Raw genomic sequence first — 115,797 nt, 5'->3', positions numbered from 1 at the left:
CCATAATTATTATACTGGGATTAAGTCACATAGACATCCAGAACTCCTAATATGCTTTTATTTTCACTTATTGATTCCCCCAAGAAGTATTAGACTCTGCATTGATTTTTCTTTTTTGAGATAGGGTCTCACTCTGTCACCCAGGCTGGAGTGCAGTGGCACCATCTTGTCTCACTGCAACCTCTGCCTCCCAGGCTCAACAGATCCTGCCACTTCAGCCTCCCGAGTAGCTGGGACTACAGGTGTGTGCCACCATGTATTTTTTTTTTTTTTTTAGTAGAGATGGGGTTTTGCCATGTTGCCCAGGCTGCTCTCAAACTCCTGAGTTCAACCGATCCTCCAGCCTTGGTCTCCCAAAGTGCTGGGATTACAGGCGTGAGCTACCACACCTGGCCAACCATGTTATTTCTGATAATCTGACAAGATAAAGACTATCCCAAGATTTCGCGATTGTTTCTTTAAAAATAACAGGGATGGGCTGGGTGCAGTGGCTCACACCTGTAATCCCAGCACTTTGAGTCCAGGGCAGGCAGATCACGAGGTCAGGAGATTGAGACCATCCTGGCCAACATGGTAAAACCCTATTTCTACTAAAATACAAAAAATACAAAAAAAAAATTAGCCAGGTGTGGTGGTACGTGCCTGTAGTACCACTTACTTAGGAGGTTGAAGCAGGGGAATTGCTTGAACCCGGGAGGTGGAGGTTGCAATAAGCAGATATTGTGCCACTGCACTCCAGCCTGGTGACAGAGCGAGACTCTGTCTCAGAGAAAAAAAACAAAACAGGGATGGCTGGGTGCAGTTGTTCATGCCTGTAATCCCAGCTATTTTGGGAGGCCGTGGTGGGCAGATAACAAGGTCAAGAGATCGAGACCATCCTGGCCAACATGGTAAAACCTCGTCTCTACTGAAAACACAAAAATTAGCTGGGCATGGTGGCAGGCACCTGTAGTCCCAGCTACTCAGGAGGCTGAGGCAAGAGAATTGCTTGAACCCAAGAGGTAGAGGTTGCAGTGAGCTGAGACCGTGCCACTGCACTCCAGCCTGGCGAGAGTGAGACTTCATCTCAAAAAACAAAACACAGGGATATCCTCTGTTTAATGCTTGATCCACAAATTCTCAATTACTAAATTTTTAGTAATCAATACTCAATAAGTCAATCATATTTAATCTCAATTACTAAATTTTGTATTTAGGGATTTTTTTTGTTGTTATTCTACAGTTTCTAAGTTTGTCTTTGAATTCAGTTACATCAAAGTATCTTAAAGCAACATTTTTTTACAGTAGTCAGATGATTTCAAAGCCACTGTACAGTCAAGCCAATGTTACTTTGTAGGACTCAGGGGGTCCATAATAGGTCTTGCCTGTCTGGAATGGGTAATTGGTGGTTCAGGAAAAGAGAAGAGATGAGATAGAAGGGATTCCAGTGTGCCTTGACTGCTGAACTTTTTTTTTCTTGGCTGCCTCCAAATTATGAAGCCCATGAACCAAGACAGACCAGTTAGTTTGTGACCAATTGTCTAACTTCAAGCCTGTTTATGAGGAAGGTAGAAGGATTATTTGTCTCCAGCTTCACTCACCTTTCCTCCCACTCCTTTTACCCACCATGCTTGCTGTCTTTTTCGACACTCACTTCCTCACTTACCCATCACCTTGCCTTTTTTTTTTTTTTTTTTTTTTTGCAGACAGTCTCACTCTGTTGCCCAGGCTGGAGTGCAATGGTGCAATCTTGGCTCGCTGCAACCTCCACCTCCCGGGTTCAAGCCATTCTCCTGCCTCACCCTCCTGAGTAATTGGGACTATGGGTGTGTGCCACCGTGTCCTGGCTAATTTTTGTATTTTTAGTAGAGATGGGGTTTCACCATGTTGGCCAGGCTGGTCTCGAACTCCTGACCTTGTGATCCACCCGACTCGGCCTCCCAAAGTGCTGGGATTACAGGCGTGAGCCGCCGCACCCAGCCTACCATACAATGTTAAAAGCTTAGCTAGATGTGCCCAGGACTAGTGTGTGACTGAGGTGAGTCAAGCTTGGTGCATAGCGCAGGTGATAAGAGATAGAGGTGGTAGATGCTGAAACAGCCCAGGAGATCCTCTGAAGAAGAGACAGAGATGCAATTCTAGGAATGGAGGAAACTTAGGTGGAAAAGGATTCCCAGGGTGAGGGCAGCCAGAGTGGTAGCTTTTTAGCTTGGTAGCAGTTACTTGTACCCTTTAAGCCAATTTTTCCCCTGACAAGAAGGGTCTTATAACATCAACCTCAGAGATTTTGCAAGAATTAACACATATAAAATATTCAGTGTGTGGTAAGCACCTGTCAATGTATTAACAGCTCTTAGGTGAATTATCTCCTTCAATTCTGTCATTAAGATTCTTTACTTGTAACTTAGACTTATTATAGCTCGGTACCTCTTTTTTGTTATTTAAAAAACGTTTTCCAGACAGTGTTTTGCTGTGTCACACAGACTAGAGTGTAGTGGTGTGATCGTGGCTCACTACAGCCTCAACCTCCCAGGCTCAAGTGATCCTCCTTCCCTGGCCTCCTGAGTAGCTGGGACCACAGGCATGAGTCACTATGCCTGGATAATTAAAAATATATGTGTGTATATATAATATTATATATATAACCAGCTTGGGCAACATAGCGAGACCTTACCTCTACTATATATATATGATATATATTATTTATATATTATTATATAATGTATTATATATAGTGTATTATTTATATTATACAATATATAGTATATTGTATATTATATAAATATATATTATATATTAATATATATTAATAATATATACCTGTACTAGATATAATTATATATTATATATAAATATTTTATATATATAGTAGAGGTAGGGTCTTGCTATGTTGCCTAAGCTGGTCTCTAACTCCTGGGCTCAAGTGATCCTCCTGACTCAGCCTCCTGAAGTGCTGGGATTACAGGCGTGAGCCACTGTGCCTGGCAGCTCACTGCTTGTTCTGTCAGCGCTTCCTTCTCCCTCTTTTCTGACCTACTTTTAGTGGAGGGAAAACTGTTAGGAGAAAAATGTTAATGTTCCTTCTGGGGGTGGAAATGGACATCTCATGAACCTAATTAAGGTAGCTGGGAGAATAGGTTATTTGGTTCTTCAAGCTGCTTTTATATTTTATCACATCTATCTCACCCAGATGGGAAGTCCTTAATCATCACTAGTTTACAGATGACAGACTAAATGACTTTCCAAATTTTCCTGTTTCTTTCCCTTTTTCTTTCCACACTTTTTTTTATTGAGATGGAGTTTAGCTCTTGTTGCCCAGGCTGGAGTGCAATGACAAAATCTCTGCCCACTGCAACCTCCATCTCCTGGGTTCAAGCGATTCTCCTGCCTCGGCCTCCCAAGTAGCTGGGATTACAAGCATGCACCACCACGCCCGGCTAATTTTTTGTATTTTTAATAGAGACAGGGTTTTTCCACATTGGTCAGGCTGGTCTTGAACTCCCGACCTCAGGTGATCCACCTGCCTCGGTCTCCCAAAGTGCTGGGAATACAGGCATGAGCCACTGCACCTGGCCTCCCCCCTTTTTTTATTGTGGTAAAACATGCAGAACAAAGTTTGCCATTGTAACCCATTTAAAGTGTACATCCCTGTGACACTGAGCACACTCACATTGTACAACCATCACCACCATCCATCTCCAGAACTTTTCCATCTTGCAAAACAAACTCTGTACTCATTAAATAACTATTTTCTCCTCCTTCCCCTGGCCTCTGGTAACCACCATTTTACTTTTTGCCTCTATGAATTTGACTACTGTAAGTACCTCATAGAATATATGGTATTTGTTCTTTTGTGACTGGCTTGTTTCATTTAGCATAATGTCCTCAAGGTTCATCTATGTTGTGTCATATCAGAATGTCCTTGCTTTTTTGAAGACTCAGTATTTCATTTTATGCCGCATTTTATTTATCCATTCGTCCACTGATGGACATTCAAGGTTGCTGATATTCTCAATCTTCACTTCTAAATCAGTGGCATAGAAGTTCAGAAATGAGGCCGGGTGCAGTAGCTCACTCCTGTAATCCCAGCACTTTGGGAGGCCAAGGCGGGTGGATCACGAGGTCAAGAGATCGAGACCAGCCTGACCAACATGGTGAAATCCCGTCTCTACTAAAAATATAAAAATTAGCCGGGCACGGTGGGACACGCTTGTAATCCCAGCTACTCAGGAGGCTGAGACACGAGAATTGCTTGAACCTGAGAGGCAGAGGTTGCAGTGAGCCAAGATTGCACCACTGCACTCCAGGCCTGGGTGGCAGAGCAAGACTCGGTCTCAAAAAAAAAAAAGAGTTTCTGTCCTTTGTAGGGACATGGATGCAGCTGGAAACCATCATTCTTAGCAAATGATCGCAAGAACAGAAAACCAAATACAGCATGTTCTCACTCATAGGTGGGAATTGAACAGTGAGATCACTTGGACACAGGAAGGGGAACATCACTCACCGGGGCCTGTCGTGGGGTAGCGGGAGGGGGGAGGTTTAGCATTAGGAGATATACCTCATATAAATGAGTTAATGAGTGCAGCACACCAACATGGCGCATGTATACATATGTAACAAATCTGCACATTGTGCACATGTACCCTAGAACTTAATTTAAAAAAAAAAAAACCTCAGCAAATATATTTTTAAAAAAAGTTCAGAAGTGAAATATCCCCATTCCTAAAATTTCCTTTCAGCTCCCACTCCCAAGAGATCTTTTATTCAATGGGAGGTGAGACAGGGTAGCCTCAGAACTCAAGAGGCCCAGTGAGGAAAGGAGAGCCAGAGGGGAGTTTGGGGAATAATGAGAGGCAAAGACCACGAGGAGAGGTAATATTAGCAATGCTATGGAAATTACCCAAACATTCACATGAACCCCAAAATATATACCACTATTATGTACCAATAAAAAAGGTGCTTTCCTCAGGCAAGAACAGATCAAGAGCCCAAGCTGGAATTCTAGTAGGACCGCCAGAAGGAAGGGTGCCCAAGTCAGACCAGCCTTTCTAGTGCTTTCAGTGTGGCCAGCATCTTTCCAAGTCAACATGGGGAGGGGGCCACAGTTTCTTCAACCTGCACTCCTATGTCAGGCATTCACCAGTAGCAAACACTGTTTCAAGATTTTCCAGGCAGTATAGAGATTTCCCAAAGAATTAAACATAGAACTACCATTTTGTCCGGCAACCTCACTACCGAGTTCTACCCAAAGCAAGAGAAATCATACTAAAAAGATACCTGCATCCATGTATTTACTGAAGCACTCTTCACAATAGCTAAGTCCTGGGATCAACATAAGTGTCCACCAGCAGATGAGTGGATCAAGAGAACATGATTTATATACAATGGAATCCTATTCAGCCATAAAAAGAATAAAATGTCTTTAGCAGCAACATGGATGGAACTGGAAGCCATGATCTTAAGTGAGATAACTCAGAAACTAAGTCAAATAATGCATGTTCTTACTTGTATGTTAGAGCTACATAATACATAGAGTGGCCGGGTGCAGTGGCTCATGCCTGTAATCCCACCACTGTGAAAGGCTGAGGCAGGTGGGTCACCTGAGGTTGGGAGTTCAAGACCAGCCTGACCAACATGGAGAGACCCTGTCTCTACTTAAAAAAAATTCAAAATGAGCCAGGCGTGGTGGCCCATGTCTGTAATCCCAACTACGCAGGAGGCTGAGGCAGGAGAATTGCTAGAACCCAGGAGGCGGAGGTTGCAGTAAGCCATGATCATGCCATTGCACTCCAGCCTGGGCAACAAGAGTGAAACTCCATCTCAAAAAAAAAAGTGTGGAATAGTAGACATCGGAGGCTCAGGAGGGTGAGAGGGAGGTGCAGGGTGAGAAATGACCTAATGGGTACAATGTATACCATCTGTGTGATAGGTATACCAAAAGCCTAGATTTTACCACACAATATATACGTGTAACAAAACACGTACTGAAACCCCTTAAATGTACACAAATAAGGCAAAAAAAGATTTTCCAATGTTTGGAAATGTAACACTTTATTAAGGGGTTAAGATGTCCTTGTGAGACCGAGAGACCATGAAGGCCTTTCAGTGGCTCGTCCAAGGCCACAGAGCAAATAAAAACCACATATATCATATAAAATCTATAAATGGGGTGCCAGAGATCTCACGACTCAGAGTGTCAATGATCTGTACCTCCTGGGTGCAGCGTCACATAGGGCCCCAGTCCCCGTCCTTTGCAGGTGTTCGAGTCAGAGCCCAGGTTCCTCGCAATCAGATTTCTACCCTTGTAACTGTGTCACAGTCGTCTGTGATGGTCAGATTAGGATTTCTCTCTTCCTCAGCCATCAGAAGTGCCTGGGTTTCCTCATCAAAATCAGTTTTTGTCAGCCTGGTAAAATATTTTTAAAGGTTCTATTTTTAATCCACACATTTTTTTCCCCTTTTCTGCAGCTCATCTTTCTCCCTAAATTCATCCCAGCACAAGCCTAGGAAACCCTGGTGTTACCTCCAAGAGGAAAGACATACACATCAAATGCAGCGGTATGCTGATAAATGTTACCCCTGGATCGCCAGAAAACAAACAAATAAATTTTAAAAGTCCCAATTTATAGTTTTGCCAATTTCTGTGGTGTAAATTCTCCACACCAATCATGGCCAATTTCAAGCTGCCCACTTGTCGTCACTAAACAGAGTTACAAAGACAGGTACACACACAAGTGGTTCTCACCAGCTTGTAGGAGCTGGCTCCAACATGTCACTGGACAGAAGTTAAGTGTCCAGAATTGGTTAGAGAGAGCATGAACTCCACATCAACATTTGGATTTGCAACAAGAAGTCAGTGAGCGTTAGAGAGAAAGCCTAAAGCTATTTTTTTCAAAGATAAATTAATAGTTTCCATTATCTGAGTACCTGGGTCCTGGCCCTCTGCTAAGACTTTTACATGCATATCTCATTAAATTTTCATAACTGCCTTATGAGGTAGCATAATTGTCCTAACTTGGGATGAAGACAATGAGGATAAACAATGTTAAAAGGTCACAAAACCAGATAGTGGTAGTCTGGATACAAATTCAAGTCAACTGTTTCTGGAGCCCCCATACATTGTATCATTGCTATGAATCACACAGAAGGATTAAGTATCACCATGGATAATACCTCTTGTCTCCATTTGGCAGCTGTTTGCCTCCAACTGTCCCACACTAGTGGGGTAAGCTATGTTCTTTAGTGCAACTATGTATCTTAATACACATCTTTGTGAGAGGATCTATGGTCTGGGGCTGGAGGAAGATGAAAACTCACTTAATTGAGTTCTGTCCTATTTATCACATTATCTGATGCATACTTTCATAATTACCATGCCAAATAATCACCCCTATTTTGTAGATAGGAGGCTGATAATCAAAGAGGACAAATGCCTTGCCCTGGGTTACAGGGTCAAACGTGGCAAGACAAACATAGACCTCCATGACTCAGAACGCAGACAATTTGAGTCCTTCCCCTTAATCACGTGTCTACTTTGGTAGTCTACATTCTGAATCTTTAGCAAACATTAAAATGAGAAAGAGCCAGGTGTGGTGGCTCATGCCTGTAATCCCAGCATTTTAGGAGGCCAAGGCGGGCAGATCACCTGGGGTCGGGAGTTCAAGACCAGCCTGACCAACATGGAGAAACCCGATCTCTACTAAAAATATAAAAAATTAGCCAGGCATGGTGGCCCCTGCTTGTAATCCCAGCTACTCAGGAGGCTGAGGCAGGAGAATCGTTTGAACCCAGGAGGCAGAGGTTGCAGCGAGCCGAGATCGAGCCATTGCACTCCAGCCTGGGCAACAAAAGCAAAACTCTGTCTCAAAAAAAAAAAAAAAAAGAAAAGGAAATAATATTGAGCACTCAGCCTTTCCAGGTAGAGATTTATAAGGATAGACTTCAAGAAAACAAAACTATCTTCACAAAAGGGGAAAAAAAAAATCAGTGAATGTTCTTTAGTGTTAGAGTTATAACAGTTTTAACCCATTATATTTCCCTTTTCTAGAAATGAACAGCCTAGTAATAACTGCCTATGATTGCCTTCATCTCATATTGGTTTGAAAACAGTGGGGGAAAACGAATGAGAAAAATAAGTGTTAAGGATTCCATTGTTATCTAGTAAAATAATGTTTGTGGGATTATATGTAATTATAACAAAAAATATAAATTATGTTTATATAAAATTGTTTATATTTATAAATGTTATACTTACAAATATACATATAAATTGTATTTACAAATATTTAAAATAAATATTTATGTATCATAATTTGTATTATAATAGTAACAAGTGATACTGGAGGTAAAAAATTATTTAGGCAGATAGTGAGGGTCAAAGAGTCCTCAGCAGAGCTTCCCTTCTAACAAAAAGCAGCCCTAGAAATCATTTCTTTTCTAACAAAGAACATCCTGAAAGATTGAGCTGCAAACATAAATAAGGGAGCTGGAAGATTGCATGGGGGGGGAATGCCAGCAGCTGTGCCAGTGAACAGAGCTACCTGGGGGCCAGGCCTGTTCACCATGAAAGGACCATCTTCCCTTTTTTATTAGCATGGGCACAGTAAGAAAAAAATGGGCAACATGGTACAGCTCAGGCAGAGAACCTGCCTGCTTAATAAAAAGACTGGGGTGGGCGCTGCCAGAGATTCACACCCTATGCCAATAGCACACCTGGTCGTAAACAGTTTTTCATGCCCTATGTCGATCAGACACCACCTCCCCACCAGCTCATGTTTAAAACTCTCTGCGTTTCACCATGGATCCTGCAATCCATTTTTCTGAGACCCCTTTCTGTAGCAGACAGCTCTTCTTTCTTTTGCCTATTAAACTTCTCTTAACCTCACTCTTCGTGTGTCTGCATCCTTGGATCTCCATGGCCCCGGGACAACGAACCTCGGGTGTTACCCCAGACAATGAGGCCACTCCAAAAGTGCTTCCATTCATTGGGCACTCACCATTCACCACTTACTGTGGTCAGAGTTTTATACTCACCTGCTTGGTTCTTACTCCTGCAACAACCCTGAGACAAGGAATATCATTTGCACTTTAAATGCAATGTGATAATACTGCAGGTCCCAGCCAATCCCTTCTTAGCCCATAGAGCACAACAGACCCCAGCTCACCCGAGCACCTGCAGGGCGCACTCTGGGTGTCTCAGGGCCTCACAGAGCACAACCACCCCTGCGTAGTCCAAGGCGTTCAAGGTCAGGTTGAGCTGCTGCAGGGTCTTACTGCTGGTGAGAACAGACGCGAGATCCTTACAACAGGTGCTCGTTAACCCACATTCTTCCAACCTGCAATAAAAAGACACATGATAAGAAGTGACCCCAGCCTCAGGGTGGAGGTAGGATGGGATGTGAGCCAGACGTCTAGCTGAGGCACACCCCATTGCCTCAAGTGCAATATCTCACAGCCCAATGTTTACGACATCAGATCATGTGTCTGTGGGTAGGTGGTGAAAGTGGCTATGACTGTCCATTCTTCTCTGTAGCCCTGCCGACAGCAGTGTGACTTTGCAGCTCATTCCACTAAGAGAGTCTATTTCTGGCTTCATACCTTGCTTTGGAGAATATAACATCTGAGCCAGCTTCATACCTTGATTTGGATAATATAACACAATGGAAGCAAGGTTAGGAGAGTTCTGAGCCACCATCTTGGATACTTTTCTTCTTTGGAGATGGGGTCTCTGTCATCCCGGCTGGAGTGCAGTGGCATGATCATGGCTCACTGCAGCCTTGACCTCCTGGGTTCTAGCAATTTTCCTGCCTCAGCCTCCTGAGTAGCTGGGGCTACAGACATGCACCACGCCTGGCTCATATTTGTGGAGACGGGGTTTCACCATGTTGCCCAGGCTCGTCTTGAGCTCCTAGGCTCAAGCTACTGGCCTGCCTCAGCCTTCGATAGCGCTGGGATGACAGGAATAAGCCATCACACCTGGTGATCTCGGATGTTTTCTATACTTCATCTCCTGAACTGCTGAGATGCTATGGGCTCAATTTTGTCCCTGCCAAAATTTATATGTTGAAGTCCTAACCCCCAATACCCCAAAATGTAATCATATTTGGATACAAGGTCTTTATAGAGGCAATTAAGCTAAAATGAGGACACTGTGCAGGGGGCCCTAGTCATATGACTGGTGTTCTCATAATAGGAAATTTGTACACACACACATAGAGGGAAGAGAACGTGAAGACACAGGGAGAAGACAGACAGTCATCGACAAGACAAGGAGAAGGGCCTGGAGCAGATTCTCCCTCATGGTCTTCAGAAGGAGCCAACTCTGCTGACAGCTTGATCTCAGACTTTCAGCCTCCATAACCGTGAAATGATAAATTTGTTATCTAAGCCACCCAGTCCATAGTACTTTTTAAACCCTGGCAAACTGATACAGATGCCATGTCAACGAGCCCAGACCAACCAGTTAGATGACTGGCTCAGTTACACCTGTCATCCCCAAGGGGACAGCCAGCCCAGCCAGTCAACCTCCATACCATATAGCAAGGTCAACCCAAAGCAGCCAGTCCCTCAGTTAACCAGCTCCCTAAGCACACCTGGCTGAGGTCAGCGATGCCCAGACAAGCAGAGCCAGCAGCAATCTAACTGCTCATTGCCTTAAGCCCTCAAGTTTCACACCGGTTCATTAGGCAACCACGGCTAACTGCTATGTGGTCCTGTTGGAGTTTTCCTCCTTCTCTTTCTTCCCATCCACTCTCCATCTTTGCCACTCATGAAAATATAACCAGGAGTTTGGCAATACCCACCCAAGAACCTCTAAGCGGCAATTCGGATGCGTCAGAGCCCCACACAACAGCTTCACGCCCACGTCTCCGATTTCATTGCACCCAATTTGCAGAATCTTCAGGTTTTGATTGCTGATGAGAGCGGAGGCGAGGTCTTCACAGCCGGCAACAGTGATAAAACATTTTACTAAACTGCAAAAGAGTAAGGGTACCATGCTTCAAGGCTATCACACCTCGGTCTAATATCAGGAAAAGAGACACCAAAGCATGACAGCCTTTGTCATTCATGTGGATAGGTACCGTCAGTCCTCCACATCCACAGATTCAACTACAGGCAGATTGAAATTATTCAAGAATTAAAACAATAACACAACAATAAATAATACAAATGAAAAAACCAATAGAGTATAACAACTCTTCACACAGCATTTACATTGTATTACCTATCCTGGTAACTTAGAGATGATTTACAGTATTATAGGAAGATGCCTATACATTATATGCAAACACTATGGGCCAGGCACGGTGGCTCACACCTGTAATCCCAGCACTTTGGGAGGCCGAGGCGGGCGGATCACCTGAGGTCAGAAGATTGAGACCAGCCTGGCCAACATGGTGAAACCCCATCTCTACTAAAAAAAAATTAATAATAATAATACAGAAAATTAGCTGAGCATGGTGGTGTGTGCCTGTAGTCCCAGCTACCCAGGAGTCTGAGGTGGGAGAATCACTTGAACTTGGGAGGCAGAGGTTGCAGTGAGCTGAGATGGCACCACTGGACTCCAGCCTGGACAACTGGACTATCTCAAAACAAACACTATGCCATTTTACATAAGGACCTTGAGCATCTGCAGATTTTGGAATCCTCAGAGGAAATCTGTAGCCAACCTCCTGCAGATATGGAGGGACAACTGGAATTGCCTCAGCATCGTTCATTGAAGGTCTCTCCTCTCTCTGCACCAGTGATAAACTATTCCACAATGCAACATCTGAACACACGTGGATCAGTCTGTTTCTGAGATCTCTATTCTGTGTCTCTGGTCTATCCGCTTATCCCTGTGTGAATCTCATACTTTAATTTCTAAAACTTTAGAAAGTCTTGATACATTTAGAGCAAGGGCTCCTACATTATTTATTTTAATTTGAGCTGGAGTTTCACTCTTGTTGTCCAGGCTGGAATGCAACGGCATGATCTCGGCTCACTGCAACCTCTGCCTCCCGGGTTCAGGTGATTCTCCTGCCTCAGCCTCCTGAGTAACTGGGATTACAGGCGCCCACCACCATACCCAGCTAATTTTTTTTTTTTTTTTTTTAAAGTAGAGATGGGGTTTCACCATGTTGGCCAGGCTGGTCTCGAACTCCTGACCTCAGGTGATCCACCCGCCTCAGCCTCCCAAAGTGCTGGGATTACAGGCATGAGTCACCGCACCCGGCCCTACTTTTTATATTTTAGGTGTTTCTTAGGTATTACTGGCCTCTTGCAAATTCCATACACACTGTAAAATTTACTTTTCAGGTTCAATTCAATCCCCAAACAAAAATATGGCATTTTCACTGGGATTTCATGAAAGCAAATGAATTCAACTTAAGGAGAACTGACTTTTTAGATGTTGAATATTTCAATCTTTGAATATAACATTGTTTTATGCCATAATTTGTACATATTCTCTGCAAAAGTCTCACATATATCACAGTAGCTATTTCTAGGTAATTTCTTTTTTATGTTACTGTAAATGGTACTTTAATTCTACTAGCTTATTACTTCTTGTTGATATATCGGTAACTATTTTTGATATATTGTTTCAAGCAAGCTTGTTAGACTCTAATTATGATAATTTAGCTATAGATTTTCTTGGATGTTTCTATGTACATTCAAATCATCTGCATAGACTTAGGTGTTTCTTCAAGGATTACAGGTTTAGTGTTTTTCTTACCCTGAAGCATTTGCTAAGATTTTCAGGACATTGTTAACTAGAAGTGATTATAGCCACCATTCTTATCTTTTTCTTGATATTGAAGAGAAAGCTTTTCTATCATTAGACAAAGGTTTGTTTTAGATTTTTTTGAACATATTATTTAGATTATCAAAGAAGTTCCCAAATAATTTTTCAAGAGTTATATGTTTTAATTCAAACTTTTCTGCATTTTAGATCATGATTTTTATTTTTAACCGGTAAAGTGATTTACATTGATTTTTTTACTAATCTTTTTAATGTTAAAGCAACTTTACATTTTGGGGATAAGCCCAACTTAGTTATTATGTTTATTCTTTTAATACATTTATGGATTCTGCTTGCTAATATTCTGTTTAGTGCTTTTGCATTTCATGAACGACGCTAGCCTTTAATTCTGTTTTCTTACAAAAATTGTAAGGATTATATTACAACTGATAAAATTCTTATTGGTTTATGGCATTAAGATTATGCTAGTCACAAAAAAAGGTGGGGAGTTTCTTCTCTTCTGATCCTGAAAAAGTTGATTTCTAAGAGTGGAATTATTTATTCTTTGAAAATCTGGTAAGAATCACCAGTGAAAGCTTCTAAGCCTAAAATTTTCTACATAAAAAGATTTGATTGATACATTTTTCTCTTGAGTACATTTATTTTAGAAGCTTATTGAGTCTTGAAAATACCTAAATTTTCAAGTTTATTGTGTAAAGTTGCTCATATTGAATCTTTTTAATATCGGTAGCATTTGTAGAAACGTTTCTTTGCCCATTCTTGGTATACACCTGCGCTGTTCAACGTGATAGCCAGCCACGTGTGACCACTGTGCACTTGGAATGTAGCTTGTCTGAATCTAGATGTGCCATAGTATAAAACAGTGAATCTTAAAGAGTTAATACAAAAAAAGTAAAATCTCATTAGTCATTTTTTGTACTGATTACATATTGAAGTGATATATGAATTACATATTGAAGTTTGATATATGGCTAAATAAGCTATATTATTAAAATCAGTTTCAAATATTTACTTTCACTTTTAATATGACTACTTGAAAATTTAATATTACATGTGTGGCTTGCATTATATTCTATAGGACGGCATTAACAAAAATTGGTTTTGCAAAGCACCACCTTGCAGGTTTCTCATCTTTTCCATTGGGATTTTCGTTTAATTAGTTTCTGTCCTTATTTTTATTTCCTTCTGTCCTTTAGGGGGTTTATTTTACCATGAAAAAAAAAAAACCCTTAAGTTCATTATTCTTTAGATTCCTTTCAAAATATATACATGTACTACAGCTCCATCTGAGTTTGTTGCAAAGTATATTCTCTTTTCATTTCAACATACATTCTAATTTCCATTATGATTTCTCTCCTTGGATTCCTGGACTGCATATGGGAAGTAATTATGTTCACCTCATAACATTTAAAGTTCAATTGAGTAAGAAGATAATTTAAAAATTAGCAGGAACCAAATAATGAATCAGATGATACTTTGTCTTAAATTCTATTTTGTCTGATTCATACAGTTTCATCAGCTTCCTTTGGTTTAATATTTGCAAGGTCTTTTTTCCTATCATTTTCATCGTTTTATTGAGGTAAAATTTACATGAGATTAACTATATTTAAGTGAACAGTTCAGTGGCATTTACTACAGTTCACAATGTTGTACAACCACAAGCTTACATTTTAATAAGAAACTTATAAACATTAGTTATGTTTTAATATGGTAATTTTTTTTAGCTGAGACATTTCATCTGTTTATATCTAATTACTAGTATATTTGAATTCAAATATATATCTTGTTTTATATTTTCTTATCTGTTCCTTCAATTTTTGTTTCCTCTTTTTTGGATTGGGTATTTTTAATCATTCTGTCTCCTCTTTTCTGCTAATTTGAGTATTCACTTTAATCTACCCCTTTATACTTTGTTATGGCGGTTATATACTTTTTCTATTAAATCTTCAAGACTGTATTATTTTTATACACAAACCACATTTTGTTTAGATTTATCCAGACATCTACCACTTCCTTTGCTCTGTCTCTCTTCCATCTGGAATGATTAACTTCGTCTAAGAAACAGTCTTTAGAATTACTTTTAGGAAGGATCTGGTGGTAAGAAATTGGAATTTATTTGAAAAGGTGTTTTATCCTCATTCTCGATAGTTTTTGGTGGCTATAGAATTCTAGGTTGACAATCCACCCTCCCCTCTCCCCACCATATTGAATATCTCCCTGTACTGCCCTCTGGTTTCCACTGTTACTCTTCACCCAAGTCTGTCTATCCTTTCTTGTAGATCATTTCCACCAGCTCCCAGCCCCTTGTTAAACCTTTCCAGGCCAACATCTTTATATCAGGTGTTCTGCAGTTTCTCCACTATTTATCCTGTTAAGCACTTATTTGGATGCTTGAATCTGAACTAGAATCTTTCATCAGTTACAGAAAAATTTTAGCCTTAAAATATTTTATCTTTCTGGGATTCCCAGTAAGTGTGTTAGAATGTCTTAATCATCTAAGTCTTATAAGCTAATTCTAAGTTTACCTATTTTTCTGTTTGCATGCTGCTTTCTAGGTAATCATAACCCATATTCCATTTTACTTTTTCTTTGATTATGTCTAATCTACTATTCAACTCCACATATTCGGTTATTCTAATTTCTAGTTGTATTATTTGCTCATTTAATCCCTAAGATTCAAACTGGTTATGTTTCTGTAAACATATTAAGTATAATTGCTTTATAGATAATTAGATAAAGTTTGGTAGGTGTTTGTATTTTGACTTGTCCTTGGCTCAATGTGCTTTATTTCCTTGTGGTTTGGGTTATTTTAACTGTGTGGTATTTACTGACCTTAAAAATTCCTTTTAGGAATAAGCCAAGGTCAAGGATGTCATCCTATTACCTACCTCCAGAGGCGATTTGCTCTTGTTTCTTTCAGGTGTCGGCTTCAGTACTAGTTTAAGGTTATGTTGTGTTTTTTAAAAATATGTCTTAAGGATTTTTGGAGAGCCTTAAGTGCTATCTACTTAGCCTGCTACTTTAGAATATTTCTGTTTAAGCTGGGTACACCTGTAATCCCAGCACTTTGGGAGGCTGAGGTGGATGGATCACGAGGTCAGTATATCTAGACTATCCTGGCTAACACGGTGAAACCCTGTCTCTACTAAAAATACAAAAAAATTAGCTGGGTGTGGTGGCAGACACCTGTAGTCCAGCTACTCGGGAGGCTGAGGCAGGAGAATGGCGGGAATCCGGGAGGCGGAGCTTGCAGTGAGCCAAGATCGCACCACTGCACTCCAGCCTGGGTGACAGAGTGAGACTCTGCCTCAAAAAAAAAAAAAGAATATTTCTGTTTATCTTCTAGATGCTTTTAAATGTTTTCTTAATATTGTATCTGACATTTTTGGTGTCTTTCAGTGTCAATGATTGGCCCAGATAGCCTAACACACCATCGGGAGAGAATGAATGCATTTTGTGTTTTTGGTATGTTATTTAACACACTCTTCAAGTGAGGAATACAAAATTCTAAACTCTGATTTCCTAATGGATTAGGTAAAAGTCATGCTGCCAAATTTCACAAGTCTGTATTTTTCAGGGAAAGAGCGTAACGTATTATCCTAACTGGTAACTCTAAAACACTGCCACCACCGCTACAGGGATGACCCAGATATTTCTATGTGATGACATGAAATTAAGTCTTTGCACTATCTCCTTTTTGCTGATCTCATGCTACCCTCTGTCTTCTTCTAAAGCATTCTCTGTTACACACATTAATTCTCACGTGTATTTTTGGATCTCCCGCCTTCACATTTTACCCTTCTACCTGGAATTTTGGCTTTATTTTTGGACCTGATGAAATTGTATTCATCTTGTAGAACACGCACCAAGTATCGTCTTAGCCATGAAATTGCCCCTCAGGTCCCAGACCTAATTCCGGCTCTCTCCGGCCTCTGCAGAACTATTTACAACATATTAAATCTGTGACACAGAAGTCAGGGTGCAGATTTGTTTACATGAACATCTCTACAAGAATCTGAGGCAACTATTTTTTAAACCTTCACATTCCCAGGCACAGACACTACGGCCTTCCTCAGTTCCAGGTGCCGTATTTTCAGAAGCGCATGCCCTTGAAAAGATGGCCTGGTCTTCCAAGAAATGGCAAAAAACCTACCACAGCGAATCCAGGCGGCAGTCTGGGCGTTTCAAGGCCTCGCAGAGGGTTTTCAGTCCTTCGTCCTTCAGGACATTGGCGCCGAGGTCTAGATAGCGCACGCTCTTGTTATGCAGAAGCATTTCAGAGATGTATTCACAGCACTGCTCACGGAGGTGGCAGTAAGCCAGCCTACGGGGACAAAACCACAAGGAGAAAAGAAGGAGAGTGAAGAGGGATGTGTCGTCTCAGGGAGCTTTGCTTAATCTCATATTCAGGGTAGTATTTCTATAATCTCACAAACTCCCCAACTGAGATGAAGTTCTGGATTATCTGAAAACACCCTCTCTCATTTCTTCTTTTCTTTGAGACAGAGTTTTGCTCTCGTCACCCAGACTGGAGTGCAACAGTGCGATCTCAGCTCACTGCGACCTCCACCTCCCGGGTTCAAGTGATTCTCCTGCCTTAGCCTTCCAAGTAGCTGAGATTACAGGCACCCAAAACCATACCTGGCTAATTTTTGTATTTTTAGTAGAGATGGGGTTTCACCGTATGGGCCAGGCTGGTCTCGAACTCCTGACCTCAGGTGATCTGCCCACCTCAGCCTCCCAAAGTGCTGGGATTATGAGACATGAGCTACCACGTCTGACCCTCTCATTTCTTCTTACTTGTACGATAGAAGAATCAAAGTAAGAGGGTAACGCAGAAGAAAAAAGTATCGTGTAATATGGCATAGCTAATACTCTAATAGGGCTTTAATTTTGGTTCTAATTCTTCATTTGATGATGTCCTTAGACAAGACATGGGCCTTCTGAGACTCTTCTCTCATGGACTGCTAAAGTGCATTGATTACCTCGTGTGTAGTATCCTCAACTTTTTCAATTTCATTATTCTTTAAAATAATAGGTTCGGCCGGGCGCGGTGGCTCAAGCCTGTAATCCCAGCACTTTGGGAGGCCGAGGCGGGTGGATCACGAGGTCAGAAGATCGAGACTATCCTGGCTAACATGGTGAAGCTGGGAGCACAGCGAGACTCCGTCTCAAAAAAAAAAAAATAAAAATAAAAAAATAAATAAATAAATAAAATAAAATAAAATAAAATAATAGGTTCAAAACTTTTTTTTTTTTTTTTTCCCGAGACAGGGCCTGGCTCTGTCACCTAGGCTGGAGTGCAGTGGCATGATCACAGCTCATTGCAGCCTCTACCTCCCGGGGCTCAAGGGATCCTCCCACCTCAGTACCTCAGTCTACTGAGTAGCTGAAACTGCAGGTGTGTGCCACCACACCAAGCAATTTTTTTTTTTGTCAGGATAGGGTTTCGCCATGTTGCCCAGGCTGGTCTTGAACTCCTGCGCTCAAACGATTCACCTGCCTTGGCGTCCCAAAGTGTTGGGAATATAGGTGGGAGCCTCCACTCCCGGCCAGTTTATGATTTTTTTTTTTTTAAAGGATCCATGTTCGCTTTGAAAAAAAGTGTGGAGTAGAAAAAAAAAAAAAACTGGAGGGTGAAAGCTAGTGATGAATGAACCACACATGGCCTACAGATATTTAAATTTTCTGGCACTTTCATGTTTAACAAAATCAGTTGGCAATCTATAACCATCATTGACATTTTATATGAAATCTAGATTTCAACCTCTGTTGAAAACTGGGCTATCTGGTAATAAGGAGTCACATTCCTACGTGGAAATCCAACAGGCTAGGACAGAACGGGCAGCTGCTTCCTGTCGACAGACACAAGATCTGCATTTCCACGCAGGCCTCACCCAGCTTGCTTCTTTGATGGCTCTCAATTTTCTGGCACATCCAGGCATTTGTGGGCTTTTGTTGTTGTTGTTTCCTTTGAGACTTGCTCTGTCTCCCAGGCTGGAGTGCGGTGGTGCGATCTTGGCTCACTGCAACCTCTGCCGCCCAGGTTCAAGCGATTCTCCTGCCTCAGCTTCCCTCGAGAGTAGCTGGGATTACAGGCATGCACCCCTATGCCCAGCTGATTTTTGTATTTTGTATTTTTAGTAGAGATGGGGTTTCACCAACTCTGGGAGTCTACCAACTTCCATCTGGGTTCCCCTTCCTAAACTGCATCCTGAAATCTCTCCCCAGGTAGTAACCAAGGACAAATACAGGACTCACGTGTTTGTCCCTCATCGCTCAGGAGTCACTGTCCTTCACTGCCTGATGTCTGAGGTCTTAAACAGTTGCTTTATTTAGTTGGTTATTTTTGGTTGTTTTGGGTGGCAGGTTAAGTCCTGTCCCCATCCCTCTATTTTAGCGTGAGGTGTAAATCCTCTCATTTTCTTGACATTTTCAGAACACTCTCACTTTCACGTTGTTCATGTTTCAAAATGCCCAAAAGTATAAAGAGGGAAAAATCTCCGTCCTCCCCTATCTCCCAGCTTCCCAGTTCTATTTCTCACAGGCAGCCTGTATTACACTATTTCTTCCAATGATATTTGCATATTAAAAAACAGACACACGCAAGACCAGCCTGACCAACATGGAGAAATCCCATCTCTCCTAAAAATACAAAATTAGCCAGGCGTGGTGGCACATGCCTATAATCCCAGCTACTCGGGAGGCTGAGGCAGGGGAATTGCTTGAATCTGGGAGGCAGAGGTTGCAATGAGCCGAGATCACTCCACTGCACTCCAGCCTGAGCAACAAGAGCAAAACTTCACCTCAAAAAAAAAAAAAAAAAAGGTTGGGCACGGTGGCTCACACCTGTAATCCCAGTACTTTGGGAGGCCGAGACGGGCAGAGCACGAGGTCAGGAGATCGAGACCGTCCTGGCTAACACGGTGAACATCAAGAACACTGCCTAACATCGAGATCATCCTGGCTAACACGGCTAACACCCCATCTCTACTAAAAATACAGAAAATTAGCCAGGCGTGGTGGTGGGCGCCTGTAGTCCCAGCTACTCGGGAGGCTGAGGCAGGAGAATGGCGTGAACCCGGGAGGTGGAGCTTGCAGTGAGCCGAGATCCGGCCACTGCACTCCAGCCTGGGGGACAGAGCGAGACTCTGTCTCAAAAAAAAAAAAAAAAAAGACACAAATGCATATATATTCTTCTGTCTTCCCCTCCTTTTTTTTTTTTTATAAGTATCGCCTAAAGATATTAGAATTCCATTAATCGGTAAATCAACTGGCCTTTACCACTTACTCATCTGTCTTCCTTCTGTGTTTTACGTACCCTAAAACTGGCTTGAATAGTCTCTTCTCATCCAATTACTGCAAGAACATCACATGTAGTACTAACTGGGGTCAAGAGGCCCACAGACATTTTGCTCTGCTACGGTCCCAAGTACCTACCGAGTCCACCCTACGTGCCCTAAGTAACCGTTATCAACACAGGAAGTACCACGTGTGTTGCGGGTGCATTAATCCAACCTCCTCACAGCTTTGAAATGTAGTACGTGTTCTGTCTAGACAATCTCAATTGATAGCCGTAAGACCTCTAAGACAGGATCTCTACCTCCATTCAAGGTTAAATATTTTGCTCAAGAAGACAGTGCCTACGTGGTAAATCCTGAAATAGAACTCAAATCTTTTCTGATTCTTAAGCACGAGCTTTTAAACCTCTGCTATGTGGCTTCCATCAATGAGCAGATTGTTGTCAATAGGCCCAGGTTTGGACTGTCGCCACGGCCCCCCGCGTCCCCCGACATCCACTCACATCAGGTATACCAGGACCGTGTCTGGGTTGCACAGAGCTTCACACAGAAGAGGCAAGCCTGCGTCTAAGTCGTTGCAGGATACATTCAGATACGTCAGCTTCTTGTTGTTGGTTAGAAGGCAGGCAAGGACTTCACAATCGATGGGTGAGAGGAAACAATCTACCAGCCTGCAGGAAAGGGAAAATGTCACATTCTGTTGGTTTCTAGTTCCCGGACTCATTCCTCTTGCTAATCCTATAAGAGTTGGGAAGCCCACATTTGCCATCCTTGAGAGACTCATTGCCTCCCAACCCCTTTCTTGATCCCTGTCAACCCGGTCTCTGGGGTACAGAGACAGCCAACCTGAGATGCACCGTTTCAGTTATACACACGCTTGGCTTACGGTCTGTGGGCTACAGAGACGGCCAACCTGAGATGCACCATCTCAGTTATACACATGCTTGGCTTACGGTCTCTGGGGTACAGAGATAGCCAACCTGAGATGCACCATCTCAGTTATACGCGTGCTTGGCTTACGGTCTGTGGGCTACAGAGATGGCCAACCTGAGATGCACCATCTCAGTTATATGCATGCTTCGCTTAGCCTCCCCCAGTAACTCATCTCACTGCACTTGGAGAAAATCCCAAAATATACAACATGATCCACGAGGGTCCTACCCATTCCCAAGCCCCCGTGTCCCAGTCACCCTGGTTCTTTTCAGTTGCTTGACAACACCAGTTTCATTCTCTAAGGTATTATTCATGTTTGATCCTCCCCAAACTCATCTTCAGAGGCTCCTTTACCGAACTTGGGCTATTTTGCATGTGTGCACCCCAAGTGGAATGCTCTTTTTCTGGCCTGTGGTTAGACTCATCCTTATCATTCAGGTCTTTGCTCAAGTAATATCTCCTCAAAGAACATGGAAGAAGCCTTGAACCTGAGTCCCATAGGACTCCTTTTTTGGGGGCTTGAGTTGATTTGTGTTGCCAGTAGTTGTGGTTTTCTATTACCTCAACCACACTCCTTACCTCTGGCTGCCACAAAAAATAAACTAAACTCAGAGACAACAGCATAAAGATGAAAGCCATCATGGGAGTTGTCAAGAAATAAACGTGGAATTGGCAAGTCACCGAGTCCACGGCTCCTCAGGCCTCTGCAGGAGGGCTCTGTGGCCATGCATGCTTTTAACGTTGTTTCTAGCTTCAAGATATAGGTTGGCGCGGCCGGGTGCAGTGGCTCAAGCCTGTAATCCCAGCACTTTGGGAGGCCAAGGAGGGTGGATCACGAGGTCAAGAGATCAAGACCATCCTGGCCAGCATGGTGAAACCCCGTCTCTACTAAAAATACGAAAATTAGACGGGCATGGTGGCAGGCGCCTGTAGTCCCAGCTACTCAGGAAGCTGAGGCAGGAGAATTGCTTGAACCGGGAGGCTGAGGTTGCAGTGAACAGAGAGCACACCGCTGCACTTCAGCCTGGGTGCAGACAGAGCGAGACTCCCTCTAAAAAACAAAACAAACAAAAACAACAACTCTCTCTCTGTATATATATACACATACACACATATATATGTGTATACACACATACACACATATATACACGCATATATATACACATATGTGCGTGTGTGTGTGTGTGTGTATGTTGGTACAAAAGTCATTTGCTATTAATGGCAGAAACTGCAATTACCTTTGCACCAACCTAATATTTTCAAGGAGTGAAAAAAATACAATGTGGCCTACTTCGCACTATTCACAAAAATTTACTCAAAATGGATCATACAGTCTTCAATGTAAGAGGCAAAACAAAACTTTTAAAAGAAAACAAAGGGCCAGGCACAGTGGCTCACACCTGTAATCCTATCACTCTGGAAGGCCAAGACAGTCGGATCACCTAAGGTCAGGGGTTTGAGACCAGCCTGGCCAACATAGTGAAACCCCATCTCTACCAAATAAAAAAAAAGATACAAAAATTAGTCAGGCATGGTGGTGCACACCTGTAATCCCAGCTACTCGGGAGGCTGAGGTAGAAGAATCACTTGAACCCAGGAGGTGAAGGTTGTGTAAACTGAGATTGCACCACTGCACTCCAGCCTTGGCAACAGAGTGAGACTCATCTCAAATTTGGGGGGAAAAAGAAAAGAAAAAGTTAATCTTAATGAACTTCGGTTAGGCAATGGTTTTGTAGCAATTACACCAAAAGCACAAGAGACAAAATAAAAAAATAAAGTGTACTCAGATTAGAAGCTTTTGTGCTTCAAAAGGACACCATTAAGAAAGTGAAAAGAAAACTCAGAATGGCAGAAAATATTCACAAAGCATGTCTCATATATAACTTGTAATCAGAAAATATAAAGAACCCAATTAAAAATGTGCAAAGGTGTTGCCAACAACCATATGAAAAATGCTCATTAATCATTAGAAAAGTGCAAATCAAAGCCACAAGGAGACACCATCTCACACAAGTCAGAATGGCTATTATTAAAAAGTCAAGAAATAATATATGCTGGTGAGGTTGCAGAGAAAAGTGTACACTTATACATTTTTGTAGGAATGTAAATTAGTTCAGCCATGATGGAAAGCTGTTTGGCCATTTCTGGAAGAACTTCAAATACAGCTACCATCAAGCCAGCAATCCCATTATTGGGTATACATTGGAATATAAATCATTCTATTATAAAGACATATGCACCTGTATGCTCATCACAGCACTATTCACCTAAATACCCATCAACAGTGGGCTAGATAAAGAAAATGTGGTACATATACACTACGGAATACTATGCAGCCATAAAAAAGAATAAGAGAAAATCCTTTGTAGCAACATGGATGGAGTTGGAGGCCATTATCCTTAGCAAACTAATGCAGGAACAGAAATCCAAGTATCACATGTTCTCACTTATAAGTGGAAGCTAAACACCAAGTACATATAGACATGAAGAAGAAAACAACAGACACCAGGGCCTGCTTGAGAGCCGAGGGTGGGAAGAAGGTGAGGAAGAAAAAACTACCTATCTGGTACTATGCTTATTAACAGGTGATGAAATAATTTGTATACCAAACCTCCATGACATGCAATTTACTTAAATAATAAACTTGTACCTGTACCCCTGAATGTAAGATAAAAGTTTTTAAAAATGTGTGAAGGACTGGAAAATACATTTCTCCAAAGAAGATACAGAAATAATCAAAACGCACAGGAAAAGATGCTCAATATCATTAGTCATTCAGGAAAAGTAAATCAAAACCACAATGAGATGCTCCTTCACACCCACTAGGATGAGTATAATAAAAAAAAAAAAAAGTAAATATAAGTAATAATTTTAAAAATGTAAGTAAATAAGTAAAAAATAAGCAAAGATGTGGAGAAAATAGAACTCTCAGACATTGCTGGTGGGAATATAGAATTGTGCAGTCACTGAGGAAAATATAACCTGGTGGTTTCTCTAAAAGTTAAATATGGAATTACTATATAACCTAGCAATTCTACTCCTGGTTACAAGCCCAAAAGAAGTGAAAGCAGGTGTTCAAACATGAGTGTTCACAGAGCTCTATTCAGAGTAGCTAAAAGGTGGTAACAACCCAAGTGTTCATCACTAGATGACTAGAAGAACAAAATGGGGAATATCTAGACAGTGGAATACTATTTAGCCAAGAAAAGGAATGACGTACTGATACATGGTACAATTTGGATAAACCTTGAAAACATTCTGCTAAGTGAAAGTAAGCCATTCGCAAAAGACCACATGTGATTCAACTTATATGAGATGCCTAGGATAGGAAAATCCAATAGGACTGAAAGTTTATCAGTAATTCCCAGGGACCAGAGAGATAAGGGCATGAAGAGTGAATGCTAACAGGTATGGGGTTTCTTTCTGAGATAATGAAAACATTCTAAAAATCAGACAGTCATGATGGTTGTACATCCTCATGAATATATGAGATCACTAAACTGTATAAAGTGTACAATTATACTTTAAAAGCATTTAAAGTATATAATTATACTTTAAAAGCATAAAGTATACAATTATACTTTAAAAGCACATTTTAAAGTATAAAGCATATGAAGTACACACTTTAAAAGTATGTTCTGGGGTATGTGGCTATCACAATAAAGCTGTTATTTAAAAAAAAAAAGGGGGGGAGTTTGGGTCTTTTTGTGTTTGGTTGATGCAAGCTCAGAAAAATGGCCGGCAAAGACTAGTATAGAGAAGTATTTGAATGTGTGGGTACCAACGAAGATAAGTAGAGGGTAAGTATTTTGAGGAAACCCTTATTTAATTGCAAAAAAAAAAAAATGCTTGAATTAAAACATACATACTGGCAAGCACACACAATGGTTAAGTGCCAGCCAATGGACTGTCATGAATTTAAGGCACTTGAGTTACCAGCATGTCAAGAAACAGAGCGGGTTCATCATCTCCTGTATCCCTTTCCAGTCACGATCTTAACAAAGGTAACTGCTGTCAGATACGGTTCGGCTGTGTCCCCACCCAACTCTCACGTCGAACTGTAATCCCAGTGTTGGAGGAGGGGTCTGGCGGGTGATGGAATCATGGGGATGGTTTCTAGCGGTTTAGCACCATCCCCTAGTGTTGTTCCTGTGCGAGTCCTCACGCGAGCTGGTTGTTTGAAAGTGTGTAGCACCTCCCCCTTTTCTCTCTTCTTCCTGCTCCCCCGCGTAAGACATGCCTGCTTTCCCTTTGCCTTCTGCCACGACTGCAGGTTTCCTGAGGCCTCCCCAGAAGCAGAAACCTGTACATCCTGCAGAACCATAAGCCAATTACACTTCTTTTCTTTATAAATTACCCAGTCTCAGGTATGTCTTTATAGCAGCAAGAGAACGGAGGAATACACTGCCCGAACCTCCAACACCAGAGCTTGCCCATCTTTGAACTTTACAGGAGTAAAGCCAGAGCCTTGCCCATCTTTGAACTTCACAGGCATAAAGCCATAGGATGTACTCTTGAGTCTGGCTCATTGCCATCAACAATGTCTGAGATTCATCCCAGTTTTTGCATACGGCCGGCAGTATTCATTCTCATGGAACAGGAGCATGTATCCACAGGTTTCTCATCCAACTTACTGTCAGTAGTATTTCTACTTCTCAGAGATTATGAACACCTGCTGGGAATGCTTTAGTGTCTGTCTTTCAGCAAACTGAGACAGTCCCTCTGTCCACCTCCAGGTGGAATTACTGGGTTACACAATCTGCCAGAATCCATGAAGGCTAAAGACAAACACGCAGTTTTCTGAAATGACTGCATCGATTGAGAAACTTTAACCTCCCTCTTCAAGTTCTCAGGAAACTAAGTTTGCACACAAATCCTAAAAGGAAAAGGTGGATGTGTGAAAACTATGCAGCCCCTCCCTGCAAAAAGAAATGCATAGTCTTCTCTGAAATCCCATCAGTGGTCTCAATAAACGCAGACTTACGCTAGCTCTTTTACGTTGCCCGCTGGGTAGTTCAAGGCATCACAGAGGGACCTGACGTCATCACGAGAGAGTTTCGTGAGGGTGAAGCTCAGGTATTTCAAGTCTGGCTGATAAAAGAGCACCTCAAAGAGCTGACCACTCGGACCAGAAAAGGAAACATTATTTATTCTGCAAAAACAAAGAAAATTTTGGATGAGTCTTATCTACCGGGAGCACAGCCTGCACACCTATGTTTGTCTCTTATCATCCATAATGAACTCATTCTCTGATTTCGCAGCCCAGTGACACAGCTCAGTGGTTCTCAACTTGAGAGATTTTGGCCCCACAAGGGACAGCTGGCAGTGTCTGGACACTATTTCGGTTATCTGGACAAGGGGAAGCTATTAGCATTTGGAGGGTAGAGACCAGGGATGCATCTTAATACCCTACAATGCACCAAACAGCCCTATGATGAAGAATGAGCTGCAATGAGATATCCAGAAGTGCTGAGGTTGAGAAACGGCTCTGGGTGTTAATTCTCTGCTTGTGCAGTTAGCCTCGACTGAAAGCTAGAGGTGAGATGAATGTCATCTCCGTGACATACTCGAGTCAAGGTCGATTCTCCACTTACCCGAGCCTCTGAAGGCGACAGCTGGGATGCCTCAGCTGGTTACACCAGGTCACAAAGGTCGACTCGCTGAGGGTGCTGTCCTGTACCTGGAACTCTGTGAGGTGCCCGCTGGTAGTGAGCACAGAGCAGATGTGATGCCAACAGACAAGGCTGTAATCCGACCTGAGGTCAAGAAAGGACGAGCTTTCCACGGGCAGGCGGTCAACATAAGCCACTTGTAACACACACACGCACTACTCTGTCTTCTCAAACAGAAGGCGTCTGAGGCAGAGCCTCCTTCAGTCAGGAGATCCTTCAGGTAAGCTCACCTCATGTTAGTGGTTCTCAACCTGGGGTGACGTTTCCCCCCAGGGGACATTTGGGGATGTCCAGAGGCCTTTTGGGGTGTTATAGCTTGAGGGAGGGGTGCTTCTGGCGTCTACTGAGTAGAGACCAGGGATGTTTCTAAATATCCTACAATGCACAGCAAAGCCCCCCACTGTAACAGGAAAGCCAGCCCCCAAAACATCACCAGTGCCAAGGTTGAGAAACCCTATCTTATATCCAAAACAGGTTTTGTTTTGTTTTGTTTTGAGATGGAGTTTCACTCGTTGGCCAGGCTGAAGTGCAATGGTGCAATCTCGGTTCACTGCACCCTCCACTTCCCAGGTTCAAGCGATTCTCCTGCTTCAGCCTCCTGAGCAGCTGGGATTACAAGTGTGTGCTACCATGCGTGGCTAATTTTTGTAGTTTTAGTAGAGGCAGGGTTTCTCCATGTTGGCCAGGCTGGTCTCAAACTCCTAACCTCAAGTGATCCGCCTGCCTCAGCCTCCTGAAATACTGGGATTATGGGAACCCGCTACCATGCCCGGCTAATTTTAACATTTTTAGTAGAGACAGGGTTTCACCATGTTGCCCAGGCTGGTTTATAATAAAAGATGAGGCAGCACAGCCCAGCCATTAAGTTGACATCTTCAGCCTAGGCTCAGCCCTAAAACTCTCCACGTCCTAACTATGAGATCCTGGCAGCTCACCTGACCTCCAGTTTCCTCACCTGGAACAGGATAATAGGATCCACCACACGTGATTCTTTTGGGTTTTGAGATGGGGTCTTGCTCGGTTGCCTAGGCTGGGATACACAGTGGCACAATCATGGCTCACTGCAGTCTCTAACTCCAGGGCTCAAGCAAGCAATCCTCCTACTTCAGCCTCCCTCAAGTGGCTGTGCTATAGGCATGTGCTATCACACCTGGCTAGTTTAAAAAAAAAAAAAATTGTAAAAGTGGGGTCCTACTATTTTTCCCAGGCTGGTCTTAGCCCCCCCGGCTTCAAGCATCCTCCTGCTCAGCTTCCCAAAGTGTCGGGATTATAGGCGTGAGCCATAAGTTAAAATTTATATGATTTGGCCAGGCGGGGCAGCTCACACTTGTAATCCCAGCACTTTGGGAGGCTGAGGCGGGCAGATCATGAGGTCAGGAGATCGAGACCATCCTGGCTAACACGGTGAAACCCTGTCTCTACTAAAAATACAAAAAATTAGCCGGGCATGATGGTGGGCACCTGTAGTCCCAGCTACTCGGGAGACTGAGGCAGGAGAATGTTGTGAACCCGGGAGGCAGAGCTTGCAGTGAGCTGAGATCTCGCCACTGTACTCCAGCCTGGGGGACAGAGCAAGACTCAGTCTCAAAAAAAAAAAAAAAAAAAAGTGTATTATTTATGTAGGGTTTTGTTTGTTGTTGTTTTGTTTTGTTTTTTTGGAGATGGGAGTCTCACTGTCACCCAGTCTGGAGGGCAGTGGTGCGATCTCAGCTCACTGCAACCTCTGCCTCCCAGGCTCAAGTGATTCTCCTGCCTCAGCCTCCCGAGTAGCTGGGATTACAGGTGTGCACTACCACACCTGGCTAATTTTTGTATTTTTAGTAGAGACGAAGTGTCACCGTGTTGGTCAGGCTGGTCTTGAACTCCTGACCTTAAGTGATCCACCTGCCTCGGCCTCCCCCAGTGGTAGGGTTACAGGCATGAGCCACCACACCCGGGCTGTATGGTTTTTTTTTTTTTTTTTTTTTTTACAGTAAGTTTTCAAAGGTAATTTGCAGCTAAGAGGTCGAGACACATGAGTGTGGTGCTACGGAAATGATATCAATTATAGCACTGATCAGCTAATGCTTGAGAAAGTGCGAAACACTTCACACAGGTCCTCATATTCACTCCTCACAATACATGTGTTGTTATTCCCACATCTGTAATGGGGCCAACTGCGGCCACAGAAGGGCAAGGCTCACAAAGTCACAGAGCCCCTAAAGGGTTGGGCCAAGATGTGAGCTGAGATTTTGTGATAGAAAAAGGGAGTTTCTAACCATGATCCTATATTAAACACTCCATCAGCAAAACCCACTGGGAAATACAGACAGATTCTGAAAAGAGATAACAAGTCGTAGGACGGACTCACGTAGAGCTGTGTTCATCCTCTTTCTTAAAGACATTTTGAACGGAGAAAGAGAGTTTCCGCAAACTGGAGCAGTATTTTAAGCAGTAGGCAGAAACCACCAGGTCTGCGTTGTCAATAATATGAAAGTCAGCTTTTTGGAGGAGGTTCACTGCCTGCTTTACAAAGGCAGGATCCTGCATCTCGAAGAGACAGTAAAATATCGCCAAAGAATCCACCTGTCCCAGAGGATCGCCATGCTCCCCTAAGCTCTTCAGGCACTGGTGAAGTTGCTGCTTTATCTCTTGGGACAGTTGGAAGCCAAAAAACGCGTCCAGTTTCTGTTGTTCCTGTCTATTTAAAAGGCCAGTTAGAAAACAGCCCAGAAAAATCCAATGTGCTCTCCTTGTTTTTTCAAAATTGGCAACTAGCAATTCCTGTACACTTCTCACAGCTGGGTGAGGATGATCAAGGTGGCTCCTGAGCAAATAGAACAAGGCAGCACAGAACTCCTGGATACATGCGTGGAGGAACACGTAGGAGCTCTCACGCTCCCCGTACTTCAGGAGAACCTTGGTGCCCAGCAGCGTGGGGATGTCAGCCTCAACAACCCCATTTCTCTGGAGGTCGTCTTCACGAAACTCAAACGTGTCCGTCCACATGCCCTCTGCAGCCAGGGAGCACAGGGCCTTCAGCTGGCGCTGGCTTTGCGGAGTCGGACCCTCGGCACCCTCGGGTGTGAACAGGTTAAAGATGAAACAGGAGTACACAGAGGTAGTGCTCTGGCAGGTCAGGGCCAGGTCTTTTCCTTTCTGCATCTCTTGCTTCAGAGAAGTACAGAGGATCCAGCAGAGGAGCGGGATTTGGCATATGGAAAACAGTTGTTCACTTTCTCTTACAAGACTGAAGGCTTCCATGGCTCTTTTCGGGTCTTTAAAGAAACAGCAGAAATACACTAACCGATCGCTCTCGTTGAATCCCCGGGGCTCGTAGATTTCTGAGATGGCCACCCGATCCCGGAGCTCCTTTGGGCACACGGGTTGGACGGCCACGAGCAGGGAGGCCTCCGGGAGCACCTTCTTCCTCAGCAAACTGCTCAGAAGCACCTGCACCGGCCGTTTCTCCATCACGTCGTCGCACAGGGCCGAATCGGGTTCGTTCAAGCCGTCCTTCAACTCTTCGAAGCTGTCGATGACAAACAAGAGTCTCTCCGGCTGAGACACGATCTCTGTTATAGGAGCAGCGGGGTCGGGCCACTCTCTGGAAATCAGATCAGCCAAGCTCGTTGCCGGCAACTCCCTCAGTTCTCTGCAGCAGAAATAGAAAGTGTACAGGAACCTATCCCGAAAGATCTTGTTGTCTGACCAGGCCATCAGCAGCTTCATCAGGAGTGTCGTTTTTCCAATCCCTTGCGGTCCTTGAATGATCACCGTACGTGGCTGTTTCCCAGTTTCCTTGGGAGCAAAAAGGTGGTCCAAATGTTCACATTCTTCTTGCTTGACTTCCTCCTGGAAGTACAGGTGAATCTCAGTGACAGACTTGCTGGACCATAAGCGGCTGAATTTCCGCTTTGCATGAGCTTGATAGGTTTGTGTGTATCCTGAGTCAATGAGGGCAAGAGGAGAAAAAAACCACAAAGTTAAGCATTCCTGTATATATTCTTTGCCCCTGAAAATTTTTTTCTTCTAAAGATGTATCTTTCCAGGGGTCTACACACTGTGGCCCCCAGGCCAAACCTGGTCAGTCTGCTCTTATAAAGTTTCATGAGAACTTACTACGCCATTCACGGGTGTATTGTCTACAGGTGCCTTCGTGATTGAATAGCAGAGCTAAATAGCTGTGAGAGACTGTATGACCCACAAAGGCTAAAATGGAAAACTGTGTGGTCCTCTACACAAAAAGGTTGACAACTTCTTTCAATACACACACACACGCATGCACACACACACACACGTATTCACTGCTACTATGTAAAGTTTGACAACTTCTACTTTCACAGGTATTCATTGCTACTATGATAGCAAAATAACTGGAAAGTAGGAAACCACGAACTATTATACAGATATTATACAAACTACTATACAGATATTATACAAACTATTATACAGATATTATACAAACTACTATACAGATATTATACAAACTATTATACAGATATTAAAAGTATGGAATAATCTCTTCACATGGATAAATAACAGGACAGTGTCTATTCCATTTACTCATGTGTGTCAACAAGGGATTTAGATACAGATATAGGTTTCACATATAGGGACTAGATCTGAAAGTCTCCCTAAGAAGGACCTGACCTAGGCAGTTGCCTCTAGAAGAGAGACAAGGTGCAGTAGATAGGATAGAATGGCACCTCGCATCCATTCCAACTTTATGCCAGTGAGCTTTCTTTTGATGGCAGAATTCCCAAAAGAAAAACCAAGCAAAAAAATCCAACAACAGGCTGGGTGCGGCAGTTCACACTTATAATCCCAGCACTTTGGAAGGCTGAGGTGGGCAGATCATGAAGTCAAGAGATCGAGACCATCCTGGCCAACATGGTGAAAACCCATCTCTACTAAAAATACAAAAGTTAGCCGGGCATGGTGGCGGGCGCCTGTAGTCCCAGCTACTTGGGAGGCTGAGGCAGGAGAATCACTTGAACCTGGGAGGCGGAGTGAGCTGGTTGCAGTGAGCTGATTTGGCACCGCTGTACTCTAGCCTGGGCGACAGAGCGAGCCTCCATCTCAAAAAAAAGAAAAAAGAAAAAAATCCAGCAACAATAGTGACCAAGCCCTACACATCCCACAACTCCTTGTAGCTAAGATCAAGGTACAGATTAAGTTCTGCGATTTGCCCTCACTCTCATGACACTGGAAGGAGAAGGGGAGTGGAGTCATATCTTCTGCCCGTTTTGCTGCCAGCTTCCATGAACACACAGACACCGGGCTCTTCTGTAACAGAAGCCTTGTCTCCAATTGCTGTAGTTGGCTGGGCAGTGGCTCACGCCTGCAGTCCCAGCACTTTGGGAGGCTGAGGCAGGTGGATCACTTGAGGTCGGGAGATCGAGACCAGCCTGGCCTACATGGTGAAACCCTACGTCTACTAAAAATACAAAAATTAGCCAGGCGTGGTGGTGCAGGCCTATAATCCCAGCTACTCCAGAGGCTGAGGCAGGAGAATCACTTGAACCTGGGGCGTTCAATGAGGTTGCAGTGAGCCAAGATCACGCTACTTTACTCCAGGTGGGTGAAAGAGTGAAACTCCGTCTCAAAGAAAAAAAAAAAAATTGGACTGGGAAAGATTTTTTCCAAGTAATGTTCCAAATCAAGAAAATGTGCAAGAAAGGCTAGCATCACCAAAAATGGAAACTCTCAAATTATCTTATTTCAAACCAATTATTTTAATCCTCACTATTAAGGAACTTTCCCCCCAACTACTACCAGAACCAATTCCAATTTCACTGGAATGAGATATTACAGATCCTCAATCTTTTCAATGTCTCATAGTCAAAATCTGGCACTCAAAATTACCATATATACTAGGAGACTGTATGACCAGATAAAAAGAAACAGTAGAAAGAGACCTATAAATGTTAAAATCTTCAGGCAGATTTTAAAGTAATTTAAAATGCTCAATAAAATAGAACATGGAATAAATATTGAGAAAAACGGAAGTATGTGAAAAGGCAAACTGCATAAATAAAACATGTGAACTAAATTTAAGAAATCAAGGCCAGGCACGGTGGCTCATGCCTGTAATCCCAATACTTTGGGAGGCTGAGGTGGGCAGATCACCTGAGGTCAGGAGTTCGAGACCAGCCTGGTCAACATGGGGAAACCCTGTCTCTAATAAAATACAAAAAAAATTAGCTGGGCATGGTGGTGGGTGTCTGTAATCCCAGCTACTCAGGAGGCTGAGGCAGGAGAATCGCTTGAACCTAGGAGGCGGAGATTGCAGGGAGCCAAGATCACACCACTTCACACCAGCCTGGGCAACAGAGTGATACTCTGTAAAAATAATAATAATAATAATAAAGAGTCTAGGACAGCATGGTGGCTCATGCATGTAATCCCAGCACTTTGGGAGGCCAAGGCAGGAGGATCATTTGAGCCCAGGAGTTTGAGATCAGCCTGGGCAATATAGTGAGAGTTCGTCTCTACAAAATTTTTTATAAAAGTTAGCCAGGTGTGCAATTAGCCAAGCATGGTGGCACACGCCTGTAGTCCCAGCTACTTGGGAGGCTGAAGTGGGAGGTCATTTGAGCCCAGGAAGTTGAGGTTGCTGGGAGTCGTGATGACGCCACTGCACTCCACCCTGGGTGACAGAGCCAGACCCTATCTCGAACAAACAAGAAAGTCCAGTAGGTGTAACTGGAGTCCCAGAAGAAAAAACAGAAGAATGGAATACACAGACAATGGCTGAAATTGAGAACTGAAGAAAGTTACTGAATCTCAGTTGCAAGAATATTAAAGAATCCCAGTTGGGATGAAAACAAAACCACATCCAGGCACTTCACAGTAAAACACTGAACGACAAAGAGAAACAATTCAGCAGTAAAGTCGAAAGAGCTATCTCCTGCCATTGATGTCGCAAATGTGCAAAGTCACGGTTAACACCTTATGCCAGGATAAATATAAATGTGACTCTAAAAGCCACACTGCTTATAGATCATAGCTTTTCTGATGTGAACTTTGGCTAAACGCACGATTACAACAGTCAGCCTCAGTTCACTGTGTCCTCTGCCGCAGGTGTTGGCTGCTCTTGCAAATAAGTCAAGTGCATAGTTCCTATGCTACAACTTCACCTCAGAGAGTTTCTGGCTTGGCTGCAAGCTCTCAGCTTAGGGTAAAAAATCACTGGTAACCCAGATAAAGGTACAATACAGGTTAGGACATAATAGCCACCGACATTTTACCCACATATAACCACCAGGTCTAAGAGACCATTTCCTGCCTATAAGGACAATATTTTCAGGCTGGGTGTGGTGGATCATGCCTGTAATCTCAGCACTTTGGGAGGACAAGGTGGGTGTATCACCTGAGGTCGGGAGTTCAAGACCAGCCTGGCTAACATGGTGAAATTCCATCTCTACTAAAAATACAAAAATTAACCAGGCATGGTGGCAGGTGCCTATAATCCCAGCCACTCAGGAGGCTGAGGCAGGAGAATCGGTTGAACCTGGGAGGTGGAGGTTGCAGCTGCAGCGAGCCAAGATCGCACCACTGCACTGCACTCCAGTCTGAGCAACAAAGTGAGACTCCATCTACAAAAACAAAAACAAAAACAAAAAAAAGAAAAACTGACTAATATTTTCCCATAGCACATTCTGGTCCTGTTGTAGACAGGCAGAGACCATTTACCAAAATTAGGACATAGTCATTATAAGAAGCCTTGACCCTCTTCCCAAACTCCCTCACCTGTTCTCTCCCTCATGACCTTCATGCAGAGATCCTTTCTATCCATCTTTTGAAAGATTCTTAAGGTTATGTTCCAAGCTTGTTGCTCTTCATAGTGCTTGATCAAGAGGTTTGCAAGTTCTTCCCGGGATGCTTTTTTGACCTCAGTCCAGGGAATCTGCTTGAGTTCAAGATGCAAAGTCATTTGCTTGAGATATTCCTTAAATTTCCTGAACTCCTCCTTTTTGAGCTCCTCCAGATACCACATAAGACCAAAATCAGAGAAGAAAGAGGCCGCCATCTTGTCCGGAGCAGAGATACCAATCCTCAAAGAGACAGTGACCAGGAACAACAAATAAATAAAACCTGTGGAAAATTCAGGATAGTGCCAAATTATTAAAAATAAATGGATCAAGATTACCATTTTCTTATATAGTATCTTGCTAGTATTGGGGGCATGGTGATGAAGGCAGAAAGTTATTAGGTTCATTTCACCTTTTCATTGAAATGGTCATGCAAAGTCTCAATAACAGATGGGGGAATCAGACACAATAATCTAGAAGATACGAGAATACTACAGTCACCTGACATAGCCTCAATAACCAGGCAAATATAGACTTTACATTTTTAGAAATCACACTGTAGCTACAGGAATTACACTGTAGCTACAGGAATTACACTGTAGCTACGGGAATTACACTGTAGCTACAGGAATTACACTGTAGCTACAGGAATTACACTGTAACTATGGGAATTACGCTGTAGCTACGGGAATTACATTTTTACTTTTAAATATAGAAATTACACTGTAAATAGGGAAATTACATTTTTACATTTTAATATAGAAATTACATTGTAAATATGGAAATTACATTTTTCTCAGTAAACAATAGAGAAGGCATGCCCCACAAATGTAGCCAACTGATTTTGACAAAGGCACAACGAAGGAGAATTGTCTCTTCCGTAAATGGTGCTGGAACAACCGGAAGTCCCTCCCTAGCTCTCTTTCTCCCCATCTCTTCCTCTGACTCTATTACGTGGGGACACAGAAGGCAGCCGTGTACAATCCAGAGTGTTCATCAGGAGCGGACTCTGCTGGACCTTGATTTGAACTTCCAGCCTTCAGAATTAGAGGAAATAAACTTGTTGGTAATCCATCCAGTCTGCAGTATTTTGTAGTGACCTAGAGAAATGATCCCTGGAAGTCTAGTCTTATCTACGGTACTTTGTTATGGTCACACTCATGCAAAGGCCTGGAAGTATAACAGATACCCTAGTGGCAATCGATACGCCCAGGGTCCAGATCAGATCTCGGTTTCTAAGACCGCTTCCTAACAAAAGAAACCCAGCGCAGGCTGAAGGAGCCTCCAATGGCTAAAACTGTAACCACTTGAGCAAGAAGAATTCCAAGTAACTTAGCTGGATGGATTCTTCCCCTTTAAGGAGATGCGGTATAACTCCCCACCTCTCAAGTGTGGTGTATTCGTCTGTTCTCACGCTGCTGATCAAGACATAATCCAAGACTGGGTAATTTATAAAGAAAAAAGTAGTTGAATGGACCCACAGTTCCATGTGGCTGGGGAGGCCTCACAATCATGGCAGAAGGCAAAAGGCACACCTTACATGGCGGCAGACAAGAGAGAGGACCAAACGACAGGGGTTTCCCCTTATAAAACCATCAGGTCTCATGAGACTTATTCACTATTATGAGAATGGTATGGGGGAAACCACCATGATTCAATGATCTCCCAGTTGGTCCCTCCCACAGCACCTGGGAATTATGGGAGCTACAATTCAAGATGAGATTTGGGTGGGGACATACAGCCAAACCACATCATGTGGGTTGTACATAGAGACTTTGTAAACAATATAGTATAGCCGGGCGCAGTGGCTCACTCCTGTAATCCTAGCACTTTGGGAGGCCGAGGCAGGTGGATCTGGAATTCAGGAGATCGAGACCATCTCGGCCAACATGGCGAAACCCCATCTCTACTAAAATACAAAAAATTAGCCGGGTGTGGTGGTGTGCACCTGTAGTCCCAGCTACTTGGGAGGCTGAGGCAAGGGAATCACTTGAACCCAGGAGGCAGAGGTTGCAGTGAGCTGAGATCACACCACTGCACTCCAGCCTGGCAACAGAGCCAGACTCTGTCTCAGTAAACAGCATAGCATAGCATAGCATAAAAAAGGGGGTAGGGAGTAACTTCAGAGTGGAGAAACCAGCCAGACACCTAAGCTAGGAGATCAAGGCCAACATGGGTAGGAAGTGGTAGTGATAGCATATGATATGATGAGAAGGGCACCTTTCCCCCATGGTCTTCCTCCCCAAAGCCCCAGTCTCGCAATGAGAAACATCACACAGACCCAATATGAAGGATGTCCCACAAATACCTGACCAGTGCTTCTCAAAGCTTTCAAGATCACTGAAAACAAGTAAATCCTGAGAGTGGTCCTAGTTTAGAGAACTCAATGGAGACACAGCAACAAAACCTAATGGGGGATCCTAGATGAGGTCCAGGCACATCAAAAGGATATTAGGGGCTGAGTGTGGTGGCTCACGCCTGTAATCCCAGCACTTTGGGAGGCTGAGGCAGGTGGATCACGAGGTCAGGAGTTCGAGACCAGCCTGACCAACATGGTAAAACCCTGTCTCTACTAAAAATGTAAAAATTTGCTGGGCATGGTGGTGGGCGCCTATAATTCCAGCTACTTGGGAGGCTGAGGCAGGAGAATCATTTGAATCTGGAAGGCAGAGGTTGCAGTGAGCTGAGATCGCACCATTGCACTCCAGCCTGGGTAACAGAGCAAGAATTTTGTCTTTAAAAAAAAAAAAAAAAAAAAGATATTAGGTAAAAAGGGGGGAAATCTGAAGAAATAATCTTTAGTTAATAATCTATTAATACTAGTTTATTAGTTATGACAAATGTACCATGGTAATGAAAGTGGTTACAAGAGAAACATGGCACAGGATTTATGGGAACTCTCTGCACTATTTTTGCAAACTTTTCTGTGTCTAAAACAAGTCTAAAATTTTAAAAGATACTAAAAACATAGGGCAAATAGTTACTGATATTAGATATACAAAAAATCAACACACTGGACCAGGCGCGGAGGCTCACACCTGTAATCTCAGCACTTTGGGAGGCCGAGGTGGGCAGATCATGAGGTCAGGAGATCAAGACCATCCTGGCTAACACGGTGAAACCCCATCTCTACAAAAAATACAAAAAATTAGCCGGGTGTGGCGGCGGGAGCCTGCAGTCCCAGCTACTCAGGAGGCTGAGGCAGAAGAATGGCATGAACCTTGGAGGCGGAGCTTGCAGTAAGCTGAGACTGCGCCACTGCGCTCCAGCCTGGGCGACAGAGCAAGACTCTGTCTCAAAAAAAAAAAAAAAAAAAAAACAACGCATTTTCTTATGGATATTTATACAAACAAGAGCACATTCTTTTCAAGCATACATGGAACATTCATGACAATTATGCTCTGAGCTGTAAAGCAAATCATAATTCAAAAAGAAAAAGCCAACAGTAGCGAGGTCATTTTTGTCTTAAAGGCAATGAAATTAGAGATCAGTAGTAAAGTCAATAAAAGGCTTAAGTTATACAGTGGAAAATAAAAATAAAACTGTTTTATTCATGGGTGGTCATTAGGCAGAATGTTGCCCCGAATAACCTAGGTAAATTTGGAGAAAATCTTTAAAAAACAATTTAATAACATCTAAGATCCAAAAATTAGAGAAAAGTAGCCGGGCACCTGTAGTTCCAGCTACTTGGGAGGCTGAGGCACAAGAATCGCTTGAACCTGAGAGGTGGGGGTTGCAGTGAGCTGAGATCATGCCACTGCACTCCAGCCTGGACGATAGAATGAGACTGTCCCAGAGAAACAAACAAAAAACCCCCACAAAAATTAGGGAAAATTATTAAGCAGTATTCGGAATGAGAATACGATGATGGAAAGGTGACCTTCATGGCTTCTCCTCTGGGTGCTTTGGCCAATAGTTTTTAAAAGCCTACTTTTAGTAAAATCTTAATTGTAGGAACATGTATCTGAGTCCTGAGGCCACCACTGAGCAAGGCCTAAGGCAATGCTTCTCCAAGCAACATCAGCACCAACTGGCAACTTGCTTTGGAAATCCCCAGTTCCTTCCCGAGACATACTAAATGCTGAGGGTAGGGCAGAGCCACTTGTTACACCTTCAGTTGATTCTGACACATGCCCAAGTTTGAAACCCACTGACTTAAAGAATGACTTTGGGCAAGAACATTGCTGGTGCTTTGCTCTGAAACTGTCTTGGAGAAGCAGGCAACGAGAGCTGGACTTTTCTTGATGTAGAGACAGCGTCAAGATCAGAGTTTAGCCTCTTGCCACAGGCTGAAATATTGATACCTCCTGCTCTGGGAAGAGATCCTCTGAAAGTGAAGGGAAAGACTGCATTCAGATTTGCTACAGATCGAACTTTCAATATTCCCCCAAACACACACACACACGCACACACACGTGCACACACACACACACTCTACCACCACTACCACCACAAAAATCCCCAGGGAATCTTCTCTGCATCCAATGTGTGTCCCCCTGCAAAAGTTACATGCTGAAGTATGACGTTTTTGAAAACAGCATCCTTGTAGATACAATGAGCCACACTGGAGGTCATCAAGTGCAACTGAACTCTGGGATTGTTTGGAAATAGCATCCTCGTAGATGTAATTAGCTGTCCTGGAACATGTAAGATGAGGTCATACTAAAGCAGGGTGGGCCCCCAGTCCAATATGATTGGTGACCTCATTGAAGGGGGATAATCTGGCCGGGCGCAGTGGCTCACACCTGTAACCCCAGCACTTTGGGAGGCCGAGGTGGGCGGATCACCTGAGGTCAGGAATTCGAGACCACCCTGGCCAACATGGTGAAATCTTGTCTCTACTACAAATACAAAAATTAGCCAAGTGGTGGTACGCACCTGTAATCCCAGTTACTCGGGAGGCTGAAGCAGGAGAATCACTTGAACCCAGGAGGTGGAGCTTGCAGTGAGCCGAGATCACGCCACTGCACTCCAGTCTGGGCAATAAAGTGAGACTCCATCTCAAAAAATAAAAATAAAAAAGGGGAAAATCTGGACACATATGAATAGAAGGAAGAGGATATCATGCCACAGGGAAAATGCCACTTACTAACCAAAGCACACGTAAAGCAAGTGGAAGTTAATAGAGAGGAATGAAACTGATTCTCCCTCACAGTCTTCAGAAGGAATTACAGCTGCCAACACCTTAATTTTGGACTTACTAGCCTTCAGAACTGTGAGACAGTAAGTTTGTGTTGCATAAGCTGTCTGTTTTGTGGTACATTGTTATGGCAGTCCCAGGAAGCTAATACAATGTGTTAGTATCAGATTTGACAGAGATAATTAGTGGTCTAGAAGACAAGTAAAGAGAAGTCATCCAAGGAGAATTAGAGAAAAAAGACTAAGATCATAAAAGACGACAAGAGACTGAGGATGAAAAGGGCTAACACTTGTTATTGGCTCCCCAAAAGGAGAAAAGAGACTGTGGACCAGATGTAGTATGTTTTATTAGGTTGATGCAAAAGTAATTGTGGTTTTTGCCGTGAAAAATAACGCAAAAACTGCAATTACTTTTGCACCAACCTAATGTAAGATTGCTACTAGGATGCTTCTTTTTATAACTTTTTTTCAATTGAGACAGTTTCACTCTTGTTGCCCAGGCTGGAATGCAGTGGCACAATCTTAGCTCACTGTAACCTCCACCTCCCAGGTTCAAGTGATTCTCCTGCCTCAGCCTCCCGAGTCGCTGGAATCACAGGTGCCCGCCACCACGCCCAGCTAATTTTTTTGTATTTTTAGTAGAGACGGGGTTTCACCATGTTGGCCAGGCTGGTCTCGAACATCTGACCTCAGGTGATCCACTCGCCTCTGCCTCCCAAAGTGCTGGGATTACAGGCATGAGCTACTGTGCCTGACCTGGATGTTTCTATTAACCAATTAAAAAAAAAATCAATCTACTAATTAAGAAGCCAGTAAAGTCCAAGAGTATAAATAACAAACCCACACCTAGACACATTACAGGGAAACTTAATGACATTAGAACACAAAGAAATTAGACAAAAGGGAAAATTTTGAAAGCATTCCAGAGTGAGGTTAAGGCAAGGGAAGGGCAATAATTTGTTCGAAAGGTTGTGCCATTATGTTGACAGCTGACCTATCAGATACTACAGAAAGAAGAAACTAAAGCAGCAAACCATAGAAGGTGCCCAAAACACCTTGAGCTGCTGACTCAAGTCTAACCAGACTAAAATAATCTTTAAGAAATAAGACCAGGTGCAGTGGCTCACGCCTGTAATCCCAGCACTTTGGGAGTCCGAAGCGGGTGGATCACGAGGTCAGGAGATTGAGACCATCCTGGCTAACACAGTGAAACCTCGTCTCTACTAAAAATATAAAAAATTAGCCAGGCATGGTGGTGGGTGCCTGTAGTCCCAGCTACTCGGGAGGCTGAGGTAGGAGAATTGTTTGAACCCGGGAGGCGGAGGTTGCAGTGAGCCGAGATCACACCACTGCACTCCAGCCTGGGCAACAGAGTGAGACTCTGTCTCAAAAATAAAGTAAAAACAGGCATTTGCAGATAAATGACAAATTTTCCAACAGAGGACTTACACTCCAGGAAATTCTGAAAATTGACCACTGGAGAGAAGGAAAATTATTCCAGGTGAAAATTAAGAGATGCCACAGCGAATTCAAAGAAAAGTTGCTTTATAGAGTCAGTCTTGTGAGACAGAAAATACAATTAAAATTTATCACAGCTGGCATGTAAATCAAAAAAAAAAAAAAAGAGAGAGAGAGAAAAAGGACATCAAGAGATCTAATGTTCTTCTCCGGGAAGGTGACAGAAGTAAAACTTTGATATGAAATTCTGATAAGCCCACTGATAGAATTCTGATATAACCATAAAAAAGTTTGCCTGCCGAAGTAGATAAAGAGGAAAAATATCAAACTAATCCAAAAAATAACAAAGAAAGACAGAAATAGGAACCTAGAATATATAGGGTAAATAAAAAAGGGATGGTCGATTTAAACTCTTATTAGTAATTACACAAAATAATTGCCTCAATGGTACAGAGGCAAAGCTGGTGAGACTAAATACAAAAACCAAATACTTGCTCTTTAAAGAGGTAACGAAGAACAAAAAAACAAAAGTTGAAAGACTAAACAACATGCAAGTTTGAACCTAAAAAAATCTGGCGTAACTCACCCCAGTTAGAACGGCTATTACTAAAAAAAAAAAAAAACAACAACAAATGTTGGCAAAGATGCAGAGAAAAGGCAACTCTTACATTCCACTGGTAGGAATGTAAATTAGCAGAACCACAATAGAAAATGGTAGGGCAATTTCTCAAAAAATTAAGAATAGAACTACCATATAACCCAGTAATTCCACTGCTGGGTATATATATGTTTTAAAAGGGAAATTCAGACGTTGAAGAGATATCTGTACTCCCACGTCTATTGCAGCACTTTTTTTTTTTTTTTTTTTTTTTTTTTTGAGACGGAGTCTCACTCTGTCACCCAGGCTGGAGTGCAGTGGCTCGATCTCGGCTCACTGCAAGCTCCACCTCCCAGGTTCACGCCATTCTTCTGCCTCAGCCTCCCAAGTAGCTGGGACTACAGACGCCCGCCACCACGCCTGGCTATTTTTTTTTTTTTCTTTTTCTGTATTTTTAGTAGAGACAGGGTTTCACCATGTTAGCCAGGATGGTCTCGATCTCCTGACCTGGTGATCCACCCACCTCGGCCTCCCAAAGTGCTGGGATTACAGGCGTGAGACACCGCGCCCAGGCTGCAGCACTATCACTAATAACCAAGATATAGAAGCAGCCTAAGTGCCCGTCAATAAATGAATGCATAAAGAAAATGTGGTCTATAGACTCAGTGGAATACTAGCCATAAAAAATAATGAAATCTTGCCATTTGTGGCAACCTGGATGAACGTGGAGGACATGAGGTAAAATAAGGCAGGCACAGAAAGAAAACTACCATATGATCTCATTTATGTGGGGCATCTAAAAAGAACTTATAGAAGTAGAGAGTAGAATAGCGGTTACCAGAGGCTGGGGAAGGGATGGGAGAGTAGGGGGAGACCAGGAGCGACTGGTCAACAGGCACACTGACGGTTAGAAAAAGCAGGTTCTAGCATTCTCTTACACATGAGGGTAACTAAAGCAAGTAACAGTGTGGCGGATATTTCAAGATAGCTGGAAGATTTTGAGTATCACCACAAAGAAATGATAAATGTCTCAAGAAACAGAATCATTACACAATAGATACATGCGTCAAAATGGAACATTATACAATGGATACATGTGTCAAAATATCACACCGTACCCCATAAATATGTACAATTATGTGTCAATTAAAAAAATTTTTAAATGGGAAATCTGAACAAAATAGCATGTCATGCATGCATAAGGTATTATAACCAACCTTACTCACCAAACTCTATCCATTCCATTTATTGCATGACTTGAATTAGAGGCAAAAGACATTAAATTATTCCAGGTTTAAAAAAAAAAATCTGTTGTAACAATATTAATATCAGAAGAGCAGACCCCAAGCCAAAACATTAGTGATAAATCTAGATGCTGCATAATAACCACAGGGCTCAGATTACCAGGAAGAGAGAACAATTATAACCATACATGCAACAATAACATGGCCTTAAAATATACCAATGGTCAGCGGGGCACGGTGGCTCATGCCTATAATCCCAGCACTTCGAGAGGCCAAGGTGGGCGGATCATGAGGTCAGGAGATCTAGACCAGCCTGGCTAACACAGTGAAACCTCGTCTCTACTAAAAATACCAAAAAAAAAATAAAAATAAAAAATAAATTAGCCAGGCGTGGTGGCAGGCACCTGTAACCCCAGCTACTCGGGAGGCTGAGGCAGGAGAATGGTGTGAACCTGGGAGGCAGAGGCTGCAGTGAGCCAAGATCACACCACTGCACTCCAGCCCAGAACAGAGCAAGACTCCATCTCAAAATAAATATATACACACACACACACACGCTTATATGTGTGTATATGTGTATATGTGTATATATGTATATGTATATTTGTATGTATGTATATGTGTATATGTATATGTGTATATATGTATATGTGCATATGTGTATATGTATATATGTATATGTATATATGTGTATGTGTATATGTATATATGTATATATGTATGTGCATATGTGTATATATGTACATGTGTGTATGTATATATGTATATATGTATTTGTATATGTATATACATGTATATGTGTATATGTATGTCTATACACACACACCCCCCAATGGTCAGCACCATAAGGAGAATTAGGCAAGTCCCTAATCATAGGATATTTTATAAATTTGTTCTAGTAATTAAATAAACAAGTTAAAAAGAAAATAAAGGGTTTAAAGACAATGGATAAATTTTACCTTGTGGACACAGACCTTTTCATCCAATAAATGGAAAAAACACATTAAGATAGATGAATCATCTACCAACGTCAGCCATATACTGATCCTCAGGGCAAGCTTCAACATATTTCAAATAAGTTACACAGAATATTCTGATCACAGTTTATGTCAGAAATTGACAATGAAATGAAGGACATTCCAAAATTAAGAAACATACTTCTAAGTAACCTATGAATAAAGATAAAATATCGAATATAATGTTTTGAACTGAATATTTAATGCTACATATAAAGTGAGTGAAATGCAGCTAAATCAGGACCTAGAAAAATGTGTTACTTCAAAGGTATAAGGAAGGTTGTAAATTCATAAGCTAATTATACATTTAGCTAAAACGCAAAACATAGCAAAAGAAAGTAGAAAAAAAATCAATGAAATAAAAATTAAAATACAAGACTCAGTCAAAAGTAGATTCTTTGACAATACAAACTGGATAAGCCCCAACAAGTCTGATGAATAAGAAGACATGAGCAACAAATACCAGGAACAGAAGAAGAGACACCACTGTGTATCCTACAGACATCAAAAATAGAGACTATTACCATTTTGATGCCAATAAAACTGATATTTGTTTCAAATATATAAATTCTTAGAAAATGACAACTTTCATCTATTTTTTGTGTGTGAAGTTGTGAAAGCTTCGAGGTAGCGGGTGCCTGTAGTCCCAGCTACTCAGGAGGCTGAGGCAGGAGAATGGCGTGAACCCGGGAGGCAGAGCTTGCAGTGAGCTGAGATCCAGCCACTGCACTCCAGCCTGGGTGACAGAGCCAGACTCCATCTCAAAACAACAACAACAAAAAAAAAAAACATGTGAAATCCTTTCCCCAGAGAAGACTTCGGGCTCAAACGTCTTCATCAGCAAATTATTTCAAAATTTAAATAAAAATTATTTTTTTCCAGAATCTAACAGAGAGAGAGCATGGTGTGGGTATGTGAGAGAGCATAAGCACGTGTGTGTGTGGGAAAGTGAGAGAGAACGAACGCACACAGTCTCAAACTGAGGCATAGGTTGGATAATGAAAACAAGTTTACATCATCCTCAGCAAACTAACACAGGAACAGAAAACCAACCACCACATGTTCTCACACATAAGTGCGAGTTGAACAATGAGAACACAAATGGACACAGGGAGGGGAACATCACACACGGGCGCCTGTGGCGGGGGCAGGAAAGGGGAGGGAGAGCATTAGGACAACTACCTAATGCATGTAGGGCTTAAAACTTAGATGACCAGTTGATAGGAGCAGCAAACCACCATGGCACACGTATCCCTATGTAACAAACTGGCACATTCAGCACATGTATCCCAGAACTTAAAACAAAACAAAAAACAGGCTTAGTGTAAGAATTTGCATGTTAAGTCCACTTGTGAAAACAAATACAAAAATTTTTTAAAGTCCATTAAGTGTAAGGTCTGTACATTAGACAATGTACTATTAATTTCCTGTTTTTTATATAGTGTGGTTATCAAAAGAGCTTACTTTTATTCTTATTTTTAGAACACAAACCCTGAAGCATTTAGGGTAAAATACTAGGTGTCAATTTGTACAATGTGTACAAATCTTGAACAGATCAGGAAAAATACATAAGTGTAGAGAGACACTAAATAAGGTAAAGCTTTAACATTTGGTGATCCTAAGTAAAGGATATATTCTCGAAGCTGTTCTCTAAGGGTAAAATCACATTCATTTTTTTTTTTTAATAGTGTACTAGTTTCCTTGGGCTGGCATGACAACATACCACAAACTAGGTAACTTAAAACAGAAAGCTACTGCCTCATGGTTCTGAAGCCTAGATGTCCAAAATCAAAGTGTTGGCAGGGCAGTGCTCTCTCTGAAACCCAGGAGAGCCCCCCTTCCTTGCCTCTCATGGCTTCTGTGGTTTGCTGGCAATCTGTGTCATTTTTTGGTTTGCAGCTATGTAATTCCATTCTGTCACATGCCATTCTGCTTGTCTCTATCTTCATGTGGCCATTTTCTCTAAGACAGAGTTTCACTCTTGTTGCCCAGGCTGGAGTGCAATGGCGCAATCTTGGCTCACTGTAACCTCCACCTCCCAGGTTCAAGCAATCCTCCTGCCTCAGCCTCCCGAGTAGCTGAGATGACAGGGTTGTGCCACCACACTTGGCTAATTTTTTGTATTTCACCATGTTGGTCAGGCTGGTCTTGAACCTCCAACCTCAGGTGATCCACCCGCCTCGGCCTCCCAAAGTGTTAGCATTGCAGGCGTGAGCCACTGCGCCTAGCTTTGTGGCTTTGAGTCTCGCTCTGTCACCCAGGCTAGAGTGCAATGATGTAATCTCGGCTCACTGCAACCTCCGCCTCCTGGGTCAAGCGATTCTCCTGCCTCAGCCTCGTGAGTAGCTGGTATTACAGGCACCTGCTACCACGCCCAGCTGTTTTTTGTATTTTCAGTAGAGACTGGGTTTCACCATGTTGGCCAGGCTGGTCTTGAACTCCTGACCTCAGGTGATCCACCCACCTCGGCCTCCCAAAGTGCTGGGGTTACAGGCATGAGCCACCGTGCCCAGCCGCATGTGGTCATTTTCATAAGGACACCTGTCATTAAGTTAGGGGGCCTACCCACTCCAGTATGACCTCATCTTAACTAATAACATCTGCAACAACCTTATTTTGTCACCCTATGAAGGGGTTAGGACTTTAGTTTTTGTTTTTGATTTTGTGTGTGTGTGTTTTTAGGGTTGGGACACAATTCAACCCTTAACGGTAAAAACCAACTTTTATTGATATAGAAAGATAGATATTCTTTCTATACACGTTTATTTCATAGTCTAAACAAATGGCATAATTGGAGAAGGGGAATGAAAAGAGGTTGGCTAATGGATACCAAATTACACCTGGGGGTAGGAATGGGCGCACGGTAGGCTGAATATAGTTAATGATATCTTATTGTGTATTTTCAAGGGTTTTTCTAACTTTTATTTTAGGTTCAGGGGTACAGGTTACATAGGTGAAGTCGTATCACAGGGGTTTGGTGTACAGATTTTTTTCGTCTCCCAGGTACTAAGAATAGGACCCCACAGCTATCTTTTCCTGACCCTCTCCCTCCTCCCACCTGAGGATTCTGAAGGTTTCCAACAAAGAAATGATACGTGTATGAGGAGATGGATATGCTAATTACCCTGATTTAATGATACGTATCCATGTACCAACACATCACTCTGCATCTCATATACACAATTAGTATGAGTCAACTAAAAGTGTGATTTTCTTTTTAAATCACAAGCTGGAATTATAGTATCAAAGATGTTGCTGCCCTAGGTCAGAGAGCAAGCTCACAAGAGCAGAGCGGACTTGGGTCCCACCGTTCACGGGCAGGGGCCCCCTTACCTCATCCCTGTCTATGTCCTCCAGCTTCTCCTACATGTTTGTGTCAACAGAGATGAAGAATCTAATAAGAACATTCCCACCCTCGAAGCTCCAAGGTCTCCCTTCGTGACGAGTGTCCCCCACCTGCACTCCCCATTCTTCTCCCAGGTCTCAGGCTCAACTGGGAGGCACCTTATAGATACAGGGCGTTCATCTACCCCACTAACTGGAGAGAAGGAAAACGCTGGGTAAACAGGATGGAGAAGCCTGGCTGTGATTGATCAGGATCAACAAAGAAGACAGGGGGAAAGGAAGAAAGAAAAAGGAAGACCCAAAGTAACCAAGGAAATCAGCAGATAGAAGAGAAGCACAGCCCAGCACGACGCGCTGACTCACCGCTCCACGCCTTCCTGGTCTTAATGATTGGCGGCTGGAAGCGGGAGGAAAAGATCCCTGGTGCCATTTGATTGGCCAATGAATTGCTCCCTTCCCATTGGCTCAGGAGGGCTTTTGATGAACAGATCCAGAAAATATGTGAAGCGAAACTCCCACCGCCCCTTGAGGGCCTGTTCCAGACCTTTGCTCCTGGTGTCCTATAGAGCGAGGCATGTTTCAGGCTGAGGTCCCTATTTAGGATCCCCAGGCCTCCTGGCTGCAGATATGCTCCTCCGGTCTCTCCAAAATGGTTCATTTGGAGAGTTGAGGTGACTCTGTTCATAATTTAAATGCTTAATTCCTTCCTACATCCTAAACTCCTTGAAGAATGTCCATGTGGCACAACATCTTTCTGCCGTAACTAAACCTATCATGCAAGAAGAAATTATTAATTATTATTATTATTATTAGATACGGTCTCACTCTGTGGCCCAGGCTGGAGTGCAGTGGCATCATCTCGGCTCACTGTAACCTCCACCTCCCAGGTTCAAGAGATTCTCCTGCCTCAGCCTGCTGGTAGCTGGGATTACAGGTGCCCACCACCACGCCCTGCTAATTTTTGTATTTTTAGTAGAGACAGGGTTTCACCATGTTGGCCAGGCTGGTCTCGAACTCTTGACCTCAAGTGATCTGCCCGCCTCGGCCTCCCAGAGTGCTGGGATTGCAGGCGTGAGCCACTGTGCCTGGCCTGCAAGAAGAACTTAATGGATATTGGCTACTCTCTTGCTGCATAGGCAGAACAGGTGTTAAGTTTTTTAGACACGAGGTCAACATTTCATCCTTGGCAATACTTTTCCTTCTATTCCAGCTCCCTACAATCATTACAGTCATCTTCTGAGTTCGTACCAAACCTCAGTGTCCTAGGAGCTATCCTTTTACAATCACAATTTTACTTCCTCCTTATAAGAATCCTGAGTTCAGTGTTACGATGATCGTGATGACCCTGGTTTTGAAAGATGCACATCAAGGAGTGTAGAAACACATAATGAAAACTTTAAGGAATTACCGTAATCATAACACAAGTCTCCGTGGTCCAGAACCTACATTGAGAAGTGGACATGATGGGGACCTTTGCAGACTCCTGTAGCCGTAACAGCATACCCGTTCCACCCTCAGATGTTGCCACCAAAGTGAATTTCCAGTTGTGAAGTGAACTTCACTCACTTCGATTTTCTTTTTGTTTTTCCCAGTGATATACCTTCCCCTAAGAGATATGTTTTGTTTTCCTCATTTTCAAATTATAATGTGTCATTCGGTGACTTGATTCTTTTGACTGTTTTTGAGAGTAATCAATGGTAATTTGTTTTAGCTGCGGTTCGTTTCTAGCTCTTGCCTCACAGTATTTAAATGTATGAATAGGTCACCATTTCATGACGCATTCTGTCACTGATAGATGGTTGGGTTGTTTCTCAGTTTTTGCCAATATGAGCAAGGCTGTTTTGAACCTTCTTGCACGCATCCGTGAGCCCACAGGCCTCTTGGACTACCTGAGTGGAATGGCTGGGTCCCTGAGGCACAGGTGACTTCAGTTGCCTCTTCACACGTGGTTTCACCAATTATATTAGCATCAGGCCCAGGTGAATATCCCCACAGCTGCACCTCACTGCCTGCTCCCGATGTTGTTGATATTTTAAAGTAGTCCCCAAATATTGGTTGGAAAAAGGATCTTATTGTTTTCATTTGCTTTTATGTGATTATTAATACACATGAGCATTTTTCTCATGTTTGTGAGCCGTTTGTTGCCTCTTTGGTGAAATACCTTTTCGTTGTTTTCCTTATATTTCTATTGGTTGTTTTCCTTATATTTCTATTGGTTGTTTTCTGTTTTCATTTGCGTGAAGAAGTGCTTGACAGATTCTGAAACAGCGGCATGGTCAATTATGTGTTTTCATATATCTCCTCCCAGTTTGTGGTTTGTAGCTTTCGTTATGTAAGAACCATTCACTAAATAGCTTTTATTTTAAATGAAATCAAATTGATCAACATGTACTTCGTGTTTTATAACTGTGAGGGCTTTGTTGACAAAAATCATTCCCTGCTCTAACTCATGAAGGTATCTGATATTGTCTTTTAAAATAGGATCGAGTTTTGAATTTCACACAGAAATATTAAGTCACTTGTCATGACTTTTCTGTAAGGTAGGGAGAAGGGATCCATTTTTTTTTTTTTTTTTTTTTTTTTGGTCATTTAAATACAAATGGCACCAGCTCCTTTTAATGAATGGTTCACCTACTGTACTGCCCAGAAATCTGTTATAAAGCATCTTTTCATATTTGCCTACATTTGTTTCTGGGTTCTATGTTTTGTGTCACTATGTATTTGCTCATCTATGTGCCAATAAGTCTTTTTTTTTTTTGAGACAGAGTCTTGCTCTGTCGCCCAGGCTGGAGTGCAGTGGCATGATCTTGGCTCACTGTAATCTCCGTCTCCCAGACTCAAGTAATCCTCCCACCTCAGCCTCCCGAGTAGCTGGGACTACAGGCGCCCGCCACCACGCCCGGCTAATTTTTTATAATTTTAGTAGAGACAGGGTTTCACCGTGTTAGCCAGGATGGTCTCGATCTCCTGACCTCATGATCCGCCCGCCTCGGCCTCCCGAAGTGCTGGGATTACAGGCATAAGCCACCGTGCCTGGCCAACCAATAAGTCTTAATTACCATAGTTTTTAATTAAATCTTCATAGGGTGGATCCAGTTCAATCAACTTTCCCACCTCCCACCCACCTGTGTTCTTCAGGCATCTCTTGGCTTGTACTAGTCCCTTCTATTTTCCACATACATTTCAGAATTATTTTTTGATATGAAAATTTCTATTGGGATTTTATTGTTTTCCTGAATATAAAGGTCTATTTGGGAGCATATTGATATCTTCTTAATAATAATTCCTGTACAAGAATGTAATGTTATCCTTCATTTATAAGGATCTTGTATATGGCAGTAACATTCTATATCACATTCATTAAGGTTTACAATCTTTTATAAGAATTATTTCTAGTTTATATTTTTCTTGGAACTGCACGTGGCATCCTTTAAAATTTTAAATTCCAATTATTTTTTTTTTTAGAGAAATACAATCAGATTTGTATGTTGATTTATATTCACCAAATCTGCTTTGAATCCTAACCATTTATCAATAGATTTAAGGGGAGAGAGTTTGCAGGGATATTCAAATTATCTCCAATATGATAATTTCACCTCTTTCTTTCAGATCCGTTTTCATGCCCCAGTGAACAGGTGCACTATGTTGAAACAAGAGTGGGGACAGAGGCCATGTTTGTCTTGCGTCTTATTGTAAAAGATATTCTTTCATCATTTTCCCATCCATTATGAGATTTTTGGTGGCTTTTGCTTCTTTGGAATGCTTTACTGGGTGAAGGAAATTCTTTTATTTCCTAATTTACAAAGATACATCTAAAAGCATGAAGAGATATAGACTCTTTTATATTTCCCCTTTCGTACCTATGAAGATGCCCGTTTTTCTTTAATCTGTTCAATATGAGGAGTTATATTGATCAGTCATACCCAGAGCATTCTCCCTCCTGACCAAAGCAGATACCTGCACATGGCAGTGAGTTATCAGTCAATCATTAAAGGCCTCCAAGTGATTCCAATAGGCTGCCAAGCCAGGCCCCCTGGGTGGAGGATCTAGGAAGTTTCTCTGCAAATTCTATCACCTGTTAAACATCCCTTTGGTTGCATTCATTCCACAAATATTTATGGCCTCCCTCAGATTTGAAAGGATCCTTGCCAGGTGGTGGTGTAGACTAAACAGCGTATTCCCCTCATGGAGCTTATTGCAGAGATGGTTATCCAAAATGGAGATTATCGGTGGAGAACTTCTTTCCCCCCGGCACTGCCTAAATCAATTGTTTTGGAGGTTCTTGGTCAGATGCCCCGCGAGCTCCAACATCATAAACGGGGTCTGCTCTGTCTTCTAATCGGCAGACCCTGTTCAGTCCTGGGTGGAGGAAGACAACTGGGGCATCTGGGGCAGGAACACGCAGGTGCAGGAGTATTCCCCCTCCATCGTGAAGGTCATCAAGAACCCACCTCAGCCAATCAGGAGAGGAATCAGCTGGCTAATCACAGGGCAGGCACTGCCTTTTTCTTCCCGTTTCCTGGTTTGTTTGCTTTCGACCAGCCAAGGAGACCTGGTGGCAGGGTTGGTGAGTTACCTTTCTGGCCGATTTGCTTCTTTGAATTTTAAGGTCTTTTTTATGACATTATATTGGTTCTTCAGCTTTCTCTTTGGTTAGGAGCTGGAAATAATACGGTGGGGGAATACAATGACTAAAGGTACTAAGGGCAGGCCAAACTGTTTTACCTTTTTCAAGTTCACATGGGTGAACTTGTGTCATGCTTCTTTTTTTTTTTTTGTAAACTTATTTAAGGTGACAGATAAAATTGCATGTATTGTGTGCAGCATGATGTTTTGAAGTGCATGTGTGTTGTGGGTGGAGTGGTTAAACGTAGTTAACTCATCATTGTAGCCTTATAGATGCCATTCTTCCATGTGATGTATAAAGTGTTAGAGGCAAAAAGAATGTTTTTATTGTAGTTATTATTTTTTATTTACTTTGAGACAGAGTCTCACTCTGTCGCCCAGGCTGGAGTGCAGTGGCACAATCTCGGCTCACTGCAAGCTCCGCCTCCTGGGTTCACACCATTCCCCTCCTCAGCCTCCCAAGTAGCTGGGACTACAGGCGCCGCCACCACGCCCGGCTAATTTTTTGTATTTTTAATAGAGACAGGGTTTCACTATGTTAGCCAGGCTGGTCTTGATCTCCTGACCTCGTGATCTGCCCACCTCAGCCTCCCAAAGTGCTGGGATTACAGGCATGAGCCACCAGGCCTGGCCAAGAATTTTTTTAAAAGTAAATTGATACATAATATTTATGGGGTACATGTGATGTTACAGGCATAGTATGTGTAATGATCAAGTCAGGGTATTTAGAATATCCATCACCTCAAGTATTATTTCTATGTGTTGGAAACATTTCAATTTCTGTCTTCTAGTTATTCTGAAATAAATAATACATTCTTCACTATAGTCAGCCTTCTCTGCCAGCAAACATTAGAACTTATTCGTTCTATCTGACTGCATGTTTGTGCCTATTAACCAACTTCTTTTGCATCCTCACATCCTTTCCAGCCTCTGGTAACTATCTCCACTTTCTACCTTCATGAGGTCAACGTTTTCACATGAGTGGGAACACACGACATGTATTTTCTGTGCCTGGCTTACTTAACATCATGATCTCCAGTTCCACCCATGTGGCTGCAAATGGCGGGAGGAAAGGATACTTTAAGCACCCAGGTAGCTTCCCTGCTTTTAAGAATGCTCAACTCTAAGGTATTAATTTGTTAACGGAAAAACCAAACTCTGTAAAATACTTTAAAGAGGTTGATTCTGAGCCAACGTGAGCGACCGCGGCCCAGGGAAAAACGCGTACACAGGAAGCCTGGAGGAGGTGGTCCCCAGGCAGTCAGGTCACAAGTATTTGTGTATGTTTTGGGGAAGTAGAAGTTACAGGCAACGTCATAAATCAATAAATGGAGATCATTCATTGGTTTGGCCTGAAAAGGTGGGATGTCTCGAAGTGGGAGCTTACAAGTTGGGGGGGTTCAGGAATTCTTTCGTTGGCAATTGGTTGAAAGAGTTAAGCTTTGTCCAGAGACTTGGAGTCAGTAGAAAGCAATGCTTCAGTTGGGGCAGGGGGTTGGGCTGCTGTCTGTCATGTGATGTGATACCAGAGTCAGGCTGGAACATAAGCCACATTACACTGTTTTTCTTGTTTTTTTTCTTCTTAGCCATTTCATGAGATTTTTTTGACATGAGAAAGACTTAATCCTTGCCTGGCATTGCCTTAGGTCTTGTTTATAATCTGGTATCTTATTGCCACAAAGAATCTCTTCTGTCCATCTTCTGCGCTCTATTTTATTTTATTTTATTTTTATTTTATTTTGAGATGGAGTCTCGCTGTGTCACCCAGGCTGGAGTGCAGTGGCTCAATCTCGGCTCACTGCAACCTCTGCCTCCCGGGTTCAAGCGATTCTCCCACCTCAGACTCCCAAATAGCAGGGATGACAGGCACACGCCACCATATCTGGCTAATTTTTGTATTTTTAGTAGAGATGGAGTTTTGCCATATTGGCCAGGCTGGTCTCGAACTCCTGACCTGTTAAAGTGCTAGGATTACAGGTGTGAGCGCCCGCACCTGGCCCTGAGCTCTATTTTAATGTTAATGCCCATGAGTTGTGCCCGCTATGAAAGGAAAGAGATGGGAGGAAGTTTGACCTCCCTTCCTGCCATGGTCAATAATTCTGTTTTTCGAGTATCTCTCAGGTCCCCTTGGCCAGGAGGGAGGGGGTCCACTCAGTTGGTTGGGTGGGGGCGGGGGGGGTCTTAACATATTATTTTTAGTTTACAAATTGATTCTTAACTTCGAGTGCTGAATTTATAGTGGGGACTGAAACAATCCACTGATTCCTGGGCCCAACCTCCAAAGTCTCTAATTTAATCAGTGTCTGTATTTCCGGACACTGGGGTTTTTGAGGACTCCCCAGGTGATTCCCTTGTGTCTCAGTGCTTGAGAAGGTCTGGTCAAAGGTGCTTGAAGTGTCCAGCTGTGCGGTGATCAGCTATTCTGATGCAACGCCGACTCGGGACGTGCAATGCTGTCATGGCAGCTTTTGTGCAGGTGTTGGAGCTTACCTCATAGTGCAGTTGGCACTTTATAGCTCAGTCAACAGCAAATTCCAGCAATCAACTTAAAAAGCATTGCAGTGTGGTCAGAAGAGTGTAGGAAATGTTGGTGTAAACAGTGTTTTGCTGTTCGGGAAAAGTAATGAAAGCTTTTAACACACACTAACTCAACATTGCTTTTTTTTTTTTTTGAGGAAGCTATGAAGCAGTCACTAGGCATAAATCTTATTGAATTTTCCTTGAATTATCCTATGTCATAGTATAAAATCAGAAACACCTGAAGACTGAGAAGGGGCATGATTAAATATTTCTGGTGCATTATTACCAACCCACTTAAAAATCATACTTTAAAGAACACAAAGCTCATACAACAGTGTTTAGGGAAATACGGACTGTTTGCATCTCAAGGTATCTCCACTTTCTTAGACAAACATATCACTAGAAGGAAATACAGTTGACTCCTGAACGCAGAATTCTCTCAGAATAAGTCTCAGTTACAAGGACAGGGCTCAAAGAAAGGCAATGGTGAAATAGAAGTCAAACGAGGGAAGAATTTGGGGAAGGGTTGGACTTGGTGAGGCTTAACTTTAATCCCTAATCTACTTGTGTTCGCTTAGGGGGGAAAAACACCAACACAAGATATAAAAGACGAAAACACTTGTGTCACACAAATGTGTTTAACAGATTCACAGTAGACCCGTGAACAACACAGGTTTGAACTGCATGGGTCCATTTATACATGAAGTTTCAAAAATAAATATATTGGAGAATTTTGGGGGAGACGTATGACAACTTGTGGATGAATCAGGCAGCCTAGAAATACTTAAAAAATTAAAGTCAGATATGTCGTGAACACATACAATACAGATGTTCGTCTACTTATGTGTTAATTGACTTCGTTGATAAGGCTTCTGGTCAATAGTTGCCTATCAGTGTGGGAAGTCAAAAGTTATACATGGATTTTTGGCTGCCTAGGGGCTGGTACCACTGACTTCTGAGTTCAGGAGTCAACTTTATTTCCCTCTAATATGTTTAAGAAAATGGAGTTACCTTTAGACTCAAACAGTTCACACTTCTCTAAACACTGTTGTATGAGCTTTTTCCTTGTGTTCTTTAAATTATGATTTTTTTTTTATTTATTTATTTTTTGCAATGGAGTCTCGCTCTGTCGCCCAGGCTGGAGTGCAGTGGCACAATCTCGGCTCACTGCAACCTCCACCTCTGGGATTCAAGCGATTCTCCTGCCTCATGCCTCCCGAGTAGCTGGGATGACAGGCACGTGCCACCATGCCCAGCTAATTTTCTGGATTTTTAGTAGAGACAGGGCTTCACCGTGTTAGCCAGGATGGTCTCGATTTCCTGACCTCGTGATCCACCCGCCTCGGCCTCCCAAAGTGCTGGGATTACAGGCGTGAGCCACCGTGCCCGCCCTAAAGAATGATTTTTAAGTGGGTTGCTAATACATAATAGTGCACCAGAAATATTTAATTATGCCCTTATCAGGCTTCAGGTGTTTCTGATTTTATACTATTATATAGGATAATTTAAAGAGTATTCCATGAGCTTTATGCCTAGTGACTCTGCTTCATAGGTTCCTCAAAAAAAAAAAAAGCAATGTTGAGTCAATGTGTATTAAAAGCTCCTATTACTTTTCCCAAAAGGCAAAACACTGTTTTACACCAACATTTCATACCCTTATCTGACCACAGTGCAATGCTTTTTAAATTGATTGCTGGAAGTTGCTGTTGACTGAACTCCAAGGTGCCAATATTGTATACACACGTGTTAGCCATTTGTAACTTCTTGTCTCTTCAAGTTTTATATCTAATTGATATTTCCTCAGTGATTGTGAATCGAGTTCTTAAACCAATAACTTTAAAACCTTGTCTCTTTTTCTATGTTACCTTCATCCCTTGATTCTGTCTACATGTTTTTCTTCAAAGGTCAGACACGCATCTGTTTTCATTAAGCCCCAGAGTCAGGACGCATAAAGCTTATGGAACATTCCTTATTCTATAAGTATAAAATCAGAAACAAGGGCATGATTAAATATTTCCTAATTAAATATTAAGTCCCAATCATACCTTAAAAAATACAACCCAATCTTATTTACTGAATTTTGTCTGCATAGTGACGGAAAGCTTGCATTTTCCTTCCATCTAGGCAGTGAGCCCATTTTCTCAGCACCATTTAATGCATATTTCATATCTATGGATTTGTAATACCATAATTATGATGTACTTAATTGGGGTTGCAGTGGCCTTACACATGTGCACACATAGCAGCTCTCATGGGATTTAAAATTTGTTGCAATAAGTATTCTCCATGAGAAGTACAGATCTACTTTAAGTGACGTAATTATTAATTTTGCAGTCTGATAAAATTCTAAGCCTCAGTTCCAAAATTTTTCTTTGACATCTTCAGTCATGACATAAAGATATCATTTCAGGGTGAGAGAGAAGAGAAATTCCACTAAGACTATTAAGGCAATCTTATTTCTTTTTGAGACAGTCTTGCTCTGTTTCCCAGGCTGGGGTGCAGTGGCACGATCTCAGCTCACAGCAACCTCTGCCTCCCAGGTTCAAGTGATTCTCCTGTCTCAGCCTCCCAAATAGCTGGGATTACAGGTGCCCACCACCACCATACTTGGCTAATTTTTTGTAATTTTAGCAGAGATGGGGTTTCATCATGATGGCTCGGCTGGTCTCGAACTCCTGACCTCAGGTGGTCTGCCCGCCTCAGCCTCTCAAAGTGCTGGATTTACAGGTGTAAGCCACTGTGCCCGGCCAACTAAGGCAGTCTTGTTAACCATATGAGCATGAAAAGAACTGAGCTCTTGGCAAATATGCTAAGGGTCAATTATGGATGCAGAGGCTGAGAACACTGGGGAGAAAGAGAAACAGTGGTCCTGCCCTGATGGACACTTCAATTTAAGGGAGTAATTAGACCTGAAAGTGTATCTCCCATAACTAACAATGTTAATGGGACTGCCTGCTGCAAGGTAAGAGATGGTCATGTGAGTTTAGGAGGACGTCATTCAATGTTGTGAGGTTATTTCCTGTTACCCTGTGGGTCAGGTGTTGAATGCCACCCCCTAGTTGGGTTAGGTGGGATGATTTGGGACTTGGCACAGTCCTGCTCACAGCTGTGACTTACTACAATGAGGGCTGCAAAGCAGAATTGGCAAAGCGAAGAGGCACATGGGACAAAATCCAGAGGAAACCAGTCTCCCGAGTGTCCTCTTCCGGCAGAGTCACCCAGGTCATGCGGGATTCCCCCAGCAGCAAGTGGTGAAAAACACACGAGATGTTGTCTGCTGTGGAAGATCATTACAAACTCAGTGCTCGGGTGTGTGTGTGTGTGTGTAAGAGAGAGAGAGAGAGAGAACTGGTCACATAGACATCCTCTCCCTAGCATATTCCAAAATATGCATTAAACGGTGCTAAGAAAATTGGCTCACTGCTTAGATGGAAGGAAAATGCAAGCTTCCAGGCTTCTAGAAGGACAGCAAAGCTCTAGCATAAGCCATGTTGTCTGTATAAGCCATACAGGCATGTGAGCTACTCTAATCAGCTCTGGGAATGGGGGTGGAGGGCGCCCTCCACATCCAAGTTCCAGATTCTAGCCAATGGCCAATGCAGCAGGCAGATCCTAAAGACAGCAGTCTCAGACCTGTCATGTTAACACTCTTCTGTACACCCTGAAATCCTCACTTCAGCTGACGTGACGCCTGTATGTACATATATCAGGGTAACTGTCCCATTCATTGCTTTTCATCTTAATAGTGGATTATAAATATCTTTCTGGGTCCAGCAAATACAGACCTAGGACCAGTCTTTATGGCTTCATGTTCCATTTTATTCATGTAACGTTTTTTTTTTTCAGAGTTGAGAGATTAAGACATTTCTGAAAAATGAAGTTTTAGGAAAGATTTCTTAGCATGTTTGTGCATTTAGGTCCAGAATACAAAAATAAACATGAGACGAAAAGCTATGGAATGATGACTCTCCGAAGTCCAGCTCAGATTTAGGAACCCAAAGGGTACCATTGTTTCACCTTTCCTCCTCAGACCCGATACTGAGCAGAGTAAGAATTCCACACCACCCTCTGTTCAGCGGGGTTTTCTAGTTAACCTTCTCATTTGTCTCTCCCCTGCCACCGAGTGGTGGCCTTTCATCTGTCCTCCCACCTCAGTGTGCCCCAGGGTTGCCCTAAAATTGTATATGATTTCTTAAAACTGAGCTCTAGGCTGCCAAAGTTTGCTCGACTTCACCTGACCTAACATCAAAGCAACTCCCTGGGTGCATGTCTGCCTTCTGAAACTCACTGACTTCCTTATTTTTTTCTGCCAGCTCGACCATGCATTTAAAAGCTCCTTTAGGGGAGGAGAGGGAAACAGAGTGACCGCTTACTAGTTACAGGCCCTCCTTTAGGGAGGAGTGTTCTCATGACTGAGTGTAATGATATCAGGATTAGACTGACATTGAAACTGACAGGTGTAGGAGGCTCACAGGGTTTGGAAATTGGTCAAGGGAAAGGATAACCAAAAGATAACCAAATGCAAATGTTCCAGAATGATAGTGTCATAGTTTTTACCTTGTTGGGCACTGGGGATTTGCATAGCCCTGCTGCAAAACTCAGGTACCATAGGTACGTGTCAGTAGGCTCATGTTTTTACCCCTTTATTGGCGGATCATGAGTATCTTACCAGGTACTTCATGGCCACAGTGGAGTCCAATCCAACCCAGTGGCTCTATCCTCTAACACGGTACCCGGTATGTGAGGTCTGCAAGCTTACTGTGCCTACTTCTGCCCTTCAGGTAGGCATCACCATTGAGTGTGTCTACAACACCACTGACTCTCTGTCTTGTATTTGGTACATCTTATCAGCTTCGCCGGTGGCTTCTTTACGTCCAACAACCTAGTGACGGTTGAGTATATAGTTACGTTTATTTCGTGGTTGGAGATGGAGCAGTCTAGCCTCGAAGTTACCTGCCATTCTCCAACATGCATTTACTCCCCCAAAGGGACTATTTATCCCTTGTTCTCGGCGTCAAAGCATTTGTCGTAAACCCATGGAGACGTTGGCCAATCCACATCCACTCATATCTGATCAGATCTTCTTTCTCCAGCTTCGTCATCAACTGAGTGCCTTGACGTGTTGGGTCAAGGCTCTGGGATGGATTCTTCAGTCACAACTCTGCAATCTCAACTTCTCATGACTGAGTGTAATGATATCAGGATTAGACTGACATTGAAACTGACAGGTGTAGGAGGCTCACAGGGTTTGGAAATTGGTCAAGGGAAAAGATAACCAAAGGTGGCCGTTGCACACACGCTTTTTTGGCTGGCGTTTTCACAGGTTGTGTGTGGGGCATGTCCCCAGCCTGTCCAGGGGCTACAGTGTGTGGGTCCCTACTCAGAAGGAGAGGAAGATGGGGAACCCCTGCAGAGGTAGGGTAGAATTGGAGAGGCGACCTGTGTGTGTGTCTGTGTCTGTGTGTGGTGTGTCTGTGTGTGGTGTGTCTGTGTGTGGTGTGTCTGTGTGTGGTGTGTCTGTGTGTGGTGTGTCTGTGTGTGGTGTCTGTGTGTGGTGTCTGTGTGTGGTGTGTGTGTGTGGTGCGTGTTGTGTGTGGTGCGTGTGTGGTGTGCGTGTGTGGTGTGTGTGTGTGTGGGGTATGTGTGTGTATGTGTGGGGTGTGTGTGGTGTGTAGGGGGGTGCGTGTGTGTGGGGGGTGCGTGTGTGTGTGGGGGGTGCGTGTGTGTGGGGTGCATGTGTGTGTGGGGTGCATGTGTGGGGAAGTGCGTGTCGGGGGTGCTGCGTGTGGGGGGTGCGTGTGGGGGGTGCGTGTATGTGTGTGTGGTGTGTGTGGTGTGTGTGTGTATGTGTGTGGTGTGTGTGTGTGTGTGTGTGGTGTGTGGTGATGCAGTACACTGGGGAGGAGCATCTCCTGGGTCCGAGAGCTCCAAAGGGCAGGAGCACCTTGTAGTCATGTTGACCCTGGGGACTCACCTATTGCTAGCAGATGCTGGGAGCAGTTCTGTGAGGTATGCAAAGCAGGCAGGTTCTACATGACTAAACATCTGCTTATTTGGGCTGTGTTTGAAACAATTGGATGTATAAACAAAGTTTGAAGCCAGTGGGCTTTATGCACTAACAGGTTTCAGCCTAGAGTGAAAAAAATAACCTAGGGACTGTCTTTGGCTCATTTATATAGTAACGAGACAGAACAGAGTACATCGTAACTTAGATTTCTTGTCAGCAGCATACAAGACCACAAACAGCCTATTTGCTTATTATAACAGTTGCCTCTTCATTAGGAGTCCTTATCTGTATCAATGACATACCTCCAAGGAGTATAGTCATTGTAAATACAGCCAATTGCCATACAGATTATTCTAGCTTAGAGGAGTTTCATATACAACAGCCTATCTTGTAACAGACCATAAGCATAGATTTCCAGTCTACACAGGGGTGACAATTTCAAAAGAAACACTTCCCCTCCAACGTTCCTATATGATACTCGATTCTCAACCGATATGCTATTTGCTAATCAGGGATAACTTTTACCATAAGAATGTTGCCTTTTAACACAACTGATATTCCACCTTAACAGAACCTAGAAATTTACCAAGATCGATTGACAAGGCCATTGACCCAGACAGAAAGAGTTCAGACCTATCATTGATGATCTATCAGAAAGGAGCTTCTATCACACCACAGGAATTCTCTAGGATGTCAGCTTTGGATGAATTGGCATTACTGTGTGGTTTGATTGTCTGATTCCACATCTATTTTTTAGATCTCCTATTTCTGGTGCCTCAAAATCCCTTCTCTCTGAAGTCTGCCTTCCTTGGAGAAGCAAGATGGCAGAATCGAATTCTACTGACTTTGACCTGCTGTGGTATCTGGAGAATCTCAGTGACAAGGAATTTCAGAGTTTTAAGAAGTATCTGGCACGCAAGATTCTGGATTTCAAACTGCCACAGGTTCCACTGATTAATTTAAGGGCGACAAAAGAAGAACTGGCTAACTTGTTGCCAATCTCTTATGAGGGACAGCATATATGGAATATGCTATACAGCATATTTCTAATGATGCGTAAGGAAGATCATTGTATGAAGATCATTGGCAGACGAAACCGTGAGTGGGGTCATGAGAAGGGTGGGTAGAAATCGGGGCACTTCACAGGAAGCTGAGTGTTGGGCCTTTTTTTTAAAAAACAGGTTTTTGGGAAAAAGGTGGTATTGGATTACATGAGTAAGTTCTTTAGTGGTGATTTCTAAAATTTTGGTGCCCCCACCACCCGATCGGTGCACACTGTCCCCAGTGTGTAGTCTTTTATCCCTCACCTCCCTCTCATACTTCCCGCTGAGTCCCTGCAGTCCAATGTATCATTCTTATACCTTTGCATCCTCTTAACTTAGCTCCCACTCACAAGAACATACAATGTTTGGTTTTCCATTCCTGAGTTACTTCACTTAGAATAATGGTCTCCAGTCCCATCCAGGTTGCTGCAAATGCCATTATTTCATTTCTTTTTATGACTGAGTAGTGTGTGGTGTGTGTGTGTGTGTGTGTGTGTGTGTGTGTGTGTGAGATCACAATTTCTTTATCCACTTGCTGATTGATGGACATTTGGGCTGGTTCCATATTTTTGCAATCGCGAATTGTGCCACTATAAACGTGTGTGCACATGTCTGTCTTGTTTAATGACTTCTTTTCCTCTGAGTAGATACCCAGTAGTAGGATTACTGGATCAAATGGTTAGTTTTCCTTTTAGTTCTTTAAGGAATGTCCACACTGGTTTTCATAGCAGTTGACATTCCCACCAGCAGTGTAAAAGTGTTCCCTTTTACCACGTCCACACCAACATCTATCTTTTTAATTTTTTTTTATCGTGGCCATTCTTGCAGGAGTAAGGTGGGATTGCATTGTGGTTTTGATTTGCATTTCCCTGATCATTAGTGATGTTGGGCATTTTTTTCATATTCATTTTTCAAGGACTATCAGATATTGGCCATTTGTGTATCTTCTTTTGAGAAGCGTCTATTCATGTCCTTAGTCTACTTGCTGATGGAATTGTTTAGCTTGGTGGTTTTGATACGTGACTTTTCCATCCCCAAAGAACTGGAAGTCACGTGAGGACCAGGGATGGACTGGATGAGGGTCGTATTCTATCTTGTGGCTTTCTGATTCTACCTTTATTTTCTATTATGCTAACCAGCTTATATGAAAGTAGCCAGCCAAAGGATTAGACTCAAAGTACTTAGCTAGAGCAGATTTCCCAGCATGGAGCTCTGTCCTAGAACCATAAGATCCAGCTGTAGAAGTGTAGGGGGCTCTGTGTGAAGATCATGGAGAGTTAGCACCCCGGGTAAACTCCTACTGTAAGATCCAGCTACAGAAATATAGGGGGCTCTGTGTAAAGATCATGCAGAGTAGTATTTGGGAGGTTGAGGCAGGTGGATTACCTGAAGTCAGGAGTTCGAAACCAGCCTGACCAATATGGTGAAACCCCTGTCTCTACTAAAAATACAAAAATTAGCCGGGCGTAGTGGCACACGCCTGTAATCCCAGCTACTCGGGAGGCTGAGGCAGGAGAATTGCTTGAACCTGGAACCTGGGAGGCAGAGGTTGCAGTGAGCTGAGATCACACCATTGCATTCCAGCCTGGGCGACAGAGCAAGATTCCGTCTCAAAAAAACAAAAAACAGGCTCTCTGTTGCCCATGCTGGAGTGCAGTGGTGCAATCATAGCTCACTGTAGCCTTAACTCCTGGGCTCGAGCAATCTTCCTGCCTCAGCCTCCCGAGTAGCTGGGATGACAGGTACACACCACTAGGCCTGGACGTAACTGACTTTAAATACCAGGCTTTTTTGTCATGTCTTTTCTATCCATTTTATTTTTATATCTATTTATATTTATATCTTAATGTATATTTATATATGTTTATAGAAATATACATATATATGTTTATAGAAATATATATACACATATATGTTTATAGAAATGCATATACATATATACATGTTTATGTAAATATACGTATATACATACAAGTTTATAGTTATATGTTTATATATTTTATACGTATATAATTATATGTATAGACATTATATACATATATGTATATATAATATATAAATATATACAATTTTTTGAGTCTCGCTCTGTCGCCCAGGCTGGAATGCAGTGGCCTGATCTCAGTTCACCGCAACCTCTACCTCCTGGGTTCAAGCAATTCTCCTGCCTCAGCCTCCCGAGTAGCTGGGATTACAGGCACCCATCACCACACCCCGCTAACTTTTTGTATTTCTAGTAGAGATGGGGTTTCACCATGTTGACCAGACTGGTCTCGAACTCCTGACCCCATGAGCCACTGTGCCTGGGCCTATCCATTGTATATCCTCTAGCCATCTAGAAAGACTCATAGGGACCAGCCAGGCAAGTACTGAAAATGTACAAAGTAGCTGCCCATCTCTAGGTAAAATATATGTTCAGGTTTACTACTGTCTCTTAATTGGTCATATGGAGAAAAAGATTTCAGGTTGTCTCCAGTCATAGCCTAAAACAAATGATTGAACATCTACTAAACTGCTGTCGATATTTGAAAATGGTACTGAGGCCCCAGGACTACCAGCCCTTCTGATGTGATGAGAAACCAGAGATCTGGAGTGTCTGCCTCTTTTTAACATTTAATGGTTGGCAGCTATTTCAAATTAAAACATGGCTTGAAATTTAAGTAAAACCATCTCGTGGACCAGGTCCAGGTTTGGTCCCAGATTTAAACCTCCAGCACAAAATGAGAAGATAGAGTCTGAGGCAGAATCCGGTGAGCAGTAGGGACATTTGATTAGCATACTTCACTCACCCACCTTATTTGAAAGCTGAAAACTGCTTTTCACATCTTCTCGCATATAAATTTACAACCCAAAAAAAATCTATTACATAGCATACAGTATTCAAAAAGTACAAAAAAAGAAACTAAAGTCACCTAGAATCCCACAACCTTGAGCTATACCTAAGGTTAATAGCTATCTCCTTCAGGAAATCTCTAGTCAGACAGATACAACTGTGTAAAAATAGTCAGGCCAGGTGCAGTGATTCACACTTGTACTTTGGGAGGCCGAGGCAGGTGGATTGCTTGAGGCTGGGAGTTTGAGACCAGCCTTGCCAACATGGCGAGACCCTGTCTCTACAAATAAAATTTAAAAATAGCCAGGTGTGGCGTGTGCCTGTAATCCCAGCTAGTTGGGAGGCTGAAGTGAGACAACTGCTTGAACCCGGGAGGCAGAGGCTGTGGTGAGACATGATTGTGCCATTGCACTCTAGCCTGGATGACAAAGCGAGACCCTGTATCCAAAAAAAAAAAAGAAAAAGAAAAAAAGTCACACCCTATACTATACTTAGGCCCGTTTTGATTTATCAAATTTTCACCTAAGCATTTTTGGATAAGGTTAAAAACATCTTAAGCCATCCCCATTGTGGGGTTCCTGCTGAAGGAGTAAGGATTTATCAGTTTTCATGGGTATCCGTCCAAGGTTTTTACAAGTGAGTTATATCAGCATATCTAGATAGGAGAACAATTGGAATGGAAGAAGTAATCTATAAAGTCCATTGAAGGTCAAAGGCATGTTGAAAACTTATTAAAATAGTAGAGGATGACCAGGCGCGGTGGCTCACACCTGTAATCCCAGCACTTTGGGAGGCCAAGGCGTGCAGATCACCTGAGGTCACAAGTTCGAGACCAGCCTGGCCAACATGGTGAAACTCCGTCTATACTGAAAATAGAAAAATTAGCCCAGCATGGTGGGAACCTTAACAGGTGGAAAGTTTAGCAAGGTTTGTTTTGCATAGTGTATATTTTAAGTTACAGAGCATCCATCTGATTCTTATACTCTATATACATAATATATGGGGATATATATGTAATATATTATGAAACTTATAAAATTATTACCTCCTAATTCCAAAAGCTGGGTTATATGTACGTATGCTTCTATTCAGTTTTTATTTTACTTTTGACAAATAGTTATGCGTAATTATAAGGGACAATGTGATGTTTAGATATGCTTCCATTGTGGAATGTGGACATGAAGCTAACAAATCTATTGTCTCACATACTTATTCTCGTGTGTGTGTGTGTGTGTGTGTGTTTGTGTGTGTGTGTGTGTAACTGGAAAGCTTCTCAATGGCAAAGGAAATGAGTGAAGAGACCCCTGGACTAGGAGAATATATATTTGTAAACTATGTATGATATGGAACTAATATCCAAAATATATAAGGAACTCAATAACAAGAAAACGGATAACCCAATCAATAAATTGGCCAAAAACAAACAAACAAAAAACACCTAAATAGACATCTTCCAAAGATTTTTTTCTTGATTATAAATCATGGTTTATAATCACGAACCATACTCACCACCATCATCATGGTTTTCTACTTTGAATCTCAATTTTTTATTGTATACTGAACATCATATATAAAGACAGTAAGGAGAAAGTCCTGTCTTGGCCAGTCTGTTGGGATGTGATGAATCGGAACTGGGCAGCCCTGGTAGTCTTGAGGGTGGGATCAGGCCCGTTTATCCATCAGGCTCATCTCCACGGCAGGGAGCTAGCGTGTCACATTCTAGTACATTCAGGTCCACCACACCAGCCCTGCTGCAGCTGTTAATCGTTGGCTTTTATTTATCCCATTAAAGTTCTTCCAGGCTGCCTGGCTCCCTCTTCTGCCTGCCCTTACCCAGGGATAAAAACATTTCCAGGTATCTGCTCACTAAGGAAGAAGTCATCTCCTTCTAGGAATTCACTTATTTGGATCATTTCTGTATCATACCTGTACGATAGCTTTATACTTATGTCTTAACATTTTTGTTTGTTTTTGCAGTGGGACTGTAATCTTGTGTATTCTCAAGAAATCAGACTCCCTTTTACGATACATTTTAACTGTATTCCATATATCATTTCACTTAAGTAGTTCATTAAATGATCTGGATTTAAGTAATGATATGCATAAACAAGAAAATAGAAGGAAAGATGAACGTGTAACTCATGACTGACAGGCCAAGATGTAATAAGTAGATACTCTGAGCTGAATACATACCAGGAAACAGTCCCTGAGCTCGAGTTATTGTCTCAAAGGAAAAACTGGGTGTGAAACGAAACATTATAATTGAAGGCTACATAAAATGCTAGGGAACCCCCAAAAAGGAAAGAAATATGTTCTTGATGCCAACATATGAGAGGGAAGCCCTTGCAGGATAAAGAGCAATGCTCAAACAGATCTGTCGACCCCATTGTATGGGTTAAATAGGTTTTATTCAACCTTTTTCCTTTAAAGCAACATGGGCAAGGCGCAGTGGCTCATGCCTGTAATCCCAGCACATTGGGAGGCTGAGGCAGGTGGATCACCTGAGGTCAGGAGTTCGAGACCAGCCTGGCTAACATGGCAAAACCCTGTCTCTACTAAAAATACAAAAAATTAGCCAGGCGTGGTGGTGCGTACCTGTAATCCCAGCTACTCAGGAGGCTGAGGCAGGAGAATCACTTGAACTTAGGAGGTGGAGGCTGCAGTGAGCCCAGATCGTGCCACTGCACTCCAGTCTGGGCAATAAGAGCAAAACTCCATCTCAAAAACAAATCAACATGATAGTAAATATCTTTGTACCTATATCTTTGTGATATAGTAAGTAAAAAATTTCTACTACACTTTTCCTGTATCCAACACGAAAAGAAGCTAAAACTGTTCTTACATCTTGAACTTTTATCTTTGTTCTATTTTCTGCCCCATACTCGCTGGATTAGGCAATCAGGAGGCATGCAAGGCTCTCATGAGGAGAAAACTCACGCTGCAATGGGAAAATCACACTTTTGGAGAATTTCATTATAAATTTTTTTGTAACGTTGCATCAGATGTGTTCTACGTACTTCAATTAGCCTATGATTCTACCAGCTGTTATTCAGCCAACGATCTCAATGTGTTCCTGATGGGAGACAGAGCATCTGGAAAAACCATGACTATAAACCTGGCTGTGATGAAGTGGATCAACGGCGAGATGTGGCAGAACATGATCTCGTACGTCGTTCACCTCACTTCTCACGAAATAAACCAGATGACCGACAGCAGCTTGGCTGAGCTGATCGCCAAGGACTGGCCTGACGGCCAGGCTCCCATTGCAGACATCCTGTCTGATCCCAAGAAACTCCTTTTCATCCTGGAGGACGTGGACAACCTAAGGTTCGAGTTAAATGTCAATGAACAGGCTTTGTGTAGTAACAGCACCCAGAAAGTTCCAATTCCAATTCTCCTGGTCAGTTTGCTGAAGAGACAAATGGCCCCAGGTTGCTGGTTCCTCATCTCCTCAAGGCCCACGAGGGAGGAAAACATCAAAATGTTCTTGAAAACCACAGACTGCTACGTGACCTTGCAGTTCTCGAATGAGAAGAGGGAGCTATATTTTCACTCTTTCTTTAACGACCGTCAGAGGGCGTCGACAGCCCTCATGCTTGTACATGACGATGAAATACTCACGGGTCTGTGCCGGGTCGCCATCCTATGCTGGATCACATGTACTGTCCTGAATCGGCAGATGGACAAGGGGCATGACCCCCAACACTGCTGCGAAACACCCACTGATCTACATGCCCACTTTCTTGCTGATGCGTTGACATCAAAGGCTGGACTCACTGCCAATCAGTATCACCTAGGTCTCCTAAGACGGCTGTGTTTGCTGGCTGCAGGAGGACTGTTTCTGAGCACCCTCAATTTCAGTGGTGAAGACCTCAGATGTGTTGGGTTTACCGAGGTTGATGTCTGTGTGTTGCAGGCCGTGAATGTTCTGTTGCCGAGCAGCACTCATAAAGACCGTTACAAGTTCATACACTTGAACGTCCAGGAGTTTTGTGCAGCCATTGCATTTCTGATGGCAGTACCCAACTGTCTGATCCCCTCAGGCAGCAGAGGGTATAAAGAGAAGAGAGAACAATACTGTAACTTTAATCAAGTGTTTACTTTCATTTTTGGTCTTCTAAATGAAAACAGGAGAAAGATTCTTGAGACAACCTTTGGCTACCAGCTACCCATGGTAGACAGCTTCAGGAGGTACTCGGTGGAATACATGAAACATTTGGGCCGAGACCAGGAAAAGTTGACGCACCATGGGTCTTTGTTCTACTGTCTCTTTGAGAATCAGGAAGAAGAATTTGTGAAGAAGGTTGTGAACACTCTCAAGGAGGTTACCGTTTACCTTCAATCAAACAAGGATATGATGGTCTCATTATACTGTCTTGAGTACTGCTGTCACCTGAGGACTTTTAAGTTGAGTGTTCAGCGCATCTTTGAATACAAAGAGCCACTTGTAAGGCCAACTGCTAGGTGAGTCTTTAAAAAATAAATCCTCTTTTCTGTCTTCATAAGACCTGCCCATAATTCTAGAGCTTGTTGACCAGAACAAGACAAACTCGGGGCCATGAAGAACTTAATTTCCAATCGAGCTTCTAATTAGACCAGTGACTTAAATCTCTCTGCTTCTATTTAAACTCAAACTTTGAGTTAAGCCTCGGCACTGTTGACACTTTGGGCCAGCTGTTCTTTTGTGGTGGGGGTCTATCTTGCGCATTGTAAGTGGTTTAGCAGTATCTCTGGTCTCTCCTGTGGCCAGTAGGGTCCCTTTTTCCCCACTTGTGACAGCAACAAAAATCTATATCACCAAATGTCTGCTGAGGGGCAGAATTGCCTCATTGCAAACAGTGGTTTAACCTAATTTCTTCAGATCTGTTGTAGAGATTAAACAGAAATAAACCTTGTATTGTTACATTATAGGAATGTTCATGATAGCACAAAACATGCAACATTGATTTTTAATATTGAAGTTTTAAAATATTCTCGCATTTAAAGGCTCTGCACTCAGATGTATCTTACCTGAATATGGAATCACCAACTACTTTAGTGGATCTGAATGTTGTTTTTTCATGCTTGACCCTACTTTATTTCTTGCTGCCTGGTATTAAGTCTGGGTCAGACAACAGACACTCTCAAAAGATACTTTAATTTACGTGTTTTACAAATTGCTGGAGTTGAATCGATTCCATCGGAAAACTCAATTTTTCTTCTATGTAGTCAAATGAAGAGCCTTGTCTACTGGAGAGAGATCTGCTCTCTTTTTTGTACAATGGACACCCTCTGGGAGCTGCATCTTTTTGACAGTGACCTTAATGATATTTCGGAAAGGATTCTGTCTAAAGCCCTGGAGCATTCTAGCTGTAAACTTCGTACACTCAAGTAAGTACTATATCAACTTCTGCCTTAGAGGTTCCCCCAGGAATAACGGTGATCTTTTTCTTTCTCTGGGAGAAGATAATATACAAAACACACTTTCAGGTCAGGCTCATCAGGGCCTAGGCTCCTTCTGTACTTCTCAACCATCTTTAGTGTGTCTATGATAAAGATGACCTTGGGCCACAATGGCGTCTGAGGTCCCAGTCGTCATGGCTGCCTTCAAGGCAGGAAGCAACAGAAGGGAGAAGGAAAGGTTGATCTAGAAGCTTCAGGAGCTTCCTTGATGGAGCCTTTTCCAAACTCTTTCTTGCATCACTTCTGCTTACATCTCATTGACCTGTTTACCTTGTCCTCACACAGCTTCATAGAACTACAAAGGTGGACTGGGAAAGTAGTCCCTTGCCATCAGGAAGAAATAGTAACAACTGGATTTATCCTAAGGAAGAAAGCAAAAATGGATCAGGCTAGGAGTCTAGCAGTTTCTTTCCTAGGGAATGCATTAGAATCAGGTGAAAAACAGCTGTACTTGCCTAAACAGTCATTGGGAAAATTGAGTATTTATCTGAGTTTATAATAGCACTATAGGAAATGTCACTAAACTATTCAGTGCACATCAACATATATGATCTTAGGATTCCAGAAGCCCAGGAGTTAGCTTTATTTTCATTCAAGAAGAATGCATACTTTGTTTGGGGTGCTTATCTAAGCACTAGGATATATCGATGGGGAAAAAAGACAAATTTCCTTGCTTGCTATCTGATGAGACAGAATATAGGCAGACATAATAAGTACATGCGTTTTAAAGTATTTTAGGGTAATGATGTTATGGGGAAAAGAATGGCAAGGTCAGGGTGCATAAGTGGGTATTTAGGGGTATGGGAGGGTACAAGCCATAGTAATAAGTTCCACAGAGAAAGTGAGATTTGAGCAAGGACTTCAATGAGGTGAAAGAATGAGCCACATAAACTGTTGGTCATCCCCTGGGAGGGGTGGGGATCCATGAAACGAAGGCTTTGTGTTCAGAGACCTATGTGGTTAGACCAGTGTGAGGCAGGAAGGGTATGACGGAAATGGCTCACAGGTATGTATGGCATGATCACAGTGTTGTACATCAGTGTCAGAACTGGGTTTTCTGGAGTGAGGTGAGGGGTTTTGAGCAGAGATGCCATAATTTAGCTTGTATTTTAAGAAGCTCATTCTGGATACTGTGTTTAAAAATGACCAATCAGGGACCGTAGGACAGAATCAGAAAGTTCAGAGGAGGCTCCTTTTCTTGGTGTTTGCCAGGTGCGAATCCATGGTGCCTCCGAGGGTATGAATAGTAGAGGTTGGTGAGGTGCCAACTCCGGGGCGTATGTTGACAAAGGATAATTCCTTGATTAAATCTAGACTAGGAGATAGAAGAATTGCCCCCAAGATCTTTGTTTTGGAAACTGCCACGTGAGAATGGCCGCTGAGATGGGAAGCGATGGTGGGAGCAAGAATTTGAGGAAGGTCAGTCTAAAGTTGTTTGAGCTAAAGTTGCAATGTCTATTAGATGTCAAAAGAGCAGTGTGGAATGTTTCTGAACTGAAGGTAAAATGTGGGTGTCATTCATATATACATGTGTATAACACAAATGTATATTTAAAGCCAAGGACTGAGTTCACCAAGGATAGGAATGTTGCTCAGGAAGCAAAATGATCCCAAGACTGTTGCCCAGAGTTCTCCAACATGAAGTGGTTGGGGAGAAAAGCAGAAACTAGCGAAGGCCTTTGAGGGAGTCATTAGGCTAGAAGGAAAAGTAAAGGGCGTGTGGTATCCTCGGATCCCAGTGAGGCACGTTTACTAACGAAGGAAAGGTCAACTGTGTCAGATGGCGGTCCTTATTCAAGGAGACTGAAGACTGAGAATTGACCAATGACATGAGCAAGGTGGATGTCATTGTTGGCCAACAACAGTTCTAGAAGGGTGGTGAGAGCCGGAAAGCCTACTTGAAAATGGAGAGGAGAACTGAAGAATTTTAGGCCGGGTACAGTGACTTACCCCTGTAATCTCAGCACTTTGAGAGGCTGAGGCGGGTGGATCACTTGAGGTCAGGAGTTCTAGACCAGCCTGGTCAACATGGTGAAACCCCGTCTCTACTAAAAATACAAAAATTAGCCAGGTGTGGTGGCATGCAACTGTAATCCCAGCTACTTGGGAGGCTGAGGCAGGAGAATCGCTTGAACCCGGGAGGCGGAGTTTCCAGTGAGCTGAGATTGCACCACTGAACTCCAGCCTGGGCAACAGAGTGAGACTCCTTTGTGTGTGTGTGCGTTTTAAAAAACCTTAAACAGTTTTGTTGCAACACAGGGCAAAGACATGGGAGAGAAGTTGTTTGTGTAAAATGGGGATCAAGAGAATCGCTGGATAAAGGACTCTGGAAATACAGCAACATGGAAAACATCCGGTCTTCCACCAAGTAACCACATAGGCTGGGAAGTAAATTAAAAGGGCTGCCCGTGTGTTCTACGTCTGGATTTCCCATAGGATCCTCAATCCTCAGTTATTCCTCCAAGGGTTGGCCAGCTTCCACATTTCCCTTCCTGTCTGTCTCCTTTCATGAGTTGGAGATTCCTAACTCTTTTCTCTAGCTGGCCCTTAGAGACAATGACCAAAGCTGTTGCCCTGATGTCCTGTTTCAACTCCAAGGGAGTGATGAAAAACCTTCTTCCGGGGTGGGGAGTGAGGACCAGTGGTGGTGGTGGGACTCGAGGACAACTTCTTTTTCCTCAGTGAAACTGTGAATTGTTATTTGTTATTTTTTTGAGTCAGAGTCTTGCTCTGACTCTTCAAATGATTCTTCTGCCTCAGTCTCCCCAGTAGCTGGGACGACAGGTGCACGTCACCATGCCTGGCGAACTTTTGTATTTTTAATAGAAACAGGGTTTCACTATGTTAGCCAGGATGGTCTCGATTTCTTGACCTTGTGATCCGCCTGTCGCAGCCTCCCAAAGTGCTGGGATTACAGGCGTGAGCCACCCCACCCAGCCATGAATTATTTTTTCACTTCAGGTTCAGTGGTACATGTTCAAGTTTGTTTATACAGGTAAACTTGGGTCACAGGTTTGATATACATATTTTGTATATAGACTGTAAGACTGTATGCCCAGGTACTAAGCCTAGTACCTATTTTTTTTTTTCCTGATCCTCTCCCTCCTCCCCTCAAGTAGACCCCAGTGTCTGTTGTTCCCCTCTTCAGGTCCATGTGTTCTCATCATTTAGCTCCCTCTTACAAGTGAGAACATGCAGTATTTGGTTTTCTGTTCCTGTGTTAGTTTGCTAAGGATAAGGGCCTCCAACTCCATCCATATTCCTGCCCTCCCCCCGGCCCCACAGAAAAAAAACACCAAAAACATGCCCTCGTTCTTTTTGATGGCTGCATAGTATTCCATGGTATGTATGTATCACATCTATCCAATCTTGTTGATAGGCATTAGGTTGATTGCATGTCTTTGCTATTGTGAATAGTGCTGCATTGAACATTCATGTGCATGTATCTTTTTGGTAGAATAATTTATATTCCTTTGAGTATACACCCAGTAATGGGATTGCTGGGTCAAATGGTAGGTCTGCTTTTAGCTCTTTGAGGAACCACCACACTGCTTTCCACAATGGTTGAATTAATTTACACTCCCACCAACAATGGGAACATCCTTGCCAGCATCTGTTTTATTTACATCACACACACACACACACACACACACACATATATATATATATATTTTTTTTTTTTTTTTTTTTTTTGAGGTGGAGTCTTGCTCTGTCACCCAGGCTAGGGTGCAGTGGCATGATCTCAACTCACTAGTCCTTCGCCTCACAGGTTCAAGTGATTCTTCTGCCTCAGCCTCCTGAGTAGCTGGGGTTACAGATATGCACCACCAAGCAGGCTAATTTTTTGTAATTTTGGTGGAGATGGGGTTTCACCATGTTGGCCAAGCTGGTTTTAAACTCCTGACCTCAAGTGATCCACCCACGTTGGCCTCCCAAAGGGCTGGGATTACAAGCATGAGCCTCCACACTTGGCCTGTTATTTTTGGATTCTTAAATAGTAGCCGTTCTGACTGGTGTAAGATGTTATCTCGTGATTTTGATTTGCATTTCTCTAATCAGTGATATCGAGTTCTTTTTCATATGCCTGTTGTCTGCATGTATGTCACCTTCTGAAAACTGTTAAATCCTTTGCCCACTTTTTAAGGAGGTTATTTTTTTCTTGTAAATTTTAGTTCCTTATAGATGTGGGTATTAGACCTTTGTCAGATGCAGTGTTTGCAAAGGTTTTCTCCCATTCTGTAGGTTGTCTGTTTACTCTGATAGTTTCTTTTGCTGTGCATAAATACTTTTGTTTAATTACATTCCAATTATCAATTTTTGCTTTTGTTGCAATTGTTCTTGGCATCTTCGTGTCGAAATATTTGCCCATTCCTATGTCCAGAATGGTATTGCCTAGTTTTTGTTTTTTTGTATTTTTGGTTTTTGGTTTTTTATTTTTTTGCTTTTTTTGTAACAGAATCTTGCTGTGTTCCCCAGTGCAGTGGCATGATCTTGGCTCACTGCAACCTCCGCCTCCCAGGTTCAAGCAATTCTCCTGCCTTAGCCTCCTGAGTAGTTGGGACTATAGGCACCCACCACCATGCCCAGCTAATTTTTGTGTTTTTAGTAGAGACAGCATTTCACTATGTTGGCCAGGCTGGTCTTCAACTCCTGACCTTGTGATCCGCCCACCGGAGCCTCCCAAAGTGCTAGGATTACAGGCATGAGTCACTGTGCCCGGCCCCTCCAAGGTTTTAATAGTTTTGCATTTCATTTTGTCTTTTTTTTTTTTTTTTTTTTTTTTTCCGACTGGGTCTCGCTCTGGCGCCCAGGCTGGAGTGCAGTGGCCGGATCTCAGCTCACTGCAAGCTCCGCCTCCCGGGTTCCCGCCATTCTCCTGCCTCAGCCTCCCCAGTAGCTGGGACTACAGGCGCCGCCACCTCGCCCGGCTAGTTTTTTTTTTTGTATTTTTTAGTAGAGACAGGGTTTCACCGTGTTAGCCAGGATGGTCTCGATCTCCTGACCTCGTGATCCGCCCGTCTCGGCCTCCCAAAGTGCTGGGATTACAGGCTTGAGCCACCGCGCCCGGCCTTCATTTTGTCTTTAATCCATCTTGAGTTGGTTTTTGTATGTAGTGTGAAGAAGGCATTCAGTTCCAGTCTTCTGCATATGACTAGCCAGTTATCCCAGCACCATTTGTTGAAAAGGGAGTCTTTTCTCCATTGCTTGTCTTTTGTCAACTTTGTTGAAGATCAGACTGTTGTAGTTGTGTGGCTTCATTTCTGGGCTCTCTATTCTGTTCCATTGGTCTATGTGTCTATTTTTGTACCAGTACCATGCTGTTTTGGTTATCATAACCCTATAGTATAGTTGGAACTCAGTTAGCGTGATGCCTCCAGCTTTGTTCTTTTTGCTTAGGATTGATTGCCTTGGCTATTGGGGCTCTTTTTTGGTTCTATGTGAACTTTAAATAGTTTTTTCTAGTTCTATGAAGAATACCATTGGTAATTTGATAGGAATAGCATTGAATCTGTAAATTGCTTTGGGTAGTATGGACATTTTAACAATATTGATTCTTCTTTCCATGAGCATGGAATGTTTTTTCTGTTGTTTGTGTCATCTGATCTCTTTGAACAGTGTTTTGTAATTCTCCTTTTGATCTTTCACCTCTCTAGTCAGCTGTATTCCTAGGTATTTTTTGTGAGGCAATTGTGGATAGAATTACACTTCTGATTTGGCTCTCAGCTTGGCTGTCTTTGGTGCATAGGAATGCTAGTGATTTTTGTACATTGATTTTATTTTTCTTTTTGTATCCTGAAACTTTTGCAGTTTATCAGCTGAAGAAGATTTGGGGCCAAGACTATGGGGTTTTCTGGATATGGAATCACGTCATCTGCAAACAGGGATAGTTTGACTTCTCTTCCTATTTGGATGCCATTTATTTCTTCCTCTTGCCTGATTGCTCTGGCTAGGACTGCTGAAACTGAAAAATTTACATGTGGTTGATCCTGTGGCTATATCAGCCATCAGCATATTTTGGCTTTTGCTCTCAGTATAGAAAAACATGGTTAAACTTGTGCATGTGGATGTATCTTAGTATCTTTGTGCATGCGGATGTATTCTTAGTATCCCACTTGTGGGTCCCGCTTAAGAAAGGTCATGAGGTGAACACACCATAAAGACCCAGGGGATTACTTCAAAGTCAACAAGCTGACCTTGGAATTAGCAATAGTCTTCTGACCTGACTAAAAATTTAAGATCGGGAGCCACGTGTGAGGACCTAATCCACTGAGAATCTTTGTCACAGAATGAAGTGAGGCAGACAGGAGAAATTGCGGAGAAGATGTTTGAACCTTCACTGGTGCTTTCCTGCTATTTTATCTTCCACAGGTTGTCCTATATCTCGACTGCTTCTGGTTTTGAAGACTTACTCAAGGCTTTGGCTCGTAACCGGAGCCTGATACACCTGAGCCTCAACTGTACGTCCATTTCCTTAAATATGTTTTCACTTCTGCGTGAGATCCTGGACAAGTCCACATGCCAAATACGTCATCTGAGGTGAGTCGTTGCTCGGCTGAAAGCTCAGTGCATGTGAGGGGAATGGTTGGGTGTTGGTGGATAGAGATGCCTCTTCAATAACACTACCTGCTCCCACCTTTTGATATCATTCTTTCCTCATTTTTTTTTTTAGCACGTGATTTGTTTCTCTCACCAACACTATTCCTGTCTTTTGAGTTTAATTTCTACATTGATATTTCATATAACATGGCTTCTCCCTCCCTTGACTGATATTTCTCTAATGATCTAACTCCTGTGGTCATTCTGAAGTACAGACTACTAGTCAAACCCTACAACACTGTCCAGTGGAAATTATTCAAGCCACAGACTGAAATTTTCCAGTAGCCACATTAAAAAGTAAAAGGAAGCAAGTGAAACTAATTTTCTTTTTTGTTTGTTTGTTTGAGATGGAGTTTCACCCCTGTTGCCCAAGCTAGAGTGCAATGTTGGGATCTCAGCTCACCGCAACCTCCGACACCCAGGTTCAAGTGATTCTCCTGCCTCAGCCTCTCAAGTAGCTGGGATTACAGGCATGTGCCACTATGCCCAGCTAATTTTGTATTTTAGAGAGGCTTCTCCATGTTGGTCAGGCTGGTCTCGAACTCCTGACCTCAGGTGATCGACAGGCCTCAGCCTCCCAAAGTGCTGAGATTACAGGCGTGAGCCACCATGCCCAGCCTTGAAACTAATTTTAACAGTATTTTAACCAAGCATATCAAATTATATCCATATGTCATTAGTACGAAAAGCTATTGATGTGATTTTATATTCCTTCTTGTATAAAGGCTGCAGAACCCAGTATTTCAGAGAACATCACCACTCAGGCACATTATCATCAGAATTGTTTGACCTCCATATTGATTTCATAAAATTTACAATTGAGAGAACTAATTCACATGCCCATGTCATAAACATACTTAAGTCTTCCAATAATTTGGAATCAACCTTTAAATTTAAACTAGCCAAGCCTGGCAGCTCACGCCTGTAATCTCAGCACTTTGGGAGGCAGAGGGGGTGGATCACTTGAGGTCAGGAAGTCGAGAGTTCGAGATCAGCCTGGCCAACACAGTGAAACCCCGCCTCTACTAAAAATACAAGAATTAATAGGTATGGTGGCAGGTGCCTGTAATCCAGCTTCATGGGGTGAGGCAAGAGAATCGCTTGAACCCGGGAGGCAGGGGTTGCAGTGAGCTAAGATGGCGCCACTGCGTTTCAGCCTGGGCAACAAGAGCAAAACTCTATCTCAATAAATAAATAAATAATAAATACCAATGTAAATGTAGTAAAACTAACAATCCAGTGCCTCAGTCATGCTAGCCATGCTTTGAGTGCTCAGTAGCTCTATTTGCTAGTGACTCAATGTTGGATAATGCCGCTTGCTGAACCTCATCTCCAATAAGGTGCATTTAAAACGTACTCTTTGAAGCGGAGTCAGCTGTCGCAGGCTGGAGTTCAGTGGCGATCTCGGCTCACTGCAAGCTCTTCTCGAGTTCGAAACCATTCTCCTGCCTCGGCGCCAGTATGGGACTCGCCCTGCGCCGGCTTTAGTTTTTGTATTTTAGTAGAACGGGAGTTTCACCATCGACCAACTTCAGGGATGGTCTCGATCTCTGACTTTGCTTGTAGTCCATGCCTCACGACCTCCCAAAGTGCTGGTCTGAAGCTTAATTCCACAGCGCCCGACCGCTTGTACTTTCTCAATTTCAAACGCACTCATTGCTCTAACAGCACCTCCTGTATTCTCAAGCTACTTTGTCTTATAAGCAAATCTTCCCACCCTTTAATCCTACTGCGTCCTTCAGCCATTTAAGCAGCAGCTTCTTACCCTTTCACCTCCCTCATCCCTTTCTTTTTGTTTTTTTGCTTTGTTTTGTTTTTGTTTTTGTTTTTGTCTTAAGATGGAGTTTCACTCTTTTTGCCCTGGCTGGAGCTCAGTGGTGTGATCTCTGCTCACTGAAACCTCCACCTCCCGGGTTTAAGCGATTTTCCTGCCTCAGCCTCCTGAGTAGCTGGGATTACAGGTGCGCACCACCACATACGGCTAATTTTTGTGTTTGTGGTAGAGATGGGGTTTCACCATGTTGGCCAGGCTGGTCTCGAACTCCTGAGCTCAAGTGATCCACCCACCTCAGCCTCCTGAAGTGCTGGAAGCCACTGCACCCAGCCCCTCACTTTCGTTCTGACGTATTTCAGATTCCATGGTTCTTGAGAGTCATTGCCTTCCATCTCACTCGGCATCCTTTCTCCGTATCACATTCTCCCAGCTAAATGCCAACTCTCTTGCCACTTTGTAGGTAGCTTCTCCCCTACCTCAATGCCTCCCTGCCGCAAACTCCTTTCACCTTGGAACACATTTTCCTCTTGGCCTTTGGTTTCTCCGAAACCTTGATTGTTCCTCCTCAGTTGTCTTTGCTTGTTTTTCATCTTCCTGGACTCTTACCTTTGGGGTATTTCCAAGTGGTTCTAAATGTCTTCTCTATACCCCTTCTACGCGTTCTTCTTCATGGCATTAAGTAGCCTCTATGTGATGAAGACTCTCAGGTACTTATTTATAAACATTTCTCCTGGATTCAGACTCAATGAAGTACTTGTAGAGATATCAACTTTGATATTTATTTATCAGACAAAGTCTTGCAGTCGCCCAGGCTGGAGTGCAGTGGGGCCATCTCGGCTTACTTCAACCTCCGCCTCCTGGGTTCAAGCAATTTTTGTGCCTCACCCTCCCCAGTAGCTGGGACCACAGGGGTGCACCACCACACCCAGCTAACTTTTGTATTTTTAGTAGAGACAGGGTTTTGCCACGTCGGCCAGGCTGGTCTCAAACTCCGACCTCATGTGATCTGCCCACCTCAGCCTCTTACTTTGATTTTTAAACAGGCATTTCAAATACAGATTTTCTTGTGGCTTGGCTTAGACAACTTTTCTAGGTCTATTGTTAGAGTAGATCCATCTGACTCCTTCCTGCTTCCTTTACTGCTAAGCATGGTAGACCAGCCCATCTCCCACCTACCTGCAGTACTTCAGAGCTTCCTACCTGTCCATACCTTTGCTTGCTACATGGAAAAGAGAGTGTAGAAGGGCAACTTTCATCTAGTTTGTATTGTTTTGTTTTGGGGGGGTGTGTGTCTGTGTTTGAAGCAAAACATAGGTTTATTTTTTGATATAGCAGCTTTACTACAAGGGTAGACTAACTCTTTTTAGTTTATTTAACTTTTAGCTTCAGGGATACATGTTTAGGTTTGTTATGTAGGTAAACTTGTGGCATGGGAGTTTGGTGTGCAGATTATTTCATCACCTACATACTAAGCCTAGTACCTCATAGATATTTTTTCTGATCCTCTCCCTCTGAATCTCAGCCCTCAAGTCGGCCCCAGTGTGTGTTGTTCCCCTCTCTGTGTCCATGTGTTCTCATCATTTAGCTCCCATCTATAAGTGAGAACATGTAGTATTTGGTTTTCTGTCCTTACCGTAGTTTGCTAAGGATAATGGCAATTTAAGTCAGATCTTATGACTCTGTCCTTTAATCTTCAAACCCTCAATGGCTTCCACTTTCATTCAAAATAGAATACACAGGTCAGCGCGATGGCTCACGCCTGTAATCCCAACACTTTGGGAGGCCGATGCAGGCAGATCACCTGAGGTCAGGAATTCGAGACCAGCCTGGCCAACATGGCAAAACCTCGTCTCTACTAAAAATACAAAATTATCCAAGCGTGGTGGTGCACGCCTACTCGGGAGGCTCAGGCAGGAGAATCGCTTGAACCCAAGAGGCAGATGTTGTGGTGAGCCAAGATCATACCATTGTACTCCAGCCTGAGTGACAAGAGCAAAACTGTCTTAAAAAATAATACAGAATATACCATTTCACGCTGGGTGGCCCTGGCTAACCCTGTCCCCATCTCCTGTTTATGTACCGTGCTGCGGCTGCACTGTTTGTGGTAGATGTTTAAAACACCAGACCTACTCCTGCTTCACACTCTTTCCACTCATTTCCTCTAACAGAAATTCTCTTGTCCTAGAGGTTCAGAGCTTGCCCTCTTCTCTCAAGTTTCTGCTAAAATTCTACGTTATTTAAGTCAGATCTTGTGACTCTTCTGTCCTTGAATCTTCAAACCCTCGATGGCTTCCATTTTCATTCAAAATAGAATACGCAGGCCAGGTACGATGGCTCAGTGAGAGAGGAGTTCAGGCTTCTCTCAGTGGTTGCCCCGTAAGGAAGTAGAATACATCCTTTTCTTTCTCTGACCTACTGATTTACTTTCTATAAAGAACTGATCATCTACTAGGCACATTATACGTTCAGCCCTGTCTTTACAATGCTGGAATTCCATCGTATTTCTTCCAGTTCTCTGCTGTATCCCAGGAACTTCGTACAATGCCTGAAACATGGTAGACAATATTAGTTGAATGATGGTTAGCAAAGTCCTCATTAAAGAAGAGAACATTGAGTGACAAGTTGAAGGAAGCGAGACAGCAAACCATGCAGCTATCTGGGGAAAGATCATTTATTTTTATTTTACTTATTTTTTCTCTTTTTTTTTTTTTTTTTTTTTAAGAGGTGGGTCTTGCTGTGTTGTCCAAGCTGAAGTACATTGGTATGATCATAGTTCACTGCAGCCTCGAACTCCCGAGTTCAACAGATCCTCCCACCTCAGTCTCCCAAGTAGCTGGGACTGCAGTCATGGGCACCACCACTCCTGGATAATTTAAGGGAAAAAAAATTTTTTTTTTTTGAAAGAGGGTCCCACGGGGAAAATCACTAAGCGGAGATGAGGGTACTAGACACTGAAGCAAAAATGTGCTTATGGACTTGAGGGAGAGTGAGGAGATCAGGGAGGATGGTACGGAATGAGTAACATAGTTAGGCCGGGCACAGTGGCTCATGCCTGTAATCCCAGCACTTTGGGAGGCCGAGGAGGGCGGATCCCCTGACGCTGGGAGTTCAAGACCAGCCTGACCAGCATGGTGAAACCAGGTCTCTACTAAAAATACAAAAATTAGCCGGGCGTGGTGATGTGTGCCTGTAATCCCAGCTACTCAGGAGGCTGAGGCAGGAGAATCGCTTAAACCTGGGAGGCGGAGGTTGCCGTGAGCCAAGATCCTGCTATTGCACTCCAGCCTGGGTTGTATCTGTGCATCTCAAAAAAAAAAAAAAAAGGTAGACAGATAGTTGAGAGCCAGAGCATGTGGGGCACCAAGGTTAGGCAGAAAAAACATCAGAAGTCCTTGTAAATGTGACGGTAAGTTGAGGGTCTCGATCAGATTTCTACATGTGATCGTACCCACATCCCGCGGTCAGGGGAGCTGCTTGATCCCTGACGTACGGTTCTAAGCCGTCACCCTGGAAGCCACGTGGAGACGAACGCAGAAGGGGAGGAACTGCCTACTCACAGCCCTTCTCGAATCCGCAACCTCGCCCAAATTTGAACTCTGAGAAGTGGCGTGGGGAAACGAAGGTTAGAAGCAGAGGGATCTATTTATTTCCAAGTAGATATCATCTCACTTTGTTGGGTCTGATTTTTTTTTTTTTTTTAATTTAAAAGATGGGGGGATGGCTTAAACGGGGGAGCCTCTTTTCATCTCCAGATTCCTCTTACAGCTTGATGAAATGTGACTTGCGAGCCAGCGAATGCGGAGAAATCGCCTCGCTCCTTGTCAACGGCGGGAGTCTGAGAAAACTGACTTTAACCAACAATCCGCTGAGGAACGACGGGGTGAACATACTGTGCAATGCCTTGCTTCATCCCAACTGCACTCTTACATCACTGGCGTAAGTTGGCTCAGACAAGCTCACCACGTAGCAGCTCAGATTGACTTGACTATCTAAACACACGATCAAAGAACGGTGGCAGGGAAAGGGACAGGAAAGCAGCCAAAAGCACGGTCTTTGGAGTTCAGTAGGTCTGGGTTCATACTCTGGGTTGACAGTGGATTTGCAAAACATTGGCAGAAATGTTTCTGGATTTTTCTTCAGTTTGAGTTTCTCAATCTGGACAGTGCAGTCATAACACGACCAAACGTACATCTTTGGAGAGAGAGTTAAAAATGGTGGTCACAGCTGGGCATAGTGGCTCATGCCTGTAATCCCAGCAGTTTGGGAGGCCAAGGCGGGCGGATCACGAGGTCAGGAGTTCAAGACCAGCCTGGCCAACACAGTGAAACCCTGTCTCTACTAAAAATAAAAAATTTAGCTGGGCGTGGTGACGGGTGCCTGTAGTCCAAGCTACTTGAGAGGCTGAGGCAGGAGACTTGCTTGAACCCAGGAGGCGGAGGTTGCAGTGAACCGAGATTGCGCCACTACACTCCAGCCTGGGTGACAGAGCGAAACTCTGTCTCAAAAAAAAAAAAAAGGTCACCACATTCCAAACACAGCACCTAGGCCATAGCAACTGACTAAGAGCGGGGAACCTATATTGTTCTCACAATGAACACGTGAACTGGGTGTCGTGTGGGATGAGATGTAACTGAGAACACAAGGACGAAAGCAAAGGAAAGGTGTGGTGCTAGACTGCCTTGAAATAGGATTTTTTTTTCCCTTGAGTCTCCTTTCAAGAAGGTGGAAGACAGGCTCTCCCTGTATCTATACCTCCTGTGGGTTACTCATAGGTAAGTTCTGTCTCTGCTCTGGGAAAGTTGCTAGAAAGGCAATCTTCCAGAAGGTTGGGGCGCGGCAAACACAATGAAAGCAAAAAAGTGGCAACAGTGAGGCATAAAAGTACAAAAACGAAGGGTGGAGATCTATAAAACATGGTCAGAAAACAAAACGGAGTAAGCAGTTCAGTGTATTTAAGGACACAATTCCCCATTCACAATTCCAAATTCCAAAAAGATAAGAACACAGTAGGTCATCTTTTGTTTTTGTTCTGCCCTTTTCTGGCCCCCCTTTTTCTTGACCCCCTTTAGCCCCTTTTTAGGACTTGCTAGATTCCAAAACACACAAACGGATATAATATTCTTTGTATATTTCCTGTAAAAATACTTGTTTGATTGCAGGGTAACACCACAAACTCCTGTTCATATTATATAATATCGCATTATATATATTTTTATCTTTTTTTAATTTTTTTTGAGACAGAGTCCCAGCCATATTTTGTAAATCTCAAATTGTTCTAGGATCTATCTGGCCCCAGATGAATGCAGTAAGTAATTGTCAATATGAGCTAATTTTGTTGTAAAAGATCTCATGAAAAGGACAGATCATTGGTTCAAGAATCAGAGTCCAAGTAGGTATTTTTTTTTTCATGTCATATCTACAAGTTTTTTGTTTCCTGCTAGATTTTGTCTTTTTTTTTTTTTTTTTTTTTTTTTTTTTTTTTACTGGTTCCAGGTATAATTTACATAACAGAAAATTCATCCACTTACAGTACACATTTGATGTTTTTTTAATGTGTGTTTAGAGTTGTACAACACTACGATACAACTTTTAGAACATTTTTATCACCTTAGATTGTTGGGTGTGGAGTTTTTCATAGTTCATACCTGTATTTAAAATAATCCCGATATACTAAAGCAAAAACTGTTTGTTTTGGTAACATATTTTAAGTAGGCAAGGAATTTCTAAGCCTAAACATGAAAGAAATCAGTAGTCTGAGGAAAATGCCTGTAAAAGGCCAAATTTATGGTCGTGACCAAATCTGACAGCTGGAAAACAGTATGCAAATGAGTTGGTAGTACTGGTTTCTACGAGGACAACAGGGAAACTTCTCCAGTTCATTCTTAGTCTTAACTTGTACATATTAATTTAAGCACACATCAGTATACAAAGGAAAACATAGCTCATTCCACTCGTCAAACCCAAATTAATAGAATTACATATACATTTTCCGATCATTTTAAAGCACAAAAACCATTCCAAGCTTGCAGCTATGCAAAAGCAGGAAGGGACCAGCTTTGGTCTGCTGCCAACTTCTGGTCTAGTCTACCCTGTTCCCATACCAGAGCCAAGATTCAGTATTTCCAACCAATAAATTGGTTATTTTCTTTTTTTTTTTTTTTTTTTGAGACAGAGTTGCCCAGGCTGGAGTACAGTGGTGAGATCTTGGCTCACTTCAACCTCCACCTCTCCAGTTCAAACAATTCTCCTGCCTCAGCCTCCTGAGCAGTTGGGACTACAGGCGTGTGCCACACGCTGGCTGATTTTTGTATTTTTAGCAGAGACAGGATTTCACCATGTTGACCAGGCTAGTCTTGAACTCCTGACTTCAGGTGATCCTCCCATCTCCCCCTCCTTAGGTGCCAGGATAACAGGCATGAACCGTGCCTGGCCTATTTCCAACTTTTTAGCCCATCCCCTGTTTAGAAAAAAGTGCAGCTCACTGCCAGTGCAGTATTTCCAGGGCAAACAGAAAACGGTTTAAAAAAAAGTAGAGGATTGGCTGGGTATGGTGTCTCACACCTATAATTCCAGCACTTTGGGAGGCCAAAGCAGGTGGATCACTTGAGCCCAGGAGTTCAAGACCAGCCTGGGCAACACAGTGAGACCCCCATCTCTATTCTTAAAATTATTTAAAAATAAATAATGGGAAAAAATAGAAGCTGGAAATCCAGATTAGGATTGAATAAACTTCCATATATTGGCAACAAGCTAAACCTGGACAGACAAAACGGGATACCACAAAATGGGCTTGCAGAAGGGCTTCTCGTGTGTTGTCTGTCTTTACTTTTTCCTAGTTTAAAAAATCTTCAACAGTTCCTATATTCACTTATAAATAACAAAGTAACTCTTTCATTGTGAGTTTTTAAACTGAAAAATCAGGCCGGGCGCGGTGGCTCAAGCCTGTAATCCCAGCACTTTGGGAGGCCGAGACGGGCGGATCACGAGGTCAGGAGATCGAGACCATCCTGGCTAACACGGTGAAACCCCGTCTCTACTAAAAAAAAAAAAAAAAAAATACAAAAAACTAGCCAGGTGAGATGGCGGGCGCCTGTAGTCCCAGCTACTCGGGAGGCTGAGGCAGGAGAATGGCATAAACTCGGGAGGCGGAGCTTGCAGTGAGCTGAGATCTGGCCACTGCACTCCAGCCTGGGCGACAGAGCAAGACTCCGTCTCAAAAAAAAAAAAAAAAAACTGAAAAATCTTAGGATTCAATTGATCCAAATATACTTTATCAAACAATGGGAGACTCCAGGTTCTAGAAGTAACTTCTATGAGGTTATTCCATTAGTGGAAGTTGGAGTTCGATTTTTCTCATGGCCTGTTCTGCATTATCCATTCTACATGTTGACCTCTGCACTCTTTGGGGTACTGTTAATCTCCTTTTCCAAATAAGAAAGTCATTGGTAGAGATTTTGGGCGATGGTAGCAGGAGGGCATCGAGGCGCTCGTGGGCGTGGGGTAGGTGGTCTCAGATGCTCCCTGTCTGGCTCTCACACTGCGTTACTGACTCACTCTTCTGTGTGTGTGTGTGTGTGTGTGTGTGGTCCCCACGCAGGTTGGTCTTCTGCTGTCTCACTGAAAAATGCTGCAGCTCCCTGGGAAGGGTGCTTCTGCTCGGCCGAACTCTGAAACAACTGGACCTGTGTGTGAATCACTTACAAAACTACGGAGTGTTGCATGTGACGTTTCCCTTGATATTTCCAACCTGTCAGTTAGAGGAGCTGTAGTAAGTCTCCCACAGTTGTCCTGGATGACCGTGTTTCTGCTGCAGTAAGGCCTTGGGTGGTGGGGTTGGTGACAGGGATAAGATTCCAATGATGGCATCATGGGTGAGAGGGGTACGGGAGCACGGGCTCTCCAAGATAGGCGACATGAAAGCACGCTGAGATTCGTTGGCGACACCTTTTAGCTCAGAAGGAGCAGAGTTCACAAAATCTCTGATCCTTATCACATAGAGAAGGGTGCCTGGACCAGGCTCCTCCCCCTGCTCCCAGATAGACATAGGATGGGAAAATGCCACAGGAGAAGGGACCCAAAGATCCCACCCTGGCCTGACTTACAATGTCTGAGGCAGTGAATCTTTTGGGGTGGGCGATCATAGGGGCATCTTTTTGTTGGGAAATAGCTTTATTGGAAAAGGGATGCGCTGGGGGAGGTGGCCATATCCAAGCCCCTGGTACTGGCCAAAGACATCTAACTTAGGCATGATGCAATGGCTTCTGATGCAACTTCCAGGAAAAAATATGTAACAAGTCACTACAGCTTTCTGAGTGTGCCTCATCAATGATGCTGAATAATCAAACTTCTCATATTTTCTCAGAAGTAATGAGCCTCCCACTTGCCTGAAAAAAATTGTTTAAAAAATTCGTTGGAGGCCAGGCGCGGTGGCTCAAGCCTGTAATCCCAGCACTTTGGGAGGCCGAGACGGGCAGATCATGAGGTCAGGAGATCAAGACCATCCTGGCTAACACGGTGAAACCCCGTCTCTACTAAAAAAAAAATACAAAAAAACAAGCCAGGCGCGGTGGCGGGCGCCTGTAGTCCCAGCTACTCGGGAGGCTGAGGCAGGAGAATGGCGTGAACCCGGGAGGCGGAGCTTGCAGTGAGCTGAGATCCGGCCACTGCACTCCAGCCTGGGCGACAGAGCCAGACTCTGTCTCAAAAAAAAAAAAAAAAAATTTGTTAGAGTTGTTTAATTTGAACTCTTTTGAAAATGTTCTACCTCAAATGTCTTTTTTTTTTTTTTTGGCTCAAATACAAGAAACTGATATCTTAAAAGCATCTCCTGTTTATAAAATAGCAACACTATGGCTTGTGAGCTCCTGAAGTGCTTACGAGACTGTATAAGAATATGCTCAGCAGTCTGGTATCTTATTTTAAGTTTATTTCTGCCTCATAGCTATAAGTTAAATCCTCGTTACCATTGTCATTTGGTACAAATGGGCAGGTGAAATAGGAAATTCTAGGGATACCTTTTGTTTTCTAGAATCTTGCTTCCTTTGGCAAGGTAGTTTAGGGAAAACTGCCTTTGGGAAAATAATATAACCCACCCTCCCTTTTTTTTTTACCATGGCCCTTAGTTTGTACTTAGTAGGTTGAGACAAATTCACTCATACTGTAGAATAGGGGTTAGAAACCTTTTCCTATAACAGGTTAGACAGTAAATACTCTAGGCTTTGTGGGCCATAATGTCCCTGTCGTAACTATTTTTAACTCTCCCATAGCTCAAGAGAGGCCAGGAAAAATGTCAACAAATGGGTGTGGCTATGTTCCAATAAAACTTTATTTATAAAAACAAAGTCTAGATTTGGCTCTCAGACCATAGTTTGATCCTTGTTGTAGACTCCAAATATATTCTTTTGTCGTCCTTCAAGAATTATCTTAAGTATAACTGTCCATTTTGTCTATTACCTACCCAAATCTGGATAGGAACCCCCTCTATGAGCTCCCATAGGGCATGTGAAACCCCGCATTATTTATCAGCCTTTATTTTCCTCTAAGTTTGAAAGGATGGATATGGTTGGCACATCATTAATGTCCTATATATTTTACAGTCAGGGTTTTGCTATATTGCCCGGGCCAGTCTGACTGCTGGGCTCAAGTGATCCTTCTGTCTCAGCCTCCTGTGTAGCTAGGACTACAGGCATGTACTACCCAGCTTTTATAACTACTAAATGGAAAATACGATTTTCTGGAATCTGCTTTAATATCTGATTATTCAGTATTTAATATACATTCTATAACAAAGGTAGAGTGTATGTTAAATGTCAGGCACTCCTCTAGGTGGCTGGGATGTATGAGTGAACAGAATAAATATCCATGTATTCATGGATCTTGTATTGGCACTGGGGGAGATAGGAGAGAAGACATAAGAAACTTACCTATTGTTAGGCCAGAGGTCAGCAAATTACATTACCCAGGGGCCAGATCTGGCCCTTTGCCTGTTTTTATGAAGATTGTACTGGAACATAACCATTCATCTACATGTGTTTCATGAATGCATTTGTGCTGCAATGGCAAAATTGAGTAGATGTGACAAAGGCACCATGGCCCATGAAGCCTAAACTATTATCTGGCCCCTTATAGGAAAAGGTTGTCAACTCCCTTATCAGGCAGTAAAAAGTGCTATGGAAACTTTTTATCCAATACTAGGGGTATGTAATCGGGAGTGCAAGGGTAGGGTGTGGCCATCTCTAAGCAAGGTCAATGTCACCTCATTGACAAGGGGACATTTGAGCAAAGACTTGGAGAAGGTTGTGGATGGAGTCATACAGATCACTAGACTGAGGCTTCCAAGCAGAATGAATAGTCAGTGCAGAGCTGTTAACACAGAAACAGCCAACTATGCTCGAGAATCGGCATGAAGACCAGCCAGTGTGGTGAGGCAACGAAGTAGGATTGTAGGAGTAGACAATGGGGGAGATGTGAATGGAAAAACAAGATAGCACGTCACATGGGAGAACATGGACAATCGTGAGTACTTGGCTTGCTTTGAGAGGAAGGACCATTTGGTAAAATTCTCTTTCTAGAAAGAATGTATTTCGCCCTTCTCAATGTTGGATTTTTGACGTGAGTACTGAAAGGTAGAAATGTGAATTTCAGAGGAGGTTGCCTAACATGATTCTTCAGAATTCAAGCTCAGTATCGCAAAGGTGTCGGTTGAATGTGTGTGGCTTTCTGGGACAAAATGCTTAAAACATCCTGGCCTCAGTTTCCTTGCTTGTAAAACCAGGATAAGAGCCTTGTGATCATCGCGAGTTGAATGTGCATCAGGAGTTTTGAATAATGCCTGGTATGTTATAAGTGACCCGCAGATGTTAACACTGCTCTTGTTTCTGTAACCAGTCCCTTAGTCATGAATGTCACAAGACGGGTCCAAGAATGCTTAACACTCTGTGAAATCAACCTTTGGAGACAGGTGGTCATGACTCGAGCTCATGTTTCTGTTTTGCAGTCTGTCTGGCTGTTTCTTTACCAACGATATCTGTCAATATATTGCCATAGTTATTGCTACTAATGAAACACTAAGGAGCCTGGAGATTGGAAGCAACAGCATAGAAGATGCAGGAATGCAGCTGCTATGTGGTGGTTTGAGACATCCCGACTGTATGTTGGTGAATATTGGGTAGGTGCCTGGTAGAGAAAGATCCCTGTTTTTAGCTAGGAACAGCTGAAGTAAAGCACAAGAGGAAGTGGATTGGGAAATACGATACCTTGGATGTTTGAAATGGGGCTGTTATGGCACAGTTAGTTCTTTTGCCCAAAACTCGTAAGGGGAGGGATTTAGTAGATGTCCAGTTCTCACCCATCTCATCTGCCATTTTTCCTCAAGGATTTGGCCCCATCTTACCTGTGCGTCTTTGTTACAGGCTAGAAGAGTGCATGTTAACCGGTGCCTGCTGTGAGTCTCTTGCCTCTGTTCTTACCACCAACAAAACACTAGAGAGACTCAACATACTTCAAAATCAATTGGGTGATGAAGGAGTTGTAAAACTTCTTAACAGCTTGATCCTCCCAGAATGTGTACTTCAGATAATTGGGTAAGTTGCTTATTTTCCTTGGTAATGGGGAAATTCTTTTTTTTTTTTTTTTTTTTTTTTTTTGAGAGACTGAGTCTTGCTCTGTTGCCCAGGCTGATCTTGGCTCATTGCAACATCCACCTCCCAGGTTCAAGTGATTCTCCTGCCTCAGCCTCCCAAGTAGCTGGGACTACAGCTGCCTGCCACCACACCCAGCTAATGTCTATTTTTAGTAGAGACAGGGTTTCACCATGTTGGCCAGGACGGTCTCAATCTCCTGACCTTGTGATCCGCCCACCTTGGCCTCCCAAAGTGCTGGGATTATAGGCACGAGTCACCGCGCCCATCTGTGATGGGGAAAATTCTGTGTTGAGATGGTCTAGGACTTATGAGATGATGAGAAACCCTCTTGCCAACTTCAAATACAAAAAAGAAAAAAAAAAGTCTTTCATTTTGGGAGATTGAAAATGTATGCCTAGTTCATAAAGCAGAGGGCATATTCATTGGTGAGTAAAAGATGACAATTGACATTATACTTGACGTAGACAAAAAGGGTTCTATGTTTGAATATTTTCTATTTTCTTTCCTCCACTTGGATGTGCCCCTCATTACCAGAAAAGAAAAATAGGCAGTTCTGAGTCTGCTATTTCATGTTTCCAGATCCATTAGATTCCTCTCATAAAGAAAGTCCTCTTCCTTTCTGTGTTAGCTAACTGTTGCCAAGTATGTTACCACCAACTTGGGGGTTAAATGACACATTATCTCAGTCTATGTGAGTGTCAGGACTCCAATCCCAGCTTAGTTGGTCGTCCTTGGGATCTCTCATGAGGCTGCAGCCAAGATGTCATCCAAGGCTAGGGTCAAATCTGAAGGTCTATCTGGAAAAGGAAAAATCAGCGTGCTTCTAAGATCATGTAGTTGTTGGCAGAATTCAGTTCCTGTAGTGCTGTTGGGCTAAGGGTCTTAGTCCCTTGACAGCTGTTGGCTGGAAGAGGCCCTCAGTTATCGGCAATGAAACACCAAACAGACTCGTTCTCCGACTCGCGAACAGCAACTCTTTGTCAAGTTTTTCAAGGCAATAGAGTGAGTTTGTTAGCAAGGCAGAAGTAGCAATTCTATGTGGGCCCACCAAAAAAGTGACATCTCACCGTATTTGCCTATTGGATAGAAGCAAATATGGCCAGGTGCTGTGGCTCATGCCTGTAATGCCAGCACTTTGGGAGGCTGAGGCAGGTAGATCACTTGAGGTCAGGAGTTCGAGTCCAGCCTGGCCAACATAGTGAAAACCCATCTCTACTAAAAATATAAAGGTTGGCCCAGCATGGTGGTGCATACCTGTAATCCCAGCTACTCAGGAGGCTGAGGCAGGAGAATCACTTGAACCCGGGAAGCGGAGCTTGCAGTGAGCCAAGATCACGCCACTGCACTCCAGCCTGAGCGACAGAGCGACATTTGCTTCTTTCTCCAAGGAAGCAAATCACAGGCCTTGCCTATGCTAGAGGGGAAGATGATACAAGGGTATGATTGACACAAGGTGAGGATTGTTAGAAGCCATTTAGAAGCTGCCTATCAGTTTCCATTCACACTGTCCACATATATAGAAACATCTGGCAATATCTAGCATTCCGTTTCTACCTGCCTTATTAAAGGAAAACCATATTCAGGTTACTGAGCATTGGAGACTTAAGTATAAGCTTCCTGGTGACCCACTGATAAAATATAGGCGGGGTAACTCATTTCCCACTCATATCCAATTTTTCTCAATGGAAAATGGGGATAATTATCTCAGAACTCTTAAAGATTAAATGAGATCACAGACTCAATACGCTGGAGGCCCTACTGTGAGTTATTTTCCCTTGTCATCTCCAAATGATGATTTTTTTCATAAACGCGGATATTGAGTCCAACTTTCAGATGCATGGAAAAATCCGTAAACATTACACATTTTCCAAATTGCTTATTCTCTTTATTTTTTCCCCCAGGGCTCTTTTCACCTTCAAATGTATAATGCGTTTATTCTATTATCTAATTCCTTCCACTAGAACATGAGCTTCATGAGACCACGGATATTTTTGTTTCAATATTATAGGTGCTCAAAAGTAAACTGCAGAAATGACCGTATTTCAGGTTATAAAGGTATTTGTACCTACATGCTAATTGGGACACTCACATATAAAGAGGACACAAAATAAGTGGTTGAATCCCCCTCTTTGATTCGGAGAAAGAAACGTGAGCATGGGCGGTGGTGTGTGCTTCTGTTCTCTAGCTGTGTAAATTTTTTTTTTCTTTTTTTTGAGATAAGGTCTTGTTCTCTCAGGCTAGAGAGCAGTGGTGTGATCATGGCTCACTGTAGGCTTGACCTCTCCAGTGTAAGTAATCCACCTCAGCCTCCCAAATAGCTGGGACCACAGGCACGCACCACCACACCTGGCTAAGTTTCTATATCTTTGGTAGAGATGGGGCTTTGGCGTGTTGCCCAGGCTGGTCTCAAATTCCTGAGTTCAAGCAGTCTGCCTGCCTCAGCCTCCCAACGTGCTGGGATTAGATGTGGGTCACTGGGTCCAGCCTGTAAACGTAGTTGGAAACTTTGACCCCTCAGTATTGGAACCTATAAAGTCTTGAATGGCATTCCCCATTGTGAGGATGTAATGTGAAATGCATGTAAAGCACTGAGCACACAGTAGTGTTGGTTACTGCTAATGACTTCAAACGGTTCTCCCAATGGAAATCTTCCCTTATGTTCTAATACTTAACGGAGAAATCATGCTCTCAGGGTTTAGTCTGGAGCAGATTTTTGTTTCTTCAGATGGCTTGAGACACTCCCAAGAATGCCCAAAGGATGCCATCCTTTGTTGCTTTGATGCAACAAAGCCGAGACCTCACACGTAGCATTAATAGAGTTCGCCCTCTGTTTTCCTTCAGGCTTCCATTAAATGACGTGAGCGCAGAAACCCAGCGGATGGTGATGGCTGTAAAGGAAAGAAAACCCAATTTGATCTTTCTCTCTGAAACTTGGTCTGTAAAGGAAGGCAGAGAAATTGGTGTGATACCTGCTTCTCAGCCAGGTTCAGTAATACCTAATTCTAATTTGGATTACATGTTTTTTAAATTTCCCAGAATGTCTACAGCCATGAGAATGTCAAGTACAGCATCTAGGCAACCCCTTTGATCATGTTCTACATAAACCGTATTTGTTATAAATTATTACCATGACTGGAATGAAAGAGAATTAAGGCTATAATTTTCCTATTTGGGGTGTGTGTGTGTGTGTGACCTTGATCCAGTCAACCATTTCTTAAAATTTCTACACTCCCTCAAGAGTATTTAAAGGATTATATAAAGTAATAAACGATAACATGCATTGGAAAAAAGTATGAAGCATGATTCTTTTATCAGTGGGCATTGTGGAGTAACACGAAAGAAACTATGATCCTTTCATGATTTGTTTGTTGCTTGTTTTTTGTTCTGGTTTTTGGTGGTTTTGTTGGTTTTGTTTTTGGTTTTTGTTGTTTTTGTTTTGGTCTAGGGAGAGTTGTTAGAAGGTATCTCTAGGAATCCTGTGAAATGAAATCCTCATCTCATCTTCTCTCCTGCCTTCAGAGGCTGAGTTGGAAGGATCAGCCTTCAGAGGCTGAGTTGGAAGTTGTATTCCTGCTGCACCATGTTCATCCCGGATCTACCTAACACCGTAACTGGCATTCATTTCTGTATCTCCCTCTCTCTCAGCCAGCTCTGCTCACAAACGTGTGTGTGTTCCATGGGGTGAAGGTGACTTCTCTAAGCTGTAGAGAAATGTAAGATATGTGTGGCCTCAGAAAAAGCCTCTCCTTTTCACCTTCTTTCAGAACAGGGAGTCGAACTGGGCATCCTCTGATAATGTTTCCAACCCTGACACTGTATTTACCATGCCCCATGGCTAAGCATCTGGTGGCTGTACCTAATAGGCCTCCATAGGTGAGGGGATACCTACTCAGATTGGGTAGGTTTTAGGGTCTTTACGTGCTGAAAATCTTTTTTGAGATGGAGTCTCGCTCTGCGGCCCAGGCTGGAGTGCGGTGGTGCGATCTCAGCTCACTGCAGCCTCCGCCTCCTGGGTTCAAGCAATTCTCCTGCCTCAGCCTCCCGAGTAGCTGGGACTACAGGCGCCTGCCACCACACCCAGTTATTTTTTGTATTTTTAGTAGAGATGAGGTTTCAACGTGTTGGCCAGGCTGGTCTTGAAACCCTGACCTCAAGTGATCCTTAGCTCAGTTTCTAAGGAGACTGTCCTAATTTATTCCTTTGACAGTGTTTCTAGGACACAGGGATACACAGTAAACCTGAGCATTCTGGTCCCACATAGAGCCAGGAGCTCAAGCCAAGCACCTTTTTCACACAAAAATGAGGCGCACACACAAGGAAATATGATAGTCGTAAGAAAAAATAACACTATGAGCAAGCCAAGACGTTGGGCTTCCTCTCCAAATACTAAATTGTCTTAAATATGCACAAAGAACTCAAGAAAACAAAGGGCAGAAGAACTAAAACCAGAGGAATAACTCCTCATCAAATAGAGAATATGGATAAAGAGAAAATTTAAGAAGGAACCAGTAAGCAATTTAGGGGCAACGAAGTACAATAACTGAAAGGAAAATTCACGAGACAGTTTCAACAGAACTATTTTTTATTAAAATTTTTGAGATCTCACTGAGGTAAAATGGAACATCTTTTTTTTTTTTTTTTTTTTTTTTTTTTTTTTTTTTTTTTTTTTTTTTGAGGCGGTCTTGCTCTCTGTCGCCCAGGCTGGAGTGCAGTGGCGGATCTCAGCTCACTGCTGGCTCCGCCTCCCGAGGAGTTCACGCCATTCTCCTGCCTCAGCCTCCCGAGTAGCTGGGACTACAGGCGCCCTGCCACCTCGCCCAGCTGGTTTTGTATTTTAGTAGAGAGGCGGGGTTTCACCATGTTAGCAGGATGGTCTCGATCTCCTGACCTCGTGATCCGCCCGTCTAAGGCACCAAAGTGCTGGGATTACGGAAAAACTGAGCCCACAGCCCGGCCTAAAATGGAACATCTTTAACATGTAAAGTGTGATTCTTATTTTGTTTTATTTAAACTGTCAGAATAATTGTATGTAATTATTGTGTTACATCATGGTGTTTTGCAATGTAGATGCATTGCCAAATGGGTAAATCTAGTTAGGAAATATATGCATGTCCTCGAAAAGTTGTCATCTTTTTTATGAAAACACTGAAAATTGCCTCGCTTAGCATTTTTCAAGAATATTACAATATATTAACTATTGTTGCCATGTTGTATTTATTTCTCCTGCCTAGCTGAAATTGTGTGTATCTTGGCCAACCGTTCCCTAACCCTCCCTCCTCACTGCCCCAGCCCCAGCCCCTGGTAACACCATTTTGCTCTCTAGTTCTTTTTATTCTTCCTTTTTTTGAGATGGAATTTCACTCTGTCCCCCAGGTTGAAGTGCAATGGTGCAATCTCAGCTCACTGCAACCTCCACCTCTCGGGTTCAAGCGATTATCTTGCCTCAGCCTCCCGAGTAGCTGGGATTACAGGTGTGCACCACCATGCCTAGCTAGTTCTTGTATTTTTAGTAGACGGGGTTTCACCATGTTGGCCGGCTGGTCTTGAACTCCTGACCTCAGGTGACCCACCTGCCTCGGCCTCCCAAAGCGCTGGGATTACAGGCGTCAGCCACTGCACCCGGTCTGGCTCTCTAGTTCTGTGAGATCACTTTTTAAGATTCTCCATGTGAATGAGATCGTATGATATCTCTCTCTCTCTGGCTGTATGTTTCACTAAGCATAGTGTATTCCAGGTTCATTTCTGTAGATGCAAATGACAGGACTTTCTTCTTTTCTATGGATAATACTATTCCATTGTGTATATATGTCACATTTTCTTTTCTGTTTTTGAAGATAGGGTCTCACTCTGTAACCCAGGCCAGAGTGCAGTGGCATGATTGTGGCTCCCTGCAGCCTCAATTTCCTGGGGCTCAAGCAATCTTCCCACCTCAGTCTCTTAAGTGGCTGAAACCACAGGTGCAAACCAACACACCCAGCTTTTTTTTTTTTTTTTTTTGTAGAGATGGGGTTTGCTATGTTGCCCAGGCTGGTCTGAAACTCCTGAGCGCAAGCAATCCTCCCTCCTCAGCCTCCCAAAGTGCTGGGATTACAGGCATGAGCCATCACAAAGGGCTTCTGTCTCCTCTTTCTTTACCTCTTTGATTTTGCCCTGTCTTCCTTTTCTCTTGCTTACTCATTGTTTTAATTCATCCCTTCCTCTCTCCTTCACTCTAGCTGAAGATTTACTACTTTGATCCTGAAAAAACAGGTCTTAAATTTTTTAAATTTTACATAACATTTATCAATTTTCTGTTTCATTGATTGCTACTGTAGTCTTTTGTTTTTGTTTTGTATTGTTTCTACCTAATTTGCCACTGCATTTGCTCACTTAAAAATGGAAGCTAGATCACGGATGAGGGTATTTTCCTTGATTTTATCAGTGTCTATTTCTATAAATTTCCCTCTAAGCCTCAGCTACATCTACAAATTTTGTGATATTGTGCATTTACTTTCATTTAGCTCAAGGTATTTTATAATTTCCTTTATAAGTTCGCCTTTGATCTGTATTTTATTTTGAAGTGGATGTTTAATTTTCATGTCTGGAGATTTTACAGATTTCTTCTTGTTACTGATTTCTAATTTAATTCTGTTGGCATTTGAGAGCAGTGTGTATAATTTCAATTTTCTATGTCAATGTGATTTGTCTTATGGCCACATCTGTCTATGCTAGCAAATGTTCAATGTGTACTGGAGATGAATGTGTTTTCCAGTTGTTGGGTAAAACTGAACACATACAGGCACATACTTTTACCAGTTTAACAGGCAGTGTTTCCTTGTCATTTAGAAAGTCAATTAATTTGGGGGGGTCACATTTATATTATTATATAGTTTATAACCTCCATAACACATTTACTTGATCTTACAGCAAAGCAAAAGAAAAACATTTGCAAATTCATCTGAAAATTTTAAACATTTATTGTAAAAGAAACATAAGCATAAGTTACAAAAAAAGACACTATATTTCCATATGCAATTTTTCATCAGCAATACAAGTAGAGCTCAGAATTCATTGAAAGACCCACATTTTTCTTCCATACCTTTGAACCCTAAGTGGACTAAGCAGAGAAGTTCTCGCCTTTGGTCACGAGCACACGGCCACTTACTGTGGATGTTTTCTGTGTTCAAGTGTGTAGTTGCCATGCCCAGGATAAACTGGGGAACTGGCAATGCCATTATTAATTACACACACACTCAAGTATCCGTGATCATCACGACTTGTATCTGTGTGAGCAAAACATGGACGCAGTGGCTCGGTAGCAGAAATTTTAGTGAATGTGAAGATATGGGACCCATCACCGACATTATAGAAGGAAATGACCCTCATTGTTATATCCAGGTAAATCCCCACTCGGTGTAGACCGGGGCTCACCCACAGGCCCGTCAGAGGCTTAGTGCTGGCAAAGTAGATCTGTCCTTCTCTCAAACCCACAGTCCAGAAGCCGAGTTCTGAAGAGAGGACGACGTTCCCCTGTCGACTCACGGATTCCTTGCACACGCCCACATCCCACACTTTGCTGGTGCCCACGTCCACCTCCCAGTAATGGCGGCCGGAAGTGAAGCGAGGAACGCCCAGGACGCACAGGGCGGAGTCGAACCTCTCTGCTTGCTCCTTCCTGTTCTGTCTGAAATTCCCACACCGGACGCGCCTCAGGTCTTCAGAAATGATGAGATAGTTGTTGGCTGTGTCCACGTCCAAGGTCATATCCACTGTGGAAAGGAGACCCAGTAGTTCAGCAAAGACGTACCTTAAAGACTCCCTCTGCCCTTCTACTGCACAGACCCAAAGATTTTATTCACTGCCACTTCTTTTGTTCCACGTTCATTCTCAGATCCTATTTTTTCCTTAGGAATTTCCCTGGCCCCCTGATGAAGTCCAATTTTACATGCAGACTGTATGAATATAATTGCAACAAGCCCACCTTTGTCATAGTAAAAATTCTTGTTAAGTTATTCAATATTTTGATTAAAGGTTTTTCTCCCTCTTAGTGTATAGGATGGATGAAGGAGACGATAGTTTGCTCTCATAATTATCAACTGGCACAGATCCTGCGAAAATCTAGACTGAGCGCTGACAACAGCTGATGTTTGGAATCACAAACTTTTAGGTTGCAGACTTCAGCTGATGCCTGTATTGAAAGGAAAGACATTTAAAAGTTGCTTTTTCCAAGGCCCTTTCTGGGCTTGGAGCAGGTAGTGCAGATTCCTTACCTTGGAACTTCCTCATCCTTGGATTCATCTGCAGAGCAGCTCTCAGTTTGGGCTCTAGTTCCTTGATCTTGGACACCAGCGCCCCCAGCTGGGCAGCGGGCCTGATGTCATTCTTCTGAGAGACCACAGGGCAGAAAGGGCACAGCACCCCCTTGCCATCGGGCCCCTTCCGCAGTGAGTTCATGCATCGGAGGCAACAGATGTATCCACATTTCAGGTGCATGGGGTTTTCAAGATAATCCAGGCAGACAGGACAACTGCTTGCTGCTTTAAAGTGTTCAGCCATGGCCACTGCCTGGGAATAAATAGGCATGGGATTAGATTTTACATGAGTGGAATGGGACTCATGTAAATTTCTTGGGACACTTTCATCTTTACCATTTTGCTTGATTTATGTGGCTATTAGACAATAAATTTATCCTTATGTATGTTGATCACATTATGTTTATATTGGACAGCACTGCAGACCATCAACCTCCATAATAAGCCTGGCCAATTTTTGTATTTGGGACAGATGGGATCTCACTATGTTGCCCAGGCTGATCTACTACTGACCTCAAGCAATCCACCTGCCTCAGCCTCCCTAAGTGCTTGGATTTCAGGCACGTGCCACCATGCCAGGTTCTCTGAACCTTTTCTAATAAATGGTGATTTGAAGCCAGTATGAGGAGCAGGTTAGAGCTGGACTCCTCATACTTTCCCTGGGAGTTGAATTTCAACATAAAGCTTTTCGTTTCTCAAAAACCCCCATGGCATAGTACTTGTTCCGCCTGGATGTGGCATGAAACTTACAGCATTATATTACACAAAAAGCAAAAATAAATAAGTTGGACTATGTCAAAAAATGTTCTGCATAGTGAAGGAAACAAGGGAGACGATGACAAGAAAACCTGCAGAATGGAAAACATGTTTGCAAATTATGTATCTGATATTAGGTTAATATCCAAAATACTTGAGGAACTCATAATAGAAAAAAAAAAAAAAACCCTAACACTAACTTTCCAATTATAAAATGAGCAAAGGCAAGATCGTGCCACTGCACTCCAGCCTGGGCAACAGAGTGACATTCTGTCTCAAAAATAAAATGCCCAAAGGACCCAAATAGAGATTTCTCTAAAGAACACATTTGAATGTGTTTGTATGTACCAACAGGTGCTGGAAAAGGTGCTCAACTTCACACATGATAAGGAAAATGCAAATTAAAACCACAATGAGATATTACCACACATCTGTTAATTTGACTGTGATCCGAAAGACAAGTGTGGCTGAGGGTGTGAAGGTAAGGGAATCCTGGTACATTATCGATGGGAATGTAAATTAGTACTACAAGTATAAAAAACAGTAGAGAGATTCCTCAAAATATTAAAAATAGAACTCCCCTGTGATCAAGCCATCCCACTCCCGGGTATACACACAAAGAAAATGAAGTCAATTATGTCAAGAAGATATCTGCATTCCCATGTTTATTGCAGCATTATTTCCAATCCCCAAAACATGGAAACGACCCAAGTTTCTGTTGGTGAAATTGTGCCCCAAAGAGTTAACGAATGGCCAGGTGTGGTGGTGGACGCCTGTAGTCCCAGCTACTCAAGAGGCTGAGGCAGGAGAATCGCTTGAACCAAAGAGGCGGAGGTTGCAGTGAGCTGAGATCGTGCCACTGCACTCCAGCCTGGGTGACAAAGTGAGACTTCGTCTCAAAACAAAACAAAACAAAACAAAAAACAGTGTTAAAGAACCCAGTAACAGAAATGTTTGAGTGTACAGGATGGCAGAGAAGAAAGGAAACAACTTGGCTGGTTGCAGTGGCTCACACTTGCAAATTCCAGCACTTTCTGAGGCTAAGACAGGAGGATTGCTTGGGCCCAGCAGTTCGACACCAGCCAGTGCAACATAATGAGACCCGTTCAACGAATAGTTTTAAAAATTAGCCGGGCATTGTGGCGCACACCTGTGGCCCCAGCTACTCGGGAGGCTGAGGTGGGAGGATCACTTGAGCCCAGGAGATAGAGGCTGCGGTGAGCCAAGATCGCACCACTGTGCTCCAGCCCAGGCAACAGCAAGACCCTGTCTCACAAGAAAAAAAGAAAAGAAACAACTTTGCTGAAACATTGAAACTCCCGTTGTTTAGGAAACAAAAGAACTGGCTGAAATTGACTGGAATCAATATGGCCAGCTGGAGTCTGTGCAGAACAAGGTTGCTGACATCACAGCCCGAATTTCCACTGCATGTTGTACACACTGCAGCCTGGAGCCTCCTGGGCTCAGATGATCCTCCTGCCTCAGCCTCCCCAAGTAGCTGGAACTACAGGCCTGCACCACCACACGCAGCTAATTTTTGTGTTTTTGGAGAGATGGAGTCTCGCTGTGTTGCCCAGACTGGTCTCCTCCTCCTGAGCTCAAGCGATCCGCCTGCCTCAGCCTCCCAAATTGCTGGGATTTCAGGCATGAGCCACCATGCCAGGCCCTCTGAACGTTTTCTAATAAATGCTGATTTGAAGCCAGCATGAGACAACAGATTAGAGCTTGACTCCCATCCCCCTGGGATTTGAATTTCAATGTAATGCTTTTCTTTTCTCAAAATTCCCCATGTCATCCTATTCACTCCTAGAGCATTGGACAGCGAATCCCTTCTACTCGATAATGTTGGAAGAAGAATAGATCAAGAAATTGTGCTATATATACAATGAAATATTATACATCCTTAAAAATGGATGAAACTTGAGGGCATTTTGCTAAGTGGAATAAGTCAGATAGAAAGCAATAAATACTGAATGATCTAACTTACTAGGAACCTAAAAACACTGAAGTCATAAAATTAGAGAGTGGAATCAAAATGGTGCTTCCCAGACACCAGAGGGAGGGTACGTTTGGAAAATAAAACAAAATCCATAGCAGAATCTGAGGGGTTCAATGAGTCAGTGGCAGAAACTCTATGCACCATCTCATGAAGTCTGCCAAATTCTGATGACATTCAAGAAAGATTGTCATTGCTTTGAGCCCAGGTAGAGAAAACCAAAGTCCTGCCTACTGCAGTAGGAATAGAGGTCCCAGCGTCCCCAGGTTTATACAATGTTCATGGCATGCAGCTGGCCTCAGACAACACTTACTTAGGAAATTACTTCATTCCCAGACTACTCTCTTCTTTCTGTCCTTTGCAGAAATCTGAGTCATATAAATAAATTCCACAGGCTTGAACTCACCTCTTCCCCTATAGGGTCCCTTCTGGTTTCCAAATTCTTCCGGGTACAACTGAAATGTGGAGACAGAATGCCCTACAGGGTGCTTTTATAGGAGAGAGTTTATTCACCCACCTTATTCCCACCTTGTCCCTCCTTTTTAATCCAATTAGCTTTGATTTAATTCTGGCATAAGTGAGAACTTTTTATGCTTTTGGCATCAGATTTTCCCGACAGTGAAAGGAGATGATTGTATCTTGAGATTTTTTCCTAATGAATATAAACAAAATACTGCCATATAATCCTTTTAGGTTGGATCTTGAATATTATGTCTGTTGGTGGTAAGAAGCAACTGGAATTTTTAAACATTGAGCAACATTATTAATTCTTCTAAAATGTATGGGACTAGTGTCAGTTTTTAATCATCAAGCAAAATCTCCTCACGTTTCAATCAAGGAAGTCAGTTAAACTTGTTTAGTAGCCTTTATGAAAATCACACTTACTAGACCACACTCCTTCACAAAGCAATTTTCTCCATAGTGTGAAAATTCTCATTTAGAAATCTGATATGAAAACTCCAAAACTGTTGACTGGCCATCAGTCGGCGAATAAAAGTCGTGTTTTTTCTGTTACCGAGATTATCCAACATTAAAGTAAAAGATAGTGTTATAATCTTACTACTTTGCATACATCGCCACATATATAAAATTAGATTCATTTCTGTTTTGAAAAATGTACAAAAATGTTCCTGATATTAGATGAATCTCAGGCTTTGATCAGTGAGAAGGCAAAATTAGCATATTGGGGGTAGTATGGAAGGGGACTTGGTTACATTTAGATATTTAAATTAATTGGTCTTTCATTTAATCATTTTCTCAGGAATCGTTTCCTGGTGTTTGCTAGAAACTCTTATTTTAAACCCTAAGCCGAGGCACAGTCCCAGCTCTCAATTCCTTTGGTCTCAGAAGGCAAATGTAAAAACACACGACTCTACGTTGTGACCCGTATTTTATTACAAATCCTTGCACATTGCGTTTCCTTATTGATTGGGAGCTATAGCAACCTGCCATATGTTTGTGTTCACACACACACATACAACACATGCATATATGAGATATTTATTTCATATCTCTTTATTTTAATAAGTTTAGTTTCTTTTTACAAATCCTTTTAAAATGTCCTCACAATTTTGGGAGGGATTATTCTCCAATTTGTCAACTCTGTGGACTCTTGTTCAAGGGACATTAATCCCTCACATTTCTTTCGTGTATTTATTTTGAGGCAATCATGAGCAGGATTTATGTTCTCCTTGGGAACAGCAGGAACCTCAATTGTGGAAAACTCTAACCCAGTGGAATGATTTGCCTCGAGCAGAGTCTCCCAAAATACCCCTTTTCATGAAACTGCATTTATGCCCATGCCTTGGGTGAGAAATTCTTCTACTAAGAATTAGAGAATGGCATATTAGGATTCCCAGCACACTCATGGGATTGATTTCGGGTGTTAGTTACTTTTAACATTTTTTCCAACTGGATCTTTGCCCAGAAAGTAGCTCTGCTGCCTTCCCTCGGGATGGTGGTAAGGTTTTCCTTGCCCACTCTCCGTTCAGTAATTTAAGGGCCTTCTGTGTGTGAAGGAACCTGTCTTTCAGCATCCCGCTTACGAGGGCTACGTTCTCCATGCCCTGTCCCGACACGTGTGTCATGGAACCCAAGGCTTACATGGTTGGCACCAGTAATTTCCAATCCCAGAGCCCCATCCAATGTCATAAGCAAATGCCTCTTTAACAACAAAGAGAAGCTCAGTGCTTCTCACCATCCTCGTTTGGCTTAGTTTGTAAGAAGAACCCATCTTTCTTTCTCTCAACATCAGCATTTTTAGGGCACAAAGATTTGCCGTGAACCTCAACATTCTGGCCCCATTCTGACCACTCCCCAGCACATGGCCCCCTGCCAGTCCAGCCAGGCCATGGGTGGGGTAGCTCAGAACCAGGCAGGGTAGCCCTGTCCAGCCCAATGTGATTGCTTGACCAAATCTAGGAGCTCTCCTTTGTGAAACCCCTCATTTGGTTTTTTTGCCCTAACCATAAGGAAGAACTCACCTGGCTGGTCATGGCAACAAACTCTGTGTAGAGAAGTGTCAGTCAGGAAAAGCCAAGTTGATAGTTACAGGGACAGGGTTCCCAGACCTGAGATGGCAGTATTACGGCATCTGTAGTATCAGTGAAATTGTCTACATGGACAGTCTGGGGCTTCTCTGATGAGGAAAAAATTGTATCCCTAGTGCAAAACACCCCAGCCACTTTTGGTGAGGAATGACTGTTTCTGGCAATTATGTGAAGATCCTGATGGGGTCACCAAAGAGCTGACTTTAAAAGTTTTTTATGTGTGTGTGTGTTTTTTTTAATATAACTTCAGAATCAAAGTCATAATCAGCTGCGGAATGAAACCTTGAAGGTAGGTCACGGGCGCTCTTTACTATCTTTCCAACGGGGCACGTTTCTCAGTGCTGTGTCGTATTTCCAAATAATGACCATCATAATTCCATCAGAAGTCTTGTTGTCCCATAATCTAAAATTCAACCATTCTGACTACTTTGGGCCCTATGTCTTTTTAGTCTGGAAAACACCCCCATTTGAAGCCATCTTCCCCTCCTCAAAATTCTGATATCCCTGATGTCTGCAACCTTCACAGGTGTATTCTAATTTGTCTAAACAAAGCCTTCCCTTCTGTGCCTGTCCTTGGAGAAAGACTTCCGTTCTTTATTCTGGATAATTTGCACTCAGAGGAAGCATTTCTGAAAAGAGAGGAAGGAATATTCTGAAAATAGTCCCATAAATTGGGAATATAGAGCAATAACATCAGAATTTTTTTTTTTTTTTTTTTTTTTTTTTTTTTTTTTTTTTTTTTTTTTGAGACAGAATCTGGCTCTGTCACCCAGGCTGGAGTGCAGTGGTGCAATCTCAGCTCACTGCAACCTCCACCTCCCAGGTTCAAGCGATTCTCTTGCTTCAGCCTCTACAGTAGCTGGACTACAGGTGTGCACCACCACACCCAGCTAATTTTTGTATTTTTAATAGAGACGGGGTTTCACCATGTTGTTCACGATGGTCTCGATCTCTTGACCTTGTGATCTGCCCGCCTCAGCCTCCCAAAGGTCGAGGGTTACAAGCTTGCTGGGATTACAAGCATGAGCCACCACGCCCAGCCCCAGAATTATTTAAAGTTGAGGAAGGAAGTGATTTCACTGAAAGCTTCAAGAAAGCAATTTTAAAAATCGAAACAATGGAACTCATGGATCTAGAGAGTAAAAGGATGGTTGGTTACCAGAGGCTGGGAAGGATAGTAGGGGAATTCGGGGATGGTGGGGACAGATCGTGGGTACCAAAAAAAAAAAATAGAAAAAAATGAGTCAGACCTGCTATTTGATAGCACAACAGGGTTACTATCATCAATAATAACTGAATTACACATTTTAAAATAATGTAAAGAGTGTCATCAGATTGTTTGTGACACAAAGGATAAATGCTTGCAGGGATATTTGCTTTTACCAGCACCTCCCCAGTGTTCCTCTTCACTCTACCCCATGGGAAGCTCAAGCCACTTTCTGGTTCTATGAAATGAACTTTTTTTGTTTTACTTTCCACCTATGAGTGAGATCATGTGGTATTTGTCTTTCTGTGTCTGATTATTTCATGTAGTATAATGTCCTCTAGATTCACCCATGTTGTTGTAAATGACAGAATTGTCTCCTTTTTAAAGATAAATAATATTCCGTTGTGTACACACATCACATAATCTTTATTCGTTCATCTATTGATGAACACTTGGGCTGTTTCCGTATCTTAGTTATTGCAAATAATGTTGCAATAAAGATGAAGAGACATCTCTTCAACATACTGGTTTAATTTCCATTAGATATATATTCAGTAGTGGAGTCACTGGGTTATATGGTAATTCCATTTTTAATTTTTTTAGAAACCTCCATACTGTTTTCCATACACTAATTACGCTAATCGCATTAGTGTACACTAATTACGTAATTGTACACATTCCACTACACTAATAGGCTACCCTAATTACATTTCCACCAAAAGAATACAACGGCCTCCTTTTCCTCACAGGGTACAATGTCTCCATTTCCCCGAATTCTCTCCAATACTTATCTTTGCTTCGTCTCTTTTTCTTCTTTTAATGACAAGATCTCACGCTGTCACCCATGCTGGAGTGCAGTGGCATGGTCATAACCCACCGTAACCCTGAACTCTTGGGCTCAAGCGATCCTCCTGCCTCAGCTTCCCAAGTAGCTAGGACTACAGACATGCACTGTCATGCCTGGATAGTGTTTTTTAATTTTTGTAGAGACATGGTTTGGCCATGTTGCCCAGGCTGGTACAGATATAAATGACTTACATTCATGAACTTTTAATATTTGAAAGACCAGCTACAGGCCAGGCACAGTGGCTCAAGCCTGTAATCTCAACACTTTGGGAGGCCGAAGCAGCTGGATCACCTGAGGTCGGGAGTTCGAGACCAGCCTGATCAACAGGGAGAAACCCCATCTCTACTAAAAATACAAAATGAGTCAGGCATGGGGACACATGCCTGCAATCCCAGCTATTTGGGAGGCTGAGGTGGGAGAATCACTTGAACCCGGGAGGCAGAGCTTGCGGGGAGTCGAGATCGCACCATTGCACTCCAACCTGGGCAGCAAGAGCGAAGTCTTGAAAGAAAAAGTAAAAGAAAAGAAAGACTGGCTAGAATAAAGGACTTGGTTCCAGGAGGCTTTGCGTTGGTGAAAGGGTCTATACCTGAGGTGCCCAATGTAACAGCCACCAATCACACGTGGCTACTGAGCACCTGAAGTGAGGCTTATTTGAATTAAAATGTGTTAAGAGCATAAAATGCCCACTCAGTTTTGAAGACATAATGAAAAAAATAAAATGTAACCTATCTTTTTGAGAACCTTTAAAACTTGATTGCATGTTGAAATGGTGACATTGTGTGAGTAAAATTAACTAGCCCCGTTTCATTTTTCTTTTCTTACGTGGCTACTAGAAAATACATTTATAATTATATATGTCGTTCGTGTTATGTTTCAGATGGACATCTCTGGCCTGGATTTGTAGACTCTCCACTCCCGCAGCTGTCCAACAAGATGTGGCACGAAACCTGTAGCATGATACCACACTGAAAGCAAAAACAAATAAGTTAGACTGTTTCAAACTGAGATGCTTCTGCACAGCCAAGGAGACAAGCAACAGCATGGAAAGAGCACCTAGAGAATGAAAGAAAATATTTGCAAACATGTATCTGATATTATGTTAATATCCAAATATATAAGGAACTCATACAACTCAAGAGCGAAAAGAAAACAAAACAAAAACAACTAACATTCTTTAAATTGGGCAAATTTAAACTTTAAAATGGGCAAAGAACCTGAGTCAAAATTGCTCTGAACAACACAAATGGCCAACAGGTACTCAGAAAAGTGCTTAACTTCACTGATCACCAGGGAAATGCAAATTAAATCCACCGTGAGATATCACTTCACATCTGTTAGGTTGGCCATGATAAAAAAGACAGAATAAGAAGTGTTAGTGAGGGTGTGTAGAACGGGGAATTCTTAGAGACTGTTGCTGGGAATATACGTTGGTACAACCAGTACGGAAAAGAGTAGAAATCTCAAAAAATTAAAAATAGAATCACCATAGGACCCAGGCACCCCACCTCTGGGTATAAATACCAAGGAAATGAAATCATTTTGTCAAAGAGACGTCTGCACTCTTATGTTGATGGCAAGAGTATTCACAATAACCAATACATGGAAACAACCTGAATGTCTGTTGGCAGAGGAATAAAGAAATTGAGGCATATAAAAATGGAAATCCTGTCATTTGCAACATGGATGAACCTTGAGGGCATCATGCTAAATGAAATAAGTCAGACAGAGCAGGATAAATACTGTATGATATCGCTCACGTGGGGGTGGGAAAAGGGCCTGTGGGGTACCTGTATAAACTGGCCATAAAAACATGGGACAATAAGTTGTGGAAAGCCACAACAGAGTTCTGAAGAGGAAAGCCATTATTTCCCTAATTGCCATTATGTTCCCATGCTCAGAGCGAGACCTGCTCTCTTATCTATAAACACTGTGTTCAAGGAGAAAGACACTCCTTTGAAGCATTGGAATGTGGACAGACGTGCAGTCTCCTAGTTAAGCCCGCTCCCACTAGCTACTCTCTGATAAGTTAAAGATAGGCTGTTTGAGCACATTTAAACCTCCATTGCTATGTATTACGCCTATGACCCACCGCCTCCCTTTCACTGTTTCGCCCTGAACATCTGCTTCTTAGATCTAAGTGACTGCACTCAATAAATAGTGTGGAGATCACAGCTCGGGGCCTTTTGCAGTCTCCATGTTGCAACTGGCCCCCTGACTCCCACCTTTATGAAATCTTAACCAGTCTCTTCTCATTCCTTTATCGCCACCGGACTTCAGATACCCTATGGGTGATGTTGAGACTGGTCCCCAACAATGAGGGATCTGTAAAGACTGAACACATGGAAATAGAGTAGAATTCAAATGGTGGTTGCCAATGGTGGAAAAAGGGGGAAAATGGGAAAACAAAACCCACAGCAGCACCTGAGATGTTGGGTGAGCCAGTGCCTGAAACGCTATTCACCATAAAGTCAGCAGCATTCTTGTTCTATTCAGGAAAACAAAGATTGTCATTTCTGTATCCTGTGTATTGACATTTTAAGTTTTACTTACTGCTGCCCGGGCAGAGACCCCGTGTCCACAAGTACGTACAGTGTGTATAGAGTTGACCTTAGACAACACTTGTCGAATTAATACGTTACTCCCAGAACGTACTCTCTCATTTCTGCCCTTCTGTAGAAATTTGAAAAGTAAAAGTAAATTCCACACCTCTTCTCCAGTAGGTTCTCTTCTGGCTTTCACAGACAGCTCATACTAGGAGCGAGATCTACCTCCAAAGGCATTTATTGGAGAGGGTCTCCCCGAGCATCTTATTCACACCCTGCCTCTCCTCTTTAATCAGGTCAGATTTTGAGTTAATTCCAGCACAAGTGAGATTTTTACTGTTGGTATAGGAGTTTTGCCACAAAGAAAAGAGACGGTTGTATCCTGAGATTGTTTTGTTTTAATTATTATGGATCTTGCCATATTAACATCTAGCTTGGATCTTAGATATTGTGCCTGTTGGTGATAACATTTGGAATTGGGCATGAATGAAATTTTAAAAATCGGGCAACGTTTTGTTGTGGTTTTTGTTTTGTTTTGTTTTGTTTTTTGAGACAGAGTCTTGCTCTGTTACGCAGGCCGGAGTGCACTGGCGTGACTGTAGCTCACTACAACCTTGACCTCCAGGGCTCAACCCCATGAATGTGCTGGGAATTCCAACATACTATTCTCTAATTCTTTTTTTTTTTTTTTTTGGAGACAGAGTTTCAGTCTTGTTGCCCAGGCTGGAGTGCAATGGCACGATCTCGCCTCCCCGCAATCTCTGCCTCCCGGGTTCAAGCAGTTCTTCTACCTCAGCCTCCCGAGTAGCTGGGATTACAGGCGTGAGCCACCACACAAGGCTAATTTTTTGTATTTTTAGTAGGGACGGGGTTTCTCCATGTTGGTCAGGCTGGTCTTGAACTCCCGACCTCAGGTGATCCACCGGCCTCAGCCTCCCAAAGTGCTGGGATTACAGGAGTGAGCCACCACGCCTGGCCGCTATTCTCTAATTCTTAATGGAAGAATTCCTCACCCAAGACATGAGCATAAATGTAATTCCAGGCTGAAGGATATTTTGGCAGAATATTCCAGAGGTAAATTGATCCACCACTGGGCTGGCTGTTTTCCCCAACTGAGTCCATCTGGTATTCCCAAAGACAATATACGTTTTTCTCATGATTTGCTCAAAGTAAATAAAAGGAAAAAATGTCAGAGAAGAGTGGTGCGTGAGCAAGAGTCAATAAAATTACAAACCAGAGAATTGCTAGCCCCCAAGTTGTGAGTATATTTTAAAAGGATTTGTAAAAGAAAGATTATTAGAATTACGCAATCGGAAATAATGATCTCCTATATGCATGTGTATGTATAGATACCGCTACCCAATAGAAGGCCCTACATGTGAGTTGTCCAGGTTCCTGGCGTATTGGACAAGGAATCGAACAAAATGCCACGGGGTGAGCACAGATTTATTGAAGACAATTCACAGAGTAGGAGCGGGTTTGAGCAAGCGGCTCAGGAACCACCCTCATTAGGGTTTCTATCAAGCGAAAGGAACCCGCCAACACCCCTCAGTGCCCTTTACAGGCCTCCAGTTGGCTGTGAAGGATTGGTCCGCGAGCAATCAGGGGCTGAAGTGGAGACTCAGCCTGAAGTCAGTCAGAGGCTGACATGGCTTGTTATCGTGGGATGGAGAAGGTAGCCTGTGTGCGGCACCTGCTGCCCTCCCGCTTGTAGGAACTGGCAGCACCTGCTGTTTCTTTTACTTATAGGAGCTGGCTGCACCTGCTGAACCCCTCCCCCCGCCACCCCAGTTCCCTGTTCTCCTGCCACAATATGCTATGTGTGTGTATATCTAGACATACACGTGGCAGATCATTGCAGCTCGCAATCAATGAAGAAACGCCATGCGCAAGAATTTGAAATCAGATATTCAGCACAACTTATAGTTTTCTGTTTCTCAACTCGCCTTCATGAGACAAAAGCAACTGAGAGCTGCCTTGGCCTTGAATGTGAAATGAGCAGAGTGTCCACCAATCACCTTCGAATGATTGCTGCGGAGATGATTACATTAAAGACCATTTAATGTAATCATCTTGATGTAATCAGATGCTTTTCCACCCTACCTCCAGTCTCCCAATTTTGCATTCATATCCATCAACTCTGATCACCCATGCTACATTTAATACTTAAGGAATCCATTTTTGAATATTTTTTAAAAAGAAATGAATCTCGTTTTACACATATTGTGATGTATGGAAAACAGTAAGATAACAATATCTTTTACCTTTTATTTTAGATGCTATAACTAAAAAAGAAAAACGGGGCTTTCACTGGCTGATGGGAAACAGTCTCGGGCTTTCTTCATTAACTGTCTTAATTAGAATCTTCACATTATGGAGAAAAACTTTTGAGAAATGAGTGTGATCTCTGGAATGTGCTATTAGTAACAGCTTCTGAATAGGTTTACTCACTCAGCGGAAACGTGAAAAGATTTTACATGTATAATGAAAAACTGAAAGTAGCACCATTTATTTAAAAAGATTTTTAAATATCACCCCAATTTTTAAAATTTCAATTAATCTTAATTCCAAGTCTTACCATCAATAGGCATAATATTCAAGATCTGAACTAAAATGATTATATGGCAATATTTTTCCTTATTAGTTAAAAAGTAACTCTCTAAAATACAATCTTCTTCCTTTCTGGTAAAAACTCTATACCAATAGTAACAAACTCACTGATGCCAGAATTAAATCAAACTCTGATTGGATTACACTGGAGGGGGAGGGTGTGGCTAAGGTGGGTGGAGAGACCCTCTCCTATAAAAGCCCATAGCAGTGAGCTCTCACTCTGCATCTGAGCTGTCCACGAAGCCACTGGAAGCAGAGGGAGAAGCTTGGGAAGAAGAGGTGAGTTCAATCTTATAGAATTCATTTTTCCAAGGTGTAGATATGAGAGTTTGAGGGAGTGCAGTCATCTCTTGATTCCACAAGTGTGGTGTGATTCTAACTACGTAACATACACACGGTATGTTTTGGGGACACTAGGACCCCTTCCCTGGCAGCAGTAGATAAGACTTAGATTTTCAATACCAAGACTAGAGAAATGATAATCTTCATTTGTTTGAATTTCATCAGAATTTGACAGATTTTTTGAAATGGTGAATGGAGATGGAGTCACTGGCTTATTCAATGTTCCTATGGGTTTGGTATTGTTTTCCTATTCTCCCCTTCCCACAATCCCTGGCAACCACCATTCTTCTCTTATTTTCTGATTCCATGAGATCAGTCAATTCCGATTCCACGTAACTGAGATCATACAGTATTTACATCCCTCAGCCTCACTTATTTCACTTCCCATAATGCCCTCAGCCTTCATCCACAATGGTTACCCAAATGCCAGAGTTTCCTTCTTTCATGGTCCGGAATAATTCGTGTATATACCGACATATCCATTTTTTCTCCACAGACTCTGGGGTTATTTCCATAGTTATTATTGAGATAATTAACACCCAGAGAACCTAAGAGTACAAGATATCTCTTTGACATGCTGACCTCGGCTATGTGCATAAACACGGTAGGACAGAACAGTTCCTATTCTTAATGAACAGAGCCCTCCTGCTATTTTTCTGTAGTGGTTGTGCCAATTTTCTCTCCACAACAGTGTGCAAGGGTTCCCCTTTCTCCACTTCCTTACCAACACTTATGTTTTGTCTTTTGATCATATGCATCCCTAGCAGGGGTAGCTTATCTCATTTGTGGCTTTCTTGGGGAGGCTTAGGAGTCCTCTGGATGTACAGTACAGGCGTTCCCGTTCTTAAATTCTGTCAGTGGGGCAAATTCAGGGACTAGTCAGGATGAAGTGAAAGGCAAGAAGCTTCTGTTCCAGAGCAAAAGTACACAGTTAGGAGAGAGGTGCAGGAGGGCGTGCTCCTGAGAATGAGACAGCGTTTGGGTTTTCTATTTTTATGAGGTCTTCTAATTAGGGGATGGAATAATCAGGAGATTTTCTGGGGAAAAGGCAGAGATTTCTTAGAATTGGGGTGCCACCCATTTTCATACTAAATGTCAGTGTGCTCAGACCTATCCTGGAACTGGTGGGTGAGTGATTTAGTGTGGTAATGAGCAGATAATTAGGTCTGGGGTAGGGCTTGGGTCAAATCAAACACCATGTTGAACCCAGCCCGTCTCAGCCCGCTTAGCTCCATTCTGTTTGTTAAAGCCAAAGCTCCTCCTTGTCCTTATAGCTAATTTAACAGCTCCTTTCTTGTTGTTATGTGAAATTAGTAACTGATACCTTTTTCTCCTGTGACTGCCCAGAATTCCTGTCTCAGTTTTAGTTTTCATGTATCTGATGATTACCAAAGTTCAGCATGCTCTAAGGACCTGTTAGCAATCTGTATCTGTTCTTCAGAGAAATGTCAATTCAGGTCTTTGGCCCATTTAAATATTGGCATTTTTTGGCTATTACCTTAAATAAGTTCCTTATGTATTTTAGGAACTTATTTATGTATTTTAGGAACATATGTTCCTTATGTATTTTAGGAACTTGTTTAATATTTAGGAAAAATAAATATTAATTTATTTTTATCCATATCGTAGCAGATAATTTCTCCCATTCTGCACGTGGCCTTGACGTTTTGCTGCTTTCATTGCTTTGTTTTATGGTATGCAGAATATTTTCACTCTTACCTAGTAAAACTTATTTATTAATGCTTGTGTCTTGTGCTCTGGATGTGATGTCATGCTATAGTGTTTTCTTAAAGTGACATCCAGGTTGGACAGCTGGGGAAGTAGAGAATTTTCAAATGTAGTCCAGAGCTGTCCAACAGAATGATAACCCACACAGGTAATTGTAAATTTATTTTCTAATAGTCAAATAAAGTATAATGAAACAAGCCTAACAAATTCTATCTCATAAATATAATCCTTTCAACATGTAATCAATTCTCAATGTTCTCAGGGAGATAGTTTATACTCTCTTATTCTTACTGTGTCTCAAAAATAAGAGTATTTTACTCACGCCACAACTCCATTCAGATAAGCCACAAAATCAGGTCCTTACTAATCACATGTGGCTGGTGGCCACCATATCAAACAGCTCAGGTGTAGACCCCTTCACTGCATCAACTCAAAGTCTTTCAGTGAATCATGCCCTTTATTCCAATGGGTATTACAAATATTAGAAGTTCAGCACCCAAATCATTTATATTTGTATTTATTTTATGTCTTCGTCACTAGTAGTAGTGATTGTAAATATCATGCAAAGATGTCTCTATGCATGTAAAGATAAAAAAGGTCCCAAGTACTACTGGCTATTGGCTCACAGAAATTCTAATACCATGCCTATTTTTTTTCTATAGACCATGGCTGAACACTTCAAACAAATCATTAGATGTCCTCTCTGTCTAAAAGATCTTGAAGAAGCCGTGCAGCTGAAATGCGGATATGTCTGCTGCCTCCAATGCCTCAATTCACTCCAGAAGGAGCCCGATGGGGAAGGTTTACTGTGCTGCCTCTGCTCTGTGGTCTCTCAGAAGAATGACATCAAACCCAAGTACAAGCTGAGGGCGCTGGTTTCCATCATCAAGGAACTAGAGCCCAAGCTGAAATCTATTCTAACAATGAACCCAAAGATGAGGAAGTTTCAAGGTAAGGAATCTATATGACCTGCTACAGCCCATAAAAGGAACTGGAAAAACAGCCTTCAACCATTTTTTTAAATATGGGCATTAGCAGAAATCTGGCATCTAAATCTATGCTGCACAAACAGCAGTTCTCGCCTTTGTGTATAGGTTTTTGTGGAATCTGTACAAATTTGTACAATACTTTGGAGAGCAAGTTACTGTCTTTCTTCATGTATTTTATGTGCTAAATGAAAAAAATGCTTATCAAATTATCCACTAACTTAATTCGAAAGGAATTTCTACTATGAATAAGGTGGACTTGTTAAAATTATTATATTTGAACTTTCTGTACATAAAACTTTGACCTCATCAGGTGGCTAGCCAGGAAAATTTTGATTTGGGAAAGTAGAATAAAAGAAGTAAAAGTTAATAATATATTTAGGTGTTTGCAGTAAAGGGATGAAGGGAGTCTTTAGTGTGTGTCTTTGCTGAACTACTGGGTCTTCTTTCCACAGTGGTCGCGGTGCTTGGACGTGGACACAGCCAACAACTATCTCATCATTTCTGAAGACCTGAGGAGTGTCGATGTGGGAATTTCAGACAGAACAGGAAGGAGCAACCCTGGGGGTTGGGCTCCCATGATGTCGTCACAGGGGCGCCCCTCAGCTGCTTCAAAGCCGCCATTACTGGGGTGGATAGTGGGCACCAACAAAAATATGGGATGTGGGCGTGTGCAAAGGAATCACAATGAATCGACAGGGGAACATTATACTTTCTTCGGAACTCGGCTTCTGGACTGTGGGTTGCAGAAAAGGAAAGATCTTTGCCGCCAGCACTATGCCTTTGACCCCTCTCTGGGTGAGTCCCCAGTTGCACAGAGTGGGGAGTTGCGGATGTAGGTGAGGTCCATTCAATGTTAGTGATGCAGGTGCCATATCTACACATTCAGCAGGTACAGGCAGAGCCACTGGAGTGTTTTCTCATAAGCATTGAAACTCAAGATGATCAGAGCTTCCTATCTGTCCTGTGATCCCCCCAGACAGTGCCAGTGCCCCAGCTTATTCTGGGGAAAGTAAATAAACATTTGAACATAATCATCTATAGGAAGTTTCTGTGCGCCCATAGCCAGAACTAAGAACCTTTCTGCTAGATACACATGAGCAGGGGTTAGAAAAGTCCATCATTCTGTAAACCATGAACAGAAAGCAGTTATATTAATTAGAGGGAAATTACATTTTACTTAAAGGTTGTCATGTTGTTTTATTTGGGGCTTATGTTTGTATTTCTGTTCAATAAATGTTTTGACATTTCAGATTCATTTGCCAATGTTCTCTATTTCCTGCAAGATCAATGCACTATGTGTTATGGAAGTTATGAACTAAATAATAATTTGAATGTGAACCAACAGAGTAACTGATTTTCAAATGATAAGGACTTATTTGACTACAGTAAAATTATATATATATGTCTATGTATTCAGTTTAACCCAACAACTGAACACTCACATTCAAGTGCACACTGAGTATTTGCCAGAGTTAGATATGTGGGATCACAGAAAAAACTCATTAAGATTAAAATTGAAATAGTATACACCCCCTTCTCTAATGGCTACAGAGTTAAATTAGAAATCAGTAATGGGAAAAAATCCATAAATCCTCCAAATCCATGGAAATTAACCGTTTTAAATAAAATTGTGATCAAATATTAAATTTCAATGGCAATTACAACTATCCTGAGGTGAATTAAAGTAAAATTCACAAAATTTGTAGGTGCAGTTGAAGCTGAGTGAGAAACTTATACTAATAAAAACTTTAATCAAATAGAAAATACCATAATCAGTGGTCTTAATTTCCACTTTGTTACTTAAGATCTATTCAGCTGCAAAGTAGATGGAAAGAAACAATGAAGACTACAGTGGCAATCGATAAAACAGGAAATGGCTATATAGGATATGAAATCAAAGGTATATTTTAAAAGTTTAAATAATTTAAAATTTATATGTCTGTGTATTCAGTTTAACCCAACAGCCATACACACACATTCAAATGCACATTGAGTATTTCAGAGTAGACATATGTGGTCATAGAGAAAACTCATTAATTTTAAAATTGAAATAACATACACCCTGTTTCTAATGGCAGCAGAGCTAAATAAGAAATCAATAACAGGAAGAAATTCACAAATCCTCCACATCCATGAAAATTAAGTAACCACTTATAAATAAAATCGAGATCAAATATGGAATGATGATGGAAATTACGACCATCCTGAGCTAAATGAAAATAAAAGCACAAA

The 115,797-nt window shown here is 42.5% G+C and overlaps 3 protein-coding genes across 6 annotated transcripts; 1 reads left to right on the top strand and 2 right to left on the bottom strand.

The window, feature by feature from the left end:
• Window positions 1–6,003: 6,003 nt before the first annotated feature.
• Window positions 6,004–48,062, bottom strand: NLRP4 (NLR family pyrin domain containing 4). Of its 2 annotated transcripts, XM_003916157.4 has the most exons (10): window positions 47,212–48,062; window positions 34,362–34,706; window positions 28,978–30,553; window positions 26,550–26,711; window positions 25,940–26,107; window positions 20,526–20,693; window positions 16,875–17,045; window positions 10,782–10,952; window positions 9,144–9,314; window positions 6,004–6,385 (listed from the first exon to the last, which is right to left on the bottom strand). In XM_003916157.4, the coding sequence occupies exons 2-10, from the start codon at window positions 34,639–34,641 to the stop codon at window positions 6,268–6,270; spliced, it is 2,985 nt and encodes a 994-aa protein (XP_003916206.2). In that variant the 5' UTR covers window positions 34,642–34,706; window positions 47,212–48,062; the 3' UTR covers window positions 6,004–6,267. The 2 variants fall into 2 exon arrangements, with proteins under 2 accessions (XP_003916206.2, XP_021787157.2); XM_021931465.2 differs by lacking the exon at window positions 47,212–48,062 and having other exon boundaries at window positions 34,362–35,921.
• Window positions 48,063–50,700: 2,638 nt separating this feature from the next.
• Window positions 50,701–108,536, top strand: NLRP11 (NLR family pyrin domain containing 11). Of its 3 annotated transcripts, XM_009195389.4 has the most exons (11): window positions 50,702–51,790; window positions 61,134–61,474; window positions 67,144–68,713; window positions 69,458–69,619; window positions 76,061–76,228; window positions 81,828–81,998; window positions 85,660–85,830; window positions 89,059–89,229; window positions 89,474–89,644; window positions 92,546–92,688; window positions 106,231–108,536. In XM_009195389.4, the coding sequence occupies exons 2-11, from the start codon at window positions 61,198–61,200 to the stop codon at window positions 106,320–106,322; spliced, it is 3,096 nt and encodes a 1,031-aa protein (XP_009193653.1). In that variant the 5' UTR covers window positions 50,702–51,790; window positions 61,134–61,197; the 3' UTR covers window positions 106,323–108,536. The 3 variants fall into 3 exon arrangements, with proteins under 3 accessions (XP_021787156.1, XP_009193653.1, XP_003916205.1); XM_003916156.4 differs by lacking the exon at window positions 106,231–108,536 and having other exon boundaries at window positions 50,705–51,790; window positions 92,546–92,994; XM_021931464.1 differs by lacking the exons at window positions 85,660–85,830; window positions 106,231–108,536 and having other exon boundaries at window positions 50,701–51,790; window positions 92,546–92,994.
• Window positions 96,767–99,930, bottom strand: LOC101002235 (ret finger protein-like 4A). The gene is made up of 2 exons (XM_003916161.5): window positions 97,954–99,930; window positions 96,767–97,452 (listed from the first exon to the last, which is right to left on the bottom strand). Exons 1-2 carry the CDS (start codon window positions 98,264–98,266, stop codon window positions 96,845–96,847), a joined length of 921 nt encoding a protein of 306 aa, XP_003916210.2. The 5' UTR covers window positions 98,267–99,930; the 3' UTR covers window positions 96,767–96,844.
• Window positions 108,537–115,797: the final 7,261 nt, after the last annotated feature.

Source organism: Papio anubis, chromosome 20, assembly GCF_008728515.1.
Source record: "Papio anubis isolate 15944 chromosome 20, Panubis1.0, whole genome shotgun sequence".
NCBI classification, from domain to species: Eukaryota; Metazoa; Chordata; class Mammalia; order Primates; family Cercopithecidae; genus Papio; species Papio anubis.
The sequence above is the reverse complement of the archived record's forward strand: the minus strand, read 5'-3'. Positions and strand labels throughout refer to the sequence as shown.

Coding starts and splice junctions, on each gene's coding strand:
- NLRP4 (XM_021931465.2), bottom strand. CDS start 34,830: ATGAACCTAATAACTTTCTGCCTTCATCACCATGCCCCCAATACTAGC. Junction 17,046..20,525: donor ACGGTCCTGGTATACCTGAT/GTGAGTGGATGT, acceptor TTGTCCCCGTAG/GCTGGCTTACTGCCACCTCC. Junction 6,386..9,143: donor TGCGCCCTGCAGGTGCTCGG/GTGAGCTGGGGT, acceptor ATATTTTACCAG/GCTGACAAAAACTGATTTTG.
- LOC101002235 (XM_003916161.5), bottom strand. CDS start 98,266: ATGCCTATTTATTCCCAGGCAGTGGCCATGGCTGAACACTTTAAAGCA. Junction 97,453..97,953: donor AAGGATGAGGAAGTTCCAAG/GTAAGGAATCTG, acceptor TCCTTTCCACAG/TGGATATGACCTTGGACGTG.
- NLRP11 (XM_003916156.4), top strand. CDS start 61,198: ATGGCAGAATCGAATTCTACTGACTTTGACCTGCTGTGGTATCTGGAG. Junction 81,999..85,659: donor TGCACTCTTACATCACTGGC/GTAAGTTGGCTC, acceptor GTCCCCACGCAG/GTTGGTCTTCTGCTGTCTCA. Junction 89,645..92,545: donor TGTGTACTTCAGATAATTGG/GTAAGTTGCTTA, acceptor GTTTTCCTTCAG/GCTTCCATTAAATGACGTGA.